We start from the raw sequence: 144179 nt of genomic DNA on the forward strand, positions 1-144179 counted from the left end.
GAGGAAGGGGTGCTTCGCTGGTGAAGGGAGCTTTGTCTTCTGCTCACAGACTCCATCTCACAGAGGCCTCACTTTCCTCCCTGTTCCCTGTTAAGGTCCATAAGGACACTAAACTTTTTCAGTTACACTTTATTTCAGCAGGAGGGGACATATAGACCATCGTGGTAATATCAGGGTGTTTTCACACCTTGGGGGAACATTTCCACTGTGTTGAACCCCTCAGGCAACTCCCAGCCAATCCCTTATGGCAGATCCTTAGCATGTATTTACATCCTTGCTCCCAGGCCACCATCCTGAGGGGTGGGGCAATTTCTGGGACTTGAGGCCATGGACAAGTTATAGGAGCAGAGGCAGGGCTCTGGGAGAACGTCCGGGGTGAAATGGAATGTTTGCAGCCCAGCACCAAAAATGAATTCTTCGTGTGCCTTAAATATCCTGCCTTATGACACTGGGCAGTGGTAGACCAGTCCTGCTTCCAGGAGAAACAGGATAGTAGGCATGGGAGTGGGAGGGATGGCAGGTTACCAGATGATATGACTTATGACTGTAATACAAAAATACAAGGTCTCTATTTTTTAAATGTAAGCTCCCAGAGAGTGAAGCCCTCCAGGGGTGGAGAACCTGTGGCTTTGGGGGCCACATGTGGCCTTCTGGATCCTTGGGTGTGGCCTTTTGACTGAATCCAAATTTTACAGAACAAATCTTTTTATTAAAAGGGGTGCAGCAGAGAAAGATGAAGCTTCTCTTGCCTCCTTTGCTGCTTAATAAAGAAAAATCTTGAAATCAGAAGGCCGCAGGTTCCCCACCCCTGCTTAAAATGACAATAAAATAGTATTATTACAAGACATGACCTGTATCAACAAGCATATTGCAACACAATATAACTTTTACAAATAGGAGAATCAAAAATGTCTCATATCTTCCCTCCACAAGAGAAAGTCCTTGGAGCTCCCTGACCTACGCAACTCTTCTGTAGCTTTCTGTTCTCTTTCAGGTTGGGTTTATCATTTTGTTTTGAGACATGATGCTAACTAAAATGCTAAATGCTTGATGAGACATGATGTCTTCCATTGTGCTGTAAAAATAGTCAATCTCCAGGAACTAACAGACCTGTTTGGGCCTCAAGGTCTTTACCTTTAGGCTCTCCCTTGTGTGGGCTTTTAACACCAGTCAACCCATAAGAAAGACCTTTTGTTGACTTCCGTAGAGAGTCTGGGATGGATCTAGACCACCACAAACGGGGAATTTAGATATACTTGGAACAATGGTATCACCGTCTGTTTGGATGTGATGAGGATGACTACACAGTTTGACCCAAGCACTACGCTTGGAGCAGAGCCCTTCCTCGACGAGATGGCCTGCACCTTTAAGGATTAGCCGTCCTCTGAGTTCCCTTTCAATCCATTCCATGCCCTGTTATGCTCTTCCTGAAACTTGTCTATGGACATGACTTTGAGAAACTATTTACTGACTATAAGATTTTAAAATATTTTATTGACCATAGGACAACATACAAGCTCCTTAGCCTATCGTCAAAGGCCCTGCATTTTACAGCCCCAAACTGGTTTCTAACCTTATCTTCCATTATGTTTATAGACAAACCTCTTCTTGCCACATTGATCTATTCGGTGCCCTCCAAGCACCACAGTACTGCTTTGAACTGGTTTGCCCTCAACCTTTTTCTTTTCTTTTTTTTCTTTATTTTATTGCTTTTTAGAGACAGGGTCTCATCCTGTCACTAAGGCTGAAGTGCAGTGGCCCAGTCATAGCCCACCGCAGCCTTGAACTCCTGGGCTCAAGCAATCCTCTTGCCTCAGCCTCCATAGTACACACATGAACCATCACACCTGGCTAATTTTTTGTAGAGACAGGGTCTCATTATGTTGCCCAGCTGGTCTTGAACTCCTGGCCTCAAGAAATCCTCTCACCTCAGCCTCCCAAAGTGCTAGGATTACAGGTGTGAGCCACTACATCCAGCACTTTTTTTCTTTATCATCTAAATCCTAGACTGTATTTGATGACTAAAAGCCCAACATCTCTGTGGAGTTTAGAGAAATTATTTTCCTCCACATTCCTCTGGTTTGTGTCATTCCTTTATGAATTAATCATATTGCATTCTTCCATTGTTATGTGCTTTCATGCTTACAGTCTTATCCTCCAAGTAGGACTTACTATAATCCCTTTGAGGACAGGGTTTGGGTCTTAGAGTTCCCCACAGTCCCTAGAACACCACCTTGCACAATGCAGGGTGAGGGAAAAACTTTGCTTATGCTGATGTTCTGAGAGAGATTATAATACCGCACAGGGGAGAAGTAAAGATTTATTTGTTATGTCCCATTTAGAATAAATTAGCGACCAATAATCAGTTGCAGGTCCGCTCAGAGGGTTAAAATATTACACGTGGATTTATCCCCTGTATGGGTCTATTATGTTTGATCACAGGACAAAGACTGTGTTCCTATTATTACCCTCTTTTTGAAATTACCTGGTGTTATTATTTACAAGAAAGACTGAGCCAGGCCATGTGCGGTGGCTCATGCCTGTAATCCTACCTCTTTGGGAGGCTGAAGCAGGAGGATTGCTTAAGGTCAGGAGTTCGAGACCAGCCTGAGCAAGACCCCCTTTGCTTTGAAACGTTTTGAACTGGTTTGCCCTCAACCTTTATCTTTTCTTCTTTTTCAAAATTTATTTGTTTACTTATTTATTTATTTATTTTTAGAGACATGGTCTCATCCTGTCACCAAGGCTCTCTACAAAAAATAGAAAAATTAGCTGGGTGGTGCATGCCTGTAGTCCCAACTATTTGGGAGGCTGAGGCAGGAGGATTGCCAAGTTCAGGAGTGTGAGGTTGCAGTGAGCTGTGATTGCACCACTGTACTCTATCCTGGGCAACACAGCGAGACCCTGTCTCAAAAAAAAAAAAAAAAGGGATCCCAATACATGAGGGAACATCAATTTATAGTCATCCCCACCATTTGAAAAACAGCGTTTAAGTGTACGTTCTACTAATGAAGTATAAAGAGTAACATTCCCATTCATTCCAGAGCTCTGAGGCCCCTTGCCTGATATTGCTGTCTACATTGACAAAGTGAAATATATATTAGCATTTTAAAAGGCCCACTGTTCTCACCACATCAGCTTAACTGAGACCAGTTATTTAGTAGGATTCTAATTAATTTAATTCTCCACTGGTGGCAATTTCTGATGCACAATGACTGTGCCTTTTACCTCTTTGCATCCCTTCCCCAGCATTTAACTCGGTAGGATGCATATAGCAGGGACCTAATAAATATTTGTTGATTGAACAAATGAATGAGCCTTACTGCAGATGGAGAAGATTCATGAGTGAATTCCTCAGATACGTCTCCCAAGACCAAACTGGTACTCCTAGTACTGAGGATGGGCAGAAATACAAGCACCACTGGAAATAATGATGTCAGCCTTGCTGGAGAGTCAACAGGACTAGAACCCTCAAAGCAAAGCCACTCTCAGTGGGCTTCCTAATCAGTTTAATTAGCACTGTTGTTAATTTTTCAATATAGTACACTCAGCCTTGGTGTTCCAAATGGTGACAAAATTCCAGAATGAGATAGATACTGGGAGTCAATATGTGGAGGTTAGGAGTGAGGGTTCTGGAGTCATATCGTAGTAGTGGCACTAGTTGGATAAGCTTGAACGTGTCATTTAGTCTCTCTAAGCTTCAGTAGAATGAGAATAGTAATAGTATCTATCCCACGAGATGGTTATGAAGAAGGAATAAGAACATGCATGGAAAACACTTATCACTGTACCTAGAATGTAGTAAATTCTGAACAAACATTAGCTGATAATATTATGTCTCCTGTAACCTATATTTTCCTCTTTATCAGGCTCTGAGCAGTCTGCCAGCCCAGGATGAGAAGGCTTAGGTTCTTAGTCAGAGGATCACATTTTGAACACATCTGGGCCTCAATCTCCAGGCAGCTGAACAAGTGTGGTGCTTTGCCGCCCTCCAGGAGCTGCCGAGGCCCTGTAGGAGAGGGCTGTCCTCCAGTGCTACCTTCCAGCAGGGCACGGGGTAAAGAGGGACCTCCAACCTCAAGGTCCAACCAAAGTGATAAAATGCACCCTGAACACTGCACACGCAACTGTTTAAAAAATGGGATCGTGATGACGGCTTTAGTTTCTAAACAAAAATCACGGACACTTTTTTCTGTGACATACACTTATAAAGAAAACGGCTTTACTAGCAAAAAGCAAAGGAAAGCACACCCTTAAGATGGACGAGAACCCCACTTCCCCATGGTCATCAAGACTGGATGTCAACACCCCCAATCCTAAGAAGAGCCCAGAACAATCGAACGTCTCACACTGTTGTGCGGCTATGTGCTGCTGGGAGGCAGTAGGTAGGAAGCAGAGTGCCCCTCCTCTTCAGAGGGAGGAATGGGCCTTGAATGGGTCACATACCAAGCGAGGGGACGTCAGGTGGGTCAGCATGGCAATAAAGCCAGGATCACAGCCCGGAGCTGCAGGCTCAGAGACCAGCCCCGGTCACCAGTCTGGACCAAAAAGCACAGGACCCCCAACCCCCACACATCAGCCTGTGTCAGAGGGAAAAGAATATGTGCTTTCCAAAAAGCTGAGAAATAAAGAGTTCCACCAATAAGGCATGGTGGCCACAGGCAAATCCATACAAAGGGGACTGCTTTAAAGGGAAATCTCTTGTGTTCCTGAGTTATGAGCTTTGAGTGAGTTTCTAAAGAGGAATATTTGCATTTGGGTTTTTCCCCTTTGTGTGGTGAAGGAAGCAACAGGTAAAATCAGTCATTAAGAAACTGGGGTGTGAGCAACTCTCCTCAAATCTTAGTGCCAAAAGGAAGATCATCTGTGAGCACCTTGTGGCAGCTCTTGGTTGGCTTTCTACGCATTTGAAGAGAGGGACAAATCAGCAGGGAGAGAGGAGCAGGAGGTTCAGAATGGGCAGCAGGAGCTGCCTGTTTGCATTACCATCTAAGGAAATGCAGGGAACTATCACTGGGGGGAAAATCAGCCAAATTACTTCCTCTCAGACCATCCTCAACAGAGATATTTGATTTGCTGCTGCTGGGTGAGGCTTCCCGCTGTCTCGTTCCTATTTCAGTGAGGGCTTCGCCTGTGCGGGCTCCAAACAGCTGCTGCACACAGAACTGCAGCCCTATCTGGCCGAGGCATTCAAAGTCAACCCATGTCCACCGGAAGAAGTAAACGTGAATCAAAGGGTGACTGGCAAGACACGAAATGGCAGCAGAAGAGCTGAATGCAGCAGATCTTGTAAAGGGTGAGGCAGGATTTGTACATCTCTAAACAGAGCCAGAGACCCTGATCCAAAGGGAAAATGAATACGGCTTCATCTTGCATAGAAAAAGAGCGTGAGGCATAAATAGCATATTAAGTGAAATAATCCTCACAACCCAGAGTTGTATGCCATTTCTATCAACCCTCCCTTTGATTCATTGCTATTTCACCACCTTTGAACTCAAAATTAAATATTCCCAGTAACAAGATTCAGGTCATGCTATTGGCTATTTGGATTCCCTAACAGGATGTGATGTGGCCTCAAAATTCAAATTAAGTGGGTGTTTCTCTTAAATCTTGTCTAGAGAATGGAACAGATTGTGAGATCTATTTGAGTCATTTGAGATGAATTTGGTTGATGAATAGCTCTTTTTTATGCCCTTTTAACTTTAAAAGCCATCTCTCAGCAATCTTGGTCCGTCCCTAGGTTTATTTCTACCATTGGAAGGGGTGAATTAAAGATAATCCGTCCAGGTTGTGACCTAAATGTTCTTTGTCGTAGGAATACTATTTTAGAAACCCATATTCCATAGGGGACAGGCTTACATGTTCCCTACGAGGACTGGCATCACCAAAACAAGCTTTTGATTTCATTCTTAAATCCTTCTGAAATGCACAATTTTCTGCCATTCCTGTCTCTGAATTTAGTGGGTCACAAGGGAGAGATTTGTCACCTGAATTCCTTTGCACAGGAGCTGGGAGACTTGGGTTTCAATTCTGACTTAACCATTAACTGTGTGGTTTCAAGATTGGCTCTGACTTTTTTTTCCCACATTTTGATCTTAGGTACTTCACTTAATTTTGGGGTCTCTGCTGCCCCTGAATGAATGCTATGGTTCCTTTTAGCTTTAGTCTACGCTTTTCCTACCTAATTTATAGAATCACAGGGAAAATTGATTCTATCATGTATATAAAAGTGCTCTATAAGCCTTAAGTATTTCCTGGGAGCATTTTTAAAAATATAAAACAAGGGTAAAGGTAATGTGATTAGGAATAAGGTATCTTAATTTATACTAAGAAAGGAAAACAATTATTGCTTCTAGATTTTGCTGGAAGTGAGAAGTTCTTTGGCTTAATGTAACTCCAGGGAAATGCAAAATGGAAAGTGTTGTCTCTATCAGGGTGTCAGAGAAAAGAAATATGATGTTATTGTTTCCCTGCTGGTTAAGAACTCAGGCAGGATGAATTCTTGAAGAAGGAAGGGGTGCTTGCAACATTGGTTGTTTCTGAACTTTCACCAGACTCAAAATTCCTCAAATCTGTTTCCCTTACACGCTACCCAAAATGGAGCCAAAGCTATGCAGCTTACTTTAAGGAGAGAACCAACAGCCTACAAAATACTTCAGTTCTAATCCTCTCTATCACTACTTCCAGGGACACAGATTTGTAAATTAAAAATTTTTTATAGGAATAAACATTAACACTAAGGTTTAAAAAACCCATATTAATATTAATAATTGTCTTCTTCAACATTAACCTCATTAGCTAGCTCTCAAAAAAAAAAAAAAAAATCATGTCAATGCATACAAAACCTAAAGATACATTCCTGACCACTTGGATGGCTAGGCTCTAATTAAAATGCTCTTGAAAGCACCAAACAAAAATGTCCAGGAAATATTCTGCCAAGGTTTGGGGCACTCAGTTAGACCTCAGTAGAATCTAAGTTTCCTCCCCTTGCTTATGATTGTTCTTTAAACTATCACTGGATTTTGATACAATTATTTCTCAGCAGGGCCAAAATTCAGCAGATTGGGTGCTAGGTGCTGCAGAGGTTCAGAGTCTCTCTGCTGTCATGGTCACCAAAGTCTTACAGAACTTTTCGTATAGTGTGACAATATGGACAGACCACAGAATTAATGCTCATAGACCAAGCTTGGAAAGGTAAAATCAATGCCCTGGTTTTTGGTCCCCAGCCTCCAGGTAGCCAGGACTGTGTCTTCAAATCCATGCTCAGTGCATGTCAGCAACCAATTAATCTCTCTGCAATTTGAAGTTCCACTCTCCAGAGAGGGCACAGTGAGGACCCCAGTCAGATTTGTCAGTCCTTTCCCGTTTCCACCATTCATAGATAACCATGACCTTGATGTATCGCACAGAGATATCTTCCCAAATCATCAATCCTATGTGGAGTTTCAAAAGTTCTAGCCGTAGCATAATACCATTTCATAATGAATTCCATAAATGAATTTTTATTTTTTTTCAACTAAAAAGGGTATGGGGGAAGACATGGGTTTTTTGTTTGTTTGTTTGGTTGGTTGGTTGGTTTGGTTTGGTTTTAGTGAGGTATTTTTCTTCTCCAAAGGGAGGAAAGAAAAAAGATATCCTTTATCCACTTCAGTTCTCCCATTCCCCCCAAAAACCCACTTCTAGAGATACCCATTTATTTACAAACTGACTCTGAGAAGAAATAAGAAGTGCAGAGTGGAAACAAGATAAGGGATGAAAGTGTCATGATCACCAATGCAATTACCAAGGCCGAAGTTGTCTCAAAGCCCAGGGTTGTTTGTTCTGTTTCCGTTCTGGCCTCCCTTTGGAAGTGGTGTCACTCTTTCTAAGCATGGGGAAGGAGCTTAGCACATTTAGGGAGGATGCTGTCCCAGAATCCCTAACAGTCTTACGTTTCAACAACACAGAGGGAGAGCGTGGGGCAGGGAGAGGGTTTCTCCATGAAATTACTTCTTGTCTGGAAGTCCCATCTCACTTAGAGCTGAGAAGAACTCTCCAAAGTCTTTCAAAGCCACCTGTGCCATCAGGGTTATTTATTATGCAAAAGCCACAAGAGAAAAGAGATGGCCAGGTGGGACCCTTGCTCCAAGCTCCCTTCTGCAGTGCACACAGCTGCTGGTGGAAGAGGCCACTCTGCATGCCTTTACCGAAGGACAGTCTGGGCCTGTGCATGTAAGCCACATGCGTGTGTCTGTGAACAGTTATGGCTTGTGTGCTAACACATAGAGAGACATTCCCTTTGATCAGTTGGACAGACTTCAGTGGAATTAGCTCTGGACTAGAAACCAGAAAAGCTGGCTTCTCTGCTTTCCCTCTTACTGATGTGCCTTCCAGCAAACCCTTAACCTTGGTGAGTGCCTCAGTCCCCCATCCATAAAGTGGAAGTCGTGAGATCTGTCCCGACGAGGATCAGATGAAATAATGTACACGAAAGCACCACATAGAGTATAACATAGTACACTACTGTGGGGAGTCATTATTTATGATGAATAAGCAGGAAAGAAGCCTGATGCCAATTATTTTGCTATCTTCTCACTAGGCAAGATAATCTAGCTAGAGGGTGAGTGGGTAAGATTTTCCCCACTTAGGTTCACAGCCAACATATAAATCTATAACACACAGGTGCCTGAGCTCTATTATTTATAAACCTATTTTAATATGCTATATTGTTTCTAATTCTCTTCTGAATCTCCAGACAGCAGAAAACATCAAATTGAGAAAAGTTCTTTGCAAATTATCTGGGCTGGAAGGAATTTTTATCACCTGTTTGTAGACCTAACTTATTTGTGGCACTAATTTCTAAGGAATGGGGCATTACTATGACTACAATGGTCTATTCTGATGTAAACCTCTTTCTTCCTATAATTTTCCCCCTATAAAATCTGCCCCAAATTTCCTGATGTAAGTACTAGAGTAAGTTTTATGTTTGTTTGTTTGTTTGTCTACATTAAGATCTATTTGCCGAAGGTTTGGGAATCTAAAATTGGAATATTTAATAAGCAACTACTGACATTTATCACCTTCTTTAGGATTTACCACTCACCCAGTGACGTTATCTTTCTTGAGCTAAATTAAAAGACAAATTCAAATCCTGCATGGTAACCACCAAAAGCATATATTTGAAAAACAGGATTCAGCATGCCATATTATGCATTATTTAATGGTATGCAAATTATAAGTCAGACAGTTAGGAAAACCACACTTCAGCATTAATAAACAGCAACACTACTACTACATTAATTATGATATTGCTACGATTCATTCCCAAGTTTTGCATTTTGATTCTCCTTGAAAATTTATGTCATCCGATAAGCAGTAACCTATTTCCCCTCCTACATCTCCTACCCATTCCTCAAATCTGTTCCTCCTACCCACGCAGTGAGTGTTTGCAGGAAACGGGTACAGAAAATACAAAGCCATAAGCAGCTGCCTTGTCCTACAAGCATTAATAATTAAAGAACAAGCAAACACCACCTAAAGCTCCAACATTTATTGTGTCAATGTTAAGCACACTTTTTAAAAGACAACATAGAATGTATAGAAACAAGGGGTTGGGGACTCATGCTCATTTCCACAATACGGGTAATTAGGTTGGCTGGTTTCAAAATGGCCAGGACATCACTCGGGACAGTGATGGTCCACAGGCCCTCTATATGGGACTGAATCACTGTTCCAATGTGGGTCTGTTTTTTTGTTTTTGCTTTTTATTAAAAAATATAAATAAAATGGCACTGCAGGCCCAGGCTGGAAGGACTCTGCAGGACTCTGTCTTCGCACAACGGCTTCTTGGAGGCTACTGTCAGAAAACACCACAAACTAGCAGGATGACAGACCACGCTGACGTCGGCTGGGCGGCACAGGTCCACCCCGCCCCTGGGGGCTTCAAATTTTCTCAGAACTTAAGGGCTCTCGAGCTTCCATCCGAAAACTGCCACACATCTTGAGCTCTCTGGGTACTACGCCGAATGGGGGTGTGTGAAGAACCTAGAAAGAGGTTGGAGACAGAGGAGGGGAAAAAAAAAAGTACAGGTGTGACTTGGCCCAGTGATTTCTCTGTTCTCTAACTCGCTTTTAAAAATTATAACTTAAATCAACCACAAGTTGAGCCACTGGCATCTTAAGCATGATTTCAAACTTTTCTCCCCTCCCCAGATATCTCTGACCTCTGAGTGGCTTTCCCACTCCTCCCTCCCTCCCGTCCCCCAAAGGACCCAGACTGCCCCCCACCCAGTCAGAGGATAGTCCTAATAAACTCGGGACACACCTGGAAGGAAACACTTTCCCTTATGACTGAGAAAACTTAGTAAGAAACAGTCCTTTGGTTGAGGAGAGCGGGAGAGGGAGGAGGGAAGAGGGACATCTTCTCAAAATAATAATGAAATTATAAAGAAACAAAAAATCAAAATTGATGTAAAAGCAGCACAACGAAAACATGAAATGTCATCAAGTTCAACGTCAAAGCAGCCAACGATTTACAAGAGGCGAACAAATCTCTGAAGAGAAAACCAGAACCCAAAATAGTTGCTCTCAAATTGCACCAAAAACTGCCTGTAGTTTCTTTCAAACATGCAGTTTTCTTTTTCCTTTTTTTTTTTTTTCTTTTTGGAAGGGGGAAGGCAGTGGTGAAGGGAAGAAGGGAATGGTTATTTTCCTCCGGAGTTCCTCCCTTGCTGTGGACATTGACTTGAAGCAGCGGAACTGGGAGTCCGGATGTGCCGAGGAAGAGGGCCACCACTGTGGCATTCCAGCCTCGTTGCCATGGCGACCCGAAGCAGGGGCCTGGGGCCTCCTCTCCCCTGACTTGGCGCCGCAGGAGGCCCGGGGTCTGGAGCTCAGCCGCTCTCAGGCATCCCCTCTGAGCAGAGCAGCGCAGACCTGGGCTGAGGGGCCTGCTGTGTCCAGGTGGGCTCTGGGGAATCCCATTCCCAGTCCAGCGCTAAGTCACTGTTGTTGAGGCCCCTTTAGCTGATACCCCAAGCAAACCCCTTTGTCCGACCTGCTACCAATATTTAAAGCCCTAACAGACAACGTATATTGTGGGCATGTACCGCATTCACGGTTATTTAAAAGCACAGTCCCCTGTGGGTTTGGGGGTTCTTGCTTTAGAGGATACTTTGGGGAAATTGCTTAATTTGCCCTTTCGGCTTCTCTATGAAAGACCTGAGACATGTGCTCCCTTTAAAGAGTTTTTGCCACTTTACAGAAAGGAAAAACAGTATTTGGATCAACCATGGAGCTGTGTTCAGCCAAGTTTAGGTTCTGTAGTACAATGACCCGTGTGAACTGTATTGGTCACCTTTGCCATTTGGAAGGGAGGAATTAATCGTATCCCATGACGGTAGGTGACACTGGGAAATAGAGAGAGAGAGAGAAACAGGCCCATTCCCCTGAAGGCCGAGGCACTGGCCACGTGCGGGAGCAAATGGGGTAACGAGATGCCCGCAAGCCAAGGTGCGCACCCAGCACTCCACGCCCCCCGTGCGTAGCCACAGCAGCCCTGGCATAAACGCACACAATCCCGATTCCGTCTGTGTTTTCATGTCCACTTCTCTAAAACTGGGAAAGTTGCAGAGCCTTTGGAGACACTTAGGAGAATTTGCTAAATGGCGTATGCCTTTTAAAAGTTAGCAGTCTTAAAAAAACATTTTTTCCATGCAGGTTGAAAGAACACTGCCAATCCCATCCTCATTCCGGCAAAATCCTACAATTTTTGTTTTTTTTAAATGGGAAGTTGTCTGAAAAAAGAGAATGGGATGGGTACATTCCTGAACACACCAGGCCCAGGGACAATGGCGTAACAGAATCATGACGAAGAACACAACAGTTACAACACAGTCATAGGAAATCATGTTTGTGTGTGTATGGTGGGAGAAAAGAGGTTTAAAAAAAGAAAACACTGTATTTTCCTCCCTCACTTTCTGTGTAAAGTGCTACAGCAGGAGAGGATGGGCCTGAGGCTTCTCAACTCCTTTTCAGGAAGGCCCCAAATAATCCCAGCACCTTTCAGCATACTTTTAGTGTCTGTGAATAAACCAGTTCATTTCCTTATTTCGCCAGTTGAAATTATATCTAATCCAACCCCCCACCACCATTTCCTTTCAAATTCTCACTTCGAGCATTATGAATATATACAATATGTACTTATTGCATATACAAGAATGCTATTCAAATAAACAGTTCTATATTCACAGAATGCCCTGGGAAAAACTCAACTACTTCACACTTCCTGCCATGGCTGGTGCAAATGAAGACCTGTGTTCACCTTACTTCTTAGCAACCTTTAAAATGTGTTGGTTTCAGCCCTTTTGTAGGTCCTAAACAAAGCATGGATAAGCAAATGGTCTTGGGAAGAAGGCTGTATACATACTGCAAGAGTTTCTAGGTTAAAATCTGTGAGAAATAGTATTGGCTGTATTCCTGTTTATTAAGTTTTCTCAAAATGAAGATAAAAAGGAACAATTTTAAGCATCAGGAGTTCAGGTACATAGAGAACAGTCCATCAGCACGTCAAGAGTGTTACAAAACTTGAGAATTTGGGGAGATATTAATGTTCTTAGTATTTCCTCATTTAAAAAATGTATCATGAATTCATCTTACTATTGGAAATGTTTTTTATGTTATTTTATATTAAGATTTTAAATTTTAGAGTTCCTGATACAAAATGTCGTTTATAAGTTATATTCATGTTGGCCAGGTTTTCATGTTTCTATTGTTCACTCAACTTCAGAAATCATATTTTATCAGAAGGATTCAATAAGTCAGGAGACTAAGTAACCTGAAGAACCTGGCTCCCAATAAATTTATTTAACTTTGGGACCATGTAAATCAAACATAATCTGTGATTTATCACCAGATGTTTGCACTCCTCCCCGTTCCGCGTTTGATTTAAGAAATTTAAACAGACAAGTATACAGTATCCACCATTAATTCTGTCTGTCAGGATGGAAAACTTAATTACACTAAGAGCATCATATACTGAGAAATTAAAATGAATACTGTATATAAAACCTACACAGCTGCACTCATAGCTCCTAATAAAAGGGTAATAGGGACACACAGAGGTTTTATGGACATTTAATATGGTGGTACAGCAGTCACCACGTCTAAAACCGGCATAGCATTAGGGAATATTTCTATCTGCCTTGAGCAGCGCTTTGATTCAGTTTTGGAGTAACCTAATCTGAAACACATACAGTATCTCTGTTCTCAGCTCACTGGCAAACATCAAGTTCTCCAAGGCGCGCCACCCTAGCTCCTGCGCAATGTTCTCCAAAATCCTCTCTTAGTGGATTCCTCTCTGTCCCACTCTCTGCTTCCCATCCAAACTGGCTTTAAAAAAAATGTATCTACTTTCTCTATACTTTAGAAAGATAAAAAGCTATTCTTGCCTGAGATAAAAGGCATTACATGAAAAGGCTACCTCACAGGCACTGGGGCATAAGAACTGAGCAACAAAAAATGTTACAAGAAGACAACAGAACAGCTTTTGTTTTGGTTTTAACAAGAATAAGAACAATGTTGTGTCCATTCATCTACACTGGGAACGGGGGGACAGTCTCACAAAGGTATGTGTTTTAATAAAGCAAATAGATGCTGCAACATGCAGTATCTGGGAAACTGACAACACGGATATCTAAGGAGGGGTTTTTAAAATAGACCTAACTCGCTTTTCAAAGGCGTTTCCTAAATCTGTTGATTGGTAAAAAGATAATTGAAGGGTATTCCCTCCTTCATTTGCTGTCAGTAACACCTAAAACACTCTGCGGTATCTAGGGTACCTGAGATCTCAGAATCGCAAGGCAAACCATCATACATCTTAGGAAATCAGTAGCTGATTTCAAAGATTTGGCCATGTCTGGATAAACCCCTGGTTGCCACTTTTTCTTTCTCTTTCTCTCTTTTTTCCCTCCCTTTTTATTTTTTTAACATGATGCCTTTGTTTCTAGATTTTTAGGTTGAGACATGGAGTTATTTTTGTTATGTGGAAAGATTCTTATGTGAAAACTAAAGAGCTGACTTTTAAAAACCAAAAACTCTTTAATTCTAAGATAGGGCAAGAATGGGAGAATAGAAAAGAACTTTTAGACAACAAGAACAGCAAAAAATCCAAAGGAAATAAAAGTTTAAGATGCTATTACCAGCAAGTTTGTCACTTATATGTCAATAGATGTCTGCAAAGAGATGAAGCAAAAGTTTTTAACATCAGACTGAAAACACCTTCCATTTCTTGAAAATTATTCTAGAACTGTAAAGCCTAAAAACTATTTCCATAATTTGAGATATGTCTATTTTAATATAGTAAGTACTGTATGTTCCTTTAGAATATAATACACACATCAAAATGCCCACAGAAATAATCCTGAAAAAGACTGACTGGCCTTCTCTTAAAACCTGTTATTTTCTTGAAAGTAATTTACAGAGTGTGTCAAATGAGGACACAAGAAGCTTACATTGTGTACTTTAATTTTTTTTATTTTTTTCAATAAAGGGACAAAATGGGTGTATGAACAGGTTAATGCAGACAACTGCCAAAAAAACACAGACAGTGGTTTTTCCAATAGAACTTAACAAAGACCAGAAACAAATACAATAAAAAGCCAGGTTGTAATGACCTTTGGTCATCCAAATAAAAAAAAATAAAAACAAAGAAAAATAAAAGATCAAATTAAGTGCCTCTGTTTTGAACAGGGCACATAAGCAATAATAAATAGTGACTCCCATAGTAAAAGATAAAATTTCAAGTTACGACAAACAGCTTTCATTACAGGAATAGAAAAGGCCAATAACAAAATATTCTGCATTGCCATTTACAAAAAAGTATTGACTAAAGCGGGCTTTCTCTTTAATATGCTTTGCATATGAAATTCTTTCCAATCTAAATATAAAGCACCATTTAGTTTTTGGCAATGAAAAAAACTGCAAAACATTGGTTTTTTTTTTTTTTCTTTTTTTTTCTTTCTTTCTTTTACTGCATATGAAGGTAAGATGCTGGAATGTAGGGTGATAGAAGGAAAGGGACGAAAAGCACACTACATAACAAACCAACGTCATCAGCTTGCAGTACTGCATACAGTATGGCAGCAGGAAAAAGGAACAAAAAAGGATATGTACAACCCCTATGACAGCCATCCATGTGACATTCTAGCAGGCTCCCCCAAACCGCCATTATATGGCTTCTCATCTGTAATGTCACACTTTTTTGTTTCTCTCTTTTTTTTTTTTGAAGCATACAAATAATTTGCACTATATTATCCTGCCAAATTAAAAAAATATACTGTGGCAGCCTGTCTTTTTTTTTTTTTCCACTACCAAAAAAGGTACATTGATACCTTTTAAGAGAACAAGCAACAGTTAAAAATACAAGCTTCAATATAAATACTATAGTGCCTAACACTAGATGAACATTTAATTCAAATACCATTCTAGAAATACAGAAAAAAGACCATAAATGTGTTTTAGCATAGGAATCAACATGAGTGTGCATTTTCCTATATTTAAGTACTATATAATCTTAAACCTTTCCCCAATGTATGTTTTTTTACAACCTGAAGAGCGGTGTGTATCCAAGGCATAGAATTTCCACTACCATTTTTAAATGGATAACAAGTCTTGTAACACCACCAAGACAATGGAACCCTAAAATGCAGTTCCCCCCTAAACATAATGAAGTGTTTTTTAAAAAAATTTTTTTCTTAACATTTATATTTAAAAAAGTTTTGTACAAAAAAATCCTTGCACTGTAGAAGCGAAAGCAATCATTCATTTCTATGTTAAGTGTATTCTGTTTCCATTCACAGCGCTTGCAATGTTGCGTCCAAGTAAGTAAGCTCAATAGTCAAGTAAATGGCTGGCAAAGTTTTTTTTTAGTTTTTTTTTTTAAAAATGCTCATCAATGAGATTGTGTTCAATTTTTTTTTCAGCATTCTTGCAACTTTTCCCTTAAGTATAGACCTGTAAACTGGGAAAATTGTACAGTGCACTTAATTGTCCTATCTGAGCAGTTTTATTTTATACTCAACCTCTGTATCTCTGATTAGAGAAAAGATACAGATATCACAGGCAGAGTCAAGTGCTATTTGAACACCAACTGGGGCAGATGCCAGCTTAATAAAAAAGAAAAAATTAAAAAAATAAAATAAAAACAATGAATCCTCTTCCATGTCAACACAAATAGCACACAGTGTATGGAAAAGAAATGAAGTACAACTTTTAGGGAGCACAGACATATATACTGCTACTCTTAAATTTTTTTCTCTTCTTTTTTAAGAATGTCACATTTAAACACAAGTCTTAAGAATTCATAGTTAATCATCATTGTATCGATATTAGCTTATACACCTGTTCTAGTTTAAAATGGCAAATAGTACCACGTTGTGCTAATAAATCACTTATTTTTTTCCTCTGTCGAAACTTATTGTCAGCCTCTTCTTTTTACTATAGTATGCAAGGTCTTAAAGTTTATCATTTGATTGTCCATTTGACAACCAAGTGGATCTGGATCTATTTTTTTGGTGCCAGAATTTTTTAAAAAGACATTATTTAAAACAAGTATCTTCATAAAATGAACTCCTCACTAATGTATTTAATCATGTTCCAGGGTTTTTGCACATTACACATTCAATTTAATCATCGTTTAAAAAAAATAAAACTTTGGGCAAAACAGCCCATTTCTTTTAAGCTCTTACCAGGAGCAAACTAGCTTTTATACTGGTATAATCAGTTTTGTTCACAAAATTAAACTAAAGGAAAAATGATGATTAACTAGGACATAATGGGTCATATTTTTAGGTAGCCACTGTTGTGAGAAATACAATATAGAATTATATGCTAGGTCCTAAGGTTTATTACCTCACCCAATGCGGACATAAGCTACAAGTTTATAACAAGTAGAAAGAACCAGCAATGTGGTTTTAATAGATCCAAGGCACTCATATTTTAAAACCAAATGATAGAATAAACTTGTTCTGTTTTTCTGTTAATTTGTCAATTCAAGGCCTTTTTTTTTCCTCTCCAATTGATACATTTAACCCTTTAGAGACAGACACTTAGCTCATAGATTTTTTTTTTCAGTGCTATCTATTCTGTCTATAGAGGGTTAATCCAAAGACTGTTTTTCCTCCTCGCGTTATAAAATAAAACTGTACATGATATGTATTACAGAATGTATGCAGCATGGTCTTTTTCTCTCTCTCTCTCTTTTTCTCTCAGAACGGAACTGGAAACAGCAACATGTTTGCTCAGCAACGAATTAGGGACAATTTAAAATAGCCATAACATACCATACATGCTGTCTAAGTTTAAAAAAAAAAAACATACACAACATGTAAATTATTGCACAAGAGAAAGGCTCAAAGTTTGCGTAAAATGCAATAGTATTGCCCCATACAGATCATGCATTCAAACGGTGAGAACATAAAGGAAAAAAAGAAAAAAGAAAAAGAAAAACAGAAAAAGAAAATAAAAAAAAAACAGGTGTGCTGGTGACAAGCACTCTCATATTCTTAGCTTCCATTACTTCTGTTTGTTTGTTTGTTTGTTTGTTTAAATCACATGGGACTAGAAAAAAATCCTACAGGGAGTGGGGCTGGAGGGCGATGGGGAAGGGGTGGTGAAAAGGGGGTGTCAGGTGGGAGTGAGGGGGGTATTAATATACCTCTATTCAGTTTTTATATCATTATTCAACACTCGATCACTGTGCCATTTTTTCATGTGTTTCTCCAGGGTACTGTACACGCTAAAAGGCATCTTACAAATTTCACATTTGTAAACGTCCTTCCCCACCTGGCCATGCGTTTTCATGTGCCTGGTGAGCTTGCTACTCTGGGCACAGGCATAGTTGCACAGCTCGCATTTATAAGGCCTTTCGCCCGTGTGGCTTCTCCTGTGGACAGTGAGATTGCTACAGTTCTTGAAGACTTTCCCACAGTACTCACAAGTGTCGCTGCGTCTGCCCTCTTTTGAGCTGGGCCTGCCCGGGCCCGGACCACTAATATGGGGCGTGCTCCCTCCACTTCCCGTGCCGCTGCGCCCCGAGATCCCTCCGTCCAGCTCCCCGGGCGGCGTGGAGAAGCGCAAGCTCCCGTTCTCAGAGGAGTGCTCCGATGAGGAGGCAAAAGGCGATTGTCTGGAGTCTCCGAAGCTAAGGAAGGGATCTTTGAGCTGCCTGGAGGCCGCGTAGCCGGCGAGCCACTGCGAGTACACGTTCTCCGTGTTGGGCATGGCGGCCGGGGGCAGGTCGAACTCCTTCTCCAGCTTGATGCGCTTAGAGAAGGGGCTCAGCGAGCTGGGGCTGCCCAGCAGCAGCTTTTTGGACAGGCCCCCTGAGGCCGACTCGCCCGGGGAGCAGCCGCGGCCGTTAACAGTGCCATCATCTATGCGGTCCGACTCACCGGCCACCGAGTCTTCGTCGCAAGTGTCCCTGTGGCCCTCGGCCTCGGCCAGGTGGCTGCGCTTATGCTTCTCGCCCAGGACCTGGTGGAAGGCCTCGCTGAAGTGCTGCATGGAGCTGAGCACCATGCCCTGCATGACGTCGGGCAGGGCGCGGCCCTCGTCGCCCACGCCCACCACCGCGCCCCGCGAGCTGTTCTCGTGGTGGCGCGCCGCCTCCAGGCTCAGCCCGAAGCCGTAGTCCACCCTCTCGCTCTCCGTCAGCTCCTCCTCCTCCTCTTCCTCCTCTTCTTCCTCTTCCTCGTCGTCCTCCTCTTCCTCCTCGTCCCCGTTCTCCGGGATCAGGTTGGGGTCGTTCTCGCTCTTGAACTTGGCCACCACGGACTTGAGCGCGCTGCTGGCGCTGCCCACCAGGTCGCTGGTGCCAGGTTCCGGGGAGCTGGCGGTGGAGAGCCCGTCGTCGGACTTGACCGTCATAGGGGACGATTTGTGCATGTGTGTCTTCATGTGGCGCTTCAGCTTGCTGGCCTGGGTGCACGCGTGGTCGCACAGGTTGCACTTGTAGGGCTTCTCGCCCGTGTGGCTGCGCCGGTGCACCACCAGGTTGCTCTGAAATTTGAACGTCTTGCCGCAGAACTCGCATGACTTGGACTTGACCGGGGGCTGGGAGGGAGGAGGGGCGGACTGCAGAGGAGGGAGGGGGGGCGTCGCCAGGAAGGGCGGCTTGCTACCTGGCTGGAATGGTTGCAGTAACCTTTGCATAGGGCTGGGCCGGCCTGGGGACAGCGGTGGGCTAGACGTGTTCCCTGCCAGCTCTCTAAGTCTCCTAGAGAAATCCATGGCGGGAGGCTCCATAGCCATTGGATTCAACCGCAGCACCCTGTCAAAGGCACTCGGGTGATGGGTGGCCAGGGCCATCTCTTCCGCCCCCAGGCGCTCTATGCGGTGGGGGTCCAAGTGATGTCTCGGTGGTGGACTAAACAGGGGGGGAGTGGGTGGAAAGCGCCCTTCTGCCAGGCCGGAAGCCTCTCTCGATACTGATCCTGGTATTCTTAGCAGGTTAAAGGGGTTATTGTCTGCAATATGAATCCCATGGAGAGGTGGCTGGGAAGGACATTCTGCACCTAGTCCTGAAGGGATACCAACCCGCGGGGTCAGGGGACTTCCGTGTTCGCTTTCTAAGTAGATTCTTAATCCATGAGTGTTCTGTGCGTGTTGCAAGAGAAACCATGCACTGGTGAATGGCTGTTTGCAAGTTGTACATGTGTAGCTGCTGGGCTCATCTTTACCTGCAAAATAATACAACACCGACATCAATGTTTAATCACCGAGGCGGGCATCAGCAATTGCTTATTTATGTCCCACCTCCAGCTTTCCCTGCCCCCACCCCTTAACCCCAAGGCCTCAGCCCTCACTGACTACCCTTGTGTCTAAATAGTGCCTAGCACATCTGAAAGTTGGTGCCCAAGAAATATCTGTCAAGTCAGTCTCTCTGCTGTTAAACTCAGTTCTAAGAATTTTATATCCAATTCCCAAAGCGGAAAAATCCTGACTAGCTCAAGCTTGGGGATGAGGAGCCCTAAATTCTAGGGAACCCAGCAAATGTCTTCTAAACTTTCCAATCTCATCAGCTATAGTTTGGGGCATCTCTGTGTGCCACCATTTCCTTCTGTGTTAAGTGAGGGCCTTGGACAAGGCCACCCAAGGGAAACTTTTTTGCTTCCTAAATCCTATCATTCTAGTCCCTGTCCAGTGGCAGGTGAACTCTATCAATAGGCAATTATTTCATAGAGATATCCAAAGAGAGGAGAAGGATAACTCATTACAACTCTGTGACCTTTAGAGATGCTTTTAATCTTAGCCTGAAACACACTAATTGTTGGATTGTTAAAATGAGAAGCTACTCATAAAATACTTCCATGGAAAAGAGACCAGCAACATTTTCACATCCCAGCCTGTGTGAGGGTCAGTGAGTCCCAATTTTGATTCTATAGCACCTCCCAGGGACACCCATTTTTATTTCAAGGAATGCTGTAAAAATCTCCAAAGAACAACTTAATTCAGATTTAACTGATAAGCTGTATCAAATCTTTATGAGTTGAGCCCCAGTCAAACAAATGCAAGTCCACGGAAGTTAGGAGTGGCTGGTGCCGACTTAAGCAGACACAGCATCCTAGTTTAAGGAATAGTTAAAGCAGCCAGCACCGTGACAGGCAGCAGGCTGAGAAATGCTACACTATCCTCCTCCTCATTATTTTGAGAGGCTAACAACGTGAACCAAATTATACAACATCCTGCGCCCTCGGCTGAGACTCAGCTCCAGTTGAGAAAGAAACAGAAAGATACAGTTCAGCTAGTCAACTCTTTGGCCACTAGCCAAGCCGTCTGGAGAGGGGCCCTGCTTAAGTCACATTATTTCTCTCTTGCTGAAAAGAACCCAAGAGTGGTAAATGCCACTTTGGCAAAGAGGGACCAGTTTGACTTCACAAAATCTTTCATCTTTGGAGATAGCTAAATTAACAAATATATAATATATATATATTATATATATATGTATACATATCAAGGGAGTAACTAACCAACAGTTTACCCGTCAACTGCAGCATTAAAAAGGGCACAAGCGATGGTGGCCAAAGGACAAGGATGAGAAAAATAGATCATTTCCCAGGGATTCAAAAAAAGACAGGGCTTAAAATATAAGAGAAATAACAAACTTTTCTCCTTCTTTTAAAAGAGGGGCTTACAAGAGTTCCTTAAGCCCACAGCTAGTATTTGCCAGTAACATTTTAAAAAGGACAAAATTCACCATGGAGCTAAAGAGTGGGAACGAGGAATTAATCAATTATATGATTCCTCCATTTCGCAAGTCAGAAAGAAAAGCTGGCAGGGTCTTCTCAGGAGCCCCCAAACACTCGTATTCCAAAACAAGCCAGCCTCGCTCAAGCACTTGTCTAAATAATGGACTCCTGCCCTGACCTTGTAATTTACTTTACAATGCATTTATAATCTCACTCAATATATCCCACTCCTGGGTAAATCTCTTTAACAAGATTAGATGGTAAGATACCAAAATTAGGTTTCAAACATTTGTCTAACGTGGAGGGGGGGAAAAAAGCCAGAAAGATTTTGAAAGAAAACGCTGACATTAGTATCACATTATCTGCCTATTTTTGTTTGCCTCCTCTCTTCAAAGGGAAATAAAAAGCTTCATTCAGAGTATTTTCATAAATTTTTTGTTGTTGTTGAACAATGACTTGGGTCCCAAATAGGCTGGAAAGAAATGATCTGGTTCCAACCACGACCCTCTGTGGCTTTCTCCTTTGCCTCTCTAGGATTCTGGGCTATCATCATACCCATTTAGTCTGACAATCTGAGTTGGATAAGTAAAAAGGAGATTTGTCATTTGAAGCAAGTCCTTAACACTTTCATCCCTCTAAATGCCTTAAAATCATATTGTACCTTATCATATTTTATTGAAGCCCAGGTCTGGACCTATTATTAGTAATGCTGGTTCGGCATGCGCCATGAATGTGCCCATTGATAAATGCCGAAATCTGTGGCACACGGCACTACATCAAGGATCTCATTTGTATCCTTTTGAAAAGGCTTAAATGAGAAATGTCCATTTTATTTTTGCTGCCCTTAGCTACCTAAAATTTTTTTTTCAGAGCCAGTATGTGATCATGCTTCAATATGTGATCATGCTACAGTATGTTAACACTGTGATGTTATCCTCTCCTCTCGCTCATACATCAGGTCAGAGAAAATGGCATTTTATCTTATAATGAGCATACAACATACAGTTTTCACTATCGCATTTTAGTATTCCCATCAACTAGATATTCTAGATCATGAGGGCAGCTAGTGTAATCATAATGTCAATGAGAAGGGCTGTTACGATTGAGACTAAAGATTACATGGAAAGAGCTGCTTTGAAACTGGTAATTATTACCAGTCCACTAATAGCAAATGATGCATTACAATTTCACCATATAATCTGTATTTCACTCAGCTCATGCCGGTGTACCATATTATATTACAGTGCTCACAGATTCTAAATTCCTAAACTGCAGTCATCAATAAATGTGTTACTCGCCATAATTTGTGAAATTACTTTGTTCATAACATCTTTGATGGTTTAGAAAGACCAGAATTGATTTCCTGCGTGGCAAAATTAGGGCTACGTTGATTTATTGACGTGTAAAAATATAATAATATTCTTCATTTACTCCGATGAAAATCAACTTCTCAATTTGAGAGCCTCATTGGGCATTCACAGGGATTGTTTTGATTTAGAGCAATAAACTGAGACCTGGCCCCTAAGCAGAGGAACTAGAGGTATCAAAAGAGTTAAAATTAGCTATTAGCCCACCTACTGGCTTTTATTTTATTTTATTTCATTTCATTTTATTTTATGGGAAGGAATGACCCTCATTTCTAGTGTGTCACCAGGGCTAAAAAGCCATATGATCTAAACCTCAAGATTTGGAAGAACAAGGAGGTCTAAGGCTGGGATCCCTGGCTCCGTGTTTTACTAGCTTGTGACTCTGGGACAGTCAGTTTATTTCTCTGAGTTGTAGGATTCCTATCTGTAAAATGAGCATAAAAACAGGGACTTTAAAGAATTGTTCTGAGGTTCAAATGACAGAAGTATATAAAAGCCCTCTGGAAGCTATCACGTCCAACATGAATGTGAGTTTTCATTACTACCAGGCGTGATTAATTACCGAGGGTAATGACTAACGACACTACATCCCCAGAACGGCTTCCAGAGGAAGGTCCGACTCCAGGCCTTACCCCAGGCTGAAAGGAGGCTCTGGTGAGAGAGGCAGGAGTGACTGTCCACCAGCAGGGAGGCCACAGGTAAGTGCTAAGTGCTCTGAAAGCGAGGGCAGCTGGTTAATGCAGCTGAGTGGGGTGGGTGTCAGCTTTGTTCTAGAGCTCTCTGGAACCCCACAGCCCATGTCCACATACCTTGTTCTGGTCTTCTCCTAAACTGGTCCTGCCAGCATGGGCGCCAGCAAACTACGTACCCTCCCTTTGTGAGAAGGGGGGAGAGGACAGGGGATCCCTATCAGGCTCCGACCTTCTTACCTGTCAAATCAAACTCCCTGCCCTCAGGAAGACCAAGAGAGAGCAAATCTGTTTCCCAGGCCAGCACACCTTGGCCTCTCAACTCCATCCTCCTCTCTCAACTGCCCACTCCCTCCTTTCCCTTTCCTCCAAGGGTGACTCTGTTCCCACAGCCAAGTGCAGGCCCCAGGCACCCCCAGCAAAATGAGGCGAACTCTCCCCACCCAGCCAGCATGTAGGGACTTGAAACCGTGAGTCCAATCCCCTAAACTCTCTGCAATCTGTGACCTAACCCAGGCTTAGGCCCAGCTTGGGGGAGTGGGGGGGCAGGTGAGGTGCTTTTAACCCCTGCACCACCCAGCCCTCAGGAACCAAGGGCTTGTGAAATTCACACAATAATTCTTTGTTACCTAGGATTACCTATGCGTTCACAAAAATAAACAACTAGCTTTGAATTTGGTCTCAGGGTGAATGCCCTGCTCTTCAGATACCATTCACAAGATGGGGAAGTCTAGTTTCTCTCCCGTCTAACAAACAGTCCCCTTTAGAGCCTTAACTCTTGCATCTTGACCCTTTCCATGACCCTTTCCCTTTTCTTTTTTTCTTTCCACAGCAGGTTCTTTTTCATTTATTTTCAAAATAAAAATTAGATGTCACACTTCTTTTCTTCTTGAGCCTGCTTTTTTTGTGTTTAGGGTGGAATCACTTCTCTCCCCACCCAGCCCCGCCCCCCGCAACATTTTAGCCATGCATGAGTCATATCATGTGTTCCTACACAGAGAAGCAAACTGTATTACTTTCTAAAACAACACCTTTCAAAAAACATTTGCATAAGTGTACAAAGCTAAATTTCATACAAAGATCCCTACTATGAAAGCTGGCTTGAACACGTAAATCTATGATTGTGGTGGTGGTGTTGGTATGGTTGTGGTGACAGTGGAACATTTTAACTTTTTAACTACAGTGTTGTGCAGTTTTCTCTAAAACTAGGAGAAAAATAAGTAGAAATTATGTGTGCGTGCATATATATGCACATTACATATATAAGGTACATGTATCTATAAAATATACCATGTTCAAATACACATGTAAATGCATAAAAAATATGCATCAGAGTAACACTGGAGTAAATCTGACTCCTTTTAGATCTGCCCTCGGCTAGAGATGCATGCCATGGACTAAATCCAAAGTCCTAAAGGAGACCAGGGGAGTGAATGTCCAGCAATAAAATGGGCTCTGAAGGCATAGATGTATCTAGTCACTAGCCATGGAGCCAGACAAGGCCCTGGGGAGAAGACCCCCCAGGGAGGAGCTACTGTCAGCTCCATGCCTTCAGTGAAGAAAGAAAGAAAAAGGGGAGGAAAGAAGTCCCCTGGGGCTCAGTGGAGTGGGGAAGCGGGTGCCAAGTGAGTAATGGAATAATACATATGCCAATCTATTTTGGAAGTAACTCCCTTTAGTACTTAAAAAGTAAGGGTAATTTCCAGAAACTCTCATCTCTATACACATGGACATTTGTAGAAGAAATAATGCTCAACTTACAAATACCCTGCGGGGCATATTCTGCACTCATCCCGGGCGTGGGGATTAGAGCTCCGTGTGCAGAACGAGGGGAGGAGAGGCCCCTCCAATGCAGAAGTTTATCTGTGAAAGAAACCCAAAATCAAGCACTAAAGCATCATAAACCACAGGATATCACATTTCAATTCCATTAAAACAGATTAACATCATTACAACAGCCTTGCAGATAGTTAACAGGCCCAAGGCCTGAAACAAAAGAACAGTAGTGATTTATTTCCCACGGTTTTTTTGTTTTTGTTTTTAATTTTGGTCTTTTTTGACAAAAGGGATGGGGTTTATTTTGGGTATGGGGGCAGTTGTTTGGTTCATCTGCTTGTTTATTTGTTGTTATTAATATTTGATTATTATCTTGTGAGAGATATATAAGCAGTGAGGGAAGAATCAATAATATTGTGGACAGGTTAGAAAAATTGGGGTGGGGTTATCTGCAAGGCTGGTTTACGTGCACACGTTGACTTGACTTTACAGACAAGCCCAAGCAAAAAACAATACGCTGATAGGAAATGAGTGCATTTGTGAACCTTTTTTTATGGGACAGAGTCCCACCCTCCCTTCTCCATCCCACAGCCCCCCGACCCTGTCTTCCCCATCCCACTGCCCCCCTCTTTCCATGCTAGATTTGTGATAGGACCTTCAATGACAGGGAAACCTCAGGCATTTCAGAACTTGGCTGGGCCACACTCTTGAATTCTATCAATGGAGTACCCTATATAGGCATGACTTCTCACAATACAAGGCAGTGGAGGATAAAAATTAGACTTCTGGGTTTAAAATAACTTCGGTCAAGTTCCCACCTTGAGAGTGAGAAATCATAGCATCAAATAACAAGGAAAGAACCAGCATTCCAACAGCAGCACCCAGAAACGGTGGCCAGCCTTTACCATTGCACTGCACTTTGTTGCACTGTGGTGAGGAAGACTAACTTCTCATACCAATAAACGTGAGTCTGGCAGTCAATTAAGCATTTCTGGCATTGAAATGTGTGGGAAAAGGAAATATTTGGTTTGTGCAACCTGGGGGTTTTTTGGTTTATGTGGTAAGTTCCTAGCTGTTCCAAGTTCACCTTCAACTAACTACATATCCACCTTGAAGCAGAGCAAAGGATAGATGGAGCAGGAGATGCTCCATGCATTCTAGAGGTTTGGAGTTTGTGATGATAGGGGGAGACAGGAGAGAAGAAAAACAGACTTTGATGTGAGTAAACAGTATGTTTTCTGTTAGCTTAATATTAAGAGCACTTAGCAGTGTTGTTATAGGATAGCAGATCTCAAGTGTAAAATATGTCCTGTTGTCCTTATATAGACCACATTGCCAAGTGCAGCCAGGGCAGATGGGACAAGGTTTCCTTTCACGAGGAGCCTGGTGGATAACAATGGTGTGTTGCTCGAGAAAGCTCTTAAGCAGGCGGCATAAATCTGTTGTTACCAGGCCTGCAGAGGGAAGCCCTGGTGGAGGCACAACCTAGCCTGAGACCATCTATAGAGGCACTTCCTCCTCTCTGACCCAAAACAAAATAAACACCACAAAATGAACCAACAAAAGCAGGAAGACCAGACTTAACAAGCAAGCGTGTCTACATTTGACTGTTTATGTTAAATGAATTGAGAGTATGGGGTAAAATTAACTACAGATTTAGTCCTAGTACTTTTCAATAAGAAATGTGAGAATCCATTTTTGCACTTGTTCTTGCCTCAGCTGTTTCCTAAGTTTGTTTGTTGCCAAAACTAAAATCCTTTTTTTAGGAAACTCACACAACCCAGGTATCTCTGTGACCCCGGCATAAAAGCAACAACATACTTGAATCCTTGCATGGCGTGAGCCTAATTTCAAATCCCCTGCCACTTACTCTGGGAAGAGACCCTGAGGTGTTTCAATTAAGTCTCCAGCAAGATAATAGGAGGACTGTCAACCTAATCCAGGTTTAGCCCCTGGAATATAACTCCGGTTGGCAAAGTTTGTCTACAAACCCGCTAGCCCTAACCAAGGTGAGCTGCAGAAGCAGCAGCTGGACCAGTTCTCTAGGGTGGCAGTGCCCAATCCTAGCTGGTGCTGGAGCCTGCTGGGGCCCTAGCTGCGTGGTGGGAGGTGAGCGGAGGGTGAGCGAGTCTTCATCTGTATTTACAGCCGCTCCCCAACGCTTACATCATCGCATAAGCTCCGCCTCCTGTCAGATCAGCAGAGGCCTTAGATTCTCATAGGAGCGGGAACCCTACTGTGGACTGTGCATGCGCATGATCTAGGTTGCGCACTCCATATAAGAATTTAATGTCTGATGATCTGGGGTGGAGCTGGGGCAGTGGTGCTGGTGCTGGGGAGTGGCTGCAAGTGCAGATTGTCCTTGGCAGAGAGGTTTGACTGCATAATGAATGTGGTGCACTTGGGTCATCCCGGGACCATCTCCTCTCCCCTGCCTGTGGAAGGATTGTCTTCCAAGAAGCACACGGCTGCTCTATGGTGCTAGGCCACGTGGCAAAGAGAGGTCTCAACAAGCTGGCATTACGGTTTTTGTTTTTTAAGTTGTAAAAAACCTTAGGAATCATCAAGTCTATGGCTTCATTTATATAGATGGGGAAATTGGGGCCTTGAGAAATTAAGTGACTTTCCCATAACTATACTAATGGTTAACCACAAAATGAAGATTAGAATTAGTCTCCTGACTCCTGGTCCAGTGGTCCTTCCTGGGGCATCTATCTTCTCCCCTCTGCTCCTTCTGCCTTGGTCTTCACTGCTCAAGAAATGCCAATAAAGAGGGTTCTCTTTCTACTGACCCATTAGCAGCACTTAACAACCTCTTGGGGGCCAGTCCAGCCCAGCAGTGTTGAGTTGGGCTTTCGAAAGGTCCAACTGAACTGACTTGGTTTCACAATTGGAAAACAAGGCCTTCTCTGCTACCTGAGCCTCCTGGCCTCACCCCCACTATTTTTACCCTTTACCTCTGCTTCCCCTGCAGAATTAACCATTTCTATCAGCCTGCCAAGCTATTTACTTTAGAAAAAAGCACACTGTGTTTGTGAGAGAGACTCAGACTTGCATTTATCCTCCTAAAGGAAGAGGGTCAAAGCTAAGCCAATTGGGGACAGCAGCTGACTCTGCTGCTGCTTCCACTAAACACGTCCACAATATTCTCCTCTGTAAGTAGAATCGACATTCCCACATGAACTGGAAATGCTAAATTGTTAATAGCCTCCCTAGGGTTTAACTTCTTGCTATGATGCCTTCAATTATTTCATCACGCTTAGGCAAAGTAAAGTATCACAATTAATGCGTCTGAGCATCAAACTCAGGAGCAGCTCTGCCTTTCCAGGCTGAGGGAGAAAAAGAGCTGCCCCCGGCTGGGGGCCTCTTCTCTTCCCACCCTCACTTTCATTCTCCCAGGGAGAGAGGGGCTCTGGTTGCTAGTTATGTTCTCTTTATTTCTTTGTTGGTGCTCTCAGGGAAGTGGTTCTCAAAGTGCAGCTCAGGCCCACCCACCATAAGCATCACCTGGGAGCTTGTTGGAAATGCAAATTCTTAGGCACCACCTCAGACTTACTGAATCAGAAACCGGGGTGGGGGTAGCAGAAATCTGTGTTGAATAAGCACGCCAGGTGATTCTGATGCAAGATCAAGTTTGATAAGTGCTGCTAGCCTAGGGTAAGAGAAGGTATGGAAGCTGGAAGTGTTGATGAGGCTGTCCTCCCTTCTGTCCCAGACCCACCTCCTTTAGGACTGGAACAGTCAACAACAGATTAAGCTTGAGGAATCCCTAAGAGCCCTCCATTAGGAATTTGAGGTTCCACCTCTGTCATTGGCCAGGCGCAGGTCCTGGCCCAGCCTCTCCATCTAGGGAGCCCTCTCAGCATGGGACATCACCCAAACCACCTTCTACAGGCAAATGGTGTCCTTATTCCTTCCATAAGAGCTGAAAAGTTTGAGAATGCAGCTGTGGCATGCTGCACAGATACAGCAACAACTGCACCCTTGTTTCCCATTCTAGACTCTCAAATGTGACATGTTTCCCTCTTCTGAAACCACCTCTTTTCAAATGCTTTGTACTCCTCTGGTGGAAGGTGTTTCAACCTGTTCTATTTCATAAAAGTCTCTCTACCAGCATTTCTACCTAGGGCCTCAGAAATGCATTATGCATTATTAGGGTTGCAAAGTTCCCTTGTGGCTGAATAAAAAATAATGAATCTTATTTTTCAGGTCTCATTAAAAGTCTACAACAAGTTGGGAATGGTTTTGATTCAATGTGACACATTTGGTCACTTCATGTTTCTGTATACATTGGGTGCAAACTTTCAACACAGAGCTCTAGAAGCCCAGTTGGGATGGCCCTGGAATGCAAGGTCATTAAATCAAGTTTTCAGTTTCCTCAAAAACATCTCAAAGATTCCTTACGATTAACATGCTGTTTGTTTCTGAAACTAATCACTGGGCATGTAATACAGCCACATTGCTGTCTACTAAGCAACAGGTGATATCGCTGATTTCCAAATGTGCCAAAACAGCTAAGCACAAAGCATCATTTCCAACATACTTACAACTGCTTTGGGAGCCTAATTTTTTTCAGGTACTATTAATAAAACCCCAGGCCTCTCTATAGGAGTACAAAGACGTGTGCTTTCACTAAAATATATATGTGTGTGTGTATATATATATATTCATAAACATATGTTTTTAGATAATTTCCCTCTTTTATTTCCATGAGATAGGCACAAAAGCAGTAGAGCTGTCCCGAGTAGAACAGGCTGTCTTGTGCAGCTATGACTTCCCTTTCACCTTGGATATTCAAGAAGAGGGATGACAACCCACCATAATGGGGTGGGATCTCTATATTGGTGACAAGCCAAAATAAAGGACTGCTACAGTCCCCTCCAGGTCCACAATTCTCACGCTCCCCTCACCCCTGCCCCACCATATAGCCACCTTCTAGACTGCACTTAAAATGCATCCTGAACGTTTGTAAAGTTCCCTGAAGGAACCAATTCCAGTTCTGAATCCAATTACTAGACCCCAGCCACACAAATAACAACGGTGCAGCCAGTGAGGTAGAGGCTTCTTTGTCTAACGGCAAAGCAAATGTCCTTTCTATTCAGCTGCTTCTAGCCCTTGACCCTACGTTTACCATGGACACCAGCTCTTCTAGCATCATGGAGCAAACATTAGCTTTGCCTGTGTCTTGAGTTGGGTCGATCTAAACTGAAAATGTGCCAGCTTTATCATCGCTAACAGACTTCTTAATTAACCTTCCGATATTGTCAAAATCACATTCCCTTTTGTTCTAGAAATGAGCATTTATATGAGCATTTTTTTCTTCATTGCTTTTTTACTGGCTAAGATTTTACCAAATCGTGATGCTCTTTAAAAAGTGTATTCTGCAAAAAACGAAAGCAAGCAAGAATTCTAGATGCCACACTATGGAATTTCTTCGCTGAAACTCAGTCATGCAAAGTATGGGCCTTGATACTTCACCAGTGACTTTAATTACATCAATCATCCATTTTAAAACTTTTTTTTTTCCTTTTTTGACCAATTCTGTCCTTTCAGAGCCTTGATTATCCAGACAACAGGTTACTAATTTCACCTCTTAAGAGTTCTCATCCTAGGCCTTTTCTTGATAAGAGAGGAGGCAAAGGTGACATATCGTATGCCCCTTTATCTATAAAAATGCAAGCCATCAATCTGTCAAGCCTAAATAAAATTTTTCTGCAATCTGTGTCTTTAACATAAGCAAAGCATATAATTTAAAAAAAAAAAAATTGCTTTTCTGAAGAGTAACTAAGCCAAAGACATTGTGTTCCATCTTTGTGTTGAAATGCAGATTTCCTACTAAAAGGCAAATCCTTCATTTCAAAAGGTTGAATAGGATGGTACTTAAAAAAAGAATTCCAGCTGGTTAAATTTAGGGTGTTGAAAAAGTTCACTCCAATAATATTCTTTGGCGCTGGGCCCAAAGTATTTTCACTTGATCGTGAATTAGATAAATTTTTATTACACTTTAAGCTTTTGCCTTAGAATGGTGGAGTTTATCTAGGAGATCTGGGAGGGCAGCTGCATAAAAAGACAAATTGTTTTAGGACAAATTTTTTTGTTTGTTTAACCATGTACCTCACTACCCATAATGTGTGTTTCCCAGAATAAATTCTGTTCATTCATTCTCTCGTGCATTCATTCAACAAATACTTACTGAGTACCTACAATGCCCAGGGCAAAGGGCTGGCCTCTGCGGGTAGGACAAAGACTAGGACACAGACTTCCCCACAGCAGCCTTGCATCTAGTAGAGAAGTTAAGGCTGCACAGAAGTTGCTCTAGCCTAATGTAGAAAGTGAGATACAGATGAGCTGCTAAGGAAATTCAAAGGCAGAGAAAAGTACTTCCATTTGGAAGAGAGATGAGAGGCTTTGGGGAAGAGGTAACTTATCAGCTGGTCCGGGAGAGCTAGGAGGAAGGACTTTCTAGACAAAAAGCAAAAGCAGGTCGGGATGCTCAGAGAGAAGCAAAGCACAAGGTATGCATGGAATAAATGGAGCCCAACAGGCAGTGACATTCAAATCCAAATATTGCACACCGATTCATCTGGCTGACAACAGAGGATCCGGTCATCTAAACACATCCCCTGTGGACTTTTGTGAAGTCTTCAGTTTTCACAAGTTCGTATTTTCAAATTTCACATTTTCCTAAAAGAAGGGACACAGCCATGTGACCTATTGTGAAACTCCATGAAGGTTCATGTGTCCTGCTTTTTTCCCTCAGCCTCAACTTTTCCCCCTGATGAATGGTAGGTGGTCTGCTTAGGCAGAATTCTCCATTCCTCTGAGTCAGACAAACAAGTGTTGATAGCCCTGTTCTTCTTTGCAATACTGCCTCCCTGGCTTAAATAATCTATTTCAGATGTATCATTGCCAGTTTGAGATGGGCTTGTACTTGCTGACACACTTTCAACAAATGACTGTGCAAGAAATGTTGAGATTTTCCTATACTACTTTGTCTCTTCAATCATCGACTTGACCTTCCCTCCAAATTTCCCTCTTGGCTTCTCTTCAAAGCCATGGAGAGAGGAGGGGTGACTTTACTTCTGCTCTGAGTCCTTATTTGAGGATTTTGTTTGTGTTTGTGTGTATGTGTGTGCGTGTTGGGGGTGGAGAGGAGATGGAGGCTTGCCTCTGCCTAAGGTATTTATCCAGTTATTTGGGAATTACTTTTAGAGATGCCCTTGCCTAAGGCAGTCCCACAGCCAGCACTCCCCAGATTTTCTCTTCCTTTAGGAAGCCGGGACTTATTCCTCTGAGATTACTGGAGCAGTCAGGAATCTAGGTTCTGCTGCCCAGACTCTGCCACACTCCAGCTGTTCCGTGACTTTGAGAAATCTTGCCCCTTTCTGGCTCTAGGTTATCTTTAAAAAGAGAAGACTGGATTAGATGGGTGACTTCTCTTCTGCCTCCCATGCCACTCCAAGCCTCCCTGGGACCTGCCAAGAGACCTATGATGGGCTTGTACCCCTTGTGACCTTGCCAGGGATTAGAAGGCACCCACCAGAGAGTGTGGGCTAGGCCGGGTCGCTAACCTCCCTGGGCACAGTCTTGCAAAGTTCAGGTGAACTGCACTTCAAGGAGGAAACCTAGGTGAGTCCTAAGCCAATGAGACTGAAGGTCAGAGAAGCAGGAAGAAACTTCCCACAAACCCAGGCTAAATGTCAAGGGAAAAGGTCTCTGCAGCTCGTGCCAGAAGGCCAGCAGCAAAGCTCGGCCTCATGCCAGAGCCTGGCACCCACTGCTCCCAATGGCACATACAGGACTCTAAGAAAGGTGAGTCCTCTCCCCCCAGCCACCTCAAACTGGGCGGCAAGGCCCCCACACCTGTGGTCCCTGCCCCAATCTGCATGGAAGGTTCCTGGAAAGCCATGTGTAAAATGAATTTCTGTAAACGGAATCACATTTGCTAACTGACATAATTTCAGAGCTGTTTCGTCACCCTTCCAGGCTCATCGAAAATTGGCAGAGCTTCTAATATTTTACCTTTTAAGCTCATCTTCCAACCCCCCCTAAGCCCCCAATATCCTCTGGGTCAAGTAGTTAACGATCTGTAAACAAACACTTTAAATTCAGTGGGGGAGCTCACTATTTAAAGAAACCCTGTGGTGAAACCTTTAGAAAAGTTAACAATCTTTCTGTAATGTGAAAAATCACCCTCTCATTTATCAGTTTCCATTAATGAGATTTTTGTGTGTATTGGGCCTTCTGAAAGTGGGGCTCACTGCAGTCAATGCCTTTGTAGTCAGAAGAAGGGGTACATGATAAAAGAAGTTGCCCTAAACACGTTTCTGTCACCCAGACTGACCAGCTTCACACAAATATATTTGCAAACACCCCTCCTGCTTTTCTACCCAACCAGAGAAATGAAGAAAAGGATGGACAATCATAATCTCAGACACCTGGAAAGCCTTGTAAACCACACTTGAGTTTCTCCAGAGTTGGGTGTCAGATGCCTGAGGAGGGTGAATAGCATTTTCCACTCAGGGGAGAAAAGGCGCCGGGGCTGCGATGATGGATCCGATGAGAGTGACCATTTGCTCAGCAAACGTTTGATTCTGATAACACGTGCCAGGCACGGAACGGCTGGTCTATCAAAGCCAGCAGAACGCACAACTCCCAAATTACTCTGCAGAGGCCACCCCTAGCCTTCTTATCTGTGTCAGCTCACAACAAATGTAATTTATGCCTCTATATCACCATTTTGATCAGTCTTGAAAAAACACCAGAATAAGCTAAAGAAGATCAAGCTTGTAAGAAGCCCCCTGATGTTCTGCTCACAGGCACTGTGGAGGCAGAGGGCGGCGGTGCTGGAGTGACAAGGGAGGGGACACATGGTCAGTAGGGGTGAGCAGGCCCAGGCAACACTGCAGCCCCACTAGCTGCGAGGTTTTCTGGTTTTCCAAGACTGATCTGTGCAGAAGCGGCTGAAAGAATGGGCAGCCCCAGGAAGGCTCCGTCAGGCCAGAGAATCCTGCCTCCAAGCCTGGCCCTTCTTAAGGAAGCAGGTCCCGGCCTTTGTTGAAGCCTTTATATTCTTCTCCTCATATCCTGCCCCCATGGGCATCCTGCGGAATGAGGGAAGGGGAGGAAACGGAAGATAACACAAGTGCCCTGCTGCAAGCCATGAGGACAGGGCTGGGCCTCCGAATCCTGCCCCCTTCTTGGCGTCCACCACAGAATGTGTTGTCCGGGCTCTAGTCTCACAGCCGCTCTCAGGTAATCACTTGCCTTTGTGGGACTACAAAATGGTGTGTGTACTTCAGCGGAGCGGAGGAAGGCACACTCCACAAGCCTGACACTGTGACGATCCTGGCCAAGAGCTTCTTAGAACCGGAACTGGCCATTCTCCAGAATTAAAACCTATTATGTCCTATGGTTAACACAGAGCTGCTCGGAAATTATGAGAACTAATTTAAGGCTTCAGAGCTCTACAAATAAAAAAAAAAAAATGGTCTAGCAGGTCAGGCTCTGACATTTCTTCAAGGAACAAAACTAGGCTGCCCTCTCGCCTGAGGTGAGGCTGGATGAAGGAGGGCTCCCGCGCTGTGAGGCCCAGCGTCCTCCCGTGACAGCGAGTCTTTCTTTCAGAAGCAGGCCTCTGCCCCGGGCAGGTGGGGCAGGTGGCAACTGCTACGTCTCCTCTGTCGCTCAGCACCTTCCCACCTCCCAGGCACACAACAGCCCAGCTCCGGCCTCAGCCCTAATCTCCGACAGAGTCCCACAGACAGGCCGGTTTTCTTGGCTTCATAGTTATTTTCCTGGCTTTCTACCCAATCTCTAATCCTTCATTTATACTGCTGACCAACGTGGAAAGAGTTCCCTGAACAAAAGGGAGATGCCCACAGGTACAATCCGCAATCATCCGAGCAGCCCCAATCCGGTGATGGGGCGGGGAGCTGCTGGCCGCTCAACAGTTTACTAATTCTGCTGATTCTAAGGGGGCACATCCGATGTTCCCAGACACCTCCAGCGCGCCTCAAACCAAGAATGCACCATCCTCAACTCCTTTCTACCCACTGGGCAGGTCCACCTGGGGACTCGGTTTGTGGAGACCTGGCATTTCTGGGCAAAGGGGCCACACGCTACAAGAGAGACCCCGAGATCACTTTTTATCTTGAGTCTCTCTAAGACTGCCTGAGAAATGAGGTTTCACGGGTCTAGCATTCCCACGTCGTCCCAACTGTGAGGCCAACCCAAGGCCACTAATGTCAAGATCTCAGTCTACTTGAAACGTGAAAGACTAACTCTCCCTCAACAAGCCCCTCAGGCGGAAATCCTTTTGCTTCCAGAGCCTCCACCTCCGACTGCTGGGTAGAAAGCCCCCTCAGTCACAGGCCCACAGATCTCTGCCGCCATCACGCTCAGACCCTGTCAGGTGGTGGGGAGTGCGGACGGCGGGCTGACGCGGTTTCAAAGGGGCCGACCAGGCAAGAACCGTCCTGTACTCCTGCCCCGGCTCTAACGCAATAAAATGTCTTTTATCAATGTAATTCAAGGCAGAGAGTCAAGGGTCTGTCACCATTTTAAAGAGGCTTATTACATGGCCGCAAAAATTTGCCTCGGGCTCAAACCTGGCATGTAAGGTATCAGCGTGGGACAGGTTCTTTTGATTTGATTTTATTTTCTTACAAAATCTGAAAATGAAACGCTTCTGTCCCTCCCTTCCACCAACCGTTTTTTGATTTATGGGGAGGAGGAAAGAAATCTGAAGTTGACAGGTTGGGACAACTCCACTCAGCTTTCTCACTCAAAAGCAGCTTTTGTTAAATCATACTTTGCATTTATGGCCTGCGGCTCTTGGCTGACTCTGGCGGCTCCTCCAGCGTGGAGCAGGCGGAGGACTTCCCCGGGAGGAGGCCCACTGAGATGACTGCCCCTCTGCACCAACAGTGGGGGCCGCTGGAGGTCAGTGGTCAGGCAGTGCCGGCGGCCTTCAAAGGATATGCCTCCTCCTGGCCCTGGCTCTCCACGACACTCCTCTTGGATCCAGGGGTCTCTGTAATCGGCATGCATCCACCACGGGTTCCCCAGCCGAAGTTCGAGCCTTCTGAGAGCCAAGACTGTATCATCTACCTCCGACAGCCCGGCACCATGCTGGACAGAGATTTGCTCCATAAGTGCTGTGCAGTGGACTCTCCTTCCTGTTGGAGAGCTATTCTAAATAAATGACCTGGCCAGAAGGACCAGGCCACTGAGCCAGCAGTGACCAGGGGAAACCTTCCCTTCTCTAAGTCATCGAGGTCTCCCTGGTAAATGATTCACTAAACCAAGGAGCCTCTGGGTCAGCCTTGACCCAGGAGATGATTACGGCCCCTTGAAAGTGGCTGCTGGCCCATAGGTTCACTGTACGATTTTGGCAATCTGTAATTGTATATTTACTCAATGGTTGTTATGGACAATCAGGTTAATAATTCACTTTCCAAATGCTGTGTAATGACATAGTTAGAAGAGCTACAATGGATGTCAAATGTCCTTAAGTCTTCTGATGAATTGGTCCCAGTGACTAGTCTGGGTCTTTCTTCCTCCCCTCTCAATTTTTTTACTGATCTTTCACACTTTCCTCTATTCTTGCCCCCCACCAGCACCCCTATCTTTCTGCCCCAAGAGAAAGAACAGTGTGAAGTACATCCATTCGAATAATCCTATTTAGAACCCATAGCTCTAAATAGTGTTGCACCACCAAAAGGCTTCAAAATAAGGCTAGGAAGCTAGCCACGGGAGGTGCACTAGCGTCTGGCTGGAAGCCCCCAGCTGCCTCCTGCTTCAGGTGCAGGGCCAAAACCCACAGCCACCCACACCTTGTCCTCCAAGTTGTGCCAGACCCTGACACAGCCCCGTGGCAGCCACAGCCCAGAAAAGAAAGAATGCAAAGCCCTGTGATCTGGGAAGTTGGGGCTTCCCAGGCCAACAATTGGCAAGGGCCCTGGGATGGGAAGCCACCGCCATGGGCTTAGGAGGCAATCCTGGCAGGGATCCTCTCCCCACGCAGCACCCCATGCCCAAGCCCAGCCATCCGCCTCCTGCTTGGGACATACTGGAAGGTGGGCAATGAGAATCAAGTACATCTTGAAAACAAAACAGTACTCCCCTCCTGGGAGCAGGGATCCCAAGAAAAGTAAAAACATTCAGAACCCAGGGCCTCATGTCTGTCTCCCGGGCCCTTCACACCGCTTTTATGTGGTTCTAACACATACACCTCACCCACCACAAGCAAATAAACATGGTCTCAAGAGTCAAAGCAATTTCTGCCCCCCAATAGGACAGTGAGGTCAACTGACCCAGGTCACCCTGGGCTGGAACGGGGGCCACCCAGGCCACAAGCCGGCCAGTGAAGGAGGACAGGGATCAAGGGTGACAGTGCGGTCCACTGCTGGCCCCTGCGAGTGACTGCAGCAGGCAGTGTTTCGTCTCCATTTCCAGGGCTCATGGCTCATGATTTTTTAAAGTCTTTTTTTTTTTTGGGCGCTCCTCCTCCTACGTCTTTCCCTCTCCCACACTCTCCGGCACGTACAACCCAGGGCTCCAGTGTTTTAAAAGGCTTTTTTTTCACAGATGAAATTCATTTTCTAACAGACCCCCAATACATTTTATGTTACGGTGAGGGAGCCTTTGACCACCACAGTGTACCGGAATGGATAGTAGCTCAGCATGCTCTCTGGGAAGTGCACTGGGAAAAGCCTTTACAGATAGACAGCCCCAATTCTCAAACTCAGGAGACCCACCTAGATACAGAGCTCTTCTCTGGAAGAGCTGGTCAGTTCTAGTCTTGACGTCAAAAGAAGGGGGTGGACTGGTGTGTCCCAGCGGAGGGCTTGGCTGTCACAACTTTCAGATCCAGCATCCAGCTCACAAGGGGCACTCCTAACTCCCAGGAAGAGAGGCAGACCTGTTCCTGGGGGGTCAGGGGGTGCTATACGTTTAGGACATTTTGGACCATTCTATCTAGAGAGTTTAGTTTGGTTGGAGTTTTGGGGGTTGTTTGTTCAGGTTGTGCTTTCTTTCTCCTCCACTTAAAAAAAAAATTGGAGCTGTATTTCTGTTTCCTGCTCATGGAGCGGGCAGAAGGAGGGTGTGCAGTGGAGGAGGTGTGTGGGGAGGAGGCTGAGAGATGGAGCAGGGCCGAGAATATCCGGAACTGGAGAAAAGTGAGAAATGGAGCTTTTTCTTGGCTTCCAAACAGTTGTAATTTCCACTGCCACTGCTTAGTTCCTGGGCACCAGGCACAGAGAGTGGGAAAGGGGCATGTGACAACTTTGCCACAAATCAGGATTTGGCATTTAAATCCACAGGAAGCAAGAAGAGTAGAGGGACTGCTTATTTATAGATTTGCAGATGAATTGAATGAGATAACCAAAACGCACTTGTGTATGGGAAGGAGCAATTCCATTTTCAGACTTGGAAAGTTCTCCGTAATTGAGTATCTCGCGACCCCGACAGCACACTGCATCCCAAGGTTAAGATCAGCTTCCTGAAAACAGGGCAGAAGGCTGCTGCCTCGGTGGTAGCTCAAGAATTCTGCTTTGAAGGACAGGTTGGTACCACACTACATTTAACTGGATTCAGTTCATCTGATTATACAGTGCCTTGCTTTCTGGAATATGTAATCATCTCTTTCTGATGACATTTTAAATATCCAACTAGACAAATAATTGCAGCAATAATTGATAGCAGAGTCAAGCTGAAAGATCATTGATTGGCAGAGTCCCCACTGAAACAAATCTTTCTTTCAAACATTACAGAAATGATGCTTAAATCTAACTTTTGCTGATAAATGCTCAAAATCTGATTTACTGATAAAGGCACTGCAAGAAAACCTGCACTTCAGCTTGTGATTACTTTGCGAGGTATTTGAGAAGGATCAGGCGGTGTGATTTATATTATTTTATTTCCCATGAATAATTGCAAGGAGAGTGTGGGCTGTGTGAGCAGAATCAACACAGGCAAGGGAAGTGTTTCTCCTTAATGCCACACTTCCTGAATAATGTGGGCCAGCAATCAGGGTTTACAGCCCTTTACCCTGCTAATATATATCTATCCCGTGGTAGAGAAATGGTCTTGACAGGGGGATAACCCAGAAAAGAAGACAAAAATGGTCAGCTCTGGCCGGGCGCGGTGGCTCACGCCTGTAATCCTAGCTCTCTGGGAGGCCGAGGCGGGCGGATTGTTTGAGCTCAGGAGTTCGAAACCAGCCTGAGCAAGAGCGAGACCCCGTCTCTCCTAAAAATAGAAAGAAATTAATCGGACAACTAAAAATATATAGAAAAAATTAGCCGGGCATGGTGGCGCATGCCTGTAGTCCCAGCTACTCGGGAGGCTGAGGCAGAAGGATCGCTTGAGCCCAGGAGTGTGAGGTTGCTGTGAGCGAGGATGACGCCACGGCACTCACTCTAGCCCGGGCAAAAAGAGGAGACTCTGTCTCAAAAAAAAAAAAAATGGTCAGCTCCACTCAGGCCTTTGAAAGCTGATTTAAATCAATGCCTCAGACTGGGACTCGAATTCCCCTACCCGGTGCTAAGAGCCCTGGCCAGGGTCAGGAGGCCAGCCAGGCAAGCCCCCAAATATAGCTGCGGTTCTCTTCAGCCCCAATCTGCTTCTCCGTCCACTGTAAAAACCAGATCAATTGCTGTCTATACTGTGTGTCTTGACTGTAATATTTAAGTTGGGGCACTGCATTCAACAATTCAGACCCTGTGGAATGCTTCAGTGTTCCGAAATAACTCACGGAGGATGCTGTCTCCAGGAAACATCAAATGAATGAGCTGGCATATTAACAGACGTAGATTACAGTAAGGAAAATCTAAAACAGAAGATGTATCTGAATGCTTCAGCCAGCAACAAAGGAAGAATTCGGGGATGGGGTCTGAGCATTCTCCCGAAGCACTGGAATGAGGATTTATTTTCACTTTTCTTTCCTGCTTTTTTTTCTTATTGGTCTTTCTTTCTCCCTTCCCTTCCTTCCTTTCTTTCTTTCTTGGTTGCTTTTCTCCCTTGAAACTGAACCATTATAAGCAAGTCGGTCTCATAGCTTCTGTTAAAAATCAGAAGCTTGTTAGATGTAATGATTATCTGCACCGTGACACTTACTGCGTATGAGGGGGCTTGTCGAACAGCTTTACTCTAATTTAGAGCTCCTCCGTTAATTAGAAAGCCCTCAGATTTTCTGCAAATGCAGGTCACTATCGACAGCTCATGCTTTTGATGCTTCGCCTGTGACAGTTGTTGGGCTGCCCTGCCAGGAGCTGGCAGGGTTGTCCAGACTCTGACAGTGTCAGAAAATGCAGTCACCACGGCCGCTTCACAGGAAGTTACACGGAAGGTCCGCACACAGCCTGTTTCCCCTGTTTCCCCGAAGCCCAGAAACCTGATGAAATCTGCACTCACATTCAGCTGAAAATAGTTCAAATTCCAACCCTCTCTCCCAGCTCTGCCTTCTCCCTTTCCCCTTTTCTTCCCTGGTCCACTTCTCACCTCTCTCTTTCTCCATCCTCTCTTTCTGGCATCTCCCTTTTCTCACCTTCCCTCCCTTTAGTCCCCAACGATCCAGGTCCTCTGCTGTCAAAAACAGCCACATTCACCAGAAAGGGAAGTAGATTTTACAGATAAACCAGGTTGCTTTTTATCGAAACAGCAGAGATTGTGGAACAGAAACTCTCCCCGGACCACCCCACCCCCCGCCCCGGCCTTCAAAAAAAAATATTTCCTATTTTTCTGCGCTGGTCAGCAGCTGCACCTGTGAGGTTGAGGTCACGTCTGTACTTCCAGCATGGCTCACATGTTTTTTCTTAAGAGAAAGGGGGATTTTGGGTGGGGGAGGGAGGAAGAAAGAGAAGGTTAACAACTCAAGCAAAAACGCACATGGGGCTGAGGTTTCCTGCCCTTATCACCATTCCAACGTAAGACCTCAAAATTATAGGAATTCTCACTTAGGAATAGCTGGTTATGGGAGATGTGTGCTGGGGATCTGGGGAGGGGGGAGAGGGGGTACGTGTCCATGACCATGTGTGCATAAACTTGTGTGCTCTAAATTTTATCTCGTTCATGCCAAAAAGAAATCCTCTGTGGCACTTGCTTAGGACTTGGCCAAAAAAAGAAACCAGCATTTAAATCAAACTAGGAAATACAAAAACGATTTGCCCCCCTTCCTCCTCACCATCACCAACAAGGCACAGTCCTAGAAGAAAAACCTATCCCTGGTAGCTATAGTTCCCAAGGTGACTCTCTCACCAGGCCAAAGCCCAGTTCCCTAAACAGGCCCCCTTCTTCCTTGAGGTCCCTGCAAACAAATGCAGGCCTCTGGAAGGGAATGAGAGTCTGGCTCGCAGTTGCTGGCTTAGGAAATCCAGTGGGATGGGGCAGGGTGAGACGCCATAGGCGAGCATCTGTGTTCACGCAAACCCAGAATTTGCACAGCACAGCGACCAGGCAAGGTGGAGCAAGGCCACCCCAGCACGAATGCCAAGGACAGCAGCAGTGGCTGCCACAGCAGGTCACTAATCCTGGCAGGACCCTTGCCTCCACCGACATCCTGCTGCTGTCGGCTGGTTATCGGCTTCCAGACACCAGTCCTAGGAAGGCCCTCCGTGCCTTTAAGCTCACTGAAAAAACAGGATTGTGTGAGCTAGAGCAGACCCCCTAATCTTCTAGGTCCTGCCTGTAAGGAGAAAATAAACCTAGACCCAGAAAAAAAAATGTGGAAAGTGGCAAAAACCCAATCAACTCATTTAAAAAGAAAAACCCTCCATCCAACGTCACAAAGCTGCTGAATATTAGGTTCCTGGGAAGCTGTCCCAGCAACCTAGATATGAGAAACAACGCTTGCTATTCTGGGGTGAGAAGTGCCTTTCACTGGGGACTATCAAACATTGTCTATAAATACCAGCAATGCCCCTTGTGAACAATGGGCTGAGCTCAACCCAGAGAAGGCAAGTGTTTCCCTAAGGTCACACAGTAATTCCAGGTCCTCCCGGGATGTATCCCTTCACTCTCATCTTCATTCTGAAATGGATTTGACTGAACAGCTGCTGAAGGCCAACACATCCTGGGGAGACTGGAACTAGGGACTTCAGAGTCCTTGCTCTGTGGCTGGACCGTGGCTCATTTCCAGAGAATGACTTGTGGTTTGTTCTCCCCCCACACATCAAATAAAGACACAGGGGCAGGTGCGGTGGCTCATGCCTGTAATCCTAGCACTCTGGGAGGCTGAGATGGGTGGACCACTTGAAGCCAGGAGTTTGAGACCAGCCTGAGCAAGAGCAGGATCCCATCTCTACAAAAAATGGAAAAAAATAGCTGGGTGTGGTGGTGTGCACCTGTCCCGGCTACTTGGGAGGCTGAGGCAGGAGGATCCCTTCAGGCCAGGATTTGGAGGCTGCAGTGAAGTTATAATGATGCCACTGCACTGTAGCCTGGGCAGCAAAGCAAAACCCAGTCTTAAAAAAAAGAAAATCCAGATACCAATCACAGCTCTATTGGCCCACCTTGCCCCACCTCCAATCGGGCAACTTTGCCTTCTTCTCACATAATGAGAGAGGACAGGTAGCCAAATTCCAAGAGTTCGTTGTATGCACATATGAGTCGTTAAGTATTGAAGTGAGGAATTCAAGAAAACTATACTTAGACACACACACACTTCAAGAGGTAATTTCTAAAGACCTACCAATCTACAACATTGAAAGAAAATGGCTACATCAGGCCCAGAAAAGCCTTGAAATTGTCCCTTTCCACAAACCACAGCCCTGTGGTGGACACAAGGTCCTCTAGCTTTGAAATAAATAATGCATAGAAATGAGTAATATCATGGATTAGCTGGTAGATTATTATCAGACATATGGAAGCTCCAGTTCAGCGTCAGGGTGGGCATGGTTGACCGAGGCATTACAGTGTGACAGAGAAGCAGTCCACAGTCTTAGAATGACCACATCCCTTCCCTGAGCGACGGTCCTGATCAACCCTTGGAACACTCCTCATGGGCAGCGGGAGATGAGTCACCCGGTCTCTCAAACCTGGCCGAGGCTCTGCCCCCTGGCCACGCCCCCTTTCATGTATTCACCCTTTCCCCTTGCTAACAGAAATGGAATCAGAACAAATTAATATTTAATTTTAAGATTACTATTCTATCAGAATCTAAAAGTCTTGGGAAATTCAAAGCTAAGGCAGACACCCCTCTTATAAGTCTAACTTCACTACTCAGACATTTCAGAGCTCTGTGAACGGGGAGCTTTCCTGCCTTCAATCCATTATTTGGCACATGGCAGGAGGGGGAAAGACAGCACGACACCCCTAAGTGTATGAAGTTCTAACCTTTTACCCATGCAATGATCTACTTAATATAATATTTTGTCTCTAATCAGAGAAAGAGTAAGATAATTTGATATCCCATAAAACTCCCTAACCTATATTTTGCAAGTCAATTAGCCAAGCTCTTTGTGCTAATGTCAGCAGAGCCCATGTTGCATCTCCAGTCAGGCTTTCGGGTGTCTGTGCCCCACAATGCCACACACCGAGAGTGTAAGAAAAAAATTCAGCAGTGGGGGGAGCAGTGTAGTGGGGAGTCACTTTTCGTCATCTGTATGGAAACTGAGAAATTGGCTTCTCAAATGGAGATGATCTTCCCTTGGGATCCTTCTGGAGGGCTATAAATAATAGAACAAACTAATCAACATTAGATACTAAAAAATGAATACGGAATCAGATTAAAGGAAAACTAAATGATATCCTTATAAAACTCAAAACAACGCAAAAAAAGGCATGAAAAAGAGGTCTTAGCGGGTCCCCCTTAAGTTATCCCTATTCTCTGGCAACCAAACGGGTCTTTAATGAGGGTGTTCAAAGTAACCATTTCCCACTCCTTTATTTATGAACAGTGAAATGTGAAAAGCAAGAGGCTTCATTTTAATGCAGTGATTTTCCCATCAACCATTCTATCCAAGGAAGCTGCAGAAAGGTGAAGTTTGGAAATTTATGGAACTTTTATGGGAAATCTGGATCAGGATTTGGTCTAAATATATGATAAGGAACATGAACAGGTGGCACAAACACAAAATACAAGTATTCCAACTCCAGCTGCCTGATAACATCTGCCTCTCAAGGTCTTCTGACTCAGTTTCCCATATCTAGAATGGAGTCCCCAGTGTGAAACGACGGAAGCATTACGGAGAACAATTAGATGTTAAACTCTTAGATGGATCCCTTTCTTTGCTATTACTTTTGCCCTTGGTTTTAAAAACACAACAATACTTATAATCCACTCTCATTATGCAGAAGCATTAAAATTATCCTGGAAGAGCCTGTCTCATTGGCTGTTAAAAGAGAGTGTTTCTTTCTTTCCCTCTAGGAACGTCAAGAGTGAATCTATTTCATCAAAGCCTATACAAGCTTCCTGAGTCATGATTTGAAGTCAAGAATTTCTCCAAGAATTCCACCTATGAGAGGGGGAAGAAGACTGTCTCTGTGGTGTGGGCTGGGAAACGCCATTGTGTTCTCTGATTCCTCTCCTCTGTCCTTGGCAATCCAGTTACAATTTGACAGCATTCAAAGATGACAGTACTTGAGGTAACAGGACAATGCCGTAACAGGATTACAGCAAATGTGAAAGAAAGGACACACGTACGTACTGTCATTTAGGTAATGTCATCTATGATCAGTTTTTGTTTCATTTTTTGCTGACACAGAAGTCAGTATCACTTATACAATTCATTGTAAACCCTGTTACGGCTGTAAATAGTTTGCTTCCTTGATGAAAGAAAACACTTATTATACTGCAGGGGGATTTGGTGAAACTTTCTAGCTTTGGTCGATGTGAAAATAATAATAAAAAGATTTCAAACAGATAGCCAAAGATTCAAAATTAGCCAGAAGTCACTACTACCCAAAATAAAATTATCTTCAAAGAAAAAATTGCTATTGGTCATAAACAATAAGTAGCCAAGAGGTTTCTGAAGGATATCTTAGACCCCAATGAAACTGTTGCTTTGGAGAGTTTTGCAAAGATAAAGTGGAAACACCTAACTAAACTCACATTGGGGGAGCTGGCTGACACTACCCACTCACCAGCGAGGTCCTTGTCAGTCACACTATTTCTCATTCCATTTCCTTTATGTCACTTTGCCCACATCACATCCAAATCCATATAACATAAGTCTTTGGAACCCACTCACATCACTGCCTGAGCTCCACCTTACCCCTCCGCCCTGTGGAAAAACTGTCTTCCATGAAACCGGTCCCTGGTGCCAAAAAGGTTGGGGACTGCTGCTCTAGAACATACAAGTCAACAGAGGAGAACTCAGCATAAAGGATGTTACAGAGAATTTCAACAACCTGCTCCATCCCCTGGACAGAGTCCTCAGTTTAAGTCCCCTAGAATGCTGCCTTTGTCCTCTGCTCAGAGCATTTTAACAGCCTCCCATAATCTATAGGCTGTGGTCCAACTCCTTAAGCCGCGATTCCAGAGCTCCATAATCCAGCTCCAAATTTCTATTCTGGTTTTAGCTCCCTCTACCCACCAATGAAAATATTCTGCCCAAGTAAAGATCCCTTTGGTTCTCATTTCCTCTCTGGCTTCTCTTCTTCCTCTCTTACCTCCTAGAATCCTGTTCATACTCCAAGGCCTCACCGAAGGTCAACTGAGTCAACTCAGCAAGAACAATCAATCTCGTCCTTCTCCAACCTCACAGATCACTCATTGCATTCACCACCCTTTACTCCTATCTAGGGCACACACTGCTGGTTACCTCTCCATGCCTCTAATTAATCCCATGTCTTCCCCATGTGCTTCTTAAGGGCAGGGACTCGGTCTTCTACATGCTTTTATTTTATTTCAAAGTACCTGTACAACATATGACACGATATTCATACATCCTAGAAATTCAACAAATGGTGGTTAAATGACTGGTTTAACTTCCTAGAAGGGAAGTTACTTTTCCAAATATCATTTCTGTTCAAAATGGTCATTTTAACCTTCTTGGCACCCACAAACAGTTCCCTTCCGATATCTGCTTGAAATTCCAGATAAAAAAGGCAAGTGGCAGTAACACGTTATGCTACACAAAGATTAGCATTAATATCCACCCTCTTTAAACAGCCACCCCACGCCCTGGAGAAGAGCAAACGTGAGGTTCATGTACCAACCAGACCACGTGCCCAGTTGATTAAGTCTGACTGTCAGAGTTACCAAAAAATAACATCTTCCGTACATGAAACCCAACTTCATGGTTGTGCAACACCATGGCTATATTTCAACCACAGTCGTCTGCAAAGAAGTTAGGCTCAGCGTGAGCATATCCTGAATGCAAAAAGCTAAGGTCTAAAAACGTTTTTAATACTCTTTTAAATCTAGCACCACTAAAAAAGACTTCATTTTGATGCCAGAGAGCAGCAAACATGGACATTCTTGGCCCCCTTTAGCTATTGGGTGTTGTAGAGGGAAGTCCTAGTAAAAACTGAGGCTGCAGCTAATTTAATTATTATTTGAAATGTTAGCCACAATTATCCAGGCTGGGCTGACTGTCCACATCAAGGCACCTAGGCATCCTCACTCCACCTTGAGAGCCAAGACCTGACCCATGACCAGGCAGGATCCAACACTACACAGGCACGGAGGTTTTCCATGTTAAGGACCCAAATCTACACAGCCCTTAGTACCCAGCCAGGTTCCGAAAAGGCGCTCCACACAAGTCTGCGAAAAAATGAATAAAGTTCAGATAGCACCTTTATGCTGACTACCTTGGAAACTGAGAGATAATTTGGAGGGGAAGATGGATATTAAAAACAAACAAACAAAAAATCTCACTTTACAGGAATTCACCAGACAGTTACACAGTTGGACTTTCCACCCAAGGAGAAGAAATAGCAATGAATAAGGCTGAGTTTTCTGAAGCCCACTGGAATTCTATGAAATACATTCCTTCTTCCTCCCTTTCCCTCACACACTTGAGAGTGTTCATGTATTTCTCACAGACACACCCGCTCTGCTCGTGGTGGACAAGCCCATTTCAGTCGGCCTCTGTCTCTCTCTCAGTTGTTACCAACTTCTATGAAATCTCAGAACTCCAAGAGCATTCTCATTTCCCTGAAATGTACTTTGGTGCCCCCTCAGAAATGGCTGCAGTCTGGAGAAACCCAAAAAGTTAAAGGCTACAGACAGCCTTGCATGCTGGTCCAACTCAAGTGGTTGGTGTTTGGTTTGGTTTTAGCTTTATTCAGGCATAACTTACATACAATAAAAGTTACTCACTTTAAGCATACAATGTGATGAATTTTGCCAATTGCATACAGTTGTGTAACCTCCACCAAAATCAAGGCATAGAACCCTTGAGTCAGTCTAAAAAGTTTCCTCATGCCCCTTTGCTATTGGTCCCCTCCTCAACCCCTGACCCCTTATAATCACAGATCTGCTTCCTGTCACTGCAGTTTTGAGCCCTCTAGAATTTTACATAAATGAAATCATTCTTTCACTAAGCAGAATGATTCCGAGATGCATCCGTGTTGTGCCACTATTTCATTCTTTTGCTGTGAGCTGCATTCCACACTATGGCTGTCACCCACTCACTCACTGATGACACTTGGGTTGTTAGCACTTTTTGACCATTATGAACAATGCTACAATGAACACTGTGTATATAGGAACCTATGGCTACATTTCTTAGATACATGTCTAAGGCATTTTGAGGACACAGAAAAGGCTTTGAGTTTGAGAGTCCAGGAGCCCTGTTTAGTCATCCTCCAGCTTGCCCCACTTCCACCCCATTCCCCAGTGAGTTCAACTCCAAATCCTGTATCTCAGCCATCTGTTTGGCTCCACAACCAAATGTCACCTTATTCCAAGCAGAAGCCTCTTCACTACTCCAAGGAAATGATGGGAAGAAACCCCAAAACATTCTTACAGTGGACATTGGTTTGGACTGAGGCCTCTTCTGATAATGACTCAATGTGGTGACCCACCAGAGCCCCCACCAGGTCGAAGAGTGGGGAGGCTGACCTCCCCCGGCAGCAGTATGGTCAAACAGCAGCAGTAGTCAGGAGATAATCTCTACTTCGCCAAAAGGCCTTGGGAAGAAAGAGCTCAAGGCCTCAGACACTACCTCAGAGGGACAGCTGCTGCCCAGTGCTGTGGACAGCAAAGAATCAGTACAGGAAATTAAGATTCACCCTTCTCCCCCCCAACCCCCATCAGCTGTCACAGGGCAGGGCTGGGGACCAGAAGTATGAACAGGTGAAGAAGCCACAGCCTTGAGGGTAGAGCTACAGTGGCAGAAACTGATGAAGGGACAGCACCGGGGAGTGGAGGGGAAGTGGACTAAAGAAGGGGCATCCTTCTTAAACAGACAGTACCCCAAGGGGAAGAAGCTGAAGAAACCAGGAGACGGCCACTGGATTTAAACTGAGAAAGAGAAAGTAAAGCCCCATGGGTGAGGCACACCTACGTTACTTCAGACCTGAGCAGATTCTTACTCCCGGGGCAAGAGATCCTTGAGCTAAACAGACTGAGGAAGCGGGAGGCAGAGAGAGGATGGTGCTGCCAGAGTGGTGTGGAGGGTGGGAGGACAGGAGCTGGGAGTTTGGCTTCTCGCCTGTGCGTTGCTGCTAACCTGGCCGGTGACCATGGCCGGTCCCCACCGCTCTGGACCTCAGCCACCCCACTGTAAACAAGGAAATTGGAATAAATTATCTCTAATCCTCAATGTCCTATAACTCTTGTGCCATTTCTGCAGAGATGGGAGTATGGGGACAGGAGGGTGGAAATGGCCCAGAGGCAGGTGAGATGAGATATGGAAACGGAGGGAAAGTGTTCATTCCATCTGCCTAATCTCCAACTGGCAAAGCCAGACTTGAAGCCATACAGACTGGTTCTGTGATGACAAATAACTCCTGGCTCACTCCTAATGATTCACCTCCAAACTTGATTTCTTCAGCTGGAATAAAAAAATTGACTCATCTGTAAAATGGGAATAATAATAGTATCTGCTTCATATGGTTGGTATGAAAATAAACTGAGTTCCTATTGGTAAAGTATTCAGAGCGGAGTGCTCTGAGCTTGCGAACTAAAACACATGCTTCCTGGTGTGTGTTAGCTACACCTGAGCAGAAATGAGGTGATCAGCCCCTTTCCCAGGTATCCCAGTTTGGGTCAGTAGAAAAGGGAAGAAGAAGAGGAAAAAGGAAAAGGATATGATGTGAGGTGGAGGCAAGTCAGTTGGGAATGCAGATTCTAGCACAGCCATTGGTACCGGACAGGTGCCTGTAAGTGATGGGTGGATGGACAGACTGACAGATGAAAAACGGATGGCTAGTGATAAGGAGGGGAGAGAACAGAGAGGGGAAGCTTCACCTTTACAGTCTGGGGAGGGATGATCCAGTCTACCCAGCCTGGCATACAAATCATTTTATTTCATTGAGAAATAAAATCCAGTTTTCCTCCAGCAAGAGAGGCTTCCAAAAGAGGCCCCCTGTGCAAACAGCCACCGGCTCGGAGGTCTGCTAGTCGTCTGCCACCCTACCCACGCCCCCACCCCAATCGGAGGCCAAACCCTTCCTGGCGCCTGTGATAAAGGCAACTGTTAGCTTGCACTAGCCCAACTTCAAAGTTGCGTCGACTGGTGCGTTATGGCTAAGAGTGGATGCCATGTCTCTTTTCTGGCGAGTGTTATCACCTCCTGAGACTCTGCACTGGAATCAGCTACCTGCTCTCACTATGCACTGTGGGGCACAGACCCAGCCCCGTGCTTCTTCGCAGCCATCTCATGGTAGAGAACTCCGAGTCCTGCCTAGCTTCCTTCCTTATAGCAGGGATGGCACCCAGGGTCCATGGGTGCCTCCGTGCAGAACCCCCTAGAAACAAGTCCAGTTCGGCCAGTGGGGACAGTCTGGCGGTTTTCTGGGGTGGGATGCATCATTATGTGATATTTACACATAATGTCACAACAGACACATATATGTGTTGTGGGCTTTGTGGTTTGAGAGTTTGGGGCTTCCCTGAAAGTCAAAATATTTGAAAGGGGCCTCAATCTGCACATATACTATAAGGTGCTCTGCAAACCCCAATTCTCTTTCTGCTCAGAGACAGGCAAGGCAATACTCCTCCCCCAAGCCAAACCCCCTGCCACCAGGGGAGCCTGGGGCACAAAAGGCACAGTCGAGGCCAATTATAATTCCAGGCTCTGAACTATAAGGATATTTTCATTCCTGGAATTTTTAAAAAACACCTAAGAAACATACAGGTCTGGGAAAGATTGTGAGAAAGAGGGGAACAAACCAAAGAGAAGGGGTCCAGAGGTCACTCTGGTATGTGGAAACTCAATCGATGATGAAGGCTTTCAGGGTGACAAGAGGGGAGAGGATGGAAAGCTATGCACATACGAAAGAAATGGATTAGGGGAATGTGGACTTGTTCATGAAATCCCAGAATATCAGGACCAGGGAGTTCCCTGGAAGCTGGAAAAACAAACCATGACCTCTACAATCGAAGTCCAGTGAACATTTCCAGAATGCCTTGACCGGCAACACAGTGCAGGCCGCCGCAGATGGGGGACAGGGCAAGAGTGGACCATCCCAACGGTGTTACTGAAAGGGCAGTGGCTAGCCCAACGGACAGGTGTCCGAGGTGAAACCATTTCCCAGACAGAAATAGAGTACTAGGCTGGTGCTGACAGTCTGACGATAGATCTGCCATTGTCCTCCAGTCAGCTCTGGACGCACGGCAAAAGCGAGCTCAGACGAGGTAGGAGAGAGGGAAGGGAGGAGGATGACATCCATCTCCCACTTTGCCACAGGTTCGAGACGCGGGTTTGAGCCAGTTACCCCTTCTAGAAGAGCCAGGTGAGTACATCTCTCCCGTCTTGTACAATCCTCTCTCCCCACTGACTTCTCTCTCCCTGTGGCCAGCAGGGGCCTGGACCATTTCTGCAGTGCAAACCCTGACCGCACAGGCTCGTGTGCCAGGACAGCTGACTGGCAGCTTTTCACCCTGTGGGTTCCATAGTGAGTTCTCTCCATGTCCCCAAGAGGAGTCTTAGGTCAACCTCTTCCTCAAATCTCCCTCGCTGCATGCAGCACTAGTAGTTCTGAAAAGCAGTGTGCAAACTGAATTTTTGTAAAGCAGGACCCATTTTCCCAATGACAGTCATAAGAGATGAGTGAACACAACTTAGCACCTAATTTCTGTCTTCACAATTACTTCACAATAAATCTGGATTCCAAAGGGACTGTAAGTTCTCAGATGGAAGGAAGCAGGCTCTCTCCTCCCTCCCCTGTGTGCAGTGCACCGGGCGTACTCAGACACCTGCTGGCCTGCCGATTCTAACGCTCTGTAACTAGCGACCCCTAAACAGAGCTGAGTCCACTTCCCCGCAGCCTCCTCTTCCCTACCAAAGTCCTTCCAGGGAGTAGTTAATGACTTGTAAACACTTAACGAGCTAGAGAAACATTCCATCAAAAAGGAATACCACCGTGAATCCTTTTGTAAAGTGGGGGGAAAAAAACTTTATAAAATGAAGTATCACCTTTAACTGTTCTGCTTGATAAGTTCATATTTTTCAGAATATGAGTAACTAGTATTCAAGTACATATATGTTGTCTTCAAGTCAGTCCTTAGAAAATAGCCCTCAACTTAGCAGGCCAGGGATATATCAGAGAGTTTGAAGTCCACACTTAAACTTCAGCTCTTGGATAGAATTGGAATGTTCTAGGTAGACAAATTCATGGCCAGCTACTAACATCAGGAACCAGCTGGAAACTCGATCAGCACTCACCAGTCACTACCTCCATCATTGCCACATCCTATAATGGTGATGATAATAACCGTTATGATGATAATAATAATAACAGCTTCCACTGGATGGCACTTTGCAGCCTACAGAGCAATTTAACAACTTTGACTTCCTCTGAAGGCCCTCAAGACCAATCTTCTACCCTCTCCTTTCTCTGTGCTACCACCTTACTGTCAGCACACACTTCCCCCAAAGGACTCTGTGGTCTCTTTCATCCTATTTCTTCCTTTGCTGATGATAGGACAATGATCTAGTAGAGAAATATCAAAAGGGTGCTGTGCATTGTCCTAAACGAAGCAAACTTCCTCTGCAGGATGGGAGTAACCCAGGTGATGGAAGGGGGAGCCTGGACCCAACACTTTATAGCCACAGGCCTCCATGAGAACCCATGAAGTTCCGGGTGTTGCAGAGATGGCTGTGCACAAAACCCAGGGGGCCCATGGAGGTAGGGGACTGGAGGACCCACATGACTGCCCCTGGAGAGCAGAGGGTCTGGACCTTTGGGGAAGGACATTGCCCTGAGCAGGGCTGGGGTGAGTCAAAAGTCTGAGAGAAGGGGAGTGTGGAGGGAGAGCTGGGTCAGACTCTAAGCAAAAAGGGCCTCTGGGCAGATGGGTGTGTGGCTCCTCAAAGGGACACCACAGCCCTGGGCACAGAGGTGGTGAGTGGAGATAATGCCCATAGTGATAACCAGCAGGGCCCTAGCAGGAGAGGCCCTGGACATTGCAGGCTGGGCACAGCCTTGGGGACAGCTCATAGCACGTGCAGCAGTGTGCTCCAAGAACTCCTCCCCGCCAGTAACCCCTATCAGGGCCGACCAAGCGCACAAGATGCACACCCAGGCTGGGCTGCACACAGGGGTCCCTGAAAGGTTGTGGGGTGTGCCCTGAGGAGGAGGCAAGGTCACAGCCTCCAAGCATTGCATCACCCTGGTATCAGGAAGGCAATGGGCTACCCCATACCCACTGTCCGTCCTAGAAGAAGCCTAGGACATTCACAATCTAGCCACCTCTGACACTTGCATTTGTTTTTCAAATTTTAATAGCAAACAGGTTTAGTGTGCTGAACAGAACTGAGCAGGAGTGATCTGATCCCTCCATCCACTCACCAACACTTAAAGTCAGTAAAGAAGGGGAAGCAGGCAGATGAGGTGAAGAGGTGAGAGGGCAGTGAGGTCATCTGCAAGTCCAAGGTCATCCAGCCCCATCCCACTGTTGGCCACACTGCTGATTCTATGAAGAGCCTGGAGTCTCTTGGTTAGGGAAGCCTCTTTGATTGATGCACTGATATGTATGTGCCTTACATATACATTTGAATCACCTGTAAACCTTGATCAAACTCAAATGACCGTCTAACTCATCCAGGATCTATGTTTCTCCGACAGAACAGGAAGGAGGTGGGTAGGGGGCTGAGAGGCAGGGGCAGTGTCTCTTCCCCAACTTCCCTTCCTCTGACTGGCCACGCAGGCATCCGAAGGGAAGAATGCTACCACTACTGCCCATTCCTCTTTGCCTTTCTAGGAAATGACCCCATGACATGTCCCCCAGCACTCAGGTTTCTAGGACCATCACCTTCTCCAGTCCTGGGGCCCAAGCTGGAGGGCTGGAGAACAACGTCTGGCCGCAGAGCCTGGGAAGACCGGGGGAGCACAGTCAGCCCCGTGCAGGGTGAGCAGACAGTGCCCTGCAGGGGCCCACTAGGGACCAGGCACACCTCTTTCCCTGCTGCACACTTGTGGCCCATAGTGCCCTGTGGGCCAGAAGGACTTGATCCTTCAGAAGAAACACCCCTGGGAGAAGCCGCACATCTATACCAACGCTGAGTGAGAATCGGGAGGAACATTTCTTACCAAGAGCAAGAAAGGTAATTGCCCCATTTTAGAGATAAGGAGCCTGAGACCCAATGGGGTCAACTCACTTATCCAAGGCCACCTGGCCAGCTGGTGAAAAGACTCAGGTGTCCTGGCTTTAGAGCCCAAGCTCCTTCAAAGTCCTGCCTTCTCAAGACGGTGTGTGCCACGGGCCAGGGCTGGCACAGACCATCCAACTGGCTGGGACCTCCCCATCAGCCCCATGCAGGCGTCAGTGAGGCCCAGGGAATGTGGGCCCCCCAGGACTAAAGAGGGGGACGGCACTGAACAGAACCGCTCAGCTTCGAGTGGGGCAGCCCGGGGGCCGCAGTGTGTGGTGGTATGGCGGGGAAGGGGACGTGTTCCCGGAGCTGTTCAGTCTCACTTCTCTCCCTCCTCTCCCTCCCAACCCATAAGCGCCAGGCTGGAGGCCCCACATGCAGCTCCAGCAGCTGCAGACCTCGAGCAGGACTACGACTCAGAGAGAGCAGGCGCCAACCCGACTCCGCCCAGGGCAGGCCAGCCCAGGCGAGCCCCTCCAGCCGGGCACCCACCCCAACGCCAGGCTGTTTACTCTCGAGCTGGCTTTTGTCTCCTGTCTGCTCTGCTGCAGCTCCCTTCCCTCCTCGCCTCCTTTCTGTCCTCTGCCCAGGCCTGCCTGAGGCTGCCTGCCAGAGAGATTGCACGTCAGGGCTATGCCCTGGGCACTGAGGGCTGGGGTGCCCGTGACCTGCTGCTCTGCCCTGCATGGAAAGCCAGGAGGCCGGCAGAGGTCAGGGGCAGCACCCAGGCGGCGCAGGGGCTGTGTGTGACAGAGGTGGTCCTGAGAGTGAAACTCCCCAAGTCCAGCCCAGGTGGAGAGGGGCAGGGGCAGGTGAGGTTCCCTGGGACCAGTTCCCCCAGGACACGCTGCCGCCTCCACCTCCGCCCCCATGAGCCGCGCCTCTGTGGGCCGACAGACATGCCTGCAGAGCTGGGCGGGAGCGGCCGGTGGCCTGGCCAGAGCAATCATCCCAGCAGGAATGTACACCGGAGCAGGCACCACACGCAAGAGCTAGGGAAGGAAGGAGAGGCCCCACGGAAGCGGGAGAAGAATGGAAGGGACTAGGTGTACTGGGGGGATGAACGAACACGTCCCCTCAGGACAAAGTCCAGAGCCAGGCTGGCGGCTGCTACGCAAAGACAGCACCTGCCAGCGGTCAAGATGTAAGGCTGACAGTCTGTGAGCATCAGAGTTGGGGCATGTGGCTTCAAGCCTTGGCGGGTCAGGAGGGGAACGCTCAGGCTCCCAAGTGAGGCGGATGGGCTGGAATCTTCATCTACTGCCCCTTCCTGCCCATGGCCCCAGAGAAGCTCCTTAACCTCTCCAGTTTCTTCAACAGTAAAATGCCCATAACTACACCGAATGGCCAGCCTGCTGGGGTTGCTGCAGGAACTAGTTAAAATAGCGTCTGCTCAGCCCAGAGCAGGGGCTCAGGATCCTAGCTGGGTGGGCTTGCAAGCACTGCATCCTCTTCTGGAATGTGGGAAAAACCTGAACTGTTTGGCCCAACTCATGTTAACAGAGGTCTCCACACAAGCCCCTCCCAAATGAGACGCCTTTGGCACGTCTTCCAAAACAACACTTGTTTCTGGAAAGTTGTCAGTAAATATCCAGTTCTGCACTTATTTACATCATCATTTCAGAAATGCTACCTTTATCCTGCCTGATACGCAGCCAATGTCATTCATTTGTCCCAAACACATATTGTTAATTGCCGGGAGAACGAAATGGAATGAGCCTCATTTCTTGTCCTCAAGGAGCTCACAATCTATAGTGGCTCTGTCCTTAATGATCTGTAAATAGACATGTAAGCATCACAGGAAGCCATGGGACCTTTAGGGAAATGAAGGACACTTTTGTAGTATAATTGATCACTTCCAAACAGTTTACCTCGTTTATGAGTTCTCTTTTAGGTGCTCACCTGAGTGGCAAGAAATAAAGGCCTTTCGCAAGTACTACACTGCTTTCTTAATTACAGCGATGTGCTCATCGCACATAAAAGATTAAGAAGGGGGAGCGGGAAGACACGCTCTGAGAAGTTACACTGGCCCTCTGCCTCTCCGCATTCCAGAATGGCCTCTTATTCTAACTACTTTACTAGTGAATGATGGAACAAAATAATAGTATGTTTCTTTCTACACAACTTGTGTTGCATGAGGTGAAATCTCAGGCTAACAGAGCTTTAGGGAGGAAAGGCCAGACTGAAAATATCCCTCGCTCCACAGAGACGCTGTCCCAGCAGAAGTCCTGGAAACCTGACGGCTTTGCAAGTTGTAACAACGCAACTCAAGACCATCAGAATCATGTAAATATTTGTACAGATACTTATCAAAGCAACAATCAGAGATCAGGTCCCTCCAAATGACCTTACAGTTTATTGTCCTGGTTTCTAAAAGTCGGCCAAACAAAACGACACAGCACATTTGCTGGGCTCCAAAGTCAGAGAGTAGGTAAATAGTGCAAACATGTCGGCTCCCTCCCTGGCTCTCCTCCACAGGCTGTGAGCAAACGGAAAAATAAACCATCGGGAAAAATCTCAGCCTCATAATATCACAGACAGAATAACTTCATCGTGGATTCAGAAGAGTAACACAGAGGGCTCCTGCGAGCACATGCCTGAGCTCTGCCATCACAAATTTTGTACACACAACTCCTGGATCTCAGGGATTGCTCCACTTATCTCCCTCCTACATCAAAAAGTAGTGTTCACACCCAATTCCATGCTTCCTTTTATTAAAATATGAATTTAAGAAATACCAATAAAAAAGTTTTCTAAACAAGAAATTCTTTTGTGTTCTAATGTTCTTGATATATTATTAAAACTTTGTTCTCAATCGTCACCAGCAGAAAACAAATTTAGCTCTGATCACGGTAACAGAGAGCGGAAAGAGCATTCAGCTGGTAATCAAAAGACGTAAATTCTAGTCCTGTCGCTAAGAAACTATGTGACCAGGAGGAGGCACTTAATCTCTAAGAGAGTCAAGTTTCACATGGGTAAAATGAGATGGGGAAGGGGCGGGCAAGAGGGAAAGAACACTGGTCCATCTGGGGCTCCCAGAAGGCACAGTGGAACTTCCTGCTTACCCCTGTTCAAACACCTCCCTGTCTTCTAGGGCCCCAGCCCATCTAGGGGGATGGCCAATGGCTTGGAGCAAAACCAAGGTGTCTGTCATCTTACACACATGGAAATGTGTTCAAAATAAGGATCAAGACCAGTCATGAAGGTATCTGTGGGAAGTGGACAGATCCAGAGCCACTCACTGCATTTGCCTTGGTGGTGAGAGCACGTGGGGAGGCCACCTCCTCCAAACCTGGTCAACCCCAGCCCCAAGAGGAAGAGGCCACAGGTCACCACTGATCACACTGGTCCCATTCTGAAGCCTCAGCAGGTTCTGAGCAGGTGGAAAGTCAGACTGAGGTCTCCAGCCAGGAGACCCAAGACGAAAAAGCAGGGCAGCTGCAAAGGAACCTCACTTCTCCAGGGAGTCTGACTTCTTGTTAAAACCCTCACACATGCTACCCACCCCAGCCCAAATAGGCATCCCAGAAAGCAGACTTCTCCATGGAAGACAGCAGGCGCTGGCTCTGTCTGAGGACTCTACCAATTTTCTCTGTACCCTCTCCTCCGCCCATTCCCAGGGTGGGCATAACTCTCCTACCAGTTAGACTGCCCACGTGCTGCGCAAATCTGGGAAAAGAAACTGTGGAGCTCAGGTCTGAGTGCTGTCCAAGCTCCCAACACCAGTGGCTGTCTCAGGCTTACAAAGCCTTAGTGGTTTCCACACCCAACAGTTCCTACTGAAAAGCTTCCTCAAACACCCAGACAGCCCTTGTTCACCCTCTTGGAAGCCTATAGCTGCCAAGAAAATGTGACATTTGGTGAGGACTAATTTAACCCACCTAGTAGATCTGGGAGACAACATGCAAACCTAGAGCCCATTGTAAGGGACAACATTCTGGATCTTTTGTCAGTTAAATTATTTTCATAAAATCTTTGTTATTTTTATACATCTAAACTTCCTGAAAAGCAATTATCAGCTGCTTTATTGAGAAAGAAAGAAAGAGAGAGAGAAAGAGAAAAGGAGGGAGGGAGAGAGGAAGAGAGGTAGGGAGGAAGGGAGGGAATGAAGGACACTGCCCGTTAAAGCCCGGCTAAAACAAAACCCCACATTCTCCCAATGCCTGCTGGAAGCATTCACAGCTTTGGTGGCGCATTTGGAGAACTCTGAAAAGTATCACTGGGCCTACATTGCCCTGTGCCACAGGCCCGGGTCTCTGTCTGCACTCACAGTTGCCCGGCAGGACTCTCCACACCAAGCGGAGATGCTCAGCCGAGCATGGAGAGCGGGCCCAGGGCTCACACTGCATGTGGCTTCCCCGGCAATCCCCCGACTGCTACCTGCTGGCTCGCGCAGAGCGATGATGAAGATGCTGTATCTTCCAGAGGCCTGCCTGGCTCCACCCTTCCCTTCCTAAGTCACTGCAGGCTTCACCCAGCACAGCCACCCCTGCAGAGGCAGAGGAGGCCACCCATCTGAATGTCAGAATACGACACACACTTGAACCTTCCAGCCTGCCAGCCTGCTCTCCCAAAGAGGAAGGGACAATAAAACAAAAAAGTCAACCTCTGACTACCCGTGGTTGTTATATTTATACTAATGATCTTCTTGAAGAGGGAGCTCAGCGTCCTGGAACCTAGGAAGAGTTGACAGCAAAAAGCAAATGGGAGGATGAGTCTGCTGAAACAGCCGGCTCCATGTCTGTCTCCCCCAAACCCTCCTCGTCAGAGCCCTCCCTCGGCATTTCGGCAGGTACTGCTGCCCACCTGGAAACACAGCCGATGTGCTTACTGAGAGCTCCTTCCAGTTAACATTTCCACTGAGGCTGAGGGATTACGGCAAGAAAGTCATATAGAGAAGATGAATATCAGACACATTTCTGTCCCCCAAAACCCAAAAATACCAAATTAATTCCTATTCACTGTCTCCCCTAGCAGTGAGCACCCCTGCCGGTTTCCCTGCTCCAAACTGTTAAAACAGATCTTCCACCAAAAACCAGCCTGCTGCCCGGCTCGACCTGCTCCCCTGTGGCTGGGCCGTGGCGTGTGCAGAGGGCCAGGAGCAAGGGGTCCGAGGTTGGGATCCCAAGTCCTTTCCCCTGGAGCTGTGTGAGACCAGACATGCCGCTGAACCTCTCTGGGCTTCAGATACCACCTTCTCCTGTCTCTTCACAAGGTTACTCATGAGGTGAAGCTCAAATGTGACAATGCTTATCAAAAGGCTTACTAAAAAAAAAAGTGATTTTTTTTTTATGTCTGTCCTCGTTATTAACAGCACAATGGATGTTTGAAATCAATGGGCCCAATTTTTCATAAACCAAAGAAGTTAGAGGGTTGGAGAGAAGGGAGAACAGATACTTAGAAATTGCTTTAAGGCTGTCCTTTGGAGCCCCATTCTTCCAGATTTTTCCAAATGCCTGCTGCAGTAATAACAGCCCCAAAAGAACACACCACTTTGTCAGGACTTGTAGGTGAAATGTGTTGGAGCAGCTGTCAGCTCGGGGAAAATCACTCATCAAGTAGTCAGCCGAGTGGGGCTGTTTTCAGCTGGACAAACACCGCATCGGCGCTGGGAGCCAGAGCTTTCCTGCCTTTCCCCAGGAGGCCAAACCAACCGGCTCTTACCTTCTCGTCCACCCCAGTGGGCCCCCTTTCCCTCAAACGCACACCTCTTGCCCTTCCCTCTAGTTGCCCATGTTCTCATTCAGGGGACAGACAGCCCTGCAGGCTGCCAAGGCAAGAGTGTTATGAAATAATGACCCCTCCCCGCCCACACCCACCGCCCAGAGGCGGGGGACACAGCTGCCACTCTGTGATGAGAATGGGCAACCCCTCTACCTGAGTCTGTAACTTCAGACTAAGTCATTCATGGCTTATTCTTCAACGCAAAGGGCCAATTACAGGCATCGCTGAGAACAGCTCCACCTGAGGGAGAGGTCTCAGCCCCAACACAGTGGTAGGTGGGAAAACCTGCATCCGGTGAATACCCAGGAGCCACAGCAGACCCACCTAATTGATCCGCCAGGCTCTGTGGAGGTGGCATTTGGTAGATAACTCGAGTAGTGTTTGCAGGGTCTGAGACACCACACTAGGCTTTGCAGCCCGGGTGAAACCAGATGGCGTGAGAAGCCAGCGAATTACTCATAGGCAAGAGATGTTGCTGGCACACCTAAAAAATCCCTTTTTCCTAGCCATCCTTTGACACCCACCGCACGAAATCACAGAGAGGGGAGAAAGAACACCTGGGCCTCAGACAGCTTGTCCTGTTAGCCCACTGCTAGTGCTCCCACTTTGTCTGGGGGCATCGAGGGGAAGCAACTGACTAGCAGCTGGGGCTCTGGTCCCCTTACTTCATTCCCTCTGCATCAGAGGAAAAGTCACCTTTATGGCCAGCTGTGGTCTGACTTGCCACATCTAATGCCACGAGGCTCTGCCAGCAGCTTCCCTCCTGGTCTGTCAAATCCCTTGGGCAGTGGTCCTCAGCTCCAGGACAGAGCTGGCTTGGAACACCACAGGGGTCAACCCAAGTGTGCCAACCCTCAGATGCTCCAAGGTGATGAAGACCATACTAGACTCCTCTTTTCAGCCTCAGTGAGCTGGCCCAAGCTGGCGCTCTGCCTCCCTAGCTATACAAAACCCAGCACCCAAGTGCCTTTGTGTGTGGCTGCTTAGAGGGCTAATGACAAAGGCGGCTCACTAAGGAAATGGCCATGCCCAGCAGTCTCCTAAATTGCAAAGGCAGCATTCACCACTGATGAGCGAACCCCCTGCATGTTTCCTTCTAAACGCCTGATATATATCCATTTTTCTGTCAGCAACCTCAAATAATGTCTATAATGCAGAGATTTATACATGTGTACTTACAAATGTTATTTCATTATAGCCTCTGCAAAACTACCTCTCCACCTAAACATTCAATTAATGTAATTAAATTGCTACCTGATGGCATTATCTAATTTAACTTGGGATCCAAAGTATTGAAAAGCATGTGCCTTTTAACACTCTGACTGGTAAGGCATGTGATGAACAGAGCTATAAACATGTTGGCGTAACTGAGCTGTTTAAAAATAAATTAGCAAACTATAAAAATAAACAGTAACATACATATGTATTCAATTATGAACTAACTCTAATTTTTGTTCTGAAATACTGTCTTTGACCTTAGTCATAAACAAGCACTATTAAAAAAACATAATATCCCAACAGACAGGAGGCCAAGGATTAAATGCTCTTCCAGTTCAGCAGAATGCAAAACAATACACGGAAGGAGGAGGGAAGGGAGGGAAGAAAGAAGGAAGAAAGGAAGGAAGGGAGGGAGGAAGGAAGGAAGGAAGGGAGGAAGGAAGGAAGGAAAGAAAGCCTTGTCTTTCTTGAAAAGCTAGAAAAATGTGTACAAAACCTACAAAGACTGCTGTGCTCTTGTTGACTTGAAGCTGCTTCTGTTCAAGCCAGAAAAGTTAAAACCTGGTGAAGCACTTTTGCATTTTCAGGTGTTTTGGAATCTCTCAAGAAAAGAGGGCAGGCAAGGGGAAGAACTATTTCCAAATGCAGCTGTTGCAACAGCTCACTGTGTGCATAACAGAGGCTCTGCTACACAGGGCCACCTCCCCACCCGAACTAAGCTCACTGTCATAGGTCTGCTCCTACATCTAAGTCCTGAGCTTTTCTAAGACATATGGCAGAAATGTGGAAATTGTCTTCCAAACACCACAAGACCGAGAGGGGCGGGGGGCAGGGAGAAGGGAAGAAGTAAAATCAAGCTGTTGAAACTGTATACAGGACACGTTTTCACACTAATCCAATGGTCCTGTAACAAAGGACAGCATACTATGGGATAATTACTATGGATTATTATTACAGTTTCTAAAGCAAAAGAACAAAAAAAATTCACAAAAGACATATTACACACGCAGATTTCTAAAGCTTTAAAATCATATGGTCTTCGGTGTTGGTTCCTATGGGGTTAGGGATAATGCCCTAACTGAGCACGACAGATGCAAACACAAAAAAGAAATCACAATTAACCTGAAATTCTCTCATGTCATGGTGCTTACTGCCCTTTATTTCACAAACAAAAGTAGTTGAGCAACAGCTAAGTAGTTATTCATCTCAAAGAACCAACCTAAAATGCTGACAGCCCGAGGATTGTCTCCCCCCCACCAATAACAACAAGAAATTATACAAATAAAAACTAGGAGGAAACTCAAACTCATCCAGGCTTGGGTCAAGATGCGGAAAAGGCTTCAGTGAAAGCGGATCCAGAGAGAAGCTTCTTGGGTGCCCAGCATTGCGCTCCAGATCACACACTCCCTGCAGGGGTGGCAGGAATAGGCACGGAAGCCCGGGCCCTGAGCATGACTTTTACACAAACAGGGAGGTTGCCAGTTGTTGCGTGTGAGACAAACATCCCCAACACACCTTTTGAAAAGAACAACACCATGTGGAACCGTGTTGGACTTCTCCCTTTCTGAAGAAGACTTTGCTTTCCTCCAGGTCGTGAAGCATGTGGTTGTGGGCAAAGCACAAAACTTATCTCAGGCCTACAGCAAACTGGTCAGAGAGGCGTAGCTGTGGGAAGGAGGACGGCAGGAGACAGTCTCGGCCTGGCTCAGGAAGAGGCTGGTGCTTACCTACGTGGGGTCAGGGGAATGGCAGGGGCCTGAGAATTTCCCTGAAGGTCTTCTTGACAACAGGGCTGGATCTCTGAGGTGGCAGTTCGGACTTTTCTACGGGCTCTCTCCCTTGGGTCACCTACAATTCCTGAATGATTTGTTCTACGCATGACAAAGCCAGCACAAGAGAGGGGACAGAGAAAACTAAGGCCTAATTTGAGGGAGTTAATCTAAAGCTCTAAATATGGTTATTTAAAGTCTCTTTTGAGCCCTGAGGACAAAGGAGGTCTCCGATAAGGAACCTGTCACTGGTTCCTCTAGGAGCCCTAAAGCCTAGAAGACCTCCTCAAAAGAAAAGTGGCTCAGACAGAAATGCTGACTCCTGTTTCTCATCAGACTCCTGAAATCACGGGATTCTGGTCTAAAGATTCAAGCTGAGAACCGAGAAAGCAATTTGTTTGATTCAGGCCCTTGCAGATTACCCCCAAATCATTCACTTGGTCTCAGCTTTGGCTGCTTTGGATGTTATGAGGATTCCAAGAATTATTTTACTTTTCCATTAAAGGGCTCTCCACTGTCCTTTCAAGGAAAAAGCCTCTATGTGCCAGCCCACTTCTTTCCAGGAATGGGGGAAGGGAGGAGGAGGAGCTGTGGAAAAGAGGACAGTGGATTTCCATAAGAAATTCCAACCCCGGCGACCTGAGCACAGCAGAGCCACAAAGACATCCCCAGGAAAGTGTGCTTTGGAGGTACAAGCCACAGGGTAGTCAGATCCCGGAGAAGTCCAGGAAAAGATGCAGTTTACGTACTTATTTCCAAATCCCATGGACAGCTAGCAGCCCCTGATGGTTTCCCTGAGTCCTGAGGAAACAAGCAAAGGGAAAGAAATGCAAGAAACAAAGCACATATTTCTGAGTCAAAAGATCAAGCTGTCTTTGGTAGCTAAAGAACAATAGAGAAAGAAACTGAACAAAAAAGATTAAGGGGAAAAAAAAAAAACAACCCTGGCCTTCCCTAAAGAGCTACAATTGGAGTTTGACTTAAATCCTCTTAGCTGTGAGCCGTGGGCTGGAGCTCTCCTAACAGTCCCATCTGAGGGCCACTCGCTTTTCCCTCACAATCCGTCCCAAAGGAGGGCAATAGTCTAGCACCCAAGAAGAATTTAGGTGGAGGAGGAAGGGAGGAGGCGCCTGGACACGCCCATCCTCTGGAGCATCACCTGGGGCCGTTCCTGCCCGTCCCCACAAGCTGCATTCTATCCCTCCAGTCACCAAGCCAGACACCTCACCTCCGGTCGCCCTTTCATATCCCACATCCAACCTGTTGGCAAGCCCTGTTGGTTTTGCCTTCAAGATATGTCCAGAATCCCACCCCTTCTCACATCCAGATCACCTCAGCCCAAGCCACCATCACCTTGCCTGGATTGTGGCAACAGCCTCCTAACTTCTACCTCACCTTCCCACACTCAAGTCTCAGAAAGCAGCCAAGTGAGCCTCTGGAAATCTAAATCACAGGACATCACTCCTTTAGTGGCTTCCGTGTCCCTTGGAATCAAAGCCAAAGTCCTCCCTAAGTCCTTTAAGGAGCCGGTCTCCCCTTCCTCTCCGACTTCGGTTCTGAGCACCTCCTGTACTCCTTCCACTCTGACCTCAAGGGCCCCTCGTCCTCCTCCAACAACCAGACGTACTGTGCACAAGTCTCTGCATTTGCTCTTCACTCTGCCTGGAACCCTCTTCCCTCAGAAATCCGCATGGCCAATTTTCTCGCTTCCTTGGAGGCTTTGCTTCCTTGGGGCGGCCTTGCCTATCATCCTATTTAAAAGTATGCCCACCACACAACCTCTGTCCTTCTTCCCCACCTTATTTTCTCCAAGGCATTTGGATCATCTTTTGACATACTATCTAATTCACATATGTACTGTCTCTCCCAGCTAGAAGGGCAGTGCCACAAGAGCAGGGCGGTTTTAATGCTTTGACCACTGCTATATGCCCAACACCAAGAACAGCTCCCAGTATGTGGCAGGTGTTCAAAATATTTGCTAAAAAATGAATGAGTGAACCTTCACAATTCCTAACTGCCAGGAGGCCTCTCAACACCGTGTCTGTAAAACTGTCAGGCAGCCCAACCTGGGGGCACTCTGGCTTTAGAGCTTGGGTTTGAGCCAAATTCCATGTTCCCCCCTAGGCCCTGAGGCCCAGAGGGAAGAGCTTTTTGCATGATAATATAAATAGAGGGGGTCAGCTGGTTTGGGGAAAGGAAAAAAAGTGGGGAACCCTTGACTGGAGCCAGCAAAGATCAAATGAGAGTCTTTTCCCTAAGGCTTACATCAGCCTCTAGAAAGAGAAGAGGCTAGAAGCTTGGGGAAGAGCCAACCACCAGCAGCTCTTCAGAGCTCTGCTCCCTGGGGTCCCCACTGCCACGCCATGCAGCCCAGCACGTTTCCAAGCACACTGAGATGGCCCTACTTAAACCCACACTGCACAGGGGCCCTGGCCAGGTGCAACCCCGTGAGATGCCAGCTGCCTCGATGGCATCCATTGTGCTTTCAGGCTTTCCCTCCTCCTGCCAGTGGGGCCGGGGTGGTGGGGATAGAAGGGGGCCATGATGAAGGGACAAATCCGCTATACCTGAGAGCCCAGGATGCAGTCAGAAAAGCTAAGTACCCTTTCCCACCCTGGCATACATTTTGACAGGTGAATAAGTGCTCCCCAGTAGGCAATAACAAGGAGAAGTCTGAATTAAAAGAACTTGCCAATTTGGAAAGTAATGCCATTCTATGTGACTGCACTCTATTCTGTTACCAATAAAACACTTAAAGATGCTATTCATGCAGACATAAAGTGCTAATGGCCACTTGTTAACATGTTTCATAATGCTAATATTTCCCTCTGATTTCTGACAGTTCTTTTTTTTTTCTTTCTTCTTTTTGGGGGCTATTTTAAGTTAACAGAGCACTAATCTGATTCAAAACTGAAGCCTTAAAGAGCAACACTCTACATAACTGCACTATTAATGACAACCATTGCTTTACATGTTGCACCGTTTCATGAAAACAATCATCACTCAGTCAACGTATTTTCCAAGCCATAGAAAAATAAGTTGAAAATGCAGTAGGCAAAGAAGCAATTACTAATATAAGACATGGGGCGGTAGGTTTGCCACTAATTCTTCTCCAAGCTCTGAGCATTCTGTTTCCTCCATGAAGGCAAGAAGAAAGCAAGTGGGGGACAAAATGCTTTTTTCTTTCAAATAAATAAACCAATAAGATTATGAGGTGCTTCCTCTCCTACACCCAGCAGCCCAGGCACACCTGCCAAGTTGTTCTTCCAGCAACTGGGAAAGGTAGGTGTCCAAAGGCAAAAAGAAAGGGAATTGGCTCAGGGCTTAGCACTAACTAGGCCAAAGATACAGTAACTCCTCCAAGGAAATACAAGTGTTACAGTAACTCCAAAATGAAAGTGTGTGCAGCCACCTGGGCTTGCAACTTTATTCAAACAACTTGGAAGGCTAAGAAATACCAAAGGTGGGGAGCCGCGAAGGAACTTTTGTGCTTACCATCCCTAGAGAGCCGTCAAAAAGGATGCCCACTTCCCTAGGATGTTTTAAAGGAGAACCACCTAGAGCCCCACCTGTAACTGTGGAGTTGCTAAAGGTGGCTGCCTGATGTGCTGATGTGGGACTCGGAGTAATTTCTTCGGGTTTGTGGCCAAGCTCTGCCGGTATCTGGGTGGCCTGGGCAAGTCACTTCACCTCCTTTGGCCTATGCACTTGAGCTTTTCTGGCTGCACACCTTACCCTCAGCATAAAGGATTTGCCCCTTTCTATCCACCCCTGCCCTGCACATACCCATCTCTCAAAGGAGAAAGTCAGCTTGGAGAGAGGGAGCTTGCCTGGCCCTGCTCACCTCCCAATCCAGCACCCATCACAGTGCTTGGCGTAGAGTAAGTGTTCAACAAACACATGCTACATTTTTAAAAATGAGATTAGATGGTATCTGTCTCTCCTCTCACCTCTAAATTCTTTGGTCTAAAGAAAACTAAAGCCCCCAGTAACCTCATTTTGCTTATCTAATTTCATATGGTTTCAATAATATAATTACTGGGGCAATCCTATGTTACTTGAAGTTGGTTCACAGTCTGGCGATGTCCACAGCCTAATGAAGATGGTTTATTCTCTTTCAGTTTCTCCACTATAAGTCACCTTTAACGAGGGATAGGTGAACAAGCAGGAGGTTTTATTACAATACATATCTAAAGTAAATGAATAAACCTGACTACTTTGCCCACCCACGTGGCATCCATTTGGATGATACAAGGTGACATCTCAGAGATTAATCTTTACCCAAAAATGAACACCCAGGACAACAGCTAACAAGTTGCAATGGACCACACTCCCACCTCTGCTTACTCCTGAGAAAGGCAGAGAAAGGACCCACAGAAGTCATCATTTGGGGCTCATGTGCTAATTAGGTTTCAGGTACACCCTTGTCATGCCCTGAGCTCCAGTCTATGCAGCTGACACTGGTCCAAGAGGGTGAACGCAGGACAAGGAGGGGACAAGGGATTGAGCTCTAGGGGTGGCACTAGACGGAGGCCTGCTCCCAGGGATCTGCTCCCCCAGGACCGTCACTGCCAAGTGCTGAGAGAGATGCACCTCCATGCCCGCCTTGACGCTGTCTGTAGCAGAAGCCAGTACCCAATGCCCTCAAGCCAACCACCCTGTGCAAGCCCCTTCACCAGGTGTGGACGCAGGGCCAGCCTCTAGCCAGAACTCCTGCTTCTTCTCTCTTTTTGGAGCATATCTTCATGTCCTGTCAGGATCTTCCCTGTCCTGCACTCTCCCTTCTGGATCCTCCCACCCTTCCAAGGGCCAGCTGCCTAATCCATCTCCCCACTCACACCCACAGCAGAACAGATGCATCCCTGGCCAGGATTGAAAAAAGAAAAAGAAAAAGCCTCCCATCATGACACTCTCCAAGGAGCTAGAACTGAGACCAAGCTCTAGGACTCAACACAGCTGGGTCGAAACCTACAAAGGGGTCCTAGGCTGTGAATACCTTGGAGTCTTAAGGGCCAGGTGTCCCTCTTCTTAACAAGACAGGAGTTTGCTGCCTTCCACAGACGGGCCTCTCCCCAGAAAAGAAGCTGCTCCCCGGCTTGTAGTGGGCAAAATATGCCGGACTGAGTCCAGAGACCTGGATTCTAGTCCCACTACCTGGAGTTCTCTAGGTCCCTGTTCCTAGATTCCCAAAGGAGGAGGGAGGCCAGAGGGAAGGCATCGCGGGCAGGCCTGGATGGGGACTCCCGGCCACACCAGCCATTTTCTCCTGTGCCTCCCTGAGAGCAGAGACAGAAAGAATTGCTTTTCAAACCCAACCCAGAGCCAGTCAGAGCCACCTAAAGAAAAGCAGTGCTCGCTGTCTTCCACACTCAGGCTTCCTCCCTCGCAGGTTCTAGGCTATCCATAGGGTGCTGCTTCCAGCTTCCCACACCCAGGGGATACCCTGGATCCATGGTGTTTGCCCAGCCCTGAGCAGCCTCCCACACGTGTGTCCGCCCCACGCCAACTCCAGGTGAGGGGGGCAGAAGCCACAAGCAGAGCTCGCTGCTTGGCCACACAGACGCCGTCCATCCGCTATCCCGACCCCAACCCTTTCACTTTGTCCACAGGGATATAGTCCAGCCTCCCACTTTCCCAGCACAAGGAGCCAGGGAACCAGTCCAAAGCCCAGGCTTTCCACTTTCAATCAGTAGCCTAAGTGAAGTACCAATTAAATACTCTGTATGAACCAGCATTATGTGAGGCACCATGAAAACACAAAATATAAAACATGATTCTTGCCCTCAAAAAGGTGATAATTTTAGGAGGAAAAAATACTAACACGCACGAGGCAGTGTGGATACAATGGATCCCCTTTCACTAACCCGAGAGCAACACTTCTTCCAAAGGAAGCAAAGTTGTTGATGGAGTCAGGCCTTCTTAGCCACCTAGAAAAATGGCCCATGGAGATGTGGCCCATCCGAAGGAGATACAGGAACACGCACTCACTGAATGTATATGGAACCAGGCCACCTCTCTGCAACAGTGCCGGGCTGTCGGGCAGGGAGAAAGTGGCGGTGGACAGAGGGTGGAGGCGAGAGCGCCATCTGCGCAGGCGCAGGGATTTCCTAGCAACTCGGGATCACCCCAACTTCCCAGCTTCCCCATTTCTGCTCCCGACTTGAGACTGCAGGCAGAAGTTCCCAGGCCACTCAGCCCAGGTGAGGTCACACTGTGGGGATTACCCAGTGGCCGCGGGGCTGGACAGAACGGGAAGTGAGCAAGCCCACCCGAGAAAGAGCCAATCAGGGGATGTTCCCTGGGCACCGCGGGGCCAATGCCCACGAGGGAATCCTGGAGTACAAACACCCCGGGGTCCAAAAGGCAGATGGCCCCCCTTCTCACCACTTTAATTACATCTCCACTGAACTGGGGTACAAGAAAGGGAAGCGGGGATTGAAAATCTAGCCTTGTGGCCATAAGCCTATGATTACCCACACCACCTCTGCGTGCTCTAAGATGCTTTCCCATGTCTGTAATGCTTTTCATATCATCCTACACACTGTCACCTCTCCTCACCCCGGCACACAGAAAAGATGTGCTTATTATGTGCACTTAGGTTTTGTTGTACTATTAAACACAATGACCAACTCCTGTTATTATAACACAGGTTTTGCTGGAAACTCAAAAAAGACTTGGCTCTGTTGGCTCGCAGGGAATCTGGGCTCTGCTCCTCCAAAACCTTTGTTCTCCAGATGTCAGCGGAAAGTTATGAACAGCTCTCCCCCTGAGCTAAGTTGCTGAGCAGTAAGTGAGGCAAGAAAGGCCACTCACTGTATTTCTCAGCCTCCATGAAGTTGTCACTGGGAGAAGAGCCAAGAGGGAGGAGGCACCTTCGGAGACAAGATCGTAACTCTCTGTCATCTGGCGAAGTGGAGAGGTAGTCCAGGAACTCGTGTCAGGAGTGGAGAACTAAGTTCAGTATGGACAAGGACAGAGAGGGGCATCTGGGAAGGCAGAATTGTGGCATCGATACAGTCAGGAGTGAAAATTTAACTGCACTCAAAGAGGGCCAAAAAAGATCTAGGATTCCTAGTGGACATCAAGCTGAGCATGAGTCATGAATGAAACACTGGTTTTTAAAAAAAAGCAAGCAGGATATACGAGTGCAGATACAACAGTACGGAATGTGGAAAACACAAAGACATCTTGCCATTGTACTCTGCAGTAATCAGACTAGCGTTTGAGTAAATGATCTGGGAAACTAGAAGGTTCCAAAGAGAGGTACAAAAACAATAAATGGGTGAAAAGAAAACAGATCTATGAGTTCAAATTCAAGAAAGAGAGATAATTCAAGAAGAAGAAGTGGGGGGGGAAAGAATCAAAATATGAGAGGTTCAGCCCAAAGCTGGTGATGAGATACTTTGTCTTCTCTGGATTGAAGAGGAAATGGGTTAAAACTGAAGACAAGGAAGTGAAGGTAGACAAAAGGAAGGATTTCCTGCTACTGAGAGATGTCTTTAAAAATAGAACCAGTGTGGTGAGGAAGAGGTGAGGCTGGCCAATTCTCAAGGCCCATCTGCCCCTGAGAGGGTACATGTTCCGCCACCACCCCAACTCTGTCTACCCCATATGTCCAACGATCTGGATTTAAAGAAAAAAAAGCCAAGCCACACTATGCCAACATCAGAACCGCCCCACTATGGGAGCCCTATCAAGACGGGTGGTGGGAAAGTAGAGGAAACAGGGAAAGGAACAGGCAAGACAAGAACAAAAGAACATGACCATTCTCTGCAGCGGCACGTGTGGCTGGGTGGGTTTTGTTGTTCGGGTTTTACCATGGGATCCCTAGGTCTGCAATGCCACGAGAGCTCCAGGCTCTTCATCACAAAGCTCTGGGTAAGAAAAGTAGCCCAGTCGTCACACACAAAGGTGTTGGCACAAGTTCCTTGGCCAAGTGCACGAGGGCCCCCCCCCGGCTTCGTGCTGGACATGGAGAGGTTGAGTGAGTCGGCACAGCCAGCCAGGAACAAAGTGTGACATCCCAGGCTCTTGGCCAAGTCTACCATTCCCGTCTCAGCCTCAGCCTTCCTCATCTGTAAAATGAGAGGGTTAAGTGATATGACTCCACGATTCTAAGTCTACACACAAGATGCCCAGTGAATGTTTACTCCACCCTTCCACGAAGGAAAACATCTGAGCTCAAAGAGCTGGACTTCACTCTGTGATTCCTCAGATACTCTTGTCAGTTGGGGGAAACAAGACCCTTGCCCTAAAAGTCAATTTTAGGGGAAGAGAGAAATTTTTCAAAACACTTTAAAATAATTACTGAGATTTACCTAATGTAAGAAAATATAAAATTAGGCCCAGTTTTTTTTCAATTCAGACTCCCTCCAACAAGCCTAGGCCTGAAATCATCTTGTCTTGTTCCCTCCGTGAATGTCTCCTGAGCTCCCACACGGCGTAAAACATAGTAAAGGAAGGAGGCACCAGATTAGGCCTACACTTCCGCACCAGTGTGGTCCAGCCTGTCGTGAAGCAGACCCAAAGAATTGTGTTATTTCTTAGTACTAACGTTTAACAATTTAAAAATTATTTATCTTTTAAATGCCTATGTTGGAGCAGATTCAAGATTATGCCTGTAAAACGACATTCCAACTCACCTGAATTTCAATACGCTTACTCGAGTGGAGTGTGAGCAGTGGGGACCAGGCAAAAATGGCGCGTGGGAAGGCGTCACACACGGGAATGTCAGCTTCTCACACGCACAGGCATGGGGGCACGACGCAAGCAGCATCTCGCTGGATCTGAGAATCACCACACCCCAGAGAGGAGGTGAGAGAGAACACACAAACCCAGCAGAGAATGTTGAGGAAGTTGGAGTTTTAAGAGCCTACTCATCATTACAGAGTTCGCTTAAAAGCCCATCCGGAATCAGAATGTGAGAGGGGGTGCCACAAGGCATTCGGGAGGGGGGGAGCAGATTCTAAGGACTCAGCAATTACTTTTCAAGTTCAAGTCAAGCCGGACGGACCCCATCAACACGCCGCTGTTCAATGGGCAGAGATCAAGAGGCAGTCGTTCACAGCCGTATTTCCTGGGGCTGCTTGTTACTGACATTCTGTCATTCAAGTTGGGACCTGAAGCCACAGTAGGCACAAAATCTGTCTCCCTACAATCCACAGCAAAAGGAGAGTTCATTTTTTTTTAAAGAGCTATGGCACACATTTCTCAACCCTTGAGAGAAAATGAAGAGAAGTGGGATTTTTCAATCCTGACACTAGCAGGAAACAGGGAGTCTCTGGTAGGTAGTACCAAGCCAAGAAATGTCTTTTCTCCCAAGTATACCAAGGGCCCCTTTCAAATACAGGTGCTACAAAAAAAACAAAAATAAGTAGGTGTGAAAGTGAGACAAGAAAGGAAACCTAAGGACCATGCATGCTCTGTCTATGAGTATCAACATCTTTAAGGCATTTTGCAGTCTTTTTGATTCTATAACCTCCATATTGAGAGACATAAAACACAAAACATTACACCTGTCAGGTGCCAGGCCCTGAACTATCTCCAGGCAGCTGAAAGTCAGTACATCAGACTTATAATGATGTGAAAGTTAAAGATTAAAAACATGTTGGAACACTTACTTTATGCAGTGCCAAAAATGTGTCTATAACCTGTAAAGAGAGATGTGTGTGGAGCATCATATGAGAAAGATGACTGCACTCATGCTGCACAGAAAAAGTAAGTCCTCACTTGCCTCCCTTTTCTTCCTTCCTTCCTTCCTTCCTTCCTTCCTTCCTTCCTTCCAGGGGAAATGGCTCCCGAAATCTGACATGCTTTGCAACAGCAGTAAGTTAACCGCTGGAACCACTGAAGTCCTGTGCAAATTTCTGAGGCCAACTCTGTTCTGATACATGAGATTGGGAGCCACTGGTTTAGGAATTCATGTGTGTATAGGTATGCGCTAATTCAGACAAGGGCTCCAGGTCACATCCTGTGTTCTCCTGAATTATTCCAATGACAATAAAAACCCACTGAAAACAAAGAGAAACTTTTCACAGGGCATTGCCATTTGCCAATCCATAACTTAGGAATTCATGGCTATGCTTGGCTAACTCTCTCTTGATGTGAAATGTTAAAAGTTTGCATCTACGTACTCTCCCCTCTCTCTGGCAGGAGAATCACGTCACTCACTGGTAAGCAATTATTGTACCTTCTTCAAATAATTCAGCCTAAATTTTCATTTATGGCTGTACATATATATATATATGCAAAACTTGTGTGTGTGATGTAATGTTAAGGCTTCTTTTTTCCAAAAATTAAAAAATTCAAAAAGCAAAAATAACACAATATACTTTGAATGGCACATCCTACAGGGAGTAGTCAAAAAAAAAAAACTTGCAAAATTATTTATGCAGGAGTATTAAAATTTTCCTCAAAAGTTCCCAGGCAAATGGGTGCCTCTTTAATTTTCACCCTTACAATAAACTCTTCTGCAGGTTTTGTTTATTTTCAGGAAACATTTCACTTTTTTTTTTCAAGACATGAGGTGTGAATGATGCAAAACAGTATTTGGATATGTAAACTGAATTATTTGCATAATGCATTACTAATCAGTGAGTATAAATTCTGGAGTCTGAGGAACTGAAATCAAGTGCCATGGAATTTTTTAAAATCTAGATTATAAAAGTAAAGAGCATTGCCCTTCAGTGGAATAATGCACACATTTGCATTCCGTTTAGAAGAAGGAGAAATTATCCCTACAGAGTTTTCTGAAGAATATTAAATAAGTGGCCTTTGATGTATATTGCTTTGCTCTGCCTCAACATTATGGAGGCATAAAGGTCCTAAATTCACAGGCACAATCATAGAAGCAGCAAGGAGAGTGAAGATATTTCCATCAAAAAGAGCAGACACCCCCCAACCCCACGTTGGTCTCCCAGTTGATTCCCATTGGTGTTTTCATGCAAGCTTAGTCCCCTTCTTTGGGGAAGAACACTGACATGGATGTGCAAACAGTAGAAAGAAGAATTATTCCAGCTTTGTGCACTTCTTTTGTAAACCAGGAATGATAAAACCAAGTTTAAGAAAGTATTTGTCCAAACAAACACTTTTTCGGAAAGAGATGAAATGGGGAGAAGAGGAAAAGGAGGTGTAGCCTGGTGGTCAACCCCAGACAATGGCACCTTCCCCATTCCCACCACAGTGGCCTGTCAAGTCCCTAATCTCCCAAGAGTCACCTGCACACTGAGAACTCCCCAATGTGCACATGTGAGAGTGCGCGCGCACACACACACACACACACACACACACACACACACACACAGTCCTTGAGGGTGCCAGGTTACATTTCTACAACAGCTGCTCCTATTGTCTACTGCCAGCGAAGCCAAACCAGCCTAAAATTTAATTTAATCTGCTGTAAACCCAAGTGTCAGGCACTTAGATGGCAGCTAAATGCGCCACTCTCAGATAACTGAGTGACACTTGCTAATAATAGCCTCTGCGAGCAGCGAGTGGGAGCGGACATTTTGTGAAACCAGAGGTCCCTGGGCCTGGGAACAGCTCGGCGAGGCTGGTCTCAGCTTCCAGGCAGCGTATACAGCAGGCCCACCATGGCCCCCATGTGACTGACTGCATGAAGCCCACCGGTGACCTGGCTTTTGCTACACAGGAGAGCAAAATGCTCCTTTTCTAGCTCTGCAATCACGCACTGCTCCCTTTCCTCTTTCATCTCGTGCCCCAGTCCTCCCTCAGAGGGAAGGTGGCTTAACCCATGACTGCACTCTTTGTCTCTTTCTTTCTTAGAGCATGGTCAGCCACCTCTAGGGGAAACCATCTTTCTCTAATAGCCAGGGCTCAAATGGCCAAAGGAAAGCCCAAGAGCCTTGTCCTCCAGCCAAATGGGCACTTCCCACCTGCTTCTTCCCAATTCATCACGAAAAGAGGGACCTGTGCTGAAACCTCACCAAACTCCACCGTCAATTCTTCCCCATGCACGGAAAAAGACATGAACTCTCTTTTCTTTCAGAAGAATGGAGCATGGTGCACAGTACAGACGGTAAGATGATCCCCTTAACAATGAACTTTCCAGACACACAAGTTCCTTCTTCCCCACCTGACCCCTTGCTAACTCTGAGCCAAACCCTTGGTGAAGAAACAACACACACCAAACAAGGCCATTCTGCTCTCTACCAGTCACCCATTACCTTTATTTTCTGGAAAAGTCTCAAATATATACAAAAGTAGAGAGAATGGTATAAACCAATCCCCAAATACACATCTTCCAGCTTCAACCACTACAACTCACGGCCATTCTTATCTATAACCCTATCACCTCCCTAGCCCCCTGCATTATTTAAGTTGATCCCAGATATCATATCATTTCATCAGTAAATACTTCAGTATGTATTTTTAAAAGATAAGGACTCTTATTTTTCTTTTAAGCACAACCACAAGACCATTATCACACCTAAAAAAATTAAGTGACAACAATCCCTTATCATCAAATAGAGGAGTTAACTTTAAACTCAGAAATACTTCTTCCCATCTGGGTCATACTTTGGAGGATCCCTTCCAGCGAGGTTCAAGACTGAAGCTGCCAGCAAAGCCTCAGAGAATCACACTCTCTAAAAAGGGCCCTGTTTAAAGCCACCCTGCACGTCAGCCCACACTCCAGCCCTCTGCAGTTCTTTGCCCTATTTAGGGCCAAATGCATCCTCCAAGAGTCCTCTGCGACAGTCCTCACCCCTCGACTGCACTCCCCACCATGTGGTCCATCACCACATCGAGAAGCAGGTGACTCCCAGTGTTCAGAACTGGAATTTATTTTTCTGTGAAGAAAGTGTCCTCCTGGACAGTTGTACACAGAATTCATTCACAGAGCATGTCTTGGATATACAGCTGACTAGATATGTCAGTTATGTTCCAAATGGGTTTTCACAGGTCAAGGTTCTGCAGGCAAGAGCAAATACTATTTTTAGACAGGATAAGGTCACGATGCTTTTAGAGACAGTGAGGTCTACAATAAAACCTATTGATCAGCCTCTGGAACTAGTGCTCCAGAGAGACATAGAGATTGAAACAAAAATTGCCTGGCTGTTTTCTCTGTAGACTCAGCGGGTAAAAGCTTGTTGGACTTAATATCTTTCAGGACATAAAATAAGTACGAAGTAACTGTGTACAGATTACTGAAGTCCACTTAACCAGATGCAGAGGCAGGTCACAGGAAACATACTCATGGCAGAACTCTAAAGAAGGGAGATTTCAAGGCAACAAGTGTTGCAACCACCAGGAGAAAGAATAAAAGAATGAATACAAGCCTTCTCAACTCAGTGAAGGCAAAAAGGACAGGCTACATCCAGGATTTCTGCTTGGACTGTTGTCCCTAAATTTGCAACTGTGACCCTCGATCCAGGGCTATATGGATAACAGACTCTCAGACAAATAGCATGAAGATGAATTTGCCTATGTCAGACAGAATTTGACAAAAAGTGGTATCTACTTGGACAATTTTTAAAACTTCTCTGTTGACTTAATGGAATCATGGTAAATTCTAAAGACCTCCTTCCTCTTCCTCCTTCTTCCTCTCTCTCTGTGTATATACATATATCCACACACTATATATATATTCACATGTATATATGTAGTCTATACATATATGTATATACATCTAAGTATGTATATGTGTGCATACTATACCTTATGATGATAGTGTTGAAGTGCTTGGGGACTTTTTTTCCCAAAAATGAGATAATAAGCCTTTTACAGGTATACCACACAAGACTCCAGTAAGAAAAATCATTTATTGCCAGGTGAGACTTGAGAAATAAATTTAGAAATCATACAAACACATAGGAGCCCAAGTAGATGAATCACCAAGGCACAGAAAGCCACTGGAAAGTTATTTAACTGGACCAAAGTTTCATGAATTGACTGAGGTTTTAGCAGCAAATGCTAAATAATTTATTTAAGTCAAATGGGAGCTTTAAGCAAAGACATTAATGTAATGAACTATCACATCCTAAACTTCAGCCAGAGATCTAAAACTTTCAAGTCAATTATGTCCCCATGAATACCTCTTCCTCATCAGGTGCTTTGTTGTTTTGCAGACTCAGGACCACAAGAACTAGTGTGAAAACTGTAGGATATCTTCATTTATCATCTGCTCCCATCTCACAGCCTGGCTTGCAAACGAAATACGTCACGGTAAACATAATCCATATATCACATTGTGACACGACTGACCCCACTAGTGAGCCAAGCTTGTCCTAGCAGCAGCTTCCTATCATCCGTTGACAATACAACGGCTGATACGTTTGCACAATACGAGACAGGGTAGGGGGAGAAGGCAGAACATCGAGCAGGAAATCCCACACTTCACGTCTGAATACATAATTCTGTCGCCCATCTCTGGCATGAATGTTATCGTGCTTTTATTTCAGGTAATAACCAAAGGGGAAAGTAGAACCTCTGAGTTGCTGCGATTCATTCAGCCTGTCTGTTACCTTCTTTTGGATTGGGTTAGGGCTAAACTTTCTTTTCCTTGTTTTTTCCTTCCCTTTTTTCTTGTTTTTTAAGATTTTATCTTTTTGCGAGAGACAGAAGAGCATGCGAAATCTGAAACAGCTATTGTCAGTGCCCTTATACAGCACTCCTATTGAAAATCCCCAAAACATTATAAATTAAAGAGGCAGTAATTTAAATAAATTACTTTTTTATTGAAGCTATAGATCTCAAGAGTGCCTGTGTCTTACAAGGAACACATATTTCACAACTGATTCATTTTCCCCTTATTCTGAGCGCATGGGATAATAAAAGAAAGTTTTAGATCATCATTATCCAAAGGATAACTTTGAATGCTCTTTTCAGCATGCTTCTTAAAACATCTTTTTACATCTAATTTAATGCCATGTATAAATGGTACTTGCTGGACAGTGTGGAAAACAGAAACATCCGTGCTAAAAGTCAATGGTAAACACCAAGTTTAGAAAATGGATTGCAAAGATCACATGTCCCAGAACAGGCCATATGCTTTTACCTACACGATGAATAAAAAAAGAACATTTTCCCTCAATTTATGCTGTCTTCAACACTAACAGAGGGAGAGTTCTTCTAAACATGTTGCATCGGATGCCTTTAACAAGCAAGAATTCGTAAGTCCAAGGACTCAGCATATGTAGGCTATGTCCATACAGGGAAACCAGCTTTGGGGAGGAGGAAGGAGGAAAATATCACTGAATTCAGTCAGTTAATTGAATTTAAAATACCTGGTTGTTTGAATTCAACTATTTCTTTTTCAAAAACGTATTTCTATTTTGATGTAGTTACAGTTGCCCAAAAAAGCAAACTTGGAGAAAATACACATTACATTCTTTGGAGTTTTTCAAAAAACAGCTTGCAACAATTAAAAGATGAAGAAATCTTTTAAGGCTGGAAACTTCTGTGAATTATCACCATTCCATTATACTGTGCTTCAGTCTTGCTTCCAGCAATTTGAAAGATGCCCTTAAGCTTTCTGCTGGAGGATTAGGAGTCCAAGCCTTAATCTCCACCACAGCTCCCATCTTTCAGGCAAATCAAGAAAATATTCTGCCCTCTCTGCAGGTGAGCCCCATTCAGCAACTAGGTTCCAAAAAGAGCTGGGGGGAAATTGGCCAGTGGTGGTCATAGTAAGCTAGTACCAGATGGGAGCTTACAGACCCACCCAGTCCAAACTACCCGTTTTACCCACTTTACAAGATGAGGAAACACATGCCAAGAGGTGGCGGGAACCCAAGGTCTCTTGGCATGACACAATCAGGGTGAGAACCCAGGTGTCTTTGTTCTCAGATCAGTGTCTTTCCACTAACATTTAAAATCAAAGTTTGGTTTTAGAAAAATCTGTAATGCCCAAAGGACCTCATTCCCCCCACCAAACCAGTCTTGGTAATTTTTCCATTGTTTTCAGGGAAGGGTAAATGTCTAATTGTAATTGAGACATTTACTAATTTGTGTATTATCTTCTTCCTATTTTATTGTTTGGTATTCAAAAATAGTTTTATCATAATGCTCTCTATTGGAGTGTCTTCATATTACAGGCAGATACTGTTATTTCCTAGTAGAGGATGACAGCAGGGCTGGGAAAAAGAATGCAGATTTTTTTTAAACACTATAGTTTCTTTCTATAACAATGATTTCACATTCTAAGTACAAAACAGGTATGGTTTCTGTCACCCTGAACTTCTGCAAAATCTAGATTTGATCAAATTCAGAAACTAGTGATTTGATCAAATTCAGAATCCCATATTTTAGGGTGATGTGTTCTAGCAGAAAGCTATTGGTTGGCTATATTTTGCTCTTTCTTCCCCAAAAGATTTTTAAATAGTTTTCATTTCTAAAAGGATTTCAACTTCAGATTGTGTCGATGATGCCAAAGTCTCTATACATCTAATCAATCAATAAATAAGACAGACAAAGCAGCATATGTTTATCCTTTACCATTTGGGAAGTGTACATTAATTACTGCAGATTGTCTCCTATGCATCCTCTCCCAGTCGCAGACAGCAGTGCTCAAAAGGGTCCGCAAAATAAAAATGTATGGGGTAATTAAATGGATATTTATAATTAGAACTTAATAATTTGCATCAGGGACAAATGAGCTCTGATTTTAATCTGCAGCGCATTTAGATTAGCCCAAAGATAGTGTAATTTGGTGGTTTACAGGCCTCCTCTTGGATTAGGAAACAATACCAAGCCTTCGAGTGCAGTGTGTCTGTGTCAGGAGTGTGTTAAAGAAGAAGATGCAATGAAAATGTTTGACAATGTGAAAGCAGCCATAAATTACATGACAACTGTGTAAAAGTCATGATGAAACAAATAAAGGGCTGACCTATAATGCGTCTGATTCATTGTGACACACACAACTCCCTGCACTAATCTCTGCCCAGCCAACGCATTCTTAAGCGGGGAACTACTTAGCACCAGGAACGTTGTAAATTATCACTAGTCAACAGCATTGATTTTTAGTCGACATTTCAATCAGGTGGAAGTAGAAATACTACCCCACTCATCCAACAGCCTCTTAACCAGTCTGCTGCCCCTCCGAGGTCTCTCAGTTATGGCTTTGTTAAATTTCCATTGCTCTCACCATTCGATATTTATTGTAGCTTTGCCACATCCAGGCACTTGGCCTGAAGGGTCACCGGCCTGCCTCTTGGGACATTAAATTTGCGCTTACCTAACGAAGCCAGAACCAAATAAAGAAAAGAAGCAAAAGGCCACCATCAGAGATCTGGCCTGATTTTCAAAGGACTAGAAGGAAAATTAGGGGTCGGGGGCGGAGTAATAAGGGTTCTAAAGCAGTAATACTCATTTCAGCTTTCTCAGGCTAGGAGTCCCAGCAAATGAAACTAAGAGCTTCTCTTTTGGGGCGATCAGGGAGACTCCCCATGCTCTTGAACCAGGGGCAGTAGAGGAACAAAGAGAGCCAAGCAAAGAGGCAAGAAAGACCTGCACAGACCCCATGGAAGACGGCCAGGCCAAGCCCAGGACAGAGTGAGAACTGAACCTGAAGGTCTGGAGCTTCTGACCCACAGGAATTCTCAGCAGTTACGGCCGTCCCCACCTCCAACCCAGAAGACCACCTGGATGCAAGTCAATGGCAACCTCTTGCTGACGGATCTGAACAGCCTCCCTGGGTTCGAGCAGAAGCACTTACCAAGCGCGCAGAGGTCCTGTTCAACACTCGCCAGTGCTGAGGCCAACTCTTCCACTCCCCCGCGGGCCTCTGCACACAGTAGGCGCTTCCTAACTACCAAACAATTCTTGAATTGTATAAACGGAGGTCTGTGGTGGCCCCGCCAACTTGAAAGGATGGGGAATACGAGGAAAACACTGACATTTGGTTTTGGAATATGTTATGTAATCTCTCTGCAGCGAACCTCAGGTCTTGCTTCAGCAAATATTAATGGTGTCAGAGCAGCCTGCGGAGTGACTGGGAGAGGCCACCACGCAGCTGAAAACTTGCCTCAGGAAAAGCCACATGTGGATCATATGGAGTTGTTGACTGCAGTTTCCACTCGAAACTTCCCTCAAGTCTCCAGCATGTCTTCCGGACTCGCCTTACCACAGCGCTCGTTCGGCCAGAAATGAAAACCTCCCTGAAGCAGACTGCTCTCCCCCAGTACCCACTGTCCCCGGCCCCCTGCACACACTCTCACACAGTCCCAGCGCCTGTCCTCACAGGGTAGCGCTGAGCTCCCCGCCCTGCGAAGGTGTGATCGGAGACGATATAAGGAACTGCTGAAAACCTGACTTCACCAGCCCTTAGAAGTCACAGCGGGTTTCTTAGACACACGGGCAGTAAAGCCTCCTCCCTCTTCTTCTCGGGACCCTCGCCGGGCCTTCTGGCTCATTCTGGGCAGATGGGGAAGGGACTACTTGCAAAGCAGAATTCCTTACACTGCAACTTTTCCCAACAGTCCCAAGGCTCCTCCGATATGTCCAGGACAACCGCACAGGGGCTGCAGGGGAACATTCTTCTCTTTCCCAGAAGACTGAAAAACTTGACCACAGAACCCATGGGGAGGGGCAACAGTCCAGCACAAGAGCTTCCTGCCCAGTTGGTGCCCAGCCCCAGGGCAGAAAGCTGCAAACCTATAGAGGAGGTAGCAGAGGGTAACAACCAAAGCCAAAGGACTAAGTGTGGACCCTCAGGGAAGTTATTTAACCCCTTCGTCACCCAATTTCCTCCCTTACCAAATGGGGTGAATATGAGTACTTCCCTCCCAGAGCTGCTGTGGACTAGAGCAACAATGTGTCAGACACATAGTACTGACAATAGCGACTCTCAAAGTGCATCCTGTGTGGCAAGTAATTTATGGGTTTTCTCTCATTTGCTCCCCGCCATGAACCCTATAAGGCAAGGACTTTGGGTTGTCTCCATTTCACAAACAGGTTAAATGATTTGTCCAAACTCTCCCAACCAGCTAGTGATGAAGCAGAAACCTGAACACAGAGTAACTATGCCACACGCCCAGGAACGAGCCCCTCAGAGGACAGCACCGGGAGAGCTGCCTATGGCAGGAAGCACCTCCCCTATGCCCCCACCTCCCCAGATCTGCAAAGGCCACCCAACTGTCTTTACCCAAAGACCCTTCCCACAGGCTCAGACAGGATGGAGCCCACCTGAAGGCATAAAGAGACCCTGAGGTCTTTAAGACCCCTACCTGCCCTGCTCTGCTCTCAACCCAACATGCTCACCCCACACAGGGGAAACTGTAGGAGACCTCAGTTCTTCTAGGAGAAAGTTCCAAGCTATGAATCATAATCATAGTAGTAACTGGCTTTTGTTAAGTACTCTACCATGTGCCCAGCACTGAGCCAAAAGCCCCCAGGTGGTTCTCATGTGATGTTCCAAGACCCTGTCATGGGGGCCTTACGATTCCCCCAACTTCACAGATGAGGAAACTGAGGCTTAGAGAGATGAAATCTGCCCAAGGTCACACAGCTAGAAATGGCAGTACCTCTTCACCTTCAACCTAAACCATTTTATTTCATATAATCAAAGGCTGAAGAGGGAAAGAAAAGATATAAAACATTTTTAAGGACTTATTTCCCCTCTTTCAGCCCCTCTTCCCTTCCTTACCAGCTCAGGTTACAAAGACACCTAGGTGGGAGGGAAGACTGTATCTAAGGGCGTGGCTGAGTTTTGTGGGTTATCTGTGGGATAAGCCCAGAGGCCCCACACTTTCCCAGTTTCTATTTGCTACTAGGTAAGGAAAAAGAAATTCCAATTCCCCCAGGAGGCCTCAGCCTGGGGAAGTAAACGTGATTTTAGCACATTTTATATGGATGTTCACAATGGTGACTTTTCAAGTCTATGGTGGGAAAACATATTTTATATTGTGTGAATCGCATTTCAGACAGGTCTCCAAACCACTTGGAAGCCCTGGTGTTCTCTAGGTGGAAGTCTATGAACTTCTGTGGCTTTAGCTCCAGATCTGGTGAGAACCAGAACATGCCTCCCACCAGTAAGTAACAGGGAAATTCAATTACCTCGCCACTTGTGGCAGGAGGGCAAAGTCTGTACATTAAAATAGCTAAAAATGTCAGGAAGTTATTGGGCTGATGACTCTTGCTTGCCAACACTCATATAGGAATGCATAATGTCACAGTAAACTAAGAAACACAGAAACAACCGAAGAAGATAAGATAATTGAGAACAAAACAAGCCCAAACACATGGGCCTGCCACCAGCCCTGCCTGGGAAAGGCTGCGCTTCTCTAACAAGGGCACCTTTTCCAGGCCGCTGGCCTTCCCTGGGCCTTTCTTGCATATTATTCTTCTCAGCCACAAACAGATTAATTTACAGGTCCTTTCCAACAAGTTAAACTTCAGCCATTTAAAAGAAATTAGTTTCCACCAACTTCCTACCTACACATGCAGGCCCACTGGCCACACCACGCCCGCCTGTCCCACGGGCCTCACACACCTGGTCGCCAGAACACAACCAAACCCTTCCCATTCTGGCCCACGGGTTACTGGTGTTATCACAACTGTTTTTTTTTCCCCCCCGAGCCAGGAAAGATGATAAAACCCATGTATGTAGCCAAAAGACTGGCCTCGACTGGTTCAGAGGGTGAAAAAATTGAGCTGTCTTTTTTTTTTTTTTTTGCCTGTAGCCAAAAGACCTGGGAGCATTTGATGTACAGTCAGCAGGTATTTAAAAAAGAAAGAAAGAAAAAAAAAAAAAAAAACAACACTGAAAAGGCTTGGCTGCACTGGGGCCCTGACACACTCTCATCTAAAGCCTGGCCCTCGGCCAAGTTCATCTGTTAATGGACAGCCACAACCAGGGCCTGCACCTCCCCCACCTCCACCCCTCCCGGAGTCTTCTCTGTTCTCCTACCTCTTTCGAGCTCCTAAAAACTAGACATCGATTATGTCTGCGCTTTTCCCTTTCTATTCAAGATAAACAAAGTGCTTCAAGTTCAGGGCGCACCCTGGGACCCTTGACAAAACAATCTATCATTCTGTCTGCTAAACCAGTCTGGCTACACCACAGCCAGGGAGAGGAACGCTCCCAATGTACAATTTTCCCTTTGTGCTCCTTCCCTCTTGCCACTAACCTCTTTTCTTTACCACCTTCTCCAGAGCAGATGGACTTGACCACTTTGCTTAAGCCCCTCCTGGCAACCTCAGAAATTAAAGAAAAGAACCGAGCTCCTGGCCACTCTTCCTCCTGCCCAGGTTTTCCTCCTCCCTCTCTGTGGCCCCCACGGTCCTGCGCGCGCGCGCGCGCACACACACACACACACACACACACACACGAATCCCGCTAGACCCACAAAATCCTTTCGACCCTCTTGCCATTGACACTCACCCAGCAAATAAATTAAATGTTAGGACTGCCCCTTCCTGTGCTCCCTGCAAGAATATTTTAAGTGAGTTTTGTTTTAAATCATATCCATTAATTTATCCTGACTTGCAATTAAATGCAAGCACACTTTTTACAACCAGTACGGAATGTATTAATTATAACTACAATTGGTCAAATGAGAGCACAGTCCCTCAGAAAAATATTAATAAAATACATAATAAATAATATTAATGAAACAAAAATAGATTCATACGCCTTGGCCAGGGCTTTTATTATTTCACGCAAGGGGAAATCCAGCCAACGAAACTTCCTACACACTTTGGCAGGACTCTAACCAACCGCCACCAGTAAACTCCAAAGAGTGTGTATTGGGGGTGCCTGGACTTGGGGCCTCTGTGCAGACACCTCCATGAGAAGCCAATGGCCCCTGTGCCCAAAGCAGGGTCCACAATGTCTTACCCAGCTCTCCCGTGTGGTCAGGAAAAGTTACCCACAGGCTGCTTCCTCTTCCTGAGCCAGCCCCAGCTGTTTTGTTAATGTCCACCCCACCCCTCAAAGGACAAATGAAATCCCACAGACCCAGAGGGGAATGAGCCCAGCTAAATTAAGGGCTCAGGATTCCAGCACCATCAGCATCTGTGTTAAGGCACCGTATACTGCACCCAGCGCTGGAAGCTGCCTTTGTTCCTGCCACACCGCCAGGCCCCTGCTAACCTGTCTCCACATCACTCAGCCTCACGCCTCACCCCAGCACTCCCTGCCCCCTCCCCTCCCCCCAAATCCAACACACCCACCGCACAATCGAATCTAATTAAGATCAGGAAGAAATTTGCATTTTCTTTTCACTGTACCCCCAGTAATCACAGAAGTTCTTCAAATTTTGAGAATTTTGTTCCTCTGCTAATTATTTCCCTCATTTTGCATTTCAAGGCACAAAGACAGTCTATCTCACTGGTGGTCTATTAATAGTTTGAAGTTTTGAGCATCAGAGGTGGGTTTTTTTTTCCTTTTAAAACTATTCTGTCATTTCCAGTTTTGTAAAAAGATCTTTTTTTTTTTCTTTTTTAGTGATATAGTGGTGGTGATGGTGTTGTTTCTTCAAAAAGACAGCTTCTGTGCCATTCTGTGTATTATGATTTGGTTTCTCCCTTATAATAGCTACTCTCTGCCTGGTTTACTGATTTACAGAACCTTGGTATATGAATGGCCAAAAAAAAAAAAAAAAAAAGGAAAGAAAGAAAATTCCTTGGCATAAGTATATGTTTGCTGATCAAATTTCAGATCATGTGTTGTTCATTATTATGACTTTACTTGAAAAACAGTTTGCCACAGTGAGATGGATTCACTTTATATGCTTTCTACCCCTCCACTCCCTTTAAGTACTTTGAAAAACAGTACAATTTTTTTAAGGTACATTTAAAGCATGAACTGGTTTGGATTAAAACAATGTTTCAACGTCCGTAAATTCCCTCAAAATACATTTTCAAAAGACTTATGCAAACCACACGTGATTTTGAGGGAGCTAATGAGATTGTCCCACCAACAAAATCTAATAGTGATTTAAGAAATTCTAATACTTTTCATTCACCTCCTATAGAATTATTTGTATACTTGACATTTATACAGTTTCTCCATTATGTAACAATCTACCTTGGGTATACTCGATTATGCCAATCTATTAGAATGAAATTTGTACTCCATATAAGCAGAAGTTTCCAGTGGTTTTGACTTACCATTATGTTTCAATGTAAAGTGTTATTATAGCAGAATATAAAGCACAGCTACTCCATGCTCACGTTTTTAACTCTAATACTGTAATCTTTCTTGCTGCTTCTAGGGCTGTGTCAGTGTTTACATTCCTGGAAGTTAAATAAACCGACATGGCAAAACTCCTGGATAGACTGAATAATAAGGCTTGTGATGACTAAATTGTTTACTTTTTACCTTGTTAGGATCCCTTTCTTGTAAAGTTTGGTGGGGAGACAGAGAGAGAAGGAATGAAGGGGGGGTGATGCGAGATAGAAAGAGTGAGATTTATACACTGGCTTCCATATGTCACAAAGACCTTCCTATCCACAGCCAACACAACTGAAGCAGCATGCATAAGTTAGTCTTGTCTGTTTTGTTTTGTTTTCTTAAATACCAGGTCATCTGAACACCTCTTTCTCCACTACCACCCACCCCCATATAAAGATTTTTTTTTGCCCATTTTCAAATAGCAAATTATCCATTAGATTTCATCATATCTTAGTAAAGCAATTACATCAAGAAAATGATAGTGCGTGTGGAATCAATTATGCATGCAGTTGGCCGGAGACCAAAGGCTGTGAAGTCGGAGAGGGCAGAATCGCTCGACACACACAAATAAAAAGCCCCTGGATCTCACAGATGGACCCCATCAGTTCATCTTACTGCCTAAAAAGTTCATGCACTTAATAATTTATTTGTGTTCTGGATACTGTTTCCCAGCTGAATATTAACAACTTTGAACTGAAGCATGCTTTTAGCATGGTATGGATGGAAGTCACGGTAGGGCAAAGCCAGGTCCCTCTGAGGTTAAAATTATAGTTATGTTTCTTACACACTGTTCATTTTCCATCACAATTTATTTTCTTTCATTAAACATTCCTTTTAATCAGAATATCAGTTTCAGTGTTCTGATTCTGCTTGTTAACCAGTGGTAAACTCATAAACCAAAGATGAACATCAATAATACAGCACAGGCTATTCAACAGCAAAGGCAAACACCAAAATCACGGGCTCTCAAAAATCGGAAACCGTTAGTTAGCACCTTGTTTTCACAACCAGAGCACTCGTGTACCTTGAGGGAGGCACCGGGAGCCCGGAGACCAAGATTTACTTTAGTGAAGAGGAAAGGACACACTGCAGCTCAGAGCAGCAGAGGAACAGGAAAACTTACTTGATCTAAAAGATAAAGGAGTCTGCCAAACCCAGGCCCAAGATGTCTAGGTGCTAGCCATATATTTAAGGAAGAAACCCAAAGCATCATTAGAAAGGTTTGTAGACGTGTAGGCTTCTCTCTTCCAAAGGAGGAGCCTGATGTCTTAATACACTGGAATAGCCAAGTCTCTCTAACAATAAAAATGCCCAACAATGTCTGTGGGGCAACAGAGACAGGCAATACATATTTCTGTAGATATCTGGATGTGCCTCAATCATATACTTAAATTTTACAGTCTTCTCCCCAAATGAGAACGATTTCCAGCCAACACGTCCACAAACTGTACTTAACGTTAAAAGAAAACGGATAAAACATATGTAATTACTCAAGGTTAGACTTTTAATTCCTCAATTCACTAAAGGAAACTTGGCAAGAAGATGCATCATTTTGCTCCTTTCTACTGGGGCATCTGAGGAGAGCCACTGAGGCAGCTAATACACAAAACATGATCAAAAGTGATTAACAACAGCTTCATATGCAAATTGCATTAATGAAGGAGTGCAAAGTCATCATGTAAATTAAATATGTCAAATCTCTTGGTGAACTTTCAATCTTGAGAAGAAAAAACACTGCTTTAATTTTTTTACATCATCAATTTTGCAAGATTGAAAATCTAAGAATCTTGGTGCTATAAACAATTTTCACCTTTTTTTTCTCCTTCAGCAGGCTGACAGGCCAGCCTGATGTGCACCGAATGTACATGTTAATAGGCCAATCAAAAATGCAAAACAATTCGCAATTACTGGAAGGACCTAATGGTCATTAGAATTTACAACTAGGTAATGAACTGAAGTCTGCCCACACCATGCATATTCATAAAGCAATTTAGCCTTTGAAGATTAAAGAAGTGCTTAAAATTCAAATGAGCTTTAGCAAATTATCAGTAAGATTCATCCAAAAAGCAAAGGGTTTTTCTTCCTATGATTTCCTCATTTTTTTAATGCAAAATTGTTATATCTTCCAGACTGAGCTTAAACTAAACATAGAGCTTCTAGTCAAGCCAAAGGGGCTAAGAGACAAACAGAGGCTGCAAACATCGTTACGGACTTTGTTCATAAAACTAAGCCCTTAAGAGCCAAACCTATCTCTAAACATGGTAATTTATCAAAAACAGCCCAGAGTTGCTCATAGGCAACACTGCACAGTCCTCCAACAGAACAGATTAACACGAGTCCCTCCACCCTCCCAAAAAGCCTTTTCCCCCTCAAGTTGTGTCTCCTGTGTAAACATCCACTGTGGTATAAAAACAGCTTTTTCATCGGCTTGGAGTGGCATTAATTTTAGAAGTTTCTGCTTCCAAAGGGAAAAGAGCAAGAAAGAAGGAAGATGAGGGAGAGGAGCGAGCTCTGGCTTACTTCTGAGGAGTGAAAATCCTGTCGTTTGCTGTCTGTCTTTCTGATTCCCCCAGTGCTGCTCCGGCAGCATTTAATCCAAGACGAATGGGTAATGCAGACATCAGCTGACACTCAGAAAGTTGTGGTGTCCACCCACCACCACCAGCGCACCCCCGTTATTAGAGAATGTCGTGGGAATTTGGATTTTCATGCTTCCCAATTACCAGTCTGGGGGAGGATCCCTTCCCCGAATGCTAACTCACACCTTACTAACCTCCTGACATTTTAAAAATTCCAGTGACAGAATTCCCAATGAAGCCCTCCCCTTCCTCCCACCCCAAACACCCCAACCCAGGTGAAAGCAGGAAAGTATACGGGAGTTCTGTCCCAGCTGGCGTGCAAGTCAGACTGAGAATAACAGCTTCGAAAGGGCCACGTGTCCGAGCTTCCTGCTCCACCGCTAGACCCAAAAGCTCTCTGCTGTGGGGATTTTGTTTGAACTCCTATTGAAAAACATTCCAATAACTTCTCTCGGCCATCCTCCTGCCCCTCCAGCCCCCAGTCTGACTTCTTCCTAGAGTTGATCTTACTGGAAACGTGGATATATCAAGGAAGTGAGAAAGCGCAGGAAAGAAAGAGTAAGGAGAAAACCTCAGGTGCTACCCCTGATCTCTTACACTCTTATCCTTGGGCCCTGCTCAGAAACGCGCCACATTTGAACGTTTATTAGAAGGGATAGGATGCAGAGCTGCATGGAACCCGCATCCACAACCATCTGTACGAGCCACAGGTCCACAGTCCTGACCAATTCCATCTGACACTAATGTTACTCTACATGAGTACAGTTCAATGAGGGTTGATATGGGATGTGACAAGGTAAATCAGAATTAGATTAAAAACAAAAGTTTAGAAACCGATGCTACACTGCAGAGCAAATGGGACTTGAAGGCCAAATTTCCCCTAACTGCCTTCAAGTGATTTTCCCTATTAGAGCATTTGCCTGCCACCCCGCTGCTGGCAATGCTGCAATCACATCAGAAAGTAAAGTGGAATGCATATAGGAAGGCTTGAGGTATTCCTCTTTAAATACAATACCTATATATTTAATATATAGCGATTAACTTCTGGTCAGGAGTCTGCAGGCAGCAGGCTGCCCCAAGCAGATAGGAGGGGAAGGGGGCCCAGAGCTGGGACAAGCACAAAAGACAGGTCCAACAACAATGCCTGCTGTCAGCAGCTGAATTATTTTTATACAGGAATTTTTATCTCTATTGTACAAACAAGTACGTGTCTGCGCTGACTTGTTAAGCAATCCACTTGTATGTAGAATAAGATTTTTTTTTCTTTCTTGCTACCAGTCACACAGCTCCAAGATCAGAAGAAATACGTAGTCTTTGAAGCTGCTCAAATGTTTTAGTTAAAAGGACAGCAGTTGTTTTCAAAGATCCAAGAGTATCTTTATCAGAATTAAATTTTTCCTTATTGATTTTTCCCCTTAACATAACAAAAACATAACATGAGAAGGTTACGATTTATTATTAAAATTTTTTTCAGCCTTTAAATCATTCTTCAGTAGCCAATGTTCACTTTTAAATGTAAAGGAATAATTTTTTTTTTTTAAATCTTAGGGTGGGATGGAGTAGGAGAGAGAAACTCATGGGATTTAAGATTTAACATTGGTGGATGCATTGTTTTAACTGGGAACCCAAAGGATTTTGGGTGGGGGAGTTAAAATAGGCAGTAAATGGTTCACTGTGGGCTTCCCCCTAAATGTAAATAAATCATGAAATCAAGGTATACCTTGAGTTGCTGAAGGAAAATGCTTTAGGTTTGGTTCTTGGGGATTTTTAAGGTTTTTCTGTTTTGGGGGTTTTGCTGACCAAAGAGAAACTTCATACTTAAAACGTCTGAGATCAGACTCGGCAACTAGTGCTGCTTTATGTTCCAACTAACATCAGAATCCAAGCTACACCTTATTTCCCTAAAAATTAACAGATGTGATTTTTTTTGCCGCTTTTTTAATGCATCATTACATATCAAGAAAATGAACAACTGATGAATATAAATTTAAATGCCCTGATGCTTAGCAGGAAGCTTGCTTGTGTTTTTTCATAAAGTTCAAAAAGAAAATAGAAAGGGGAGGTGGGTACACAGCGGCACCAGTGTTCTTTTTGAAAACACCTTTGCAGGTTTCACAATAATTCCATTCTTTATTTTAATGGGAGTTTTTAATCAGTGGATTGGCCTCTATCTAAAACTAAGATCAAATTGTAGGTGTAATTGTTCGGTGCCAATGCTAACAACAGTAAGGATACAAACAAAAACTCATTGTGAGTGACCAAAGGTCCCCAGGTATCCCCTTCATCAACATACCTGCTCCAGGTTCCCACTGGGAATTCCCTGGCGGAGACGGAGACCGATTCAGTTCTGAATAACAGGCTGCCAACCCTATCTGGAAAAGGGTGTGTGCAAGGCGCCTTCTCGCCTCTTTTACAGGAAGTTTAAACCTGATCATCTCACTTTCAGTGGGCTGTAATTTGTTGTTTAGCACTCTAAGAACTTGGTATTTTATCTATCTAAAGAGATCAAAAGAAAAAAGGGGGGCAGAAAAGGAAGCAAGCTGGGGCGCAGCCTACTCCGGTGCACTTGTCCACCGCGCACCGCTCATCGCCTTAGAGCAGCAACCTGCTCAGGTAAGCCTCCCAGCAGCATTGCATCAGATCTGCTCAGAGCGGTCTCCAGGGTGAACCAAGAGATGAAACACTTCGGTTCCCTGTCTGCAAACTTCTAATTTGCCAGTTCTTGGCAGCTTATTTTTCCAAGTGTTTTGTTTCAGGAAACGTGTATTTTTCTTTATACGTTGTGTGGATCTACCACAACTGGTTCTGACAGCTGTTGATTCTGTTAAATGAACACATTATAAAAAATCTTCTTTAAAACCTCAAGCAACATGGGCTCAAAAAGATAATGGTGAAATATTTAATGGAGTTCCAGTTGAGAGTTGGTTTTAAAAAAAAGTACAAATGAAGGTAAAGAAGTGCATTAAGTCAGCATTAGATTTAAGCTGAATCTCTGTGTGTGTGTACGTGTGTGTGTATAATGGGGAAAGAGGGGTGTTGCAAATCACCACAAATATTTACACTGTACTCCCTTTGTTCAAATCACATACTTTTAACAGAGAAAGCTGGAACTGTGGCTATTTAAAATTTTAAATATTCAAACGCCTGTAATTAACCATATGAAACAAATTATGTTGCATTTCTCCACACCAGCACATGCAAAAAATTGTGGTGGTGGGGATTGGGAGGTGGCAGAGTTGGGGAGACAACTCCAAGAGAAGGAAAGGATGATGTTTTCATTTTGCTATAGATCAAAGGAGAACAAGAATGGAAACTGTGGCATATCGAGCATTTTTCCATTGCTGTCTTTCACACTGGGCTATCTAAGTTTATACAATTCCCCAGACTAGCTGCATATTAAGCGTGCTGTGTACAGCTTTATTATGGTGCAGTGGTGGAAGAAGCATTAATATTCCGGCTCCGCATCTGACAGGGCATTTACATGCGCCCATCTGAGCAGCACCTGAGAGCTCCTCCAAGGTGCAGTAGCTGTGCGCCTATTGTAAAGGCAAATGAAGCTCACCTATTCCCTGCTGGGATCAGAAGTGACCTCACCACCCCCCATGCCTCAAATCCTTCCCTTGCCAACCTAACTCAATGCCATCGCAGAATGACGAATGAGCTCAGAAATAGACCCCAAGTTACTAACCCTGCTAAGAACAGCAAAAGCCTTTGCTAAAATGTTTTAAAAATGCATAGGGAGTGCAGCTGGCCAGTAAAAAGCAGGGAGACAAATTCCAGCGAACCCAATATGGAATACGTTACATTCTAAAACTGATTAGAAATACAGTCTGATGTTTACTGGCTTCAAATTGAGTTTGGCATCGAGCATACTGGCTTTAATAATGCTGGCATTTTTTTATTATTATTATTTTAAATCTGTCTTTGGTCTCTAGGAGCACATGTAGAGAACTAAAGAATTCTTATTTGTCAGGTTACATTTCCTGGAAATGAAGTTTGTGACAGAAAATGACTCCAGTAGCAATAATATGGTTCATGCTCAAATTAATTAGGTCATGTTGTAAAAACTACGTGGCAAATTACAAAGGTAAATTTACTGATATTGGCCAGTGCCCTGGTAGTAAAAAGGAGAAGGTGTTTAAGGATGTTTATTTACCTGGGTTCAGGTAAAGAAGGAGGAAGGAATACAACGGTCAATTTCCTCTTTGTATTACAAATAAAAATATTCATCATTATCCATTAAATTATATAGTCTGAAAATATTTTATGAACTTTATTAATGTCCTCCAAATTGACACATAACATAAAAACCTGCTTGATTTGAAATAATGTTAAAAGTGGGCTCTAAGTTAGAATCTTTTTTTTTTTAATCCGTGAAATAACAACACTGCTGACATAGCTGTGACCCAAATGAAATCTGAACAAGCAGAAAGGTACTAAAGATCCTTGGTGATTAAATCTCATGCTAAAAAAATGGCAAGGTGCCAGGCTGGGTCCAGCTTGATGCTAAGTGTTTTTTACCGCACTAAGCTGGTACTACTGTATGTAAAAACAGACTTGGGCTTGGGGTAAATTTTGTCAAATGATTTCTTTGTGCAATAAAGAGTGTGAACAGACCAAGTAAAGTAGATTAAATTAACAGCGAGTGACGCAATCTCGGTGCATCTCTCTGGCAGTGCTTTCTACTTCAGTTAAATTTAATATTTTCCCCCACAGGAAAGCCACAAACTTTCTTCCTTTCTCACTGACTAGTGTGTGAAGCCACCATCTACCTCTTCTTTATTAAATACTTTCATTAAGAAATCATGAAAATCTGAAAAATGTTTCCCTAGGATTTGCGTGTTTGTTTTGTACCCCAATTTAGTACTCCCACATTAGCCAAACTTCATGGAGGCTGCAGTGTGAAATTAATGATTTTCCAGGACTCTAGAATGTGCCATTAATATGCATCCAACTCGCCTCTTCCCTGAGCTGAAGGCTGCCTGTCCTGACCCTGCCTGCCCGTGTCTACACCCAGCTGCATTTTCCAGCCCATGTGCAGCTCCACAATGAAATGCCACATTCACTAGAAAGGTGTGCAAAACATGCTTCAGATTCTTTATAGTAAAAGGCACAACTGCAACACAACAAGGAATGGAGTGATTTAAGAAATTACAGCACTGTTTTTTTAAGCATTCACAGAATAAACACAGAGAATGGGAGGGAAACTTTGTCCCCCTCTGCTCCTGTTCTTGAAGTGAATACATATTTGTGTTTCCAATAAAAGGCCATTTTTACATTAACTGTCTGTAACAGCAGGAGACAGAAAAACTAACACAATCTCCACATCACACACAGGATGATCTTCATATCACGTGGACCTATTCTCAAAACTATTATTTATAAAAGACGGCTAGGAAAACGCACAATGCATCTTTTCTGTGTCACCAAAAGGGTAATGTCTGAAGAACTTTAGGATCTTTGGGATCTGCTACATTTTAAATATTTTTTTTTTCCTTTTGGCTTTCCGAAGTAAATCTAGCAGCCATGCGGGCCACTGTGTTTAATTAAGCTTTCAAAAGTCCTCTGACAATGCCAACAATTGTAGGACTTCTGTGGCTCAATCATGCAATCACTGTGACAGTTCTATTTACAATTTGTCTTAGAAAGAGTTTCTCTGACATTGTACTTTGACAAAACATCCAAGCTGCCAGTTCACAACCTTTCTCTGTCTTATTTACAAATACAGCTTATATACAGGACTCCCACTTTCATGAACATGAGTCTTTGGGTAATAGCCTCACATAGGCTCCCTATGAAAATCTTAAGTATTTATTAGGAAACAATATTCTCTACTCTCTGGATTCTAAAGGTAAATAAAATGTTCACCAGAATATTGTTTTTTTGGTGGTGGTATTTTTTTGTTTTAGCTGCCATGCTGAAAATTCACTTTGGAGGTCAGTTTTTATTCAGAATCACACAAATAAAGAGAAATGAAAAATAAGTAGTCATAATAGGATACTATAATTTATAGTCTCATTTACAATTACACCGTAAAGTACACAAATACATCCTCCAGTTCAGTCTGAGCTAGAAAAGAATTAAAATGGGTACAAAAAGAAAAGGCAAGTTGATTTTCTAAATTCTGGAAAGCACAAGTATGTTGTACTTGATTTACCTTTTAGTAACATGCTAATGTATCTCCATTTTGAATCAGTATTTCCCCCTTCATTAGAGTATCTGTCTTACATAATCTAAATATTAGCTATATTGTCTAGGCAAATAATTTTAGACACCCTGATAAAAATGTCTATGTTGATGATTTTAAGGAGAAAAAAATGTTATATATCAATAGCAGCAGACTTCACTACATTTTATAGGACTTATCATATTTTTTCCTTATTCTCTCAAAAAGCTAACTTTATGATAGCCCAACCCTAATTTAAATGTTCTTATCTGCAATAAGCCAAAACCTCAAATCTGACACTAGAGGATAATATTTTTGGCTTTCCTATAAGGGAACAGCAGTTTTACAATCACTCATCTTCGACGAATATTTCCCCCATCATAAAATATGAAACAAAACAAAACCCCTACTGAAAGCTCTGACTGCCAGTCAAAGGGTGCTGATATCTGATGGTGGATATTTAACACACATAATGATGAACTGGGCCCACACAATATAAGCTGCTAATTTCCAGTTAATACTATTTCAATGGTCTCAATGGATCACAGTCAATACAACATTTTGAATATTTGAATAAAATGCAAAAAGCAACCTGGTCAGTGTCTATGTGTATAGTTAACGTGTACATGGATGAAGGTGGGGAGGACATCCATGTATACATGTTAACTATACATATAGACACCACCAGGTAAAAAGCATCCTCTCTAAAAAACACTCAGCTCTGAGCCTATGTACAGTCAAAATGCATCCCATTTTACTGAAGATTTAAACAACTCTACCTTATTCTCCTATCTGAAAGTCCCAAATTTTAAGCTTCATTTATCTAAGGAAGAATATCTGTCACTGTTTCATTCTTGCTTCCTGCCTATAAAATGGCACAGGCACACAGTGAACTCAAATCCAACTTACGTCTCTTTAATAAAGCCTTTCCTACCCAGCGTGCTTAAATGACTACCTTTTATGTGGTTGCCAAACATATTCTTCTAGAGATTCATCAATATATCTTTCCTAATACAAAGCACTGCTTCTCCTTTCTTTTTGTGACACAATTCAAATATCTACTGAATGATTACTGTTATTGTTTCCTTCCTCATCATAAAAAGAAAAGCAGACTTGGAATTGTGGAGATGGGCTTTAGAGAAATGGGCTGGGGGTACACAGCCGTCTTCCAGAACTTTGCTTCAGGGGCACTTGAGGGCCAGAGCATCAGAATTTATGTGCAATGGTAGAATGTTAATTTCACCATGGGAAACTTAATTCATTACTGTGAATTATGAGAAGTCGTGATTCTAGTTACTGACATCTTACTTTGAGATGTGACCACACTATTTATGTTCACCCAATTCCAAGGTGGGAACAGGTGATTAAACACAATGAAAGGAATGAAGACTTGGTAATTATTCGTGCATGAAAGGTTTACCTCACCTGGGTCACAGCACTTGTGCACCCATTGAATATCTTAGACACCTTAGATAGCTTTTCATCTCAGTGAAATTATTTAGTAATTAGCTCTATAAAATATATTTGAAATTTGGGAGGGTTTTTTTGTTTGTTTGTTTCTTTAGGCTCTGCTATTGTACTAGTTCTTTAAAAAAAATAATAGAACCTTTATGAAAACCTGGGAAGTAAAGCAAATATCTTTTCTTTCCCTATGCAGATCCACAACTGCAACAGTAAAAAGCCTGAACTATATATAAGGCATTCCCCCCCAGCACTTAGATTCCTCCTCTAAGCACAGAGGCACAGAGTTTTTGAGCTGGTTAATCTAAGACTGAATAACCTATCTGGGACCTCAGTAAGAAGTGTGGTTTTAATTCTTGCTTGACAGACACTGTGTTTTGTCTTTTAAACGAGCAGCTCGATATGTAAATACGATGTTACATCACGCAAGTGTTACTCCATATTTGGTGATTTAGCAAGGCTTTGGATCTCCGAAGACGACAAATCCCCTTCCGCCTGCTCTTGCTTCATTAATCATGCCTCACACTTCTGTTCATTTTCCTTCCAGTCACAAGACAGCACATGGAAATGGTCATTGCCATATCCTACTGTGGGCTGGGGGAGATAAAATCTTAACCTACATGTCACATAAGCTAAATGTGGTAGATTCAAGAAAAATACTTTGTAAATGCAGCTTCCCTGGTAGCAGATTTCTCATTTCACTAAAGGAAAAGTATCTGAATGGTATTACAGAAAGTGTTAGAAAGAAAGAAGAAAGAAAAGAAAGGAAAGAAGGAAAGAAAGAAAGAGAAAGAATGAAGCAAGGGAGAGAGAAAGAAAAGAAAGAAGGAAAGAAAATGCCATGTTTGATTTTAATGATTAAATTCCAGAGGGGGAGAGGAGAAATAATATGACATTTAATCCCCTCCGGACCATTGACCTATTATGGTTCAACTTTGTGGTCAAACTAGGTCAGAGAGACAAGTTCCAGTGAATCAACTGACTCTATGCACTACCTTTCCTAAAACTGAACAAACCTTCTGGAGGGTGGGGCGTAGACAGAAGAAAATGATCCACTGATGGGCATGGTGTTTCGATCATCACAGAATCTGCATTTACTTTGTTTAGTGTGCTAAATCAAAAAATGTTTTGAGAGTCACTATCTAGTGTTGCTGTTTATCACCTAAAGTAGGGAATTTAAGTCCCTCAGTTAGACTTTAATTCCTCTTCCCTTGAGCTGCCGAGAAACCCACACACCTAGCTACTTCCCTGCTAAAATTAGCTGAAGGAGAGAGAGCTGTTGAATATGTGTACGTATTTTTCCAAGAAAAATTTTACATTGTGTTTTAACAGAAACAGTGGAGTCTGGACTGGACATTTGTAAGGGTGACATGTGGCTGTGTAAACCACAAACAAAATCAAGATACATCTGTCAAAACCACATCAGAGACAAGAGAGAGCACAGAGAAGCATTTATCATTTAGCTGAGGAGGCAGGCTGCAGGCAGCAGCCGTTCCTGTCAAACCAACCTTTTGAAATTTCCAACATGCCCTTAAACTTTTCGAGTAAGCATGTCTGTGCGCTTCAGCAACTGCCCTCTCTACTCTGGCCTGGCCAGTCGAAAATGGCATCTTAAAGTCAAGGTCACGGTGTCATCCCACCACAGGGCTGTGTTTAATTACAGCCCCATATGGGCTGACAGCCAATATGGATCCAAGGCTAGCCCTGAAGCTCAGTTAACTCTTTCCACCTCCTCCAAACTGTCCTGCTAGCCTGCTCTACTCTGGGAAGCCTTGAGAACTAACTGTACCCCTAGGGAGGCCTGACCAGGTATTCTGAGTCAAGCAGGTCGTCGGCTGAACTACAAATGTCTATATGGCCACAGTGCCCCTGACATGTCCAATGCTGGAAATGCACATTGGAAACTGGACTAGGTATAGTAAGGTTCAACACTTTAAAATGACAAGGCGAGGAAGGGAAGAAAAGAAATTCAGAATCAACAGATCCAGAGAGAGGGTGTCAGGTGTGTGTACCCATTCTGTCTACATCTGACTCAGTGAGGTGGAAAATATTTATTTTTCTGTGTTCTGGATATAAGCAATAGGAATGATTATTTTAACATTACAGGCTGTCATGGACAGCCACATGGAGAGAAATACAGAAAGCACTTCACCACTCCTTACTGCTTGGCTACAGCACCTCTGAAAATGAAAAGAAAACATGCAAGCAGCTTTTCTCCTTGCTTCTCATTTACCTGCTATGTGTTCCTGTTTGGGGCAAATTCCTCTAGATGACGTTGATAAACAATCGTCATCCTCTGGCGTGACCTGGATGCCAACCTCCACGGGATTGGATGCTTTTTTCATCTCGATTGGTGAAGGGGAAGGTGGCTTATCCACAGCTTTTTCTAAGCAGAGGCTGCCATTGCATTGTTTCCGTTTGTGCTCGATAAAAATAAGAATGTCCCCCAATGGGAAGTTCATCTGGCACTGCCCACAGGTGAGGAGGTCATGGTCCCCTTCTGGAGCTCCCAACGGGCCGTGGTCTGGTTCATCATCTGTAAGAATGGCTTCAAGAGGTTCGGCTGTGGTTGGAGAAACAAAAGCACAATTACTAGAGTGTCAGAGAGGAGAGAAAAGGGGAAAACACTTTCTCAACCCCATCCCATCCCACCACATTAAGTACAGTGTTTCTAAGCTTCTCTATATAAAATCCAGAAAATGTGAACACACAAAATGTACAAGGATGTGTAGGGTATCAATAAGAAAGCAAATTTATCAATGAGGCAAATCATCACATATTTAAAGAAAACAGTCTTACTTGCATAACTCCAGAGAAAGCATATACTACACACTACACACACACACACACACACACACACACACACACACGTGTGTATGGTTTTTAAGTTTAGAAAGAATATGACTTAAATAAATAGTTAACATAAGGGACATAAAGAAAGCTTAAATAATAACTACAAGAAAAACTGGTAAAAACATTGATCGAAACCAAATTTGTTTCTTTTTCCCTATATACTAAGTTGTCTATTGTGCCAAAAGGAGAGGTGAATAAACACACCCCCTTTGTGTGTGAACGCATATCCTCCTAAATATACAGACATGGCTTCATAAATTAGAAAGCTACTACATCACACAAAAAACGTGCCACATTTACACTGCCGTAATAAGAAAACTATTACATTCACCTATGAAACGATCTAAATAATAATCATAACGCAGCACAATTCACACTGCCAAAAACCCTTCTGATCTCACTCTCGGCACTGCCACAAAATCAAAGAAATATCAAATTCATTGGCAATTCTTCTCAGACACATTAGCTAAATGGGATACTTTTGAGTACTTAAGAAAATAAGCCAATTAGTCATGTTTTTATTCGGAAAAAAAGGAATGCCTAAAATATTCTAAACACGCTTGTAGTTGGTAGCATCCATGACATAAAAATCAGAATGGTCAAGCACACACCACATTTCAGAACAAGGCTGAGAAGTCCTTTCTTCAGACTTGAAATACTTTGCCTAATGTTGTCAAAGTTGACTAATTTTCTGAATGAGCTCCAAAACGCTTCATTATGAGACTATTTCTGCACACATAATCACCAGCGGATGCTATAACAAGGTAGACATGTCTTTCTTTCCTGTTTGCTTTTTTTTTTCAACTTTGTACCAAAATACTCCAGCATCTATTTGAGTAGTTTCTATCATTTTTTAACCTTCCAAAGGGGAAAAGAGAGGTGCTAAGTCTCTGCTCATGAAATCTTACGCTTGCTCTACCAAAAAGAAAAAAAAAAAATCACAAAATACAAAACACATCCAGGATGCTACCAGTTAATAAAACTGAAGCAGAAAATGTACAAGTCTTAAACAGTTAATCAGTCTGACCTTCTTTAGCAAGCTGCCAATTTCACATTTAATGAACTTAAAGCCACAGAGAATCAAAAAATAGATTTTAATTTGAGTGTAGAATATTGGAACAGATTTTGATAAAGTGCAAAAATCCAGTGAACTCAGGTTAAATTTATTTCAACCCTACCCAGGCTGAATATTGAGGGGGAAGATCTAGAGTAACTCCCAGATGTGCTAGGTGAAATAATATTGAGAGAGCCCTGCCTAGCTGCACCTGTGCTCAAGTAGGACATGTCATAATTTCTAGCCTCTGGTACTCCTCCTAATTTAACATAAGGTCACCACAGGAATATGAAGGTTATATTCCTACTAATAAAGACTGTAAAGGAAGCATTTATGTTTCTTTGCCCAACATACTGACCAAAAGATAAATACAGACTACACATGCACACTTCTCAAATAAAAGGAGAGGAACGGAAGTGCTTCTGCATTGTGCCTTTATGTCATTTTTCTCCTACATTTGCTTTCATTTTGACCAAGTGAGGAACTGAATAGGGAAGTCATTCTCCAATATCCCTGCTATTTGAAATAAGGATTTTAAGTACACATTGACAAATGTGGCTTTTTTGTTTAGCATTAACTACAAGTTCTGAGGTTTCCAGATTGCAGGAACACTGAGGAAACATATTTTATTTTACTAAAGTTAGTAGTACATGGAAGGTTTGCAAAAAAACATTTTTTAAAATTCCACCGTTAAGATTCTTTTTTTTATTCCCAAGGCTTGACACATTTCTGAAAGTGGGAATATTATTTAGGAGCAAAAGGAAATATTCTTCTAGGTATCAAATAGTTAAAGGTAATGCAGTTCAAAACAGACTTGGTTAAAGTCTTCTAAATGTAGTGACTGAACTGATTTACAATCAAAACCAGGAAATGAAGTGGTAATTCAGAGGTTGCTGATTACACCTCCACATTTCACCTAATTAATTTTATAGGAGGCAAAGTTCTTGAAAATAACAAGATGATCAAATGTACAGATATAAAACCTGTAACCTCAACATTTTCTATGCTCTTAATGTAAATTATTGCTAATTAACAAGAATTATATCCTAATGTATGAAATACATTTAACATCATCTCCTTGCAAAACATTTGTCTAGTGATGTTCAGAGAAATACCAAAACGTGTTTTTATTATTGCTGCTATTATTAAAAATCAGACAAAGTGGGACACAAAGAAAATATGAAAATACAATTCTCTTGGTGTAGTCTACTGATTTGCATTGACATCTTTTCTCAGTGGCAATCAACATTTCCTTTCTGGGCATCTCATAATTTCTCTGCTTTTTAATGCAAATTCCTCTTTCCTAAAAACCTTCCTAACCTCAGTCATTTACCACCACCCCCCCATTTCAACTCCATCCTCCTTCTCCCCCACAATACCATCGTTTCTAAGCTCCGGCCTAAACTCTGGCTACAAAGCAGGGAGTCCTCGATTGAAGTGGAAGGGAGTGGGCAAATAATCATAATAATTAGCCGTGAATTCTCTCTACAAGGGGAGGAAGAGAAATAGAAAATAAAATGCTTCTGCGTTTAAACAGCAAGACAGCCTGGAACGTCTCAGCGTCCCAGCGGCAGACTGAGATGTCTTTCCTCTCTCTGTAGTTGCAAAAGAATAAATTTAAGGAAAAAAGAATCCTTAGAAGAAATGTTGGGAAGAAGCAGGGGAAACGAGGGCTGCTAGGGGAGGCGGAGGGGGAGGGGTGAAGGGAGATGTGTCTTCAAGTTTGCTTTCCAAGTCCTTCCCCTTGATTGTCTTAACAGCGTAAAGAAGCAAACGAAGGCTCAAATGCAGAGAGGAAAAGCAAAGAAACAAAAGCGAAGCCGGGGGCTACAGGCCCAGGGCAGGGGGCCCGGCAGGGGTGGGCCGTGCAGAAAGTGAAGTTGGGCGCCGGGACTCTGAGGCACAAAGCGAACAGCGTGCTGGCTGCAGGCTCCCGCCGCGCTTGCTGCGAACACGTGCAGCAGCGGCCGCGGGGCCTTGGGGCCGGGGGCCCAGAGGCAGCGAGCAGCCTGGGGCCCCGACTGCTGCCTCCCACACCCGGCCGCGCGGCGACGGTTTTCTGGGCCCTACAGTTGGTGGAAAAGGAAGTGAGGTCTGGAAAACCCGGCTGGTTAACCCGGTGCAGTCTTGTTGTCCCCGCACACGCCCCAAGCGCGGGTCCTGAAATTCATTCGGTGTCCACACGCTTACACTTTTTACTTCAGGGGATCGCTGCAAATGCGTTTTCCCCCGCAATTCTCGGCACTGGGTGTGCGCACAGCAGCGGCTGCGGTTATTCATTATTAATGACGCTGCTTGCCCGCATCATTATGATGATAACTATTACTATTGTTGTGATTCCAGGCTTGGAGGCGAGAGCCGCGGGAGGCGGGGAAGGGGTGTCGGTCTGCACAGCCGCCTGGCAAGCTCGCCGCGGCCACTAAGGTCTGTGCTTTGCGTGGGGATGATAGAGTAGAAGAAGGGAACCTAGAGACCAAGGGCAAACTTGCCATATCCCTCCCTTCGGCCATGCCCTGAGGCCCAAGAGCGTGCACTCTCCGTTCCTCCCTACCAAAAATGCCTGCCCAGAAAGAAAGCGAAAACTGCACCCCGCTTCTCGCCCAGCGCGCGCTGGTCTCCTCAGCTCGCGCACCAGGGTGTCGGCCGCGCGCCCGGGCGCTTCTCCGCGGCCCTGGCCAGAAGCATTTTTAAAGTCAAAATGAAGAACAAAGACATAAGGAGAGATGGGGGGAGAGAAAGGGAATTCTGCCTAACCGTTCGTTCCCCCCCACCCCCACCCTCGCAAAGCTCGTCCCTCTCCGGGAGAGAATCGCCGGGCAGGAGGTGGGGGAGGCTCTGGTACAGGTTCAAGTTCGCTGAGCTTTCTTGATCTTGTTCTGCCTCCTAGCGACCGAATAGCTTATTCAGCCCACGTAGGGGGGAGGGGGTCCTGAGGACTGGGATGACTCCCGCCCCCTCTGCGCACCCAGAAAAAGAGAAGAGAAAGGAGTGACCCACGCACCCCCTCCCAAACTGGCCCTTTAACCCAGTGCCCGCACCGGGACAGGAGGAGAGGGGACTAACCCTCCCAGCTTGGAGTGTCCTGAGATGGACCCAAGAGGGAGACGGGTACGAGGGAGCAGCCCGGACTGCGCGCCCCAGTCTGTCCTTTGAGCCCCCATTGCATCCTTTGGACGAAGGACCCGGCTTTCCCGAGTCCTGCGAAGACTGCCCTTCCTTCCCGCCGGTACCTGGCCGGGCTGTAACTTCACACCGCCGCGCGCAGCGTCTGATCCGCATCCGGCGCGGCCGGGGGAGTGGGGGGCGGGGGAGAGCGGTGAGGGAGGGATGCGCGGGGGTGGGGAGAGGGAGGGCCCCGCAACGTGCCAGGGCGGGGGAGCTTCCGAAGTGTGTGACAAGTTCCAGGGCCCAGTGAAAAATTCAGTTCCCTGTGCGCACCCCCCACACCCCTTTAAAAAAAGAGAACCAAGTATAGGTGGTCCTTTAAAATTGCATCAAAAATTAAAATAAGAATCATAAATGAGGTTGAGGGGGATGTGGGCCCTCTTACGCCTTTCTTTCCCTTGCTGCCAAACTTTCCTAAGTGCCTACCGCCCGCCTTTCCTGGCGCACTCAGCCGGACACAGGCACCACAATCACCACCACCTTCTGTATAGACTCACAAGGCCCCCTGACCACGCCTGGCCAGGGGAAGAGAGCAAGAACCCAAGGGTGGGGTGCGCGGGATCCCGGGATCCAGCACCCCCGAAATGCATACTCGAACGCACTTCTCCCCTGCCCCCCCACTCCTGGCCTGGCTGCGCTCGGGCGCAAGGGGCTGCTGGCCAGACCCGGTGGGAGGGGGCAGGGAAAGCACGTGGTGACCTCCCCGCTGTCCCAAGCACTGGACAAGAGACATCTCAGAGTACCTGGGACGGAGGGGAGGGGGCGCGCAGAACACGCTTTTCCTGTAGCTTTGCAAAATAAAAATGCTTTGCAAAGCCGAGTTTCACCCAGCAGATTTCTCAGTCTGGGAGGTCGGGAGGAGGTCTGGGCATTGTGCTGGGGGCGGATGGGGACCGCGGGCCGGGCTGACTCGGAGTCACTGCGTGGCCTGCCGCGGTGCCCGGCGGGTGGGCGGCGAGCGCCGGGTGGGCGATCCCGGGCTGGGCTGGGGCGCTGCGAGGTCGGGCGAGGCCCGGGCGAGGCCGGGCCGCCGCCGCCGCCTGCTCCCGGGCTGCCGCGCCGCGCTCGGTCCTCAGTCTGTTTGTTGGCAGGAGGCTCCCGCACACGCGGTGCTTGTAAACATTCAGACACGAGATTTTTCCCAATCAAAATCCACTTCCACTTTTTTTGAAAATCTTCCAAAAAATAGTAAGAGGAGGGAGTTCCTCTCTCCCTCTCTGTGCCGCCGGCGCCCTAAGTTTGCAACTGAAGGGGTTTTTGGGGAAGGGGGTGACTGTAAATTTTTTTTTCTCGATGAGAGATTGTGAGATTTTTTGCAGGGGGGGTGGGGGAGTCAAAGAAGACCGTTGCAGAAAAGGGCTGGCAGAACATTTGGCTTCTGTTTTGGGGCAAGAAACTGTACGTTCTCTTGCCTTGTTTTATTTTATTTTTATTTATTTATTTATTTAAATTTTTTTGCACGTCTCCTCCTCGCCACCTCTGAGGCTCGGCCGGGAGGGGCGGGCAGCGGCAACCCGAGCGGTAGCGGTCCCGGCTCCCTCCCTCTCTCTCCCGCGTGCCCACCGCCACCTCCTCCCCGGGCCTTCGCTCTTGCCCTTCGGCGGCCGCGGCGGCGCGGGAGGGCAAGCGCGAGGAGCCGGCACAAAAGGCAACGGGACAAACACCCACCTCGGGCCGGAACAAAAGGCGGCAGCGCCGGCCGCGTCTCCCGTCCTTCCCAGTCACCCGGCTCTCCGCGCCGCCCCGGTCCCTCTCCCGACTCGGGAGCGCCGGGGACACCCTTCCACAGTCCTACTTTCTCACTATTGTGGGGATGACTACTTTCCTCCCGGTGCACACTTGACCGTGAGCGCGCTGGTGTCCAAAGGCCAGTCTCACCTCTTTTCTCCCCGGGAATTTTTTTTTTAGACTTGGACTCACTCTCCCCCACCCCCTTACCCTACGGTGAGTGGAAGCAAACCCCCTTTCCCCACCAGCTCCCACCCCCAGGTTTGCATGTAAGTTGTCCGCATCCTTAGCATTGTTCATTATTTTGCAAAACGGGGGTGCGAGGGGGGGGGAATCATTGCATTCCTTTTAGAAAAGAGAAATAAAGCGGCAGAAAGGAGGAAAGAGGAGGAGTCAAATTTTTGTAAAATTAAATAAAATTAAAAGGTGCGTGCTATCTGAAAAGTGCACACGGCTGTGGTTTGAGATGGGATGAGGGGTTTTTTTCCCCCCCTTTTAATCTCTTTTACCTCGACTCTCGGAGATTTTTCTTGTGAAAAATTTAAAAATGCATGCACACACCCCTCTCTCCCCCTCGCTCTTGCTTCTCGTCCTGCGCGCTCTCGTGATTATTAATAATTATTATTACTATTATTGGGTTACTTACGCGAGAATTCCCGTTTGCTTAAGTGCTGGGGTTTGCCTTGCTTGCGACGAGACATGGTGGGCTGCGGGGCGGGCGGCGGCGGCGGCGGCGGCGGCGGCGGGCGGACGACGGCTCGGTTCACATCGGGAGAGCCGGGTTAGAAAGAAGGAGACTCCAGAGAAAATATCTTCATCAGTGCCTTTTGACATCCAAAATAAATTAGAAATAATACAAAGATGGCGCAGGGAAGATGAATTGTGGGAGAGCCGTCATGGCTTTTTTTTTAAGCAAAAAAAAAAAAAAAGAGAGAGAGAGAGAGAAGAGAGATAGAGGGAGAGAGAGAGAGATGAAAAAAATGGCAAAAGCCCCCCTGAGCTGCAAGTTCAAGTGCGGACGTGACGTCCCTGCGAACTTGAACGTCAGGAGTCTGGATGGACAGAGACACACAAAACATGGGCAGGGCGAGCAGGAGAGAAGGGGAGGAGGGAAGGGGAAGCTCACACCAATGGACACACATCAGGGGCTGGACATGAAAAAGAGACCAGGACAAGCCAATGGCCAGTGCGGGGCGGGAGAGGTGCGGGGCGGGGGGCTCCGCGGACGCCAGACGCGGCCCCCGGGGGAGGGGCGGGCAGAGGGGAGGGGGCTCTGGGGCCGCGGGCTCACCAGTGGCCGCAGCGAGCGCCGCGGCGGTGGCGTGGCCGGGAGAGAAGAAAAGGGCGGCGGGGGTGAAAGGAGAGGGTGGGGGGGAGCAAGACGTGAGCCCTGCTCCCCCCCACACGCGGACCCTAAAATGAAAGATTATCTAAAAACAAAACGAAAAAAAAGCTAGAGTGCACCGGGAGGCTGCAGCCCCGGGTTGGGGAAGCGCGGGCGGAGGGAAGCCAGGTAGAGTTGCTCCCGGACACCCTCCTCCGTGCGCACACCCACTTCCCCTCCCCGCCGCCGCCGCGCTCGCTCCCCGCGTGCGGACGCCAGGGGCCGAAGTGAAAGCCCCGAGCCTGCGGCTGCGCTCAGGAAACTTTGCCCGAGGAGAGGATAGCAAAGAAAAATCACCCGAAGTTGAGAGCTGAGCCTCCAAGTTACAGCTCCGCAGCGGGCGAGGGGAGGCGGGCGGGAGTGCGCGGCGAAGCGGAATCTAGCCCAAGTTTGGAGGGTTTCGGGTGCGGAAGGGCAGCGCCCGGTCCTCCGGAGCCCGGGCGGCCTGGGAAGGGGCTGGGGCCAGGGAGGCGGCGCAGGCCGGGGCCCGAAGGCCAGGAGGGCGCCCCCAAGGCCGAGCCAGGGACAGGGGATCTGAGCGCCCCGACAAGCGACTGGGTCTGAATGCAACTGGAAGCACCGAGTCCCCGGTTCCCAAAGGGTCGCGGAAAGAGAGGCCGAAGAATAAAGAACGGAGAGCCAGAGTCCGAGCCCGTTCCAGCCCCGGAGGGGATCGCCGGGGCCCGGGGCGAGGGAGGCGCCGAGGCGTCCACCTCTCCGAGCGGCTGAGGGCCGGAGGACAAAGCGCGGGCAGTCCCGGGAGTCCCAGTCCTTGGGAACTTGCTCCCGGCGCCGCGGGAGGTCCCCAAGCCGGGTCCCAGGGAGGGACACACCCCCTCCCACTCCAAAGCAACTGCAAAAGCACAGAAAAGTGGAAAGAAAATGTTTCTTACGGGCTGAGCACAACTGTTCCTGTGCTGTTACCCGGGGAAAGAGAAAATGGGGAATGGAAAGAGAGCGACAGGCTCGCAGGAGCAGCCGGGAGGCCACGGTGGTGAGATGACCGCCCTGGGTCAGCGCCGCGCTCTCCAGGCGCCCCGGGCCAAGGCGCACACCCAGCAGCCGGCTGCTCCCTGTCGCCTTTCTGCAGACGTTCCCTGGAAATTAGGGAAGACCTGTTGGAAATAAACCCCTGTCTCTTTAATGCGCACACGCACACACACACGCGCTGCCGCTGTCAAAAAGCGGGCTTCACTCTGGCGTGGGATACTTTCAGTTTTACGTAAAATGTACAGCAACAGCACCCCCTGCGATTGGAAAGTTTATTCAGAAACGTGCCTGTAAAGTCCCCCGGCGTCTCCCGCCTCCCAGCCTCCCGCCTGCCTGCACCACCCTGCAGCCGCCGCCGCCGGGGAGATCGCGCTCCTATTCCAAATCGGGAAGGGCCTGGGGGGAGAGGAAAATGGACTCAAGTCCAAGGGAGGTGCGGAGGGTGCAGGGTGGAGACGGGTCGCCGCGGCCCGCGAGACCCCGAGCTGCAGGTGGATGTGTGTGAGTGTGTGTGCAGAGCGAGGAGCCTTCCTTCCCTCTCCTAGGGGCTCCACAACCCCTGTCTTCTCATCCCCCTCCTCAGCCTAAGGGGTGTCGTTTCCGTAAATTCACCCACCCGGTGGGGAGCTTTGTTTTAAGCGAGGGCCCTGGGCTTGCACGCGCTCACCCATCTCGCAGCCTCGCCGGCAAGCGGCTGTTTATTCCTGTGTCGTCTTAGCAAAGTTTCAAACCTACTGTATTAGAAAATGACTGGCTTGCCTAGCACGGCGAAGCTTCGGACCCCTCTGAGGAAGAGGAGATTTTGACGGTTAGCATTAGGAGAGATGTTGGCTGGACTGGGTTTGTGTTAATGTGGTTTGTTGTTGTTTTTATTGTTTCCCTCCAGTTTAAAGGCGGGGTGGGGGGGACCTCAAATTCTGTTTAAGAAGCAGGAAGATTCACTTGCAGTAAAGCTCTGAGTGAATGCGTGACACCATTTCCCCTTTTCATTGAGTTCTTCAGAGCAGGTCAGCATCTCTCTTCCACTACAGTCTGCTTTTTGTCTCGTTAAAACAGCGTTGGAGCCACCAAAAGAATGTCTTCGCGGAGGGGGAGGAGGCAGGACAGGGAGGAAGACGGTTGGAGGGTTGGAGGGTAGGTGAAGGAGGGAAGAAGGAAGTGCAACTGGGAGGCCTTTGAAAAATAAAAAAATAAAGCCCCTTCAGGTAACAATAGTGAGCCGGATTCTTTCGGAACCGGGCTTTTCAGATTTGAATATTGTTACCATCCATCTGTAAAAGTCCATCTATAGAGAAGATATATAAATGGGTGAATGTGTGTTGTGGAAATATATATATGTATGATTTATATATAAGGGTGCGTGTAAAGCTTTTCAGGGTTGGCTGTAGTGTAAAAAGTAATGACTTTATTACCTCTGAAAGGTTCTGTGGTTCACATTTAACAGTCTTCTGAATTACAATTCATTACACAATTGTGTGCTCTCTAAAACCGGCACCCTATCAGGGCCGCTATCTGTGGTTATTTCCAATAAATAAGTGGCAACATTTTATTGATTTTCTTTTTTAAAAAATCATAGGAAATTAAGCACTTACTTACAAGTAGGTCTGCTATGTTATTGCACTTGTTTCAGATTCCAGGGGGTTCCTTCCGAAACCACATCTTAAAACATACATTAAAAAGCCAGTTTTGCAGCTGCTTTCCCCGGGTGCCAATGGAGAGGTAAGCAGCGACGTTTCCTCCATTAACATATATTTAATTTCACCATCATAAAATGCCCAGGGTGAAATGGGAACTGCCCTCCGCTACCGCCCCTCCCCCAGCCAGATTTCAACGGGTCCAGAAAACCAGGGCTGTGTATGGGCATTTGATCCCCCCTCGTCGTCGACCCTCCTCCCGGGTCCCTGCTGCTCTCCCCTACGGGTGACGCCCCCTCCTTCTTTGCCGCTGGATGCTCGCTAAGGCGCCCAAAAGTGGGGGAGGGGAGAGTTTGTATGTGTGTTTAAAGAAATAAAAATGTGTTGTTTTAAGAGATTTAAAAATATTATAGAAGTATTGAGTAACGATGCAGGTGGTTTTGTAGAGGGGGTGAAAGGTCACTTTAAATGCGCACACTTGGATACACAATAAGTATATTTACCTTTCCAGAAGTGGCTTTTAGAAAGTAATAAATTATGACAACGTTAAAATTATTTTCTGGCCGTTCAGTTAACTTCGTTTGGGGCCGTAGAACCTTTGCTGCTTCCATTGAGAGGGTAATTACGCTCCGTGGGCTCTTTTCCCAAACCTTTGGTGACGACACTGCGTGTAAACTTCAGGCCAACAGAGGACCCCTCCCCTCCCTCCTCCCCCTTTCTATCCTGCCCGCGGAGGAGACTCCCCAGGACTTCCTGCAGTATATATTCTGCCTCTGATCTCCGTACTTAATAGCCAAGTCCTGGTTTATGCTTTATAATGTGTTGACAAGTTTTCTAACAGACTTTCTGAAATAATGCACATATATTCACGTCGGTTAGAAACCCACCGTATTTTTAGTATTTTTAGAGTCGAGTAGATCTATACCCTAATGCAGTCAGAGAGTGTAAATCATAGAAGATTTCATAGTCCTTTCAGTAGTTTTCGGTATGAAGTATGAGCCGCGTGGCCTCCAGACGTAACCTTTTAGAAAAAAAGACAGTGCTTTTATTTTATGGTGTAAAGTGCTTTTAGCTCCAGGGCTCTGAACGTGAATGTGGTCAACAAACAGCTCGAAGAGGGAGACTTAACACACTCCCAGCCCTCGTGCGGAGGATCGCCTGGCGCGGGGGACTCGGGCTGAGCTGGAGAATGAAGGGTTAAAAGGTCTGTCTGGATGGAAACTACAAGATTAAAATAAAATATTCACTGTCTGCCTTTAGGGGGAAACACCTTTATAGACGTAAAGATAAATAAATGAATCAACGACTGAATGATTAAAAACACAATCAGTCCCACCTTGCTTTTTAACTTCACCCTTTTTCTTTCTTTCATTTCTTTTTCTTTTTTATTTTTCCTAATCAATAGGCAGATCGTAAAATAGAGTCATCCTCATAAAAATATACTTAGGTTTTGGATTCTGCACTTGACATAGGTTTTGCATTTGGGGTTCTTGACAATGGGAGTGCTAGGGTGTTAAGACAAAGGAAAAATGAATTTAAAATATTGGGGGTTGTACTTGAGGAAAGGGGTGGACTTCTTTTCCCTCCTCTGCTCCCAGTGTGACCCAGAGCCTGGAAGGCCCCTGGAGGGCAGTATCTACTCCTCTGCAAAGGCACAGACTTCCCCCAAGGAGATTCCTGGGAGAACCATTAGTCTGGCGTCTTCTCCAGAAGCTTCCTGGGCCTTTAGCTGGCTGGCGGTCTGCTTCATATACCTGGATGGACTCATCCAAAGAAAAAGGAAAGGAAGGAAGGAAAAAGCTGCATCTGCTCTAAGTAAGTCTGTACTCGCCTCCAGACTGGGCTGCTGTGTGCTGAGTCAATAATATATGAGTTGGGGGGAGCAGTAGTCTCACCACTTAGTAAGGGGCCACTTTGAAAAGACAAGGAATTCTGGTTAGAGCACTGCTGGGCGAAATCCTCAATTTAGCTTCTTAACATTGACATCAAAGACACACAGGTGCTGGGCAATGCTGCCAGCCCAGTGAATGCTGCATTAGAGACTTCCTAGTGCAATACTCAGCACACATAGATGCTCAATAAATGGTCTTTAAATGAATAAATTAATAAATTTTTTTCACCACATACATGAAACCAACATAACCATCCAAATTCTATTCATTTCCCCCCAGAAACCAATAAGGCTTTTGATCAGGCAATCCTATTGTAAGAGTGCGTTTAAGCCTAAAAGTGATTCCCACCAAGGATGGTGAGCTCAAAAAAGATTATCTCAAATATCAGAGCAGCTGAACAATTAACAACACAATGCAAGATATTTCCATCATCTCCAGCAGCCTACATTAACAAAAATCTTCCAAATAAACCAATATCAAGAACCCAGCATCAGATGATTCCTTTTTTAACATTGCCTTTTGGATATGTACAAATCTGCTTTCCCAAATGAGAGCACTTTTAAAGGAAAAAATACAATCAACCAAAAATAAAAGACATTTCAAACTTTATTCCCTGTGCCCCCCCCCAACAACATATATCTTACACTTATAAAAAGAAAAAAATTTCAAAACACACGTTTCACACACAAAATCAAAAAAAAAATCCACACATATGCCCCTCTTTTTTTTTTGTAAAAAAAAAAAAAAACAAAACACACACACACACACACACACACACACACATCGGGTGACACATTGTACACACACAGTCACACCAAAATGAGATAAAAAAAAATGAGAGAAAAAAACCTCAAAAAATGGGGGTATAAAAGAAAAACGCACACACACTCAAAAATAGAACACCCCCCACACACACCGATAAAAAAAAAGAGGTGCGCTCACAACAATAGAGACACAATAGAGAAAAGGCTCTCACAGTGTCTATAATAAAAACCAAAAGTAAAAGAGGTATAAAACGGGCGATATAAAAAGCACACGGGGGAAAACAAAAGATAACACCACAGATGAAAAGGTGTTATAAAAAACAAAAAAAAACACAGCAGAAAAAGCTTGGAGATATCTCTCTCTCTCTCTCTCTCTCTCTCTCCCCCCCCCCCCCCCCCACCCCTCCCCCCACACAAAACAGCACAAAAAAGATTTAGAGGGGTCACAGAGGCTCATAGCCAAAACCTAGAGATAACACCACACTCTAAAAAAAAAAATTATAGACGCGGAGACCCCTATATGGACAAAAACACTCTGCGATATTATAAAAGTTTATAATATTCTATACGCGAGAATATATATGTGGGAGATGTGTGCCCATATACACACACACACACACACACACACACACACACACACACACACACACAAAAAAAAAAAACAAAAAAAAAAACAATATACCAAAAAAAATAGCAAAACCACACACATACACAGAGAGATACACATTGTGTGGCACACTCAGAAAAAAAAATAAAAATATAAAAAAGAAGAAAAAAAAAGCCCCACAGATCCTCTATATCACATATAAAAACTGTGGGAAAAAAAAAAAAGAGAGAATAAAAACATTATATCACAGAAAAGATAGAGCTCCCCGGATAACACGGGGTGTGCCCAAAAAAAAACAGAGAACAAGACACACACACCCCAAAAACACACAGACACTACACAAAAACAATATATATCTCTCCGCGAGATCGAGAGTGGACACACACAGAAAAAAAATACACCGGAGAATATAGAGGACAACAGAGTTGACACATATACAATAAAAAACAAAACACACATAAAATGGAGAGAGAAGAAGATGGCGCAGACGCGGGCTCTGCACAAAAAAAAAAAAAAGAGGGGGGGGAAAACAGAGAAGAGGGGGGAGAGGGAGAGGGAGAGGGTGAAAAAGATGGGGGGGGAGAGCACAGGAGAAGAGAGAGAGAAGAGGAGAGAGGGGAAAAGGGGGGGTCTCTAAAAAAAACATCCACAACAGAGCACAAGAAAAAGAAAAAGAGAGGGAGAGCAAAAACACAGCGCCTCCAAAACTCGTGGCGCTAGAAAAAACACAGCCACAAAAAGAACAGAGAACAGGAGAGAAAAAGAAAAGTTCAAAAACACACACAGCTCTGGCCCCCCACAACAAGATGGCCCCGGCGCGGGGTGGTGGGCACACCCCCACAGCACACACACCACACACAAAAACACACAAAAAGAGATACACAAAAAACATCTCCACATAGAAAAATCTTCACACTCACAAAAAAAAAACAGCCCCTTCTCTCTGCTCTCTCACACGGAGAACACAACAAAAAAACACCACAAAAAACAACAAAACGCTGAGAAAACTCACACCACAAAAGAGCTAGAGGGGCTCCCCTCGAAAACGCGCGAGAACAAAAAAGAAAAACACACAAAAAAACATCACAAAAAGCAAAAGACACTCTCCCACAGTCCCACAAAAACCACAAAAACCCAGACCCACAAAAACACCACAGAGAGACCACACACACCCACAGAGAACACAAAAGAGCAGACGATACTCTCCCCCTTCTAGAAAAAAAAACACACCTTTTTTTTTTCCCCAGAGACAAAAGACTCTTTTTTCCCCCCCAAAAACACAAAAAAGAAAACTTCTCGGACAAAAAACACATACCCCTCTCACAGCGGGAGAGAAAAAAAAAAAATCTCTCTGCTCCCACACTCGGGGGTATACAAAATGCCCCTGTTCTATATCTCTCTCAAAAAAAAAAAACCCCGCACAAAAGCACAGATATAAAAACCCACAGTCCCATAAAAAAAAAAAAATCGGCCCCACAAAAGTGATACTCTCTCTCTCTATAGAGAACACCACACAGAAGACACAAGACACGGGCCCCCCGCTTGGAAAATTTTTTTATATTTGAGACACAAAAACACACACACACACACACAAAAAAATCACACAAAAAGCACAAGACACACATGCCAAAAACACACAAAAACAAAAAATAATACCCACATTGCACAGACCCCGCGCCCCGCGGCGCAGATGAAAACAGCTAAAACCACACAAAAAAGATCTATAAAAAAACACACAGCTCGGCACACTCACACAACAGATTTACACTCTCGAGAAAAAAAACGAGATCCCACAAAAACAAAAAGGAAAAAAAAAGAGGCGCGGGTGGAGATATCAGAGAAAATATAGTGTTCACACAGTTTTATAAAATGTTCACATAAAACAAAAAAAAACACTTGAGAAAAAAGAGCTCTATACAACAACAACAAAAATAATAGACAATACCCAAAACACACATGTGAAAATATAACATTTTAAAAAACACAGTGTTGGGGCCCCAAAACACAGAAGACACATAAAACACATGCGCAAAAAAAAAAAAAAAACCACAAAAACACATTCACAGGCGCTTGCCACAGAAAAAAAGACACAGATATGCGCCTCCGCACAATAAAAAACACACACAGAAGAAAAAAATATAATATCACACTTTAAAAAGAGAAAAAAAATAGGCCACATGCACAACAATATAAAACACACATAATAAAAACCACATACACATGCACAACAGGGAAAAAAAAGCACATCTCTCTCTGTATATATCACAGAGAAAAACATATCACAAAAAACACACCACAACACAAAACCCCAGAGCTGAGAGCGCGTGAGAGATAGACCCTATAACATTAAAATCATATCCCCCCCACAACACAGAAGAACACTTGAAAAAAATCTCGGACACAAAAAAAAAAACACACAAAAAAAAAAACACAGAGACCCAGAAAAATCAAAATCCTATCTACCATAGATAAAATGTCCTTTTTATTGTTCTCAATTCTCAAATTTTGAAATGCAATAAAATATTCAAACAGCCAAATTCCAAGTGCATTGTAACACAGAGTAACTCTGGGAGACTAATTCTGGAGGCTGATTCTCCAGATACTACGTTCTTTAAATATCAAGACCTGTTCTAGCCGGTCCTCATTTGAAACAGGCAAAGCTCACAGAGCTTTATATTGGCAACCACCTTCCCATACATCCCGAAACAGTGATTTTTGTGGCCTGGCAAGGGAAATATCAATCAGTATGTGCTCTTCAAATATGATGAAAAGGAATCACAACCCTCTCTTCTCAAAATATTGAATCTTGAACTCAGAGCTTAATTAGTAGGAGAACACACAAAATCAGTAGATTTTCAAAATAAACTTGGCTTCTGACTGTAAATGTATTAAGGGGAGGAAGTGTATACATTAATTATTTGAATATTAAGCACGTAAAGGGGTTTTACTAAAGATTGTAAATCTTTTGCTGGTGTTGATTTAAAGGGTCTAGAAAATTAAAAAATATGTTCATTTTAAAACATTTTACAAGAAGCCAACTCTCCTTAATGGGAACTTGCAACTCTCAATTTTTTTTTTTAATTTTAGCATAAATAAATCAAACTGAGAAGCAGCCTCAAACCAAAAAGGAACTACTTTTTTTTTTAATTCATATGACTTTTGCTTTAGCAATGTCTTTAGAATTCCAAGATTGTTTATTTCCACTCAGATCTTCACATTCAAGGGTCTCGATCTCTTAAAATTAATGTGGCAAAGAGATAAATTTAAATGCTGAGTCCAGGCTTGTGTTTTCAGCTATTTCACCCTCGGTAAGATTGACATGATACCTGGTTTGTGGAAACATCCAAAATTAATACATTTATGACAATGCTAAAAAGTTGTGATTCATTGCTTCCAATTTGTAAACATTCTAGAAGGAAGAAGATTTTCCCTATGGAAGGTGAAGGGGGCAAAAGAGCCCCTGATTTCAGCTGGTATCTTTTCTTAATTTTTTAGGGATGAAATATGGACCAGCAGCAAGGAAATAAATCTTAATCCTGAAACAGACATTTTTTAAACATAATATCAAATGCCTAAACACTGTGGGTAAACTTGCACTGAAATAAGAAGATGATGGCAGTAATTATTTTAATGAAAATTTCCCCAGCCAGAAATAACAAACCGATATGTCACCTAATGTTACACTGAAAGGTAGAATACAAGTACACATACTGCTGTGGTGACTAATGTGTGACAAGAGAATCCTTCTGCTAGCATTTTGGGCATTTATGCCATCACGTATTATTGAAAGCACATATTATTTTTACTACATGGTGTCTTTATTACATAAAGCCTAATTGCAGGAAAAATTATTTTTATCCTCTTGATTTTGATAGGCACTTACATAGAAAGAGTGAGAGACAGAGAAGGCCGTGTACTGTGGAATTCCACGATCATGAAGGATATTTGCTGATGATTGTTGATACCAACTCTATGAGCCCTGTGCATTGGCCTTTTAAGAGGGAAGGAAATTAAGTACAATAGACTTGTGATAAAATAAGGAAGAGGTTCTGATGAAGACACGGAGGAAGCAGGATGACTCAGAATTAAAGCGTCAGCCCCCATCTTCCCTGAATATTCCTGTATTCAGGTATGGCCAACTAAAGAGTGTATGAAATCTCTCCCTGAATTAAAACCCCTGATAAAACAGCACGTTAACTGCACCTTGCTCCCAAGGTGGAGATAAGATTAGATTTTTCTGGGTGTGATTTCAATCAGGATGCTTACTTTGGTGGAATGCTTTTCAAGAAAGCAAGCAGAGGAAGAAAAATCTGGCATCCAGAACCAAACAGGCCTCAAGTGTCTGGACCATGTACAGTTTCCACAAAGAAGGTCAAAAAGGGCTGAAAGAAAAGGTGTATCAAAGGTATCCTTGGAACTCAGAACCAATAAAAATGAAACTATTCTCTTCTGAGACCTAATTAACTTTTATATCCAAAGGTACACTGCACATTTGTTCATTGCTTATGACGAAGACCAAAAAAATATATGTGCCATGGAACTAGGCTTTTAAATGATCTATTGGGTGGCTTTTCCTTGCCTGTAAGGAATTTTCTATTCTTTAGAGGTAGACGTTCAATGAATAAGTCTATGCTAATTTTGTTCCCTCAAAACGTTAAATATTTTCCTGTATCTATTTTCGAGGAATCAGGGACTTAGTCCTGTAACTTCCAAAATATTCCCTTCAAATCCTAAAACAAAACCCAAACAAAAACGTTGAGGAAACAAATTTCATGCTACAAGCTTTGCAAGAATTAGTCTCCTATTAGAGTCGCGGTTCCTATATGATCCTTTTTCATGTTTTAAAGGAGGATATATATTTTTCTGTTACCTTTCCTGACTGTAAAGCAATCACAGGAACCTGCAGGAGGCACCATAAATATGCAAATTTCTGAGAGATAACTGTTTTCAGTGGTTATGCCTCCAAGTAGTAAGGGAAACAGGAAAGCCAGAGCTGCCTACTTTCAAGTAATTCGTATGTTGGTGGTGCCCCCTGCTGCAATCACAGGGTGTCCAAGAAAGGGAGAATAAAATTCGGAAGCATTTAGCTCTGGTTAATGTGTGAAATAAATGCCCACTCCCTCTGCTCCAGAAGTAGCCATACTCAAGTCCAGAGTTCTTTCTGCCCAGCCATAATCCCACTTTAGACACTTTCCTCAGCCTAAAATTTGGAAGATTCGCTTTTATCTCAAAATCTTTAAATATGCCGGTTACATAGAGATAGATTTTTTTTTTTTTAGAAAACAGACCTCACCAAGATCCCAAACAGCATTTTCAAAGAATGAAATGTTGAAGAATTTCCTAGAGGTAACTTAATGATAACAAATTCTGAATTAGAAGAACATCCTGCCACCCACTAGGACATTAAGGGCACACAGGGAAAAGTTAGTGTTAACAGCGTGGAGAGCTATTACATAGTTTTAAATGGTCTTATTTATTAAAGGAAAATTTTGTGGACCATTAGCTCATAGTGTGGACTGGACACCTTGATATTCAAAATAAAATTAAATGAAATAAATAAATGAAACAACCAAGTTAGGCACATAGGAAAACTGATTGCCGTGGCTCTATAGTCACTCTATTATGGATATTCATATTAAGACCGAGGACGAGGTGCTGATAGAACAGAATAACATGATACAGTTCAGACCTGTGACGATCTATTGAATACGTAATATGTATTTTTAAATTGCCTGAATATACATTCACATGACACAGCCTAATGGGTTTAGGAGGAATTCTTCTTCTTGATCAAATCATAAAAACTGTTGAAACTTGTCTATCACATCAAATCACATACACTTCTATCAAAATTGCTTTGGTTTTTTTTTTTGCCTTTCTGTTTAAATTGTAGAGTTAGAATAGATAAAAGGAAATCAAACCTACCAAAAAAAAAAAAAAATCTCAGGTAAGCATTAGAAACTCTCAATTCAGAGCCACCAAGGCAAGCTCTGATGACAGACACTGAACTTTTTCTGTTGGGCTCACCTCAGTCTTTCCCAATGCTCCAAGCTCCCCAATTTTGCTATTTTTTTAACATCAGTTTTAGAAATGTAAGCCCTCCTAGTGCAAACATTTCACAGTGGCTATGTACTGGAGTCTGTGAATTTCAACTTAGCTCTGCGCCTCGTTTCCATATTCAGATCTTCACAGCTAGAGCAAAGTAGAGGACTGAGGAAATTACCTATGTAATTTCAGCAATGAGCCTGCCTTTATCTGCATCATCCAGGAGTGCCGGATCCTGTCTTGAGCTCTGACCGGAGGGCCCATGAGGAGAGAGAGGGAGAGAACTAGTGGGTACTATTTACCAGGCAGAACTATTAGAAATAGATCTTGATATTAAAGGTATCCATCTTTTCCTTACTCAAAACTTAAACAAGCACCCATTACTCTATATGACGAGGAGAATTTTCAAACCCCCACTCTGGATTTTATTGCCACAGAAGGTAAACTGTTAGAAAAAGAAAACCAGTGTGCACAAAACAGCAGTTGGGAATGGAAGCTCCTCCTTCCCAGAGCCCTGGCCATATATGCTCTGTCGCTCACCTTCTAGACACTCAGTACAACCATTCAATCTATTGAATCAAGAGACTGTTTGATCTTATCTGCATCTGTGAGCTGACTGTCAACCTGCTTAGGCTGCATATTAAATCATCTATAGTAGCTGTATCAAGCTGGGATGATCTGTTAATTCTAAATTTATTAACCCTTGGAGTGCAGTCATCATGTTTAATCTAGTGTAGCCCGCATTTATTTTACAAGACTAAATCCTTCTTTAAGATATGGCTGTGCTGTAGGTTAAAAACAGCTAATGTGGGTTTCATTATGATAATTGGGGGGAGAGAGACTGTCAGAAAAATGCTAGTGTGGCTACCCTCAGAGGCTATGTATGTCTGATTCCAGGCACTCTCCTAGGCTGAGGTTTGCCTGTGAAATGAAATTTTCTCCAGAAACAGTTCTGTCTCTAAAAAGAACGCAAAAGGAAAATGATGAGGGGAAGAAGAAGAAAAGGAGGAAGGCCTCTGATGGATTTCCAGGGGTCCAAAGCCTGAAAGACTGATTTCCATGGCAATGTAGACCCCTAAAGTAATGCTTGAGAAATGTATTTCCAAAGGCACACACCTGGCAAAAAACACCAAAAAAATTCCTTGAGTGAATCAAACTTCTGGATCATCTATTGCTGGATTGAATGATTTTTTCATCCTCCCTGCCCCAAAGAAGAATTATGAGCAATTCAAATTATAGGTAGTCCTGCTAAAAAGGGAAAAATAAATGTTCATTTAATATGTTAATCTGATCTTTAGACCAAAAAAAAAGATATCCATCTCTTCTACTTGCCCATTACTGATGTTATCAACATATTCATAGCTTTTCTTTCAGACACAAACTGCTAGGCATGCTCCCTTTTTTGGTAACCACGTGCCTGATATCTCTCTAATGTAGCCTAATAACAATTTTAGCATTCAGATGAAGCGATTTCATTCTGTGACTGCCTTTTCTATTAGATTTGATTTTGAGAAGCCCCAGTGGGTGCCTTCGAGGCAGAGATCTATCTGTGAGGCTGCTACCGACTCAATAGCAGCCTGGGCTAACCTTGACCTTTCCCGAGACCCTGCTCCATCTGGTGCCAGCCTGCTTTCCACCACCCCCCCCTTCTTGCTTCATAGTCAACATTGATCAAGGCAGAACGGAACGCCTCGTCTCCTGGAAGGGCTGGGCAGACTCAGGAGGACAGCACATTTCAGTATATGGAAATGATCAAGCCTCTTATGCAATCATAAATCTACATAGGAGTCTTGTGATTTGATATTTCATTCACCTCCAAAGATTTTTTTTCTCCCTCCCAACAGGGATTTATAAGCTCTGTAAGAGCTCCCGGACAACGGCTTTCCCCAACACCTGGAAATTATCAAGCTTGCTGCTTGCTGAATGATGCTAACAGCTCTAACGCTGCAAATTCATTTTTAACAACTCAGTGGCTTTTATCTAGGATTTGTGTGTGTGTGTGTGTGTGTGTGTGTGTGTGTGTGTGTGCGCGCACGTGCCTTTTCTTTAAGAAAAATCTACCGAAGCAACGGATGGTATCAAAGATACCAAAATCAAATCTGACTTGAATATCCCACATCTCCACAGCCATCCCTATTATGTATTTGTAAATAAACGGGTTTTTCTATCTCCGTATTCTGTCCCCTTTCTTAACCATTAAGAGGGGAGAGAGAAAGAGGAAAGAGGAGAGTCAGGGAAAAGAGAAAGAGATAGAAAGATGCCAAACAGAGAGAGGTAACACTTGAATGGCGATTGAAAGCAACCTCTCCCCTCCCTAGGCCACATTCCTCCTTTCCCAAAGACCAACACAAATGTCTCCCTTTCCACATCACCCACTAGAGTACACAGATGCCTGTCTGCCTCACACTCTTTCTTTCCTCCTCTTCTCTCTGTATCAGGGGCTGGGTGGTAAAGAGGCTGACTGAGGGGGAGTCACGTGGGCAGCCCGTGGGCAGCGGCGGCAGCAGCTCAAAAGAAATTGACTGACTGGCCGCTTGGGCGCATTTCAATATATGGAAATGACCAGAGGCTTCTGCAATAAATCAGCACTCAACACTTTGTCATTTTTCTAGTTCTGCTTCATTTTCCTATTTTCCTCTTCTCCTCACAGAAGCCTCATTTCTTGCATTTTGCCCTGCTGCGTCTCTTCCCACCTCCAACCTACACGCTCTCCAAATCTTGCCCCATCCTCTCCATCCGCCTCCCCCCGCCGCCCCCACCTCGCCGCGCGCGCACACACGCGCGCGCGCACACACTTTATGTTCTCTGGCTCCCCTGTAATTGGAAACATCCGGTCCACGACGATTTTTTCTTTTCTTTCCCTTTCGAAAATTTTTCTAACAAAATCGGGCAGTATTTGCTGTCGTGCCTCAGCTTCTCTACGAGAAAAGGCGCCCAGGATGCACCCACGTAATCCCCAGGATGGGAACCTCAGCCTCTTATGATAGAAGAAAAAAGAAAAAAGACCACCATCCTCATTTCTCCTTTCCCTAGCTCAGACCCCACTCCCACCCTTGAGGAGTTCCCTTAGCAAACTTAAAAGACTATCAGAAGCAACTTGTGCCATGAAATGCCCTGGATAGCGCTGGGTGGGGAGCCCGAAGAAAAGGGAGGGATGTAGTGGGAATCTATGTGGGTTTGCAGGTCCCTGCTTTTCTTTTGCAGATCTCTGGTGCCCTCCACCTAACCCTGCCCCAATGCCTTGGGTCTTTTTTGAACTAAAGCTGTGCGTCTCCGCAATCTGCAATTACTCTGGATGTTTCTCAGGAGCTCAAGGCAGCCTGAATTTTGTGTTGCGTGCAAAAAGCGAAATTAACAAAACCCCACCACCGCGCTGTTGGTTTTTGGGTTTTTTGGTGTTTTGTTTCTTTTCAGTTCGGTGCAGAAGCAAACACTACCTAGCTTCCTCCACTCCCTCCCAGCTCCTACTTGAGATCTCTAATCTTTCAACTTGGATCTCTCTCTTGTCCACTGGGCAGCCTCGCTTTCTTTCTTCCTCTTGGATCTGGGAACAATAGGCATGTAAAGGGTCAGTGGGCATCACCCTATAAAGCTCAGAACCTAATTAATTTTATTAAAGGAGGATCTGTTTATGCAATATGACGGCCTGGGGGAATTAACCATTTGAGGGCGCAGACGCTGTTCAGACACCGGAGATTCCCTCCTCACATCATAAGCTTTTACTTCCTGTCCCATTCGATCCTGGGCGGCACGGTGATCCCGGTCTGGTTTTTGTTTGACCTTGTGAAGAGCTTGTCTAAATCCCGGGGTTCTGCACAACTGGAGGGACACCCGGAAAATCCATACATTCTCATTGCCAGACGACAGTTGAAATGCTCACCCACTCATAGTTTATTGCAGTGACGACTCAAAAGCTCTCACAATTTAGAATGGGGGGGTGAACCTCAGGTGGTCCTAAAAGTGGGTATTTAGTGCTTGAAAATACTCTATTTGGAAATCACAGTGTATGAAATACAATATGCTGTCTCAAAAGCAAAGGAAAATGTAACCATTTTTAAGTTATTATTTTTCATTTTTTTCCTGCCACTCTGGCAATTTGAAATACATTTTTTAATAACCTCCTGGAAAAAAATTTAATAGTTCAGACATATTGTTCTTTGACTTAATATCTCTGTGTATTCCTTAATTGCCAAAACAAAGTTTATTTCATTTACAAGGGCTAACTTTCTATCTCCTAGGAATTCTAATGTCATAGTCTTGTGGGGTTTTTGTTGTTGTTGTTGTTTTTTCATCATCACCTTGGATTTTGTTCAACAGGGATCTAGAAATGTATAGCATATGTATAGAAATAGATATGATAAAATATTCAAGAGCTCTCTGAAGGAAAATGTGCTTGAAAATAACCCCCTCTTTTATGGAATTTGTTTTGATTTAGATCTATAGATAGTAAAAAGAATGAAAGAAACTGTGAATTACACTGAATATAAGATGTTTATCACTTTAATATTACACTTCCCAGCTTCCATGTTGCAGAGCTTTAGAATACTCCTCAAACTTTCAGATTGAAGCTCTGCCTTGTATGGTCTGGGGTTCGTCTGGAAAGACCTGCCAGCACATGCCAGCTAAAAATGAGTGTCAATTAATAATAATAAAAAAGCTCCCTTATTTCTACACTCATGTAATTTAACAGGTTTGGAGAGGAACACAGGATGACAACAGTTGTGAGAACATTCCAATATATGCAGTTCTAACAGCTTTCATTCTAAGACGCCAAACCTTCCTAAAATAGAATGGCTTCACATTTCTTTTTTATATTAAAAGTCCAATCTACACTTCACATAAAAATGTTTTTTTGGTCACAAAAATATTTGTCTCTAACAAAATGCACTTTTTTGTTCTACCGAAAAAGCAAACATCTTGAAACAGATTCTCCCAGCTTTTTACGTATCCCCACTGCAATTTTCTGTACTATTTTCAACTGCCCCCTCCCTCATATGAGACGCTTTAAACACTGGCATAAAAATAATTACTATTGAAATACTGAACTAGAATGCCTTGTTTCCCAATATTGCTAACACAATCTCTAATTCTCAAACTGCTCTTTGATGGAAGTAGGCGAATTGAGGGACTTACACTGATATTTCTAAGTGCAGTTTGTTGTTTTAAAAACATATTGTACTGATTAATAAAAATGTGAAATAATTTGAGTTACAAATTTTGAACTACGAATCGCCATCTGCTCAAATGGGGGAAAACCAAAAATTGCCGAATATATTTTCTCACCTCTTTTTTTTTATGATAACATAAACAACATTCCTGAATAATTAAAAAAAGAAACTGACTACACTTAATGCATTTTTATAGTTCAACAACTGCTTGGCAAGTCCACCTTCTCAAACGTGCAATTATTTTTTTCTTAATTACTTACATATGTTCTATCAAAAGATTCAGGTTCTAGTGCTTTTCCTATGTATTATACAAATCTGTTTAGCTCTATTAGGACTATAAGCCCCTGGGTTGAAATGATAAAATAGACTGCATCGTGCAGTAACCTCGACTTGGTCCTGGGTGTCAACTATGTCAGCAAGCTGTGAGAACACTCAGGTTATCCTCTAGGGGTAGAAAGAAAAGAGAAAAATCTCCATGAACCCAGACTTAGAGGAAAAAGCACAATACATGAAATAGACATATGGATACAAAGAAGTATGATAAATAATTTAGTTTATCTTTTGTGGGAAAGAAAGTGGGAAGGTAGGTCTGCCATCTATGGGGATTGAAAACAGTTGTTGATGGTCTGGCATCCACGACCCAATGGAATTTACTATTCCACCAGCAGAAGAAACAGCAGAAGAAAAATTATCTTGGTTGTAGCAAGTTGTTAGCATTCAAGCAATGAAGATGATAAGCCAGGAGCCATCAGTGCAAGGATTCTAACAGGAGATCCACAAGAAAGTTGAATGTACTGCTTTTAAAACCATATCCCAGGCTTCGGCATGACAGATAAAGCAAGTTGATGTTCAATCATCCTAAAAATAAAGAAATCCAATTCTTTTAATCACAGAATAATAGGATGGGTTGTTTTTCTTTCTTTCTTTCTTTCTTTTTAAGCCATACTGCCCTGGGGGATGGGGGCTGGGAACTCTGTTTTGTTTTGTTTTTGGTGGTTTCTTTTTTTTTTTTGGTAGAGAGGAATTGGCACCATGATCAAAAAGCCAAAACTTCATGGGCTGTGTCTGCATTGTCAGGCTGTGCCAGAGGGAGGGAAGAGTGGGCCAAATTGTGCCATGCTTTCATGCTCACCACCATAGCTGTACAGTTTCAGTTGAGGTGAAAATCAGGGTGTGAATCCCCAGGCCGTTGGAACAATGTGGTAGTTACTTCATCGTGCTGGAGTCAGGTAGAAGGAAATGAAGAACTGGCCATTGGTTTTCACAGTCTTTCTACTCAAACTATAATTCCTTGGACATGACAGCTTCCCCTTTTGTTTTGCTTTGCTTTTTGTTCATAACCAATCTCTCTAATTTATAGAATATTGAATACTGGGTATAATGTGAAATAGGCAGGCCCCTTATTTAGAGTCAATTTAATACCCAAAGCTTTTGAGTGTCAGGAACCCATGTCAGATGTTGAGGAGGCCAAAGACAAGTTAACAACAAGTCCATGTCGTGGAGTGGATCAGAGTCCAGGGGAGGAACTCACACACAGGTCAGAATGGAAAACAGGCAATGAAGAAATAAGGAGGCAGCACAAAGCAAGAAACTGCTGGGGAGGACTGAGTAGGGCTTTGCTAGATGGGAGGATGTGAGGAGAGCACTTAAGATGGAAGCAAGTTGTTCTCTGCCATTCACCCTACTTTTCTATTTGCCAATCTGCAGAAGAAGTGGTCCCTATGCAATCGAAGCAACTTGGACATTACCAGGAATGAAATATTCACTGCTTTCTCCTTCATAATTGAAGGTGATGCTTCCGACTGTGACTTCTATTTACATGCATAGGATGGCTGACTTTTGGTATCTTCACATATAAAGTCAACCTGTTCTTTGGATGATTCTGTATTTGAAATCTTTATGTCTAAGAACCTAATTCATCCTTCCCGGTGTGAGTCCCAAAAGTTTTTAACTCTAAACTTCTCCCTTCTCTTAACATAATTTGCCAAAAGGTAGGACCCAGATTCATGAAGGAAACCTCTCTTCTCTACCACTAAGAATAAACATTTGAAGATAGCTAAGCCTTCTAACTACACAATCATATTTATTCAGCATCCATTATATGCACAGCCCTTTCCTGATTCCTCTTTTAAAAAACGAACCCAAACATATATAACCTAAAATCAAATGATTGAAGAGTAACAATTGTGATCTGTAACTGGTTGGATGGTGAGCTGGTTTTTAGCACGACATTCCTGGTGCAATAAAGCTAAGTTTTGTAAATTAAAAATCCTTTAAAATTAGATTCAGTCTTTACAGGGCTGGAGGGACCAACTCATAGAACTTTAACTATGAGGTTTCATGGCTTTTTTTTTTCACTTTGCTAGTTCTACCCAGTAGAAAATAACAGTATGAAAAATGGGACACCATGCTGCATTTCAAATAGCCTTCCACTAATTAGAAAATTACCCTGTATCATCATAAGGGCTGCCAGCATTGTTTTAATATGGGTCTGCTAATATTCCATTCTGAAAGCCATAATTTAAAAATCTTGTATCTTGGCTGCGAAAATCACTACAGGCTGAATCTTGTCAAACAGGAAGAGACTTTGTTTTCCAGTCCTGGATGTGGAGCATAATGGTGTCATTTTTAAATGTCTAAATGCCTAGAATGTTGAAGGAGGGGGGAGATGAAACAATTCTCTTTAAATGCTTTACTCTCAGCACACCTTAGGTGTGATATCATATCAGAACCTAGTTTTCTTGAGAATGAAGACTACTTTGACATTTTTCATAAGGAAAATCTCAAGTAACTCACAAATTTCAGTGGGTTAGCTAAAATATATATTTATGTGAGATTTAAACAGAGTAGTCTCTTCTATTATAATGTTTGCAATTGGTATTTGTTTGTCTATAAAATTATTTGTTTTGGTTTTAAAAAAATCTCTCAATAAGGATGAGCAAAAAGTGTGGATTCCGGTTATATAAACACATATTCACTTGTGTATTAGCAAATTTTACACAATACATAGAAATATACAGTGTATCTAATTTAATATCAAAATTGAACATTTATGGTCTGACTTTAGAAAACTGCTAAGAAAAATCAGACTTAAATCCTTCTATTCATAATTATTCCATTATGACTTGATATTATTTTTATATGCTTCCCTACTTTAAATATCGGATATTAAAAGTTTTATTTCATTTTGCATATCATATACACCACAGCGTCAAGGCCAAATGCAAAAGAGTTATAGCACAAAAAAACTTTCAGCCTGACTTTGAAGCATCAGGCTTTATTTTAACTGTTTAGGATATTATTTTAATGTAGATTGGTAAATGGATATGTTATTATTCAAGGTAAGTGATATTTATAAATAGATATATCCTTGGTGACGATTTAACTCAGAAAATTAGTCTTGATCTTTTGCTTTCTTTCTTTCTTTTTTTTTGCCAGTTGTACTTTCAAAAACGTTATGTCTTTTAAGCAACTTCTAGTTAAACTAAAAAATGATTATACACTTGAGTTATTCTTATTTAAATTACAGACCCATAAGCGTTGCTTTTCATCCTTGGCAAAAATTAAAAAGTATCAACTTAAAGTGTAAAATCATCTCTATCTAAGAAACAAGTTTAATAGTTTACAGTATGTGGCAATTTGAGCATGATGACTACTTCCAAGCTCTGTGAGCATTCATTAGCTTAGTTTCCTCCCGTTAGCTTGCAATAAAAATAATAATATTTGCCATTTAGTAGGGGCTATTCACCCTCAAAGTGCTTTACAGACATCAAGTGGTTTATTTATTAACAATCTATGTTTCTGCTTAATAAACTAGATTTCTATTTACAATCAAAGGGAAAATTAGAAAATGTTCTGCTTGCAATAAGTAAAAGGAGTTGCTAACAGATTATCAAATTACATATTTATTTTGCCCTGCCCATTATTTTTAAGTCACTTTCTGTTAGCCAATAAAAATTTCAAGTTCCCAACCCCCCACTGCTAAATTCGACTGGTTAAAAAAAAAATATTCAAGGTCCTGGGCAACGAAATATAGCAGTCTGTTTCATGTCTGTTTATTTTTCTGATTTGGGAGGAAGTAGGTTATTTTCAAAGTTTTTACCCCAAAATTTATTCATGCAAAAGGCAACTTGGTTTCAGATACTATAGATTAGATATCCAAGAGATTTCTGTTTATTTGTGTTTGTAAGAAATTAGAAGCTCCATGCTGGAGGCGGGGTAGCCTCTGCAACCCCTAAGGTATCAGCTCAGAGGCCCTGGGTTCTATTCCAACCTGAGTGGGAACTACAAGCAAATATTTTAGACTCAAGGCCTCTAGGACATTTGAATTTTGCTTCTTGAAATTTGGCTTCAGGACAGCAGGTGGGGGTTAGCCTATCCCCAAGATAGGTGATCTCCACAGAGGAAATCTAAAACACTGGTCAGGGGGGCAGATGTGGGTGAGGGGACTTAGATGACATCCATGGACTCAGAAATAATGCCACCTCTATTACATCCCCACACTGCTTTTCAAATTGACCTTCTCATCTCAAGATATGCTGTTCCCTGAAAACTAATGTTTAGTTGGAACTATTTATGATTCTATTTTGACTTTACCATCCAGAGTTCTCATGAGAAGCACTTGAAATGTTGCAGGTTTCTGGAGATTCCTTTGAGACAGCACAGAAGAAAAGGAAGGTAGAAACTGGTTTACACAGAAGTTTGAAATGACTCACTGTCCCGCAACTTAAATACATAAATACATGAAACATCAAAAAGCTCCAACACATTAGGAAACACTTGGACTTGCGCTATGCTATCTTTTTAGACTTAGAGATAATTATGATAATAGGAATATTACCTTATGTGTAATTATAATTTTATAGTATTTTTATAATTTTTACAGTATTTACACATATATTCTCTTTTTCAAGTAAGCATACTTTCATCTCTTTTCACATTGATTTTGACTTGTTTGCTCTTTAATATTTTTTGTTGTGTTTCTTCTGATAAGAATGGGATAGTGTAAACATCACCCCGGCACGTTTGCACAATACTGCCTTGTTATAATTAAGTGTATTTTTCAAAGGTCTCTGAACCAGTCATAAAAATTTGCTCAGAGCTCAGCTTGCAGTGTTAGGGTATGATCCTGCAAGCAAATTCTCTCAAACACCATTATAACCTGATTTTTGGTCATTTAAAAATATGCATACACGAAGCATAAACTCTCCGTGAGGGTTTCTGGTTTACAAAATGATTTGGTGTGCCTCCCACTCTCATTTATGCAAAGAATGGATGTGTTTAAAGTTAATTTTGGTCTTTTTAATGGTTGAACAGAAGCCCTAGAGGCAGAAATAGGCCTTGTGATTCACCTTCAGTTTAAAAGCGCTAATTTCTGCCTTCTGGGTGTCTTTATAATAACGTGTCCCCATCTTTGGCATCAAAAAGCAACTTTCGAGAGAAAGGGGAAGAGAGGATAGAGGGAGCCAGCCCCCTCATCCAGTTTCTTTCTGACTCTGTATAAGGCAGAGAAACAACTTGCAACATGTCCACAGGCAGGACAGAAGTGGAGGTGCACCACCCTGCCGAACCCCTGCTGAGGTCTGTCTCCTCACACCAAGGGCCTTACTCATCCGCTCCAGCCTCACAGAAACAGAAGATGAAGTAGGTGAGAGGACCCACCTCTCTCTCTATAAAAAGCCATTTGCTGTCTCCTTCCTCATCTCTTTCCAAAAGGCAGCATTCACATAAAATAGAATTGCAAAGTTGGGTAGGAGTGGGAACAAAATTGCAATTCAATTGCTTTTTTACATTTTGTAAAATAATGGCAATAAATTAAATAATCAAAATATTTAGCTATATAAACTGGCTTCTGCCACTTGTACAGTTACTTCTTTTCATGAGGAAGGTTGCTTTACATACCAATAGGTGTTTTTAAAATTATCTCAATGTCTATTTAAACATGCTGCACCAGGAAGGTCTTCTGGTTTTTTCAGTTGAAATTAATATTTGCTAATAAAAGAGCTGTCAGGACTTTGAAGTAAACATTCATTTATGTACCCAAAAGAACAGAACGTTTCCAGTTTTCATTTGTGCAGTGTCCCTCTGCCCCAGTAGGTCACTTATCCACCCAGCATGGCTGCAGCCTTGGCCACAGCCGGACATCAAACTCAGGATGACGAAGAGCCACCTCCTTGAACAAGGAACACAGAATATTGAATTAATTCATTTCACCAGCCCTCTATGCTCCTGGCAAAAACAAAGACAGTGTGTGGGCTGGATTTTGCATTTACTCATAAAGTTTAAGGTGTTGGCTATGAGAGCGACTGTCAAAAGGTGATTGCAGCATAACCCATGAGAATAAAGGGGGGAGACTCGGAGGAAAAACTCAATCTCACACCTACTAAATTTTCATATCTATTTCAAGTATAAATGGAGTCTAAAATTTTGTGACTTAAAAAAAAAATTCCATGAATGCAGCAGAAACAGTGATGCTGAGACATTTCATTGTGGAGATCTGGAAGCAGATCAGATTTTGGAGCTGACCAGGGCATGTTTATGATCACAGTCAAAATCAAACATCACAGACGGGATTATCGGCCAGGAGCGGCACCCCGGAAGGTCCCTCCCTTCTGCCACACCGGCATCTTTGCCTAGACCTCAAGTTCCCTTCCCAGGCTTTCTCTTCTGCCTTTGCCTTCCTACCTCAGGAAGGCCCACACAATAATTGAAAAAACTGAGATTTTGTAATACTTTTCAAGGATTACCAAGTCAATTACCGAGAGGGAGAAAAATAAAAAGAAAATAGTTGAGCGTCGCATGCTAGGGCACATTCAATTCAAACAGCTCCCAGGGAGTTAAAATTCTCTCTATATGGTGAACAGTGTGTGCTTACAAGTCACCGGCAAGCCCACAGCAGTTTAAGGTAATATTTTGGTCAGCAGGTGTAGACCCCAAATGAACAGTGGTTTAAGACCTGGATTGCGAGAGGCAGGCATGTGCTGAAATTAGAAAAGCATTCTCGGGCTATTAGTTAACATTCTACGTATATGAGATACAGAATGAAAGAATGAGAATTATCTTAAAATCCCTGCTAAAGCAGGGCCTGCTTTCTCAAGGCAATCTCAAGCTTTAGTAGTTCAGACAGACTCTCTAGCTGACAATTAATATTAATGGGTAGATTTCACAATGTGGCATTATCACACGGGAGATGGGTGGGCACACCATCTGGGTTTTGGCAGGTATTAGATGTAATCAAAGGGATTACTTGGCTCAGGGAGAAATAGAAAACCTTGGGTTTGTTTAGTCTCTTTCCTCTTTTGTTTGGACGCAGCTCTAGGTGTGCTTAACTATTTTCCCCTGTTCCTTATCTGTGGTCGGGAACATCTCCAGGGGGAAAAAAACAAAAACAAAAAGGGACCGACATCCTGCAAAGATAGCTTGGACATGGAATGATGGCCCATTTTCGCTTCTCACTTAAAATTCACCAAATATTTATTGCATGCCTACTATGGGCAAGGAGCCCTACCAGGGCACCTCAGTCAGCTTTGGCGAAAACAAGATGCCAGCATTCACGGGTCTATTTCTGGATATCTTAGAATCGGTGGAAGAGTATGCTGAGCCTGCAAGGATAATTCCAGATCTCTTGGTCTGTCTTTGCCCCACCACCAATTACTTCTATCACCACCACACACGTGCACACACACACACACACACCTCTTATTTAGAAGATCAAAAGGGAGCATCCACCCTAGATTTTAGAATTGGATTGTTTATTAGAAACATTCAATAGTTAGACCAGGGAACCTAAAGGTTTATTTGGAAGATGTTGGTTGGCTTACACTCTTGGAGGAGACAGGTGATTAGGCAGGTACCAGAGGTACCAGAACCCTTCTTGAGGTACCAGAACCCTGCTGATTGCTGCTGCGGGTAACTTGTGAGTTTTACACTCAACTTTTGCTCTGCTGATGAGTGAGAAGTTGGCTTGCCACCCAAGATGTTTCAATCCATGAAAAACCAACTTCTAACCCCCCAGTTTCCCTACCCGGGACTGTCTTGCATCCCACAGATACACACCCCCAACACACGATGATACTGTTTTTATGTTTATCATGCCCAGGGAAAACAGCAGCAACATAACTCCAGCCTAAACTGTCAAGCTGATGCAGATACAGGTGCTCCCCCCATTCCTCCTCATGAGCACACGGGAAGATCCCAAGTTCTGTCAAAGTGGTTTCTGGGTCTACTTATCTTGTCTCAAGAACCCAGCACGTGGGATGCGTACATGACCACTTAATAGATGATGGTGACTATGCCCCAAACTTTCTCTAAAGATAGATCTAAGATGGAACAGTCCCATTTGCAAGAATATCAAGACGTTATAAGGATCTGTTTCCTCTTCGCCTGTGTACCCATGCTACGCAGGACTCCCCTACTCATCTCCCCAAACAGCCAAAATAAACTCAGCCAAGACCCATTTTTCTCTGCACGCCTCCCACCTCCCAGCCACGTCCAGGCACCTTTTCAGATGAAAGAGAGGCACATGCTCTATGCTTTATGTGTGTGAATCTTTGTAAAATTTTACTGTTGACAACATCACTACATATTCAACTGCCCAGATCAACTTGAACCCATAAAGCTTCAGGGCCCGATACAATAGCCACTAGTCACATGTGGCTACTTAAATTGAAGTTTATTAAAATTAAGTACAATTAAAAATTCTTTTCGTCAGCCACATTTCAAGGGCTCAACAGTCAGATGTGGCTAGTAGGTACCATATTGGACAGTGAGGATACAGAACATTTTCCATCATCACGAAGTTCCATTGGACTGCGGGACTAGAGGGTGTGAGTACAGGAGAGGAGAAGAGCCTTCCCGGACCCCTGCAGAGACTCGCTTGGGAGAGACAGGCCCAGATGCTCGCTAGTTTCCGGTCCACCTAAATGTCAGTGTCACCCCTGCACACGGGACACCCAGGCCCTATAGCCTTTCAACAGGGGAGTCAGAGCAGTGGCGAAAATCCTCCACAGTGCAGAATTCTGGGGCAAAGTCTTTGCTAAGGAGTGGAAGGAAAGAAAGCTTCCTGGGCAGGCGGTCCCACCCGGGCGCTTCCAACCTCTTGTCCCTAACCCAAGCTCGCGCCGGCCCGGCTTTGGGGTGTGAGAGCCGGGACGGGAGTCGGAGGGGATGCCCGGCTGGCGCCGCCTGCGCCCCGCGTCCTCTCGCCTTGTCCTTTAGCACAAGGGCAGACAGCGCAGGACAAAGGCTCGGGCGGCAGCTGCCCAGTTCGGCGCGCAGGGGCGGCCGCGGCCACCCGGGGCGCCAGACGCCTCCGCCGCCCGGCGGGGGAGGCCCGGCGCCCGCCTTTGTCTGCCCTGCCGCCGCGTGCCGGGTCCGCAGGAAGCGGGCGCCATCGTGCGGCCCGAGCGGGACACTGCGCCGCCGGAGGCGCAGCGCCTCGGAGCGCCACGCTGGGCTCCAATCTTCGCGGGGACGTCGTGTCTTGACCTCGGCGACTGCTTTTACTGCTGCGGTGCGTTCCATTATGTATACTGTGTGTTATGTAAACGTATAACCACTTCTAGTAAAGGCAACTGAGCCAATGCCTGCAGAAAAAGTAGAAGGAAGTGGACATACTTGTCTATGTATAATGCTTAAAAATATGTATAAAAATATCCATATATCCACGATCAAGAATATTTAATAATGTATTTGCTTGCATATGCGTGGATTATCTCTGGAATGTCACAAAAGAAAGTGGCTACAGTACTTGCCTTGGTGACCTAAGGGAACAGTGCGGCTAGGATACAGGTGTAGGAGGGTGGCTCAGATTCTTTTGACTTTTGTATCATGTGCACATATTACCTGCTCAAAACAAAAGCATTTAATAATTCAGAGATATATTTAATAAAAATCTACCCGTGGTATGTACCATGCGCAAATGTTGCTAGAGCCAAAGATGAGTAAATAAACATGCCACAGCCCTGCCCTCTGGGGACCCTGAGTACATGGACAACCTGACAAGTCACAGAAAGGGAATTAAACCATATTTCGAATGATGCTTGGTCAAGTAGAGGTTTTTCTAGCTTGAATGACCCTGCTCAGTGGGTGAGGTTCTTACGTTCTTAGTGAGGATGGAAAATGTGTTTGTTGTCTTCACCGTGTTTACCAAGCTCCTCTTACCATGGAGTAAACTCCTTACCATTTTGGCCTCAGAAAATGCTCACCCAGGGAAGCAGAAAAGGAGTATTTACCCTCTGGCTTATTTTAGAAGCTACAAGTAGAGTTGAAGCTCTCAGAAGTGACACTCCATCTCCTTCCAACCCAGTCTTCTCTCCTAAACATCCAACCCCATCTTCCAGCATTCCAACATGTTTAACCTAGAGCCATTTAACAAGTTAGAATTGGGTTACATTTAAGCTACTTCCAATCTCCAGAGTCTTGATTCTGTGACATATCTGCAGAATTGGGCCTTGTAAGGTGGGTTGTACATGGCCCCTGGGAGCATTAAATGTGGTCAAGGAGCCAAGGCCAATGCACTGGACCAGTAGAGCCCCTCCAAGAAGGGACCACACCATTATCCTCTTGGCGACCCTCAGTGTCTGGCAGAGTGCCTGGTGCTGTATTGGACTGAACTGTAAACTTGTGAGTTATTTACCCTGGAAGTGTTCTGCAGAGTCATGTGAGATGATGAGGCAGGAAGATCAGCAACTCCTGCAGTTGAGCTGGAAAGAGTGTGGGCAGCAGGGTTGGCCGTAGGGGCTGAAAGAATCTGTCCTGACCATAAAGAAGACTTCATCTGCACACTAAACGGGAACAGCTAGAGTCTGACAGCAGGGAGAGTATAGGGTTGGAAAAGCCTCACCCAGGAGGAGAGAGTTTAACTGGGCAGGGAAGGCATGGTCTTGAGCTGAGAAGGGAATGTGTGTATTCACACGCATGTGTACGCTGTATGTGAGCAGGCACATGTGTGTGTGCCAGGGTGTTGTGCAGTGAGCATTCAGGAGCCCTAGTTCACCCACCTGCTTGAAGCAGACGATCTGACTTGGTTAGCAGGTGAACAAGAGCTTCTTGAGTCACATTCTGTATTTTTTTCTTTTTGACATTCCGCAGACTCAAGTTCCAAAAATGCAAGACCTAACCCCAATCCCTATCCTGGATCTCTGACAAATCTCTGAAGCTTGGGTAAAAGGGGCTCAGCAAGGCAGCAAGAAAAATGACCAGCATTCCCTTGGCAGTATTGGTAGGCAGTACAGGTGTATCCAAGAATTGCATGAGGCATGAGGTGGGTTAATTGGTTTTCCTGCGTTCTCTTTAGAACTCAGGGTTGGTGCATCCTTCCATGTTCTCTGATCCTGCCATGAGCTCTTTCTTGGAACTGCCTTGATCGACCAGAGTCCTGCTTCTTATGGGGCAGACAAAAGGAATTCATAACAGTAAGGAGCCCACTTCCTGGGGAAATCTACTCAGCCAACTGGAATGTACTTATGATCTAAGCCATCCACTTGGGAAAGGGGATGAAGTCAACTTGCAGAGAATTCCGATGCAGCGTCCATTTACTGAGTCCGCACTCTATGTCTCACACTGTGCTGAGCACTTTCTGGCATGGTACCACCTTCCATTTTGTTTTATTGGGATGTCTGTGACCTAATGAGGGTGGCGATGAACCCCACTCTCTCCATAACTCCAGAGAAGACAGCACGTCCATAGCACAATCAGTGTTTGCATGGACAGTGTCCTTGGTAATCACTGTCGGTCAGATCTTCAGCCTTGGTAAGTGATTAGATGCTTCTTGCCTCAGTTGAGGCGTATTGGCCATGTCAGGAGCCAGAGATATCCTCCAGTTCCTTAACCACCCCCACACCACCTGCCCTTCTCTCCCCTCAAAAAAGAAGATTGCTGTCATTGGCACCTTGAGGAAGACTTTGGCCTCTGCATGTGTCTTCCCAGTGGGGAAGCCCTTTACCCTCTCGATGGGGGACCCATGAAGCTTCTAAGTCTTGCCTTGGGCTCCCCCTGGGCTCCTGGCTCGTGGGAGGCAGAGGTTGGTGAGAATTAATTGTGAAGTGCATTGAGAGGCACAAATGAAAACCAGTCCCGCGGCGGAGAGATTATTACTGTTGGCAATTTGGGTTTTCTGAAATAGCTCTTAGGATATGACTGTGGCAGCCCAAACCCCAGAGGTGAGCTCAAGGCTGATAGATTTTCAGACTGGCCCCATTTTGCTCCAGCCTTCAGCTCCCCCTCCCTCCAGGGCGGGTGTGAGCAAGGCAGAGAGGGTCCCAGGCTGGAGAGCACTGTCCCCTCCGAAGGCTGCCGATGGGAGGGCAGCTGAAAGCTGACCCCACGTTCTTGAGAGAGGGTCCCCAGACTTCCCGGCATAATTTCCTTCTCACTTCACTGTTCCCTTCCCTGTCTGAAATGGCAGGTGACCTAAGAGGGAGCGGTGTGCAAATTGATTTGGAGGCGATCAATGGCTCGGGGCGCGGCCCCGGCTCACTGCCGTGTCACTGATCCTCTCCAAATCGATTCACACACCATTCCTCCTCAGCACACCTGCCACGTCAGATGGAGAGGGACGCGTGAAGTGAGAAGAAAATTGCATGTTCGTTAGGCCGCCGCTGCCTCCACCGCCGCCGCCCCTTCTCCTCCCCACTCCCCGCGGCGTCTCAGCCCACCAACGCCTGCCTGCGGAACCTGGGGAGCCCTTCTCCACGCATGTGGACAAAGAACCCAGGAGGCGACGGAGCTGCGAGGATCTTTGCACGGGCACCACCACATTGAGAGCCTCTAACCCAGGCGACTAGGAAGTTTGCCCTCTCCATAACACATGGCTTCTAAGGCATTTGCCTAGAGCTTTTTATTTCTTTATCTCTTTAAAGACTCTTGGGGACCAACTTATAAACACCCAACTTACTTGTTGGGCCCAGAGTCACTCAGTATTTGAGTTGAGTTCATTTGAATTAATCCACCCATCCACCCATGTACCCACTCTGCTATTCAACAAGAATTCAGCTCCATGGAACCCCCAACCCTGTGTCCAGCACTGGCCAGAGATCAGGCCTCTCCTCAACATTGGGAATTAGGACCAAGACAATCTACTTTGGAGAAGGTAGAATATGCTCATGGGGACATCTAGGAATAGCTCAAACCAACATAAATAAAGAGAGCATTAAAATCACGGAAAGAGTACTTTAGCTATATAAGACAGAACTTACTGCAGTTCTATCAGTCCACAAACAGTTTGTTACTAGTCTGCTAATAGCTAAGAAGCTGGCTCCAGAATGTAAACAGACCACGTGCCCAAGAACCATTTTTTCACAGTAAGACTTTCTCAATGAAGGAAGCAGCGCATTTTACATTCAGGTGCAAACAGTTTCTGGGCTGGCACTTTGAGTAAGGACCAACTTATCCATTGGTCACAGTAGGCACAGTGTCTAAGGCCGATGATACTTCTAGGGATTGTGGCAGGATAAATAATCCCCAGCTCCCACCAAAGATGTCTACGTTCTAATTCCCAGGAACTGCGGACATCACGTGGCGAAAGGGCCTTTGCAGATGTGATTAAATTAGGGATCTTGAGTTGGGGAAATGACCTTGGATTATATGAGTGGACCTAAAATAATCACAAGGCTCCTTACAAGAGAGAGGCAGGAGGAAGCAGAGAAGGAAATGTGATGACGGAAGCAGAGTTCAGAGGGTCAGAGAGAAATTGGAAGATGTTAATCTGCTGACTTTGAAGATGGAAGAAGGGGCCACTAGCAAAGGAATGTGAGAATCCTCTAGAAGCTCAAAAAGGCAGGAGCATTCTCTCTTTGTGTGTCCAGGAGCCTGACCTGCCAACATGTCAACTTCAGCGCAGTGAGACTGATTTTGGATTTCTGATCTCCAGAACTGTAAGATCATAAATTTATGTTCTTTGAAGCTGCGAAGTTTGTAGTCATTTGTTTCAGCAGTAATAGGAAACTAACGCAGGGGCCCACAAAAATGTTTTACTTTCTTTTCAGAAGAAAAAACCAAATTTTTAGGTCAAAGAAAATGTTCTACTATGTAATCCTAATATATTCCTCTTCATACCAATGCAGCTATGAAATAGAATTGTTAATATTTTTATGGAGGAAGAGGCCCACAGGGGCAAAAGTGCCAAGGGTCCATGAAAGTCACAATACAACCATGCCTTGAGCAGCAATAATCATGAGGAATCCCCTCCGTTAGCCATTCTAGAAGGAAGAGAAAGCACAGATCTGATGTGGAATTGAACAATCCATTTGACTAACAATCTTTAAGACAGCCATTCTGTCAATCCTTCAAAAACCAGTATTTTAAAGCAGGAATTGAAGTGTGCTGAATTCTTTTGCTAAAATACATCCAAGAAGCTTATTTATAGTAAGGGAGGTCAGGTCTACCTCCTTCTGCCTCATAAGGCCTTCAGTTACGTAGGAATGGCTTCCCTCAAATTTAGTGGTGTTTCTCCATATATAAGTGAGGATTCCTTTTGTTTGAAAAGCTCCCTGGGAGAGCTCTGGATGACTTGGACGCTAAATAAACTAAAAGTTCTTTCAAAAATCTTTTAATCCTGCTTTTGCCCGTTCTTCAGCCACTGCAATCAAGAATCTCCCATCGGCTGGGCGTGGTGGCTCATGCCTGTAATCCTAGCTCTCTGGGAGGCCAAGGCAGGCAGATTGTTTGAGCTCAGGAGTTCGAAACCAGCCTGAGCAAGAGCGAGACCCCGTCTCTACTAAAATTAGAAAGAAATTAATTGGACAACTAAAAATATATAGAAAAAAAATTAGCCGGGCATGGTGGCGCATGCCTGTAGCCCCAGCTACTCGGGAGGCTGAGGCAGGAGGATCGCTTGAGCCCAGGAGTTTGAGGCTGCTGTGAGCTAGGATGACGCCACGGCACTCACTCTAGGCCGGGCAACAAAGTGAGACTTTTTCTAAAAAAAAAAAAAAAAAAAGAATCTCCCATCAGCAGAGAAGCAAAGTGATTCCTCTCAGCAAACTCCTTGACTGAATGTCCACGTGTGACATGTCCCTTTGCCAACAGCAAATAAGGGAGAATGCTTCCAGTAAGCAGTGGCATCTCCTCTCGTTTGTAAAAAAAGAATGTCAGCCTGAAAACAGTGGCCAACTGTTTTAACCCAAAAAGCAAGAATTTCAGGCCAAGTGCAGCCAAGTGGGTTATTCTTAGATACACGGAGGAGGCTGAGAGGTCTCCACAGGTTGTTGGGAAATGGTTAGAGATTTGTGACATTTAAATGGCTCTTGGGAATGTTTAGAGATGAACAAGCCCCTGCAGCTCCCGTTCAGCCCAGACATTCTAACTCCATCTGACCTTTCTGGCCCTTCTCAAATTTCAACTAGTTTCTGAGGTCTTCTCCAGTAACTCAGGGATCAATTCAGATTGGTCCTTCCTACTCCTGATCGCCCATGATTCCTTTTAAGAGTACTGGATTTATACTTGGGTGACCTCCTAAGTGGCACTTAGATGTTACCTTTGCAGAGCCCTATTGACACAGTCTTCACCCTACTTGGGTTTTCAGAGGTATTTGAGATGGTTGACCACTTCCTCCTCCTTTTGTTTCTAGACCTCTGTGGCACCGCGTTTGCCTACTTTTTCTCACACCTTGCCTGCCTCTTTTCATTCCTCTTTGCTCATTCCTTCTTCTCTAACAAACCTCTAAAGGTTCAAGTACCTCAGGGCTCTGTCTTTTGTTCTTTTCATTCTCTGTCCACGTTCATCCCTAGAAGATCTTATATAATTCTCTGAATTTATGATAACCACCAAATGCTACCTCCAGCCTGAATCTCTTCCTCGAGTCCTAGACTCACAGTTCTAATCACTCACTCAATAGCTCCATGTGGATGTTGTAATGGATTTGTAAGGTGTCAACTTAGCTAGAATAAACTACATTTTCCAGAATTCCTTTTCTTACACAGATGCTCCTTGGCCTACAATGGGGTTACATCCTGATAAACCTATTATAAGTTGAACATATCATAAGCTGAAAATGCATTTAATACACCTAACCTACTAAGCATCATAGCTTAGCCTAGCCTACCTTAAACATGCTCAGAACACTTAAATTGCCTCCAGTTGGCAAAATCATCTAACACAAAGCCATTTTATAATAAAATGTTGAATATCTCATGTAATTTATTGAATACTGCACTGAAAGAGAAAAACAGAATAGTTGTATGGGCACTCTAAGTACAGTCTCTACTGAATACATATTGCTTTCACATCATCATATAGTTGAAAAATTGTAAGTGAAACCATCATAAATCAGGGTCCATCTGTATATTTTCAGTTAGAATGAGCAACAAAGGAGATTTTGGAGGGTGAAAGGAAAGCAGCAAGCATTTTGTAGTTCGCAGGTATTATGGCCGATCTGCTGACTCACTTCATTGGTGTGAAGCAGCAGCTGAGCCTGCAGGTGCACTACCTTCCCCTGAATCTTCCTTCAGCTCCTCCAAATCCTGAGTCAGGTGTGTGTGTTTAACTCCGGGACAAAGGACCCCAGCTTCTGCAAGAGATAGGTAGGTAGATAGATAGATGTATATGTATGTTCTAGTGGTTCTACTTCTCTGGTTGAATGCTGAGTGATATAGCTATGTAAAGGCATCATGTGACCCAAACAGAATTGTTTCGTGACCCCTCCCTAATCTGTTCCCCACAGTTCTCACTATCTCAGTAAATGGCAGAAGGGAAACCACAATCTAATCCCTCAGTTGGTCCTGTTGGCTCTATCTCCAAACTACATTGTCAGTGTAACTGCCTCTTATGACTTCTACTGCTAAAATCTTGGTTCCAGCCACCACCGTATCTTACCTGGATGAGTGCAACAGTTTCTCGAGTACACTCCCAACTTCCTTTCTTGCTCTATTTACATCAGCCCATCCTTCACACAGTAGCCAGAGAATCTTTCTAGAGCTCAAATCAGAACCCTTCCCTCTCCTCCTGAAAACCTTCAATACCTTCCCATTGCAATCAAAATATAAATCCAAAATTCTATAAAGTCTTATATATTTGACTCCTGGTGCTCCCTTGACCTCATTTCCCCTCACTTTACCACGTGTTCTCCATCTCTAGGTACACAGCACTCTCAGACATGCCTGTTCGCACCCTAGAGCCTTGGCACCAGCTGCTCCTCCTGCTTGGAATACTCTTTCCCTAGAATGTCACATGGCTCCCTTCTCACTGTTCAGGCCTCAACTCAAATGTCACCTCCACAGAAAATGCCTCTTCACCCCCACTCACTCAGTTATCCTCTACTACATTGCCCTAGTTTTTCTTTTTCATAGGACCTCTCTGTACATAAAATTATCTTATTGATGTATTACTGTTTTATGTTTCTGGAGTGTCATCACTCTCTGGAATGTAAGATCTTTGAACACTGGTTCTCTGCCTGGTTCATTGCTGCACTCTAGGAGCCAGAAAGGAGCTTAATAAATACCTTTGACTGACTATTTCTTAGGTTGTTCTCTAACTGGTTGAATCTTTTTACCTCTTCAATGATAGTTTACACACCTTGGGAATCAAAATCATCTTCAGAAAAAAGAAACATAACAACTGAGACCACAGAAAGACAAAGAATCCTTAGAGACTATTATGAACAACTATATACCAACAAATTGGAAAACCTAGAAGAAATGGATAAATTTCTGGACACATATAATCTCCCAAGATTGAACCATGAAAAAATAGAAAACCTCAATAAGCCAATAATGAGTAATGAGATCAAAACCATAATAAAAAGTCTCCCATCAGAGAAAGTTCAGGACCTGATGGCTTCACTGCTGAATTCTACCAAACTAATACCAATTCTACTCAAACTCTTCAAAAAAATTGAAAATACTTCCAAACTCATTCTGTGAGGCCAGCATTACCCTAATACCAAAACCAGACAAGGATACAACACAACAAAAAAAGAAAACTATAGGCCAATATCACTGATAAATATAAATGCAAAAATCCTCAACAAAATACTAGCAAACCAAATTCAACAACACATTAAAAAGATAATTCACTATGATCAAGTAGGATTCATCCAAGGAATGCAAGGATGGTTTGGCATACACAAATCCATAAACATAACACATCACATTAACAGAACCAATAACAACAACCATATGAGCATTTCAATAGATGCTGAAAAGGCATTCAATAAAATGCAACATCCCTTCATGACAAAAACTCTCAACAAATTGGCTGTAGAAGGAGCATACTTCAAAATAATAAAGGCTATGTATAACAAAACCACAGCTAATAGTGTACTGAATAGGGAAAAATTGAAAGCCTTTCCTCTAAGGTCTGGAATAAAGCAAGGATTTACCACTTTTATTCAACATAATACTGGAAGTCTTGGCCAGAATAATTAGGCAGAGAAAAATATAAAGGGCATTGAAAAGGAAAAAAGTCAAATTATCCTTGTTCACAGATGACATGATCTTATACTTAGAAAAACTAAAGAATCCACCAAAAAAACTGCTCAGTTAAAACTGATAACAAATTCAGTAAAGTTGCAGACTACAAAATCAGCATACAAAAATCAGTAGCATTTATATACACCAACAATGAACAATCTGGAAAACAAATCAAGACAGCAGTCTCAGACCAGGTGTGGTGGCTCACACCTGTGATCCTAGCACTCTGGGAAGCTGAGGCAGGAGGATGGCTCAAGGTCAGGAGTTCAAGACCAGCCTCAGAAGGAGCGAGACCCCCGTCTCTATTAAAAATAGAAAGAAATTAGCCAGGCATGGTGGCACATGCCTGTAGTCCCAGCTACTCAGGAGGCTGAGGCAAGAGGATTGCTTGAGCCCAGGAGTTTAAGGTTGCTGTGAGCTGGGCTGACACCATGGCACTCTAGCCCAGGCAACACAGCAAGACTCTGTCTCAAAAAAAAAAAAAGAAAAAGAAAAAAAAAGCAGCCTCATCACAATAGCTACAAAAAATATAAAATACAATACCTAAGAATCAATTTAACTAAAGAAGTGAAAGATCTATGCAAGGAAAACTACAAAACACTGAGAAAAGAAATTGAATTGGATACAAAAAAATGGAATGACATCCCATATTCATGAATCAGAAGAATTGATATTATTAAAATATCAATACTACCCAAGTGATCTACAGATTCAATGCAATCACTATCAAAATAGCAATGACATTCTTCACAGAAATAGAAAAAAATCCTAAAATGTATGCGGAACCACAAAAGACCCCAAATAACCAAAGCAATCCTGAACAAAAATAACAAATCTGGAAGCATCACGCTACCTGACTTCAAAATATACTACAAAGCTATAGTAACCAAATCACCATGGTACTGGCCAAAAACCCAAACACATAGAACAAGAGAACAGAATAGAGAACCCAAATATAAATCAATGTATTTACAGCCAACTGACTTTTGGCAAAGGCACTAGTGACATACACCAGAGAAAGAACAGTCTTTTCAATAAATAGTGCTGGGAAAACTGGATAATCATACGCAGAAACCCCTATCTTTCACCATATACAAAAAATCAAATCAAAATGAATTAAAGACTTAAATCTAAGACCTGAAACTATTAAAATACTAGAAGAAAACATTGGAAAAATGCTCTAGAATATTGGTCTTGGCAAAAACCTTTTGTGTAAGACCCAAAAAGCACAAGCAACCAAAGCAAAAATAGATAAATGGGATCATGTCAAGCTAAAAAGCTTCTGCACAGCAAAGGAAACAATCAACAAAGTGAACAGATAACCCACAGAATGGGAGAGAATATTTGCAAACTCTCCATCTGACAAGAGATTAATAATGAGAGTGTATAAGGAACTCAAACAACTCAATAGAAAAAAAATCCAATTTAAAAGTGGGCAAAAGATCAGAATAGACATTTCTCAAAAGTAGACATATAAATGGCCAACAGGTATATGAAAAAATTCTCTACATCACTAATCATCAGAGCAATGCAAATCAAACCACAATGAAATATCATTTCACCCCAGTTAAAATGGCTTTTATCAAAAACGGAATGACAAATGCTGGTGAGGATGTGGAGAAAGGGGAGCCCATGTACACGGTTGGTGGGAATGTAAATTAGTACAGTTACTATGGAAAACTGTATAGATGTTACCCAAAAAACTAAAAATGGAACCACCACATGATCCAGCAATTCCACTACTTGGTATATACCCAAAAGAAAGGAAATCAATATATTGAAGAGCTGTGTGCACTCCCATGTTTATTGCAGCATTATTCACAATAGCCAAAATATGGAACCAACCTAAGTACCCATCAGTGGATGAATAGATAAAGAAAATGTGGTATATATACACAATGGAATACTATTCAGCCATAGAAAGAATGAAATCTTGTCATTTGCAGCAACATGATGGAACTGAAGGCCATTTTATTAAGTGAAATAAGCCAAGCACAGAAAGACAAATATTGCATGTTCTCATTCATATGTGGGAGCTAAAAAAATGGATCTTATGAAGATAAAGAGTAGATGGGTGGTTACCAAAGGTTGGGAAGGGTGAGGGGAGGGGAGCATGAGGAGAGGTTAATTAATGGGTACAAATAGTTTGATAGGACAAATAAGACCTAGTGTTTGATAGATCAGTAGGATGACTATAGTGTACAATAATCTATTGTATATTTCAAAATAGCTGGAAGAGAATAATTTGAATATTTCTGGTATAAAGAAAAGACAAATATTTAATGGATATTCCAATTACACTGATTTGATCTTTACAAATTATATGAATGTATTAAATTATCACATGCACTCTGAAAATATGTATATTTACTATGTATCAATTTTTAAAAATAAAATTTAAAAATAAACCATCTTTGGTATCCTCCACAGTGCCTAGCACAGGGCTGGGAATGTGGGTGGTAGGTTCTCAATAAAGTTCATCATAGACAAAAGTGGCAATAGCCACGGAAATCATTGCTGGTGGCCCTCTCTACCCCAGGCCTCCATGTGGTTCTTTCTTTTCTCTTGGCTTCTCCCTCTTTGCTCCTTAAGCAGTGCTTGAGAACACAGGGCCAGACAGATAGGGTTCTAGGTGGAGCCATGTTACTAATGACCTGTAGAACTCTGAG

General features: G+C 44.3%; 1 protein-coding gene across 5 annotated transcripts; it reads right to left on the reverse strand.

Moving 5' to 3' along the window:
• Positions 1–8510: 8510 nt before the first annotated feature.
• BCL11A (B-cell CLL/lymphoma 11A (zinc finger protein)) lies at positions 8511–105548 on the reverse strand. 5 transcript variants are annotated; one of them, XM_012639230.1, is made up of 5 exons: positions 105266–105548; positions 98053–98382; positions 25042–25143; positions 19573–19715; positions 8511–10023 (listed from the first exon to the last, which is right to left on the reverse strand). In XM_012639230.1, exons 1-5 carry the CDS (start codon positions 105318–105320, stop codon positions 9922–9924), a joined length of 732 nt encoding a protein of 243 aa, XP_012494684.1. In that variant the 5' UTR covers positions 105321–105548; the 3' UTR covers positions 8511–9921. The 5 variants fall into 5 exon arrangements, with proteins under 5 accessions (XP_012494684.1, XP_012494682.1, XP_012494681.1 ...); XM_012639228.1 differs by having other exon boundaries at positions 9515–10023; positions 17973–19715; XM_012639227.1 differs by lacking the exon at positions 25042–25143 and having other exon boundaries at positions 9781–10023; positions 17821–19715; positions 105266–105459.
• Positions 105549–144179: the final 38631 nt, after the last annotated feature.

Source organism: Propithecus coquereli, unplaced genomic scaffold (assembly GCF_000956105.1).
Source record: "Propithecus coquereli isolate 6110/MARCELLA unplaced genomic scaffold, Pcoq_1.0 Scaffold138, whole genome shotgun sequence".
In the NCBI taxonomy this organism is placed as follows: domain Eukaryota; kingdom Metazoa; phylum Chordata; class Mammalia; order Primates; family Indriidae; genus Propithecus; species Propithecus coquereli.

Bases quoted from the DNA above. Each gene is read 5' to 3' on its own strand.
- BCL11A (XM_012639225.1), bottom strand. From the start codon at position 105,320: ATGTCTCGTCGCAAGCAAGGCAAACCCCAGCACTTAAGCAAACGGGAA. The intron at 98,383-105,265 runs GTAAGTAACCCA...CTCCAACCACAG, and splicing joins AAGCAAACGGGAATTCTCGC to CCGAACCTCTTGAAGCCATT. The intron at 19,716-25,041 runs GTAAGTTGAGCA...ATTATTTTGCAG, and splicing joins ATATGCCCCGCAGGGTATTT to GTAAAGATGAGCCCAGCAGC.